The sequence below is a fragment of the Phyllobates terribilis genome, unplaced genomic scaffold (genome assembly GCF_046119375.1).
Source record: "Phyllobates terribilis strain yellow unplaced genomic scaffold, ASM4611937v1 Scaffold_1__5_contigs__length_1240528914, whole genome shotgun sequence".
Lineage (NCBI taxonomy): Eukaryota > Metazoa > Chordata > Amphibia > Anura > Dendrobatidae > Phyllobates > Phyllobates terribilis.
The window spans coordinates 520,061,373-520,205,551 of NW_027362761.1; the positions used below are offsets into that span (position 1 = coordinate 520,061,373).

General features: G+C 45.0%; 1 protein-coding gene across 1 annotated transcript; it reads left to right on the forward strand.

The window, feature by feature from the left end:
* The first annotated feature begins 5,864 nt into the window (after nucleotides 1–5,864).
* NNT (nicotinamide nucleotide transhydrogenase) lies at nucleotides 5,865–112,653 on the forward strand. The gene is made up of 22 exons (XM_073680304.1): nucleotides 5,865–6,024; nucleotides 18,781–18,962; nucleotides 25,764–25,993; nucleotides 27,328–27,545; nucleotides 28,763–28,850; nucleotides 42,335–42,423; nucleotides 42,703–42,890; nucleotides 43,849–43,982; nucleotides 45,028–45,219; nucleotides 49,109–49,262; nucleotides 49,349–49,510; nucleotides 53,067–53,177; nucleotides 59,811–59,956; nucleotides 64,031–64,226; nucleotides 66,551–66,784; nucleotides 72,460–72,620; nucleotides 73,558–73,737; nucleotides 83,146–83,305; nucleotides 83,962–84,043; nucleotides 110,524–110,642; nucleotides 110,730–110,845; nucleotides 112,093–112,653. Exons 2-22 carry the CDS (start codon nucleotides 18,812–18,814, stop codon nucleotides 112,240–112,242), a joined length of 3,261 nt encoding a protein of 1,086 aa, XP_073536405.1. The 5' UTR covers nucleotides 5,865–6,024; nucleotides 18,781–18,811; the 3' UTR covers nucleotides 112,243–112,653.
* Nucleotides 112,654–144,179: the final 31,526 nt, after the last annotated feature.

Consider the following 144,179-nt stretch of genomic DNA (forward strand, 5'->3'; position numbering starts at 1 on the left):
AGAGTGTGGGACTGAGCTCAGTAGGCTGCATGCACTACATTCACCCCATTTCCTGGGGACAGATCAATGGTACTCCCACTAGGTGAATGTGCAGGTACAACAGTGTCTGTCCCTGGCTGGAGTGGGGAGGGGGGTGGAACATCCCAGTAGTGTAGGGACAGATAGGGGAGGGCTTCTGGACATAGAGGTAGGAGCCCATTGGGTGCTAGTCACCTGGGCTCACACATAGAGGGAGTATATATGGTGGGCACCATCTAGATACAGGGGCAGTCTGTCAGGAGAGTGAGTTCAGAGAGGAGCTCAGTCAAGAGGGCTGACAGGGAGCTGTGGCTCCGGCTGGGCCCAGCTCCAGAGCCAGGCTTCAGGAAGAAGGAGACAGAAGGGCCCAGAGGCACAAGAAGAGAGGGAGCCCTGAGAACCCATGAGTGACCAAAAAGGGTGAAGGGTTGGCACAGTGAGGTACCGGATCCCAAGCTGGCAGAGGCGAATAATCCTTAACCAGGAACCGGTGGTCGCGGCCAAGCTTTGGCACGACCCCCACCACATCCATCAGAAAGGCAGACCACGCATAGGGTCAGGGAAGCCGGGAAAGGTTTCATCATCAAGAGGCCCGAGGGAGCCGGACAAAGGTGGATCCCTGGTGGGAACGGCCGGTAGAAAGGCAGAAAGGGGAGCTCTGGACCACGCTCTAGAGATACCTGGGGGTTGGCCGAGTCCTTGACCTGGTGGATGCAGCACGGCTCGGGTGGTCACTGCTGGCCGAAGTGACCGGAACAACAAAAGTGAGTAAAGCTTGGAAACAGCACTTCACGTCTCTGTGTTGATTACCGCACCGGCACCATCAGTCCTGGGACACCCACATCATCATTTCCCACAAACACTGCCCTGAGGCGATACCCCTCCCGTTGGGGGTTATACCAACAAAGCTGCACTGATATACCACCAGCCTCAGCGGACTGTTCTGCAGCGGCGGCTTCAGAGTCGCGATCAACGGGTGGCGTAGTCGATCAATTTAACATCTACTGCCATAGACTGCCACTTAGTTTGACACCCTGGGCACGGACCGGGTCACCGCCACAAGGACTACTACCCCTATCCAGATCCGGCTCCGGGTATCCCCTGAACATGGCCCAGGGGGCGCGTCAACTTTTGGCGTAGTCGGCAGGATCTCGTGCCCGCAACTGCCGGGTACTGCGTGCCTGAGGAAAAGTTTAAATGTACCGTAAGGAGAAGTCTCCCGCCAGTTCCGGAGGGTCCCCGTCATCGGACGCCATTTCGGGTCGGTTCCCGCCGTTTGCCCGCCATCTGCAGCCTTTTCCCGCCATCCACGGAGTTTCCCGCCATCAGGAGACGATTCCCGCCATCTTGGGCGATTTCCCGCCCTGGCAGAGCGGACGCCATTATGGGCGTGCCAGAGGGTGGCAAGAGACCACCTCCCATCGTGGGCCTGGTCCCAGAAGAGCGCCAAAAGCGAGGACCGCCCCCACCAGCAGAGACTGCAATGGTGGAAATGTCCATCAGCGTGGGGGGGCTGCCCCTGGAACTGACAATCACCAAGTTGCCCCGGGACCACCCAAAAAGTAGGCGGATCAAGGATAAGAGAGAGAGGATGGGTGCAGCCTGGGGGAGTCTGGAGAGATCGCACCCGGAGATGGAGGGAGAGTCAGGCAGCACCGACCCTGTGGTCAGGAGCCTGTTGCAGGCCGCCACCCCAGAAGGCCTGGTGGAGATCCTGGCACAGCTTCCCAAAGATCGGGAGCATGCACAGACCGCGCTGGAGGGCTTGGCTCGGAGGATGGCCCGAGTGCAGCAAGAAGTGCTGGCCGAGTGGAGCAGAGAAATGGCCCTGCAAGCTGGAACCCGCCAGCAAAGAACGCCACCCGGGACGAGGAGCCTGTCTGCCTCTGAGGATGGTGCAGGAGGGACGAAGGCCGGAGACACCGCTGTGGAAGGAGCTGAAGAGACGGAAGCAGGTAAAGGGGACGTCACCACCCCAAGCCTAGTAGCCGTAAGCCTGCCCCAGCTCCCCGTCGCAGAGCCCGAAATCCCACCGACCGTGCCCGTTACTGCACCGCCACCGCTCCAAACTAGGCCTCAAGCGGCAGGAGCCGCGGCCACACCCCCTGTGACGACATGCGCCTCAATCCAGAGCATGGCCAAGCAGGAAACGCCACCGGCCTGGTCACAAGGCCGAGTACCTCCGGGCGCCGCAGTTCCAACAGCGCCCTCTACCTCCACTAAGCCATCGGCCTGGTCGCAAGATCGAGTACCCCCGGGCGCCGCAGTCTCCACAGCGCCCTTCACCTTCAGGGTGCCGCCGGCCTGGTCGCAAGGCCTGGTGAATCCGGGCGCCGCTGCCACCACCGCGCCCTCGACCTCCAAAGTGCTACCCTTGGGTGAAGACTTGTTCGCCCAGCATACTTGCCCGGATGGGCAGCCCTTTGTGTGGCCCCCGGAGTACACCACTCCCCGACTCCAGAAGGAATGGCCTCTGTGTGAGCCCCTGATTCCGGCTCCGGCGCCCGCCAAGATCACCCCACTCCCGTTGGAGGAGGCGCAGTTCGCATGGGACCCCACTGGAGAAAACCTCATCGGGTTCACCCAAGAGACCCGGGCGGCCGCAGCCCAGCGTGCGGAGTGCTGCCGACAACAACTGGAGGTCTTTAACAAAGAACGGCGAGAGAGGCGGGTCCGCGAGGAGCGGCTGCAGGTCCAAAGTGCGGAGCAGAAAAGCCGGACCCGACGAAACCCCCGTGCAGCCCACGGTCCCCGCGCCATCGGGACCGTAATCAAGTTCCAACTGGAGCACGGTTGGGGCTTTATCAGGGATCACAGAACCCCCGGCGACGTCTTTGTCACCCGCAGAGATGTCGAGAGTCATCTGCCGGAGGGACACCGAGGACGTGACCTTTACCCGGGTGACGAGGTCACCTTCACCCGGCATCAGTGTGCTAAGGGACCATATGCTCTTCATGTGCACCGGTTGACCGAGGAAGAGCTACGGTATGAAGAGGAACAAGAGGACCCGGATGGGTCTGAAGACTACCCGCGAGAAGGAGCAGGAGGACGCCGTTACTGAAGTACGATAAAGTGGAACTGTAAATAGTTACCCGTTAGGGTACAAGGGCTGCTGCTAATTAAAATATGGTCCCCGTTGGGACTAGTGAATTGTTACCCATGTGTCCCCATCCCTAACCAGGCTGAGGACTGTGAGCAGCCATCCCTTATCCCCACTGGCCGAGGACTGAGAGCGGCCATATTCTGTAAATAGTTGCGCTTCCTAAGGCGCCCCCTACCGGTTTTATAAGGAACTGTTTTTTTTTCTATGAAAAAAATTAATGACTGTTGCACTTTTACCTGGTCACAGGTTGCACAGTGGCCAGAGACCAAGGACGTGTGGTCAAGAATGTTTAATGATGTGAAACTGAAGTGTTAAATGTTTACAAAAGAGTTCCGGTGGCATTAGCCAAATATTTAATGATGTTTATTGGAAAGTAGAGTACCTCCCATAAAGGGATGAGTTATAGTTATGTTTTATATGTAAGAGCATTTTAAAAATTTTGTATGTTTGTTTGTTTTACTCTTTTACAGCCCGAGGACGTGCTGTGGTTTACCAGGGGGGAATGTAGCACCCTGAGGGCTCGGTTGCTACAGGGGTATTGCACCTCAACCCAGAGGTGTGGTATTCCACTCCCGGGTAAGGATAGAGTGTGGGACTGAGCTCAGTAGGCTGCATGCACTACATTGACCCCATTTCCGGGGGACAGATCAATGGTACTCCCACTAGGTGAATGTGCAGGTACGACAGTGTCTGTCCCTGGCTGGAGTGGGGAGGGGGGTGGAACATCCCAGTAGTGTAGGGACAGATAGGGGAGGGCTTCTGGACATAGAGGTAGGAGCCCATTGAGTGCTAGTCACCTGGGCTCACACATAGAGGGAGTATATATGGTGGGCACCATCTAGAGACAGGGGCAGTCTGTCAGGAGAGTGAATTCAGAGAGGAGCTCAGCCAAGAGGGCTGACAGGGAGCTATGGCTCCGGCTGGGCCCAGCTCCAGAGCCAGGCTTCAGGAAGAAGACAGAAGGGCCCAGAGGCACAAGAAGAGAGGGAGCCCTGAGAACCCATGAGTGACCAAAAAGGGTGAAGGGTTGGCACAGTGAGGTACCGGATCCCAAGCTGGCAGAGGCGAATAATCCTTAACCAGGAACCGGAGGTCGCGGCCAAGCTTTGGCACGACCCCCACCACATCCATCAGAAAGGCAGACCACGCATAGGGTCAGGGAAGCCGGGAAAGGTTTCACCATCAAGAGGCCTGAGGGAGCCGGACAAAGGTGGATCCCTGGTGGGAACGGCCGGTAGAAAGGCAGAAAGGGGAGCTCTGGACCACGCTCTAGAGATACCTGGGGGTTGGCCGAGTCCTTGACCTGGTGGATGCAGCACGGCTCGGGTGGTCACTGCTGGCCGAAGTGACTGGAACAACAAAAGTGAGTAAAGCTTGGAAACCGCACTTCACGTCTCTGTGTTGATTACCGCACCGGCACCATCAGTCCTGGGACACCCACATCATCATTTCCCACAAACACTGCCCTGAGGCGATACCCCTCCCGTTGGGGGTTATACCAACAAAGCTGCACTGATATACCACCAGCCTCAGCGGACTGTTCTGCAGCGGCGGCTTCAGAGTCGCGATCAACGGGTGGCGTAGTCGATCAATTTAACATCTACTGCCATAGACTGCCACTTAGTTTGACACCCTGGGCACGGACCGGGTCACCGCCACAAGGACTACTACCCCTATCCAGATCCGGCTCCGGGTATCCCCTGAACATGGCCCAGGGGGCGCGTCAGATACGTCTGGCCTCGGGCTACAATGGTGAAATTCAGTGTGTCTTCCTACTCTTAAGCCAGCCATTCACATCCGATAGCCAAATGAGCATTCAGCTGACACCTAACATCACATACACATGCTCCATCAGTTCAACCGAGCATGCATTGATTCTGAATGGGGAGGGGGGACATCCCACTAACAGAAAACTCTGGCAGCAGTTCCCTGGAACTCTACCTGTGATTTAATGATAACCTGCAGATATGGCTTTAATCTGTGGGTTAATAGTGTTCTAAAGCTGCCTGGCGCCGGCACTGAGAGCCCCGCTGCCTGAAGGAAACTCATTTTATTCCTTGTGGCAATCCAGTGTCCCTCCACAAAAGTGACATCCACAGTCCCCCACACTAATGACATCTAGTGTCCCCCAACAGTAGTGACATCCAGTTCCTCCACTACAGTAGTGACATCCAGTGTCCCCCCACAGAAGTAACATCCAGAGCCTGGTCGGTGGGTCTTCTAGCGGAGGCACGTAGCATGTGTTGCATCTACTGGAGGATAACAGATTTCTTTACAGCGCTATCGGAGAGCAGGTAGAAAGGTTTGTAATGTGACACAGCTAAACTCAGCTGCACTTTCTAATCATGCAGGAGGTTAGACCAGGAGATCAGAGCTGTATCCGGACTCCTTACACACCGAGAAACCTAAGCTGTGGTTGGAGGTGTTCATTCCCTTGAGAGTTGCTGCCTGCTTATCACAATACCTGTACATGGATTTGTCTGCTACATGCACATATAGTTTGGGGGCGAAATCCTGCTGCCAGATTCCAGTTACAGCCCCAGACCTGTGCTGTGTAAATATGGTTTTAAGTGACACATGGCAAAATATTCACATAATGGTAAAAAGGACAGAGAGATAATCAATAGAGGATATTATAATGCAGCCTGTAGGAGAAGGTAACAGAGACTACACCTCAGAGATCAGCGCCAAGGACACTCGCCAGCACTCTCCCTCTCACTGGTCCCGGCAGCACGCTGTCATTAGAGAAGGGGCGGGGCCGGGGACAGGTGACGTCGTGCAGCCGCTCTGTGCTCCGTCTCTTCCGGGGGAGCTGGGTGATCCGGCCGGCAGCCTGTGCCCGTATTCTCCCTGCCTGCAGCAGCGGCCGGAGCGGGAGGTGCGCACCGCACAGAACAGCACAGGTCAGTGACAGGGCAGCACTGCCAGCGGCGGCGGGAGAGGCGCCCTCTGTATGTGCGCTGCGACCCTGCGCGGTGCTGCAGCAGCTGCTGACCGACTGGGGGGATCTGTGCAGGGACTGGTGCATGGACAGAGGGGGATCTGTGCAGGGACTGGGGGAGAGGGGCTGGTGCAGGGACTTAGGAGGGGGGGGATCTGTTCAAGGACTAGAGAGAAGGGTCTTGTGTAGGGACTGGAGGGGTCTAATGCAGGGACTGGATATAGGGGGCGCTGGTGCAAGGACTGGGGGCCATCTGTGCATGGACTTGGCTAGAATGTGCAGTGCGGGCCTGGGGGTATTGTGTGCAGGGAACAATGGGTGAGGGGCTGTGTAGGGGTCTTGGCTGGCAGCTCGGGGGGCTGTGTGTGATGCATATGTGCAGTCCTGTGGTGGAGGACACTGCCCGGGACACGAGCTGTCTATTCATAGCCCGCGGAGAGGTGACATTGTCCTCCATCAGGGTGACCTCCCTGCACCCCGCCGGCTGTGTATAAGGAGGACGTCCCCTGCCCTGCTATTATGGGATGTAGCCTCTGCTGTCTGCTCCTCACTGCGGCCATTGCCTTCACGTTAGGACATCATTGGTCTGCAGTCCGGGAGTGTGCAGCTGCCGCAGGACTACTCCTCCCAACACACAGGGACATCCTGCTAGGAGTTTTAGTTACAAGTGCATGCCCTGGCAGCTGGAGAGCAACTACACCTCCCAGCATGCCCTGGCAGCTGGAGAGCAACTACAGGTCTTGTCAGGCTCGGTGAGCATTGTGGGTAAGCTGGAGCGCAGTGCCTGTGGGCCCGGTCCCTGCTGCCGGGCCGCTGTCCTATGTCTGTATTTGGACACAGCTGCTCTTGTGTTGGGATGAATGGACGTGCCATGCTATGATTGACATCTCCGGCGTCCAATCACATCGCTGCCGCGTAGACTGGTTTAAAAATAGAAGTTTTGCTGTCCCGACGGATCATCCAATAGGAATCATTCAACCTCGTTATGGGCGGGGCGAACGTGTTGACGCAGTCTTATGGGACGCACGCGTAACTTGAGCGGCGCTGTGTAGGGGACTCTCGTTTTGCCCTTGAAGGCGTGACGTCACGCCTGTTGCTTAGTAACCAAGTTGGCGGCCTAGGAAGCGCTCTCCGTCCGCTGTCACCCTCTAGCTCCCTGTGTAGGTCACACGCGTGTTTCTTTTCCGCGCTGTAATGATCGGGAGTGGAGCTACCACAGATAAAGCCGGCTATTTAACCTATTAGACGCCGCTGTAAATGCCGGCCGTGACGTCAGCTCTGTCTGCACCTCACGTCATGTTCCATAATGGTATTAAATGTAAAAATCCCCAAACCCCTGTGCTGCGGCTTCCATTTTTCTCGCTTAACAAAGTAACTATATATAACTATCTATAACGTCCTCTGCCACAATTGGAATAAAAAGTAACAAAAAAAAATCACTTGTACCCCTAAAAGCGCGTCTACTGGGCGAGAAACGGAAAAGTGAGGGGTCCGCACTACGACACTAATAAATGAGGGCAGAGGTGACCCGACCTAAAAATGCCCAAAAATATGTCCGGAGTCGCGTGTCCTGGTATCAGCGATACAGCGGGTGACAGAAGTATTGGGAGACGTCACCAATGTTCTAAGTAAATCTATTTCTAAAGGTGCTATTAACATGAAATTCTCACCAGATGTCGGTAACAACCCGTCCAATCCACACAGGCAAAGAAATCACCATAGATGTCCATAAATTATGTGTAACAATGATAAATGACACAGGGAAAAAAGTATTGAACACATGAAGAAAGAGTAAAAAGCCACGGAAAGTCATAACAGCTGATTCTGCCACTTAGTAAAAAATGTCAGCTGATGACCTATAAAAAGGTGTCTCATTACCAAGGTGCCACACAAGAAACCTCTCATGATGGGTAAAACCCAGTGAACTGTCTCAAGACCTTTGCAACCTTATTGTTACAAATCATACTGACGGCATTGATGACAGGAGAATTTCTAAACTGCTGAAGGTTTCAGTGAGCACTGTTGGGGCGATAATCCAGAAGTGGAAAGAGCATAATTTCACCATAATCCGGCCACGACCAGGTGATCCTCACAAGATTTCAGAAAGAGGAGTGAAAATAAATATTATAAGGGTTGTCCAAGAGCCAAGGACCACCTGTGAAGAGCTACAAAAAGGAATGAAATCAGCAGGTACAATTGTTTCAAAGAAAACCTGTGAGTAATGCACGCAACCTCCATGTCCTGTATGAACACTCAGCACGCAAGACTCCATTGCTCAACAACAAGCAGGTTCAAGTGCGTTTACAGTTTGCTCAACAACATTTAGACAAGCCTGTGAAATACTGGGAGAATGTAGTCTGGCCAGATGAGACCAAAATTGAACTTTTTGGATGCCATAATACATACCATGTTGGAGGCCAAAAGGCACTGCATGTCACCCCAAAAACACCATACCAACAGTCAAGTTGGTGGTCTGCGCATCATGGTGTGGGGCTGTTTTTCAGCATATGGCACTGGCAAACTTCATATGGCTGAAGGAAGGATGACTAGACAAATGTGCCTAGACATTCTTGGAAAAAATCTGCCATCTATGATGATTGATGACGTCATTTCTGCAATACAATGATCCCAAACACACAGCCAAGGAAACTCAGTTTGTTTCAGAGAATGGCCCAGCAATCACCAGACCTGAATCCAGTTGAAAATTTATGTAAGGAACTAAAGTTCGGAGTTCATAGAAGGAGCACAAAGTAACTTCAGGAAGAATGGGCCAAATCACACCTGAGCAATGCATGCGACTAGTTTCTCCATACAGGAGGCGTCTTGAAGCTGTCATCACCAACAAAAGCTTTTGTATGAAGTATTAAATTTCAGTAAGCGTGTTTAATACTTTTCCCCTGTGTCATTTCTCATTATTACATATAACTTAATTTATGGACATCTGTGGTTTCATTTCTTTGCCTGTGTGGATTGGTTGGGTTGTTAACCGGCATCTGGGGAGAATTTCATATCATTAGCACCTTTTAGAAATAGATTTAATAGATTTACTTAGAAAATTGGTGACGTGTTCAGGACTTACAGTGAGTGATATATGTGCAGTGATTGGAAGGATGTTTCCATGGACATGTTGTCCACCCTCTGCCCCTCTTACCATGTATATTATGGGGCTCAAAAGATGCAGCCACCACTTTAACACATTAATGGGGTCCTCCAGTGAAAACCAGTTATCACCTGTCTGCAGGATTGGTGATAACGTACTGATCGATGGGGTCCGACCACTGGGACTCGCACCGATCGGCAGATTGGTTAACTTTTATCTGTGTTACAATCATGAGTGGCAGGGTGGATGTCCAGCCACCGCTCCATTCATTCTACATGGGGCTGCTGGGGGGAAAAGTTGAGCGCAACGTTTGGCAGCCCCATAAGAAATGACTGGAGTACAGGTCACACCGCTGCACCTTTGTAATGGGGATACAAGTTCTCTGTTCTCCCGATGAGTTGGACGCCCAACAATCAACCTAAGGGCTTGTTTTATTCCACACTATCACCATTAATTGTAGAAAAGTCATGTCGCACTAGCAGATATTCGTCAGATATTGGCACCAAATGGGGGGCAAAGCATGTGCAAAAAATTGGCTTTTCACATTTTTTGTCTTTTTTTTTAGCTTTTCCAGTCTTGGTAAATCCTCCCCGCCCATCTAATATAGACTTGTTACATGTACGTACCACTGGCAGCACATGAGACTGGCACCAGTGCCATTATTTATCACCCACCTGTAGGTATAAGCAATACAATATTGTGTGGGGTGCACCTGAGTGGTTTCCATCATGGCAGTGCCGGTATTGTAGAAACGACTGGACGACTGTGTACAGATGTCAGGTAGGATGTCTGCTCTGCACAGGGCATAGTCATACAGGAGAGCAGATGGTGACCTGTCCCTGATAAGATAAGGTAAAGGCAGCGATAGCATAAATGAGCCGGGTAAACTAATCCACCGCCATACTGTAATCAGAAAGGAAACGTGAGAGCGCTGCGACCCGAGGCCATGAGATAAGAGACTGTTTATACTCATTATGGTGAGCTGCAGGATTTCACAGCAGCAAATACACAGTTAAGGCCACGTGCACACTTTCAATATTTTACGTCCGTATTTTTAAGCCATCAGTATTTTCCACGTATGAGAAAAACTGACCGATTATTCTGATCAATTTTTGATCAGTGTGTCATCAGTTTTTATTGTACGTGAAGAGAAAAAATATATAGCTGCTTTGTCGTCGTCCTCCTCCTCCTCCTCCGAGCCAGCGGCAGATGAAGAAGGAACATATATTTACTAATGTTATTTTCAAGCATTTCCTTCTTGTGGCCTTTTTTTTTTTTTTTTATTTTTTTTTAGTACAATACTTGAAAACCCCTTTAATGAGGTTGTCCATTACCTAACAACTCATGACTTTTCTCATCCACATGAATGGGAGATAAAGTGCAGTCCCCAGCAGCAAACACGTAATGCAATGTGCGGGGCTGCTGTGTTCTGCCCCATGTGTCGCCTGTATCCGCTGCCGGAGCCAATGTTAACTGGTGGGGTTGTCGGGTGTTGGACCTCAATGGTTCCCCTACTGATGACCTATTCCTGGGGTAGGTTAAGTTTTAGACAATCCCTTTAAGCCTATGTTCATATCTGCATTGGTTATTTCAGTTGTTCTGTTTCATCATAGGAGCAGAACAATAAGTCCCCGTTCACACATTCAGTATTTTACCTCAGTATTTGTTCCACTCCTGGTTTTGGCTTCCAATCAGAGGAAAAGTATAATAGAAACTCACCACTTCTGAATTTTTCTCCCACTCCTGGTTTTGGCTTATAAATACTGACCAAATACTGAACCCTAGATATCACAGAAGTGCCAGATGCCCGACGTGATGCCTACTAAGGCTATGTGCACACAGAGTCTTTTAGAAGTGTTTTCGGAACAGAAACTGAGCAGGACCTCCCAATTTTCAAGAAGGATTTGGAGACTTTCTGCTCCAAAACCTCCTCATACTCCATGTACAATCCCTAATGGCGCATGATGGACCTCATTGACTATAATGGGATTTGTATCTGTTATTGGGTCTGGTATTTTGCTGGACAAACCAAAGCACCTGGGTGCAGATTGCTACTACATTTTTATTTTGTCACTATCCAAATCTATCCTTTTTTTTTTCCTTCAAATATATACAAGACATTTTCTCAAGTTCCTTTTTAAAGGTGCTTTCACATTGCTTTCAGGCACCCGTTCAGTGGCCCTGTCGGGCCTTACATCCAAACCCCCCGTAAAACAGAATTTGGATGTATGTGCCGACGGGACCATAGACTATAATGGTGCAGACAGTGCGAACGTGCGCTCTGCTGTGCGTCATTGTCAGGCGTCTACGCCTACACCCAGACGCAGTCTACTGCCAACCATTGATCTGCCGGCACTAGAATGGAAATAGGATAAAAAATAAATGTACATGTGCACGACCCGATATAGCAATGGGTGCATATTGTATGCTTGACATCCACAGATAGAACATGTATGTGACTCGGTGCAGGATGAAGGACACCTGGTGAGGTTCTGGATTACCATAGTTCCTGCAGGATGGGAGCTGTAGTACATTTACCTCAGTACTTCTAACGCTCCACCTTGTTAAAAGCATTTATGACACTATTGACTTTTTTTACCTGGAAAATTCCTTGCTTATTGCTGATGGAAACGTTGCAGTGCAAGCATACATCCCGATAGCCGCCATATGCTGCTGAAAACCTGCTGAGAAAATTGATCTGTGTGGATTTAATGGGGTTATAGGGTTATTTCCAAAATTATGCTCTAGCCATAGGGGCTCTGGAACTCCGTGAACAGGGTTTTGCGCCATGCCCAAATGGTGCAAAGGTGCAATCTGCTCCTTTTATTTTTCATGGGACTTCTGAGTGCTGCTCTCAGCTCCTTCCCTCAGTCCCATAGTCAATGAATGGAGCACAGGCCCACCTCTGCTGTATTCAGGACCGGTCTGCAGAGCCTTGTGCTCAGGATCTTTAGGGTCCTATTTCTGACATCAATCAGCAAGTTATCGCCTATCCTGCTGGTTGTCGGGTGCAGCCAGTTTGGGGGCTGCGGGGAGACGATGCAATACTCCATTGCCAAACGGCCTAGGTAAATATTCTGAGGGTTTAGGAGGTTGAATATGAGCATTGAGAAGGGATATCTTGGGGAGCTGTCCCTACCACCCTCCTTCCTCTGTCTTATTGCATACATGTAGGTTTTCACACCTATTGGGGTAAATTGCTCATTTAAAGGGAATCTGTCAGCAGATTTGTTATGTAATCTGAGGGCAACATGCGGTAGGGGCTGAACCACTGATTCCAGGGATGTGTCACTTATTAGGCTGTGTGCTGTTGTTTCAATGCAATGAGTTTTATCAGCAGGAGATTATTACTGCCTGGACTACAGATCATGTGCCTCCTGGTCCAATCCCTCCCCCTCCTCTGATAAACCGCTCACTGTCAATAGACAATGTGCACAAAAGCTGTGGTGTGGGCAGGATCAGCTTTCTGAGCTTTGCTATATACTACATCTAAAAAGTCTGATTGTGTCACAACTGCTGCACCCAGTAAACTAAGTGATACATCGCTGGAATCAGGGTCTCTCTTCCTACATTATCCTTAGCTCAGATGAGGGAACCTGGTGACAGATTCCCTTTAAATCAGGGGACGTGTTAATGCAGTAAAAGGTGTAGAACTGATAACTTCTAACCAACAGCTCAGCTACTGTGGGTACGGAAAGTATTCAGACCCCTTTACATTTTTCACTCTTTGTTTCATTGCAGCCATTTGGTAAATTCTAAAAAGTTCATTTTTTTCTCATTAAAGTACACTCTGCACCCCATCTTGACTGAAAAAAAGCAGAAATGTAGAAATGTTTGCAAATTTATTAAAAAAGAAAAACTGAAATATCCCAAGGTCATAAATATTCAGACCCTTTGCTCAGACACTCATATTTATCACATGCTGTCCATTTCCTTGTGATCCTCCTTGAGATGGTTCTACTCCTTCATTGGAGTCCAGCTGTGTTTATTTAAACTGATAGGACTTGATTTGGAAAGGCACACACCTGTCTATATAAGACTTCACAGCTCACAGTGCATGTCAGACCAAATGAGAATCATGAGCTCAAAGGAACTGCCCAAGTTGCTCAGATACAGAATTGTGGCAAGGCACAGATCTGGTCAAGGTTACAGAAGAATTTCTGCATTACTCAAGGTTCCTAAGAGCTCAGTGGCCTCCATAATCCTTAAATGGAAGAAGTTTGGGACCACCAGAAGTCTTCCTAGACCTTGCCATCCAGCCAAACTGAGCAATCGTAGGAGGTGTGAGAGGTAAAGAAGAACCCCAAGATCACTGTGGCTGAGCTACAGAGATGCAGTAGGAAAATGGGAGAAAGTTCCACAAAGTCAACTATCACTGCAGCCCTCCACCAGTCGGGCCTTTATGGCAGAGTGGCCCTACGGAAGCCTCTCCTCAGTACAAGACATATGAAAGCCCGTATAAAGTTTGCTCAAAAACACATGAAGGACTATGAGAAATAAGATTCTCTGGTCTGATGAAGATGAAGATAGTACTTTTTGGTGATTAATTCTAAGCAGTATGTGTGGAGAAAACCAGGCACTGCTCATCACCTGCCCAATATAATCCCAACAGTGAAACATGGTGGTGGCAGCATCATGCTATGGGGGTGTTTTTCAGCTGCAGGGACAGGACGACTGGCTGCAATTGAAGGAAACATAAATGCGGCCAAGTACAGAGATATCCTGGATGAAAACCTCTTCCAGATACCTCAGACTTGGCCGAAGGTTCTCCTTCCAACAAGACAATGACCCTAAGCACACAGCTAAAATAACAAAGGAGTGGCTTCAGAACAACTCTGTGACCATTCTTGACTGGCCCAGCCAGAGCCCTGACCTAAACCGAACTGAGCATCTCTGGAGAGACCTGAAAATGGCTGTCCACCAACGTTCACCATCCAACCTGATGGAACTGGAGAGGATCTGCAAGGAAGAATGGCAGAGGATCCCCAAATCCAGGTGTGAAAAACTTGTTGCATCATTCCTGTAACATCTCTGGCAGCGTGCTTGCATGGTGCACCACCTCCCACCATGCAAGACCGCAATCTTACCTGTCAGTCCATGCTGCACTCTTTGCTCCAGTACCTGCTGTGTCCATGTCTCTTGTCTGATTACTTAGGGCGTCGGCGCGGCTTTCTGCTTGTTTCTTATAGCTACTGTGTGCACAGTTCTAATGCGTCCCCAGCCTATTGCTGTGAGTCACTGGATACTTAAACCCCCTCCACCCAGTAGGAGGTGCCTGAGCAACACTTTCACTCAGTTTGTCTTTTGCAACTGAGTTGCCAGGTCCTGTCCTGTATCTAGTCTGTTCTGCCACCCTGGGGGCTGAGTACCCAGGGACGCTACCTGTATCTCTGACTTCTAGTCTGTTTCCGCCACCCTGGGGGCTGAGTTCCCAGGCTCGTTCCTGTATCTTGTTCCCGGTTCAGTTCCTGTCTGAACAGTGTCCTAGCCTGTTACTTGTTTCTCTCTATGTCCGTGCCTTCCCTTTTCCTGCAGTGTCAGAACCTGCACCTAACTCCAACTCGTTGTCTCTGTACTTCTGTTTGTGAGTTTTGTGTCCACTTGCTACTTCATTGTAAGTACCTTTTGTGTGTATCTGGTTCTGCTTGTCCTCTTTCCCTGCCGCCGTATCTACCTCCTGTGTTCTAACTATCTTCCTGTATTTTCCAGTCTGTTCCATGTGAACAGAGCCCTGTCCTGTCTGCCTTCACCTTCTGCTCTGTTCTGCTTGTTCACCGCTCCGGCGGTTCCGCTCTGCTCCGCTTGTTTACCGCACCTGCGGTTCTGTTCTGCTCTGCTTGTTCACCGCTCCGGCGGTTCCGCTTGTTTACCTCACCTGCGTTTCTGTTCTGCTCTGCTTGTTCACCGCTCCGGCGGTTCCGCTCTGCTCCGCTTGTTTACCGCACCTGCGGTTTTGCTCCGCTTGTTTACCGCACCTGCGGTTTTGCTCCGCTCTGCTTGTTCATGCTCCGCTCTGCTTGTTCACTGCACCTGCGGTTTTGCCCCGCTCTGCTTGTTCACCGCACCTGCGGTTTTGCTCCGCTCTGCTTGTTCACCGCTCCTGCGGTTTTGCTCTGCTAGTCCACCGCACCTGCGGCTCTGTTCCTGTATCCCAGTCTGTACTGGTCCCTATCCAGGCTGCGTTCACACCTCTCAGTACCCGCCTGTCTGCATACCAGCCGTGCCTGCCAGTACCCACCTGCCTTCATACCAGCTAACCTGCCTATTCCTGCATTCCCCGGTGTGGGTCGACAGCTGTGACCGGGGTCTGACCTGGAGTAGCACCTGATCCCTCTGCTCGGTTCCCCCCTGGTTCACGGAGTCGACTGAGCCGCCGTGCGACCTTGGTCGGACCGGGTTGATACTTAGTTACGCCCCTCCAGGCACTCCTCGGTTCATGGTCCAGTGGGATCACTAATCACGCTCACGCCAGTCAGTCCGGGCGCGAGCGTAACAATTCCCAAGAAGACTCATGGCTGTACTATCTCAAAAGGGTGCTTCTACTCAATACTGAGCAAAGGGTCTGAATACTTATGACCATGTGATATTTCAGTTTTTCTTTTTAATAAATTTGCAAAAATGTCTACATTTCTGTTTTTTTTCAGTCAAGATGGGGTGCAGAGTCTACTTTAATGCGAAAAAAAAAAACTTTTTAGAATTTACCAAATGGCTGCAATGAAACAAAGAGTGAAAAATTTAAAGGAGTCTGAATACTTTCCGTACCCACTGTGTGTGCAATGTTAAAAAGAAAAAAATAAATGTGTTTAATAAATGGTGTGGCCATTTTGTTATCTAGAGACGTTTTTGTAGTTTTCTTTATTGGTTAGATATAGTCTCATATCTATAAAGGTATGTATTATCTGCGATACCATATCTCCAGCGACGCCATTTTCCCTATAGTGCTACTGGTGCACGCAGCGGGAGACGCGCCTTCTGTGATATGAATAAGAGCTACTTTATCTTATCTCACAAATGTGCTAATTCTCAGATTGCCTTCTCCTTACGTCACTGGATCACAGTGTAGCGGCTTGTTCACATTGCGCGATCAGAGGTGCTAAACGCTTGCCGATCGTTTACTTATTTGCCAATTGGCAGACTTTTAATAGTGTTTAAGAGGACTTGTCGCCTGGTAAAAAAGAGTCCCATTTTTGCGTATATATACATTTTTTTTTTATAGCATGCATAATTGTAATATCTAGCTATCTATCTCACACGTGGTCAAAATTGTTGGTACTCCTCGTTTAATGAAAGAAAAACCCACAATGGTCACAGAAATAACTTGAATCTGACAAAAGTAATAATAAATTAAAAATCTATGAAAATGAACAAATGAAAGTCAGACATTGCTTTACAACCCTGCTTCCACAGAATTAAAAAAAAAAAATTAAACTTATGAAATAGGCCTGGACAGAAATGATGGTGCCCCTGAAAATAATGTGGCAAAAGGGGCATGTTAAATCAAGTTGTGTCCACTGATTAGCATCAGAGGTGTCTACAATCTTGTAATCAGTCAGTGGGCCTGTATATAGGGTACTTTTTGCTTGCTCATCAGGTGATCGGCAACCTGTTTACATTGCCCGATTATCGGGGAGTGAGCGGTCTTGGGAATGCACCCTAGGGCTACCAGTTGTGTAGCTTGGGAAGATCATCAGTTATGTGTGATTATTCTAAAGATGTTCTCCTATGTGACTAGTGCACATGGGTGATTTTCCACATAGTTTTCAGTTCCACGTGGGATAAAATGGCCTGTTCACTATGCATGAGGGCCAAAATATGACTTGTCGGATAAATTCAACGGCCCACATGAACATAGCCTTAAACGTCATTCATACGTCCATGAAATATGGTTTGAGCACGGACTGTGATCCACGGACTGGCAGCAGGTCTCCTGATATATGCCGAACAGACTGTCAAATTCGGGTTAGGACATATACTGCCTGTCTGGGCACCACGCTCCGTGCTTGGACTGTGATACACGGACGTCTGAACTTGGCCTTGGGTCAGGTCACACATCTGATGTACGGACTGGCTGCGGGTTGCATGACCCGAACATGACAACCTCATAGGTCGATAGGAGACAATCCGGTCAGGTCAGTCCTTGAAGAGTTCCTGTATATAGGGGAGTAGAGGGAGAGGGCTATTGGCCACCAGCTAGTTCACGTTTATGGGAACCTTTAGGCCGGATTCCTACATCTGATATTCACGGTCGGCAATGTACGGACTGGTCTTGGGTCTCCCATGTACAGGTCAGTGGAGACCTGCGGGGAGGTCCGTACTCTGAATATCGGATGTTTGAAGCTGGTCTTACTTTCTGTCTCGTTAACTTGAGGCCTCTGACACCTCAAAAACGTAGGCCTGTGCGTTTGTTACCGGCTTCCGTGAATGTCCTCATAATCAGTTCTGTTTCCTTAGTAAAATAAATGATTATGCTCCATCACATACCAGTTCATGGAGATAATGGCAAAACTTTACTGTGAAACACAAAAAAAGTAAAAACGTATGTCCATCTACATAGAAAGCGGCTTATAGTAGAAGCCAAGGTCCTGAGGGCCTAAGGGCCGATCACCATGATTGTCTCACGTGATCTAAAAGGTGTTCATGTGCTTAGTTTTCTCTTTATGACCATTTTCCTGTTTTGTGCCGGGTTTAGTCATCCACTTTTCTTTAGTTTTCATCTTTTTGTCACCTGTGTTCCCACTTTCGTGGAGAACTGACGGAAGTGATTGTTGCCCCTTCAGGTCTGGTAGAAGGCAATGACCTGTCACGTGCTGGGATTATTTTAGTGACGGACATGTGACACAGGATATTGTCACGATGTCATTGGGTTCACATGCCGCTCGGACGCTGGTCGCTGCTCAAGTGACAGCTGCGGAGTCCATGCTTGTCATGAAGACCAGGGCTGGAGGCAGGGAAGAGATTTCACTCCAGGCCTTTGTCTTTGTGGTTGTCCTCTGAAATCTCGGTCAATTACTAAGGACTCATTCATATCAGGTTTTTTTTCATGTAAGAGAAAAACTGACCGTCTGATCAGTGATTTTGGTCAGTGTTTCTTCAGTCGATCAGCGTTTGGTACACGTTTCATCAGTTGAGATTCTGTGGGGAAAAAAAAAAAAAATCTTCACCTTCTCCTATCTGACAGTCTGTGAAAATCAGACCACACTTGGATGACTTCTGAGCGCTGTCCGATGGTGTTGTGTTTTTTTTTAACACCTCTCAACAAGTATCTGTCCTTGACGGCACCGCTTTCTACATGCTTACAATTGCGCCTTCTGATGGCAGAAATAAGTGTATCCGCACTTGCTCTCTGCTGTCACCCTCCATACACACACTGCTTTATGATGCTCTGCTGCATTGCTTATGTTTATTTTTTTCTACTTTTTGCCCTGTCTTTCCTATGTCAGGAGCTCTCCCCTGCTTTGTGTTGTATCATACATGGTTGGTAATAGTGAATCCATCAGTCAGAACATTGGGATATGATATGACTAATTTCAAGTGAGCAATTTTTGAGTAATTTCCCCTACAGCAGAAGACCTGATCCCTAAAGAGGCAACGTAAATACTTTTTCTGTTTTCTCCATAGAAACATAGAAGCTTGAATAAGATCCAGCAGCATGGCAAGCATCCTGAGATCACTGGCTACCGGCTGCACAAGTCCCCTGTTCAATGGCGTCATATCTGTGAAGGTGCAGACTGCCAAGACACCATGTCTGCGGATGTTTCGCACCCACCAGGTCCTCTGGTGCCAGCAGCCAGTCAAACCAGGTAAGTGCTGCCCTCTTCTGGCTACTCTGATTCATACTTTGCAACTTGTACAAAGGGCAGGAAAGGTCGGAGAAACCATACAAGGTGGTATATTATGTCGTGCCGTGAAAATGAAAGCTGGGTAATGATGGACGGAGAGTAAAGGGTCACTACATTGTCTGGGATATTGCTGCATGTTCTGCCCTTTATGGTTCATATAAGATTCAACCTAGTAATGGACTTGACTCCACTTTTTTCTCTTTAACCACTTCAGGACCATACAATTTTTCTTTTTTTTTTTTCTTTTTCATTCTCCCCTAATTTAAATGCCTTCTTCTATTTTTCTGTCTACATAGCGATATGAGGGCTTGTTTTTTAAGGAGGAGTTGTAGTTTTGAGTAACGACAATAATGCACTGAAAAACGGGGGAAGAAGTGCAGCAAAAGGGGAAAAAAAAGTGCAAATCGGCCTTGGATTTTGGTGTTTTCTTTTTACGGTGCACATTATATGGTTAAAAATAACCAGTCAACATGATTCTTCAGGTCATTATGCTTACAGATATTTTAACATCTTATAGTTTAGTGGGCCCCACATAGTCCCCCATGCAGAGTAATGGGCCCCGCATAGTCCCCCATGCAGAGTAATGGGCCCCGCATAGTCCCCCATGCAGAGTAATGGGCCCCGCATAGTCCCCCATGCAGAGTAATGGGCCCCACATAGTGGTGGTGGTTCTGGTGTCGCGAGCCAAATATGATCACCCTGCGGGCCAGAGTTTGACACTTGTGCTATAGACTGTACCATTGCTTCATCCTCTCTGCTTTTCTACGCAGAGGCATCATACCACGTTATACGGTTTTTACATGGAAGCCCTCTATGGCATTCTACCCTAAGATGGAAATCTCAGATGTAATGTGAACAGGGGTCAAATGGAAAGGAAAAAATATTGGTGAGCCACAAAAACATGTTCTGTCTTTCACTTTGCTTCGCAATGAATATATAGAAAGTAATAGTATAGCAGAAGAGCACACCACATTGCGGCCCTCACCCTGCATAAAATTCAGAGACTTTATTTCCAAATGGATGACAGTAGCCGTGTGGTAGTGAGCGGCAGACTATGTGCGGACAGCAGCCGTTTGGCGCTGAGCGGGCTCTTCTTCCTGCTCCCCTTATTTTGGAATTTGGAAAGAGTCTGAAAGTTATGCACGGGTGAGTGCCGCATAAAAACCGGGACCGCGGGTGCAGTTCTAAAAAATAACAAAAAAGCGCTCTTTGTGGAGTCTCCCTTGCTGTTCCTGGTGTCTGATAATGTTTGCGGCACTGCCATCACGTTGGCAGCCGGTGAGCTGAGCGGCTCTGCCCATGTAGACGGATGCCCCGCTCACAGATTGTCCTATACTGGACACCAGGAGCGGCCGAGACTGAGCTGTGGGCCCAGGATGGAGAGTACAGCGCGGCTTTTGTGTGTATATATAGGTGGATAGATAGCCGGGGAGCAAGATTTTCTGAAAGGAGCCAACACCTTTTAAGTCTGAGGTTGGAGTGTTATCTGTTAAGGTGCTTTTGCAGGGGGACGACTCCCACCGCTAATGGGGTATCTTATAGCCTAATAGTGCTGCCTAAGGCTACACATGCATTTTATTTATTTTACTCACTTATATAGCGCTATTAATTCCTCAGCGCTTTACAGATATTGTCATCACTGTCCCCATTGGGGATCACAATCTACCTTCCCTATCAGTATGTCTTTTGAGTTTGGGAGGAAACTGGAGAACCCGGAGGAAACCCACACAAACACGGGGAGAACATACGAACTCCTTGCAGATGTTGTCCTTGGTGGGATTTGAACACAGGACCCCCAGCGCTACAAGACTGCAGTGCTAACCACTGAGCCGCCGTGCTGCCCCTTTGTAGTATTCGTCACCTCTGTTAGGTCCCAATATTTTCTTAAGAACCACCATCTAGTTCAGACTGCACATGTTCCAGCCAGGGCCGGATGCCCTCATGGCTTGTGAAGATCACGTGCTAGAAAGTTTAGTTCAAACCGGCCGGGAAGAAAACCAGATAAGCCGGGATGTTAATGATTGTGGATCGTCCAACCTTGCTGACTTTCACTGCTGCCGCCAGAGGTCAAATGTGCGGAGACTTCATCATACTTATTGTACAAATTGTTTTAAGGACCATTCTTACTAAAGTTGAAAAAGGAAAAGTATGTTTAGTTTTTGATTTCATAGTTCCTTTAGTATGATGGCTGGTATGTTCATGGCAGATTGCCAGCATGGAGACACCATCCTACTGCTGTGAACCACCCATGTGTATGGCGGTGTATGTGCCACCCATGTCTATGGGGGTCCTCCCAACTCCCCCCTTTCGGCAGACATAGTTCCGCTTCAGGCTGAGACATTTTGCAATCTTGACTCTTTGCATTTAGTTACATAGTTTATAAGGCCGAAAAAAGACAAGCGTCCATCCAGTTCAGCCTATTTCTTGTGCACTGCAGCTATTCCGCAGCGTTGATCCAGGGGAAGGCAAAAAAAACCCCCATGCGGTATAGGCCAATTTACATCATTGAGGAAAAATTCACTTCCCGACTCCAATCTGGCAGTCAGATTAAATCCCTGGATTAATTAACTATCACTAAGCATAAGATGTCATTTTATTGTTCTCAAGAAAGGCGTCCAGGCCTCTCTTGAACTCATTAAGTGAGTTGGACATCACCACTTCCTCTACCAGAGAGTTCCAGAGTCTCACAGCTCTGACCGTAAAGAATCCCCTTCTATGTTGGTGCAGGAGCTCCTTTCCTCCAGACGCATAGTGTGCCCCCTCGTCTTTGTCACCATCCTTGGTATAAACAGGTCATGTACTGCCCCCTGATGTATTTATACATGTTTATGAGGTCTCCCCTAAGCCTTCTCTTTTCCAATGTAAATAGGCCTAATTTTGACAACCTCTCTGGGTATTCTAGTCCCTCCATTCCCTTTATTACCTTAGTCGCCCTCCTTTGTACCCTCTCTAGCTCCAATATGTCTTTCCTGAGCACCGGAGCCCAGAACTGTGCACAATATTCTAAGTGCGGCCTTACCAGCGCTTTATACAGAGGAAGAACAATGTTCTCATCATATGCCCCTATTCCTCTTCTGATGCATGCCATGACTCTATTTGCCTTCGCAGCTGCTGCCTGACACTGGGCACTCCAATTTAATTTGCTATTAACCAAGACGCCCAGGTCCTTCTCCATGTCAGATTTCCCCAACGGTTTCCCATTTAATATGTATGGGTGACTGCTGTTTTTCTTTCCCATGTGCATGACCTTACATTTATCGGCATTGAACCCCATTTGCCATTTTTTGGCCCAACTCCCCAATTTATCTAAATCCTCCTGTAGCTGTGCCCTATCCTCATCTGTATTAACTACTTTACAAAGTTTAGTATCATCTGCAAATATTGCTATTTTACTATGCAACCCTTCCACTAGATCATTAATAAATATATTAAATAATATAGGGCCCAAGACAGACCCTTGAGGCCCCCCGCTAGTAACCCTGACACACCCTGAGCTTACTCCATTGATAACCACCCTCTGCTTTCTATCACTCAGCCAGCTATTTACCCACTTGCACACATTATCCCCCAGACCAAGCATTCTCATTTTATATACCAACCTTTTGTGTGGCATGGTATCAAACGCTTTGGAGAAGTCAAGGTATACAACATCCACTGACTCTCCCCGGTCCAGCTGTGAGCTCACCTCCTCGTAGAAGGCCATCAGGTTTGTTTGGCAGGAGCGATCCCTCATGAATCCATGTTGATATGGAGTTAGACAGTTATTATCATTAAGATATTCTACAATAGCATCTCTAAGAAATCCTTCAAACAATTTACCCACAACAGACATTAAGCTGACTGGTCTATAGTTCCCAGGGTCACTTTTAGACCCCTTTTTGAATATTGGTATCACATTTGCTTGGCGCCAGTCTAGTGGGACAGTCCCTGTCCATAAAGAGTGCTTGAATATAAGATACAGCGGTCTGTCTATCACATTACTTAATTCTTCCAGTACCCGGGGGTGTATGCCATCTGGGCCTGGTGACTTGTCTATTTTGATATTATTTAGGCGTTTCTGAACTTCCTCCTGGGTTAGGTGGGTGATATTTAGCGGAGGCTTTACTTTATCACTCTGCATTTCCTCCGATAAATTGTTTTCTTTTGTGAAAACAGTGGAGAAGAAGCTATTGAGTAGGTTTGCTTTACCCTCATCGCCCTCTATGATTTTACCCAGGTTATTTTTCAATGGGCCAACTCCATCAGTTTTAATCCTTTTACTGTTTATATAGTTAAAGAACAGTTTGGGATTCGTTTTACTTTCCTTGGCAATTAGTCTCTCTGTCTCCTCTTTTGCTATTCTTATTTGTTTCTTACAGATTTTGTTTTTTTCCCTATAAGATATTAGCGCTTCCTCGCTGTCTTCTTAAGTTTACCGAAAGCCCTTTTTTTGTTTTTCATTGCCCTCTTGACTTCCTTATTTAGCCACATTGGCTTCCTCCTATTCCTAGCCCTTTTATTCCCATAAGGTATGTACCTTCTACAGTGACTATGTAGGACTGTTTTGAAAATTTCCCATTTTCTATCCGTGCTCCTATTACTAGAGATACTATCCCAGTCTATAAGGTGAAGGGCATCTCTTAGCTGATCAAACTTTGCCCTCCTGAAGTTCGGTGTTTTTGTGACTCCCTTGCTGGGCACCCTACTGAAGCACATGTGGAATTGTATCATGTTGTGGTCACTATTTCCCAGGTGCCCCCCGACCTGCACCGCAGTTATTCTGTCTGGCCTGTTAGTTAATATTAAGTCTAAAAGGGCCGTCCCTCTAGTTGGTTCCTGCACAAGTTGTGACAAATAATTGTCTTTGATAATTGACAGAAACCTGTTTCCTTTCTGAGATCTACAGCTTTCGGTTTCCCAGTCTATGTCGGGGTAGTTGAAGTCCCCCATAATAATCACCTCGTTATTTTTTGCTACTTCGTCTATTTGTCTCATTAATAGACTTTCCGTGGCTTCTGCTATATTTGGTGGTTTATAACAGACTCCTATGATAATTTTATTATTGTTTTTTGCCCCATGTATCTCCACCCATAAGGACTCGACCTCCTCATTTCCCTCCCATACATCCTCCCGTATTGTAGGCTTTAGACACGTCTTTACATATAGACAGACTCCACCCCCTTTCCGACTTCTTCGATCCCTTCTAAACAGACTGTAACCCTGTAAGTTAACTGCCCAGTCATAGCTTTCATCTAACCATGTCTCGGTTATTCCCACTATGTCATAGTTACCTGTAGATATTTCTGCTTCCAGTTCATCCATCTTGTTTGTCAGGCTTCTGGCATTTGCTAGCACGCAGTTTACACGATTTTGTTTTGTTCCAATCTTCTCCCTGTGGATTGTATTAGAAATTTTCTTACCTCCCTTCCAAGTATCTTGTCTTGGACCTTCTTTGTCGCACTTCATATCTTTCATTAGTATGTTCTCTGGTTTCATTTCCATTCTTTTGATCAGTTATTGACTGATCGTCGCTCTCGCCCTATAATAAACCAGTGACCCCACTTTGCTCCTCATACGCTCTCTTAACCATCTGTTCTGATTTACATCAGGAGGACGCGCAGACAGATGAAAAAAACAAATTCCAATTCCAGTGTTTTTTTGTAAATGGAGAGAAGAGGAAATCTCCCGTTGGCAGAAAATGACAAGAATCTGATTCCTCCAGATTACCGCTATTGGGCAATCATGGTGCGGCCATCATTCAGAGCGACTTCAGCCCCGTGTTGAATGGAAATGACATGGACCATGCCGCACAGGACTCGCATGGAGAAGTCCACTCGGACTGTACAAGCTGCACTATTCCTAGTTTGTGTAATGGCAGCAGATTTTTTTTTTTTGCAATGGAAATGGGTGAAATCTGTTACAGATCCACAGGATACAAGGCGACATGGCCGTGTGATACGCTTCAATTTTTATTTCGCAATGGCAAAGCACATTTTTATTTTTTCCCAATCAATTTATACTTGGCCTAATTGCCCCCCAAACCTCTTCCACACCTTCACACGTCATTGTCACTTGTGCCGCAGGGTTTGGGCAGCATTGACTAGCAATTGCTTGCCATGGTTGGATGGTTATACCCTATGGTTAATGGGCAAGTAAAGACCCTCCATCTACCATGTGGTATTCCAGCTCCAACCAAAATAAAAGGCCGACATGGTACATTCACTTTTGCAACCAAATTTTTCTTTAATCCCTTCAGCCCCCCCAAGTCTGTTTTCACCTTCATGACCAGGCTAAATTTTTACAATTCTGACCAGAATTGACATTGAGGTAATAATTACTCTGGAACGCTTCAATGGATCCCGCTGATTCTGAGATGTTTTTTCGAGACATATTGTACTTCATGATAGTTGTAAAATTTCTTCTATACGATTTGTGTATTATTTGTGAAAAAAATCAGAATTTTTTTGAAAATTTAGAAAATTTGGCAATTTTCAAACTTGATTTGTATGCCTTTAACTCAGAGAGATATGCCACACAAAATAGTTAATAACATTTCCCACATGTCTACTTAACATCAACACAATTTTTGAAACATATATATATTTTTTTAAGTTATAAGGATTAAAAGTTGACCAGTGATTTTCTAATTTTTCCAACCAAAATGACTGATAAGATATTGATGGCCTTCCTTTCTGATATTGATGAGGAATTTTTATCAGGTTTTTGAGGAAACTCCCATGAGACTGTGTAATAAGTGGAAATATTTTTTTTGTCTTTTTTTAGGTATCCCATACAAACAGCTGACTGTCGGAGTCCCAAAAGAGATCTTCCAGAATGAGAAGAGGGTGGCTTTGTCCCCAGCTGGGGTCCAGGCTCTGGTTAAACAAGGCTTCAATGTCATCGTAGAATCTGGAGCCGGGGACTCCTCCAAGTTCTCTGATGACCAGTATAAAGAGGTCGGGGCCAAAATCCAGGGGACCAAGGAAGTTTTGGCCTCAGACCTGGTTGTCAAAGTAAGTCTGATCCTTATTGGGTGGCAGGAAAAGACATCTCCTCCTGAATACACCGGCCTCATAATCTTTGTCCGGTGTATTCTGTGCTTCTTATCAGCTGAAGGGTGTAATATTTTTGTGCTATTTTGGCTTCTAGGTGAGTGGACCTGTCCTCTTACCATGCTGTCCATACTAACACAGATTGGCAGTCCCCTGGTCCAGTGATCCAGAAGAGATGCCGGGGATGCCACAGATGATACGTCCGCAGCACTGATGTCCGGTGGCCACTGGAGCAGGGTCCTGTTAATCTTTTTGTTCTCCTTTATCTAGCATGGTCTGATGGCGGATCCTCCCCTCAAAGTGTAATGATCATATTGTTAAAGTTCTCATAAACTCCAAACACTGCTCTGAAAACTGCAGCCCCTGCTTGTGCTGCTCACAGACTGGAGTACAGACCCATAGACCTACCATTGAGCCACGTGCTTCTCTGTGCACACATCTCATGCAGGAGCTACAGATTTCACAGCAGTGTTTTGGCCAATCGGTGGGAGTCTCTGGAACCAGCCCCACACCGAAAAGAAACTCTGTGCGTCGTCTGTAGTATAAAGAAAACTTTTACAAAACCACAGTTACACTTTGATTTTTAGCTACAAACAAGCGAGCACATTTTTCTTTTCCCCACAACATTTACTTTCGGTTAAAAAATCTGCACATCAGACCCTCGTTTTGACAGTGGTGGAGATCACAGAGATCGGACCTCGCTTCTCTGACTGTGTTACCATACTGGCGTAGTACTGCTGGAATCCAGTGGCCGAAAGAGCACAAGCAGGAACAGCAAGCGGTAGTAGAAATTCTTGGAATTAGCAAAGGAGTTGTAGGAAACAATCCATAGATAGGTGAGAACAGTCTGGGTAAGAATGTTCAGGAGCTGGAGACTGGAACTAGGCTAACAGCTAAACACAATACTCAAGCAATGAGTGAGAGATCCATGTGGCTTTAAGTAGGCATAATCAGGAAACTAGATGGATTCCACAGGTTCAGAATCTGCCGTCTTAGTAAAGGGCAATTGCAGAACACAGCAAAAGCCTCCAGTGGTAAGGAGAGGGATTGCAGCAAAATTAAGGTGAACAATAGCAGCCACTAATGGTCAAACTGTAGAAGGACAACAGAAATCCTGACAGACTGCTTCTAAAAGTAAAAAGTGTCTTTTTGTAAAATTACCCATTTATTGCACAGACCATACTTCTACTCGCCAAGCCAAGATGTCAGGGCTGCGCTTTATCTGTCTGTGGGTACTAGGATATGTATGGTGTATCCATGTGATGACCCTGTGATTTGGTCCTCCTCTCCCACAGGTACGAGCGCCCATGCTCAATCCGGCGCTGGGAGTCCATGAAGTCGACCTCCTGAAGCCGTCCTCCACTCTCATCAGTTTTATTTACCCTGTGCAAAACTCTGATCTGCTGAACAAACTATCGAAGAAGAGAACGACGGTCTTGGCTATGGACCAGGTACCACGTGTCACCATCGCGCAGGGATACGACGCTCTGAGCTCCATGGCAAACATTGCTGGGTGAGGATCCTTTGATGCTTACTGGCTTCCCACCATGACGGGTCATTGAGCAATCTGTATTATTCCAATTCCAGGCAGCGTGCTGACCTGACACATAGGACACAGCGTCTGGTCTTGTGTGACCTCTGCACAGCATTTCTCTTTCCCTGTGTGACATGGATGTTGAGAAATCTGATCATTCTGCATCTTGGAAATCAGTTTTTCTTTTTATCAGATACATTAATACCCATTATGTGACATATCTAGACCCAAGTGCATCCCGCTTTTCTCAGGTCCCATGATCAGTAGGGGTCGGACTGCTTTAGCACCCGCCAATCACAAGAACGTGACATTCTTTCTGAGTTATGAGATGCAGTGACTACCGCAAGGGTGCATTTCCAGGACAGTGTAGGTATAGGATGCGGAAGACATTATAGGGATCCCTGCAAACGTGGACAACAGCCACATATTGTGGTTCAAGACGTAGGTTTAAAGGGGCTCTCACATGTTATATCCATCTATTGCCTAAATCTGGAGAAATCCATGATTTTCACATTATGCAAGTGAGGTGATAAGTGCTTTGTCACACCCAGAGCACTTAACGAAACTCTGCCTCCTGAGATTATTTTCATTGATGGCTCCATGAGTCTGAGATGTCCGGTGCCAACCAGAAAATCTAGCGCCTACATCCATCGCCACTTTCCTCTCGTCTGCACACGAAGATGTCCGGCTAAGGAGCGTAGCTTCAGCGTCCTCCTGTGCACGCTCTACCCGTGTATACCTGGATGCTCCAAGAGTCCTTATTGCTTTCCCTCCAGATGTGCAGTTGGTCGGTACATCCGCAGTGTCTCCTGCAGGGCACCTCAATGTGCAAAAGCGAGGAAAGCGCTGCACTAACACGGCGATAGTTTCTGGTCGGCGCCTGACGTTAGACGCACCGCACCTCATTCTGTGAGTGACATCTTTAAGGATAGAAATAACCACAGTTTCATTAAGTGCTCTGGGCATGACAAAGCACCTAACACCTCCAAAAACAACCATGCGAGTTCCTATTTCTTAGGATCAGTGAGGAGCGGGGACCCCAACTGGTCATTAGATAATTGTATAGATACCTAAAAGGGAAGAATATTTTATGTCCTGACACTCCGTTTCTTCCACATCAGCCATATACATGCATCTGATCTTGTCAGCATATCTGCAATAGAGGACTAGATTCTCACACTTTCTGTTCTTTGCAGATACAAAGCGGTGGTCTTGGCCGCTAACAACTTTGGCCGCTTCTTTACTGGGCAGATCACTGCAGCAGGCAAGGTCCCGCCTGCCAAGGTCAGTATATTTCTCCTGCCATTTCCATAGTAGCCATTAGATGGCGGTATTGTACCAGTAACCAGACCCTGGCGTTGCTCCTCTCCTGCATCTGGATCCGCACAGCGCTGCTCCTGTATGTAATGTGAACGGCCCTTAGTTGCCAAATTGGGCTTTTTTTCCCCTTCTTCTGAGCTGATATGGAGCAAGATGCCAAGTCATGTCTGAATCTGTAGGTTGCAGAATTGTGAAGGGTTAAACCATATACTAATATCTGTATGATGTGAGGCTGCATTTACAAGGTGTTTGGGGAATAGGTCATTGGATGGAAAGGCATGGGAGAAAAGACTATGTACACCCCCAAACATTCCCTCCACATGTACCCCAGTCATCACAGGAATTGTACGTGGTGGAATGGCGCCTCGTTCGCTGCTGGGGGCCATTATTGCATCGCCCACAGGTTTGTACATCCACTAAAATGCATTATATGTGATCACCAATAGGTTTCTTTTTAGCATTTATTTCCTACAATAATGCCCCATTCACCTCATGTCTTCACCAGGATGTGGTCATAAGGATACATTAAGCCGATGGTGGCCAAAGAAGTGTCCATTTGGCTTCCGACCCGGAGGCATGCATTAATGCGTCATAGACCAGACCCTGTAAAAAATAATATAGCCATTAAACAGATGCCGTAGTAGTTTCTGGATGACTGATGGCTCTGTAAACCATCATAGGCAGCCGATAAATGGACGTGTAGTGCGCTGCCCAATAGCTTCCATTAACTGGATGCCGATGGGTGACGGGTACCATATAGTGCCATCCTTCACTCCTGGACTGAGGGCACCTGTATAAAATAGCATTCAGTGTGACTGATAATGGCCTGAGTGACACATGCCACTGCTGGGGTACGTCCACGAGACTGGTACAGCGTCTCGCCGTATCGGCATTGATGTTGAGAATTTAAAGGGAACTTTTCACTTTTCATGAGGACTATATTTCTCAAGCTAATTGCATGTATGTACAGGCGCTTTCATGCCAATTAAATCCGTACCTTGTTTGTAGAAATCGGTTTTGCCAATGCAGAGAAATCCAGTGTTTGAAATTGCATGGAAGTGCAGTGGGCGGGGCGTTGCACTTGCAGCTTTCCTGCCCTCTGTCCGTGCTTCCTGCGCCTGACGGGTCACTGTTCTTTCAGTGACCGAGATCTCCTCGCCAGCGCCGTCAGTGCCCGGGGCGGTGCACGCGCAGTGAGGTCCTCATGACTTTATTAGACCCAATGCCTCGATCTGCGCATGCACCGCTACCATCTGAGGAGACAAACAGCTTGGAAGGAGCAGCCATGGAGAAGTGTCGAGGTCCTGTGGCCTTGTTGGGGCAAGTCACTAAAACAGGAGTGACCCATCAGTCAGACACTGGAGGCTGGCGGTGGATGGGGAATAGAGAGGGCAGGAAAGCTGTAAGTGCTACACCCCACCCTCAAAGCACTTGCTGCTCATTTGCATACAATTTCAACACTGGTTTTCTCAGAAACGGCAAAAAAATTTTCCACAACCCAGGTAAGGATCACAGTCAAATACATCGAGGGGTCCACTCGATGGAAAATCCACAGAGCCAACTGAAGACATCGCTGCTCAGGAAGCTTCATATAGAAGTTCTCATTAAGACGTGTCCTCCATACTGGAAAACATTGTAGCTGAAATTCATGAAGGTTTTCCGGTTATAGTGTTCTGGGCGCTACTGGGCAGCATCGGACCGGGGGAGGGTGGAAGCACGTGATTTTATTATTTTAAGGCAGCGCTTATAATAATATAGTGTAATATAACTTATATGTAGTTGAGTAGTAGCAGCGGCCACTAAATGGTGTACTGTGCTTCGCTGGAACTGATTGCATGTGATTGGCGGGGGTGCCAAGAGTCGGTCCCCCACAAGTATCATATTGTCTCATCACTTGTTCAGTCCCGGACAACCCCCTTTAACTCCGGTCATGCACTGAAGCCAGGATTTACCGCAAACTAACCAAATACATGAACGGGGCCCCCTCTAGTGGATGATTTGTGCATGACGTTTGGACTGAAGCATTTGCTGAGGATTCCTTGAGACGATTGCCCAGATATGAGTCACCGGTCTCTGATCTTCAAGGTCTCCACCACACGTGTTTCCACCCTCTCGGTGCTTGCAGCGAGCGGTCCCATTTATTTCGGAGACACGTCTGCATATTAATGAACATCTGTGACTTTTATTCTGATCGGGGAATTAGAAAAGAAAATTTTATTTTGAATCACTTTAGACTGAGCGTAAAAATAAACATCCGCCGGCCTGGAAGCCATCAAGAGCGGCGGCGCCGTGTGCGGGAAACGCCGTCCTCAAATGACCGCAGAACGTTATCATTTGTACCTGAAGAATAAGGAAAGATGGAGGCTCTGGAGACCGTGCAAGAGTGCGCGTGATGGCGGGCCGTCTCACCTGGAGAGGGGGATCCTCGAGGGTATTCTCGCAGCACGAACAGATGATGGGGTGCAGCAGGGTGCTCCGGCTGATACTACGGAGGCCATAGAGGCTGGATGGCAACTGGAGGAATAGAGCAGCAGTGGCAGTATAGCAGAGCTGGGGACGTCAGGAGGTAGACAGTGGTAGTATAGCTGAGCTAGGGACGTCAGGAGGTACACAGTGGCAGTATAGTAGAGCTGAGGATGTCAGGAGGTACACAGTGGCAGTATAGTAGAGCTGAGGATGTCAGGAGGTACACAGTGGCAATATAGCAGAGCTGGGGATGTCAGGAGGTAGACAGTGGCAGTATAGCAGAGCTGAGGATGTCAGGAGGTACACAGTGGCAGTATAGCAGAGCTGGGGACGTCAGGAGGTAGACAGTGGCAGTATAGTAGAGCTGAGGATGTCAGGAGGTACACAGTGGCAGTATAGCAGAGCTGAGGATGTCAGGAGGTAGACAGTGGCAGTATAGTAGAGCTGAGGTTGTCAGGAGGTACACAGTGGCACTATAGTAGAGCTGGGGATGTCAGGAGGTACACAGTGGCAGTATAGTAGAGCTGGGGATGTCAGGAGGTACACAGTGGCAGTATAGTAGAGCTGAGGATGTCAGGAGGTACACAGTGGCAGTATAGTAGAGCTGAGGATGTCAGGAGGTACACAGTGGCAATATAGCAGAGCTGGGGATGTCAGGAGGTACTAAGTGGCAGTATAGTAGTGCTGAGGATGTCAGGAGGTACACAGTGGCAGTATAGCAGAGCTGGGGATGTTAGGAGGTACACAGTGGCAGTATAGTAGAGCTGGGGATGTCAGGAGGTAGACAGTGGCAGTATAATAGAGCTGGGGATGTCAGGAGGTACACAGTGGCAGTATAGCAGAGCTGGGGACGTCAGGAGGTACACAGTGGCAGTATAGTAGAGCTGGGGATGTCAGGAGGTACACAGTGGCAGTGTAGTAGAGCTGGGGATGTCAGGAGGTACTAAGTGGCAGTATAGTAGAGCTGAGGATGTCAGGAGGTAGACAGTGGCAGTATAGTAGAGCTGGGGATGTCAGGAGGTAGACAGTGGCAGTGTAGTAGAGCTGGGGATGTCAGGAGGTAGACAGTGGCAGTATAGTAGAGCTGGGGATGTCAGGAGGTACTAAGTGGCAGTATAGTAGAGCTGGGGATGTCAGGAGGTACACAGTGGCAGTATAGTAGAGCTGAGGATGTCAGGAGGTACACAGTGGCAATATAGCAGAGCTGGGGACGTCAGGAGGTACTAAGTGGCAGTATAGTAGAGCTGAGGATGTCAGGAGGTACACAGTGGCAGTATAGCAGAGCTGGGGGTGTCAGGAGGTAGACAGTGGCAGTATAGCAGAGCTGGGGGATGTCAGGAGGTACACAGTGGCAGTATAGCAGAGCTGGGGGATGTCAGGAGGTACACAGTGGCAGTATAGTAGAGCTGAGGATGTCAGGAGGTACACAGTGGCAATATAGCAGAGCTGGGGACGTCAGGAGGTACAAAGTGGCAGTATAGTAGAGCTGAGGATGTCAGGAGGTACACAGTGGCAATATAGCAGAGCTGGGGATGTCAGGAGGTACACAGTAGCAGTATAGCAGAGCTGGGGACGTCAGGAGATACACAGTGGCAGTATAGCAGAGCTGGGGACGTCAGGAGGTACACAGTGGCAATATAGCAGAGCTGGGGACGTCAGGAGGTACACAATGGCAATATAGCAGAGCTGGGGACGTCAGGAGGTACACAGTGGCAATATAGCAGAGCTGGGGGACGTCAGGAGGTACACAGTGGCACTATAGCTGAGCTGGGGATGTCAGGAGGTACACAGTGGCACTATAGCTGAGCTGGGGATGTCAGGAGGTACACAGTGGCACTATAGCTGAGCTGGGGATGTCAGGAGGTACACAGTGGCAGTATAGCTGAGCTGGGGGATGTCAGGAGGTACACAGTGGCAGTATAGCAGAGCTGGGGATGTCAGGAGGTACACAGTGGCAGTATAGCAGAGCTGGGGATGTCAGGAGGTACACAGTGGCAGTATAGCAGAGCTGGGGACGTCAGGAGGTACACAGTGGCAATATAGCAGAGCTGGGGGATGTCAGGAGGTACACAGTGGCAGTATAGTAGAGCTGGGGATGTCAGGAGGTACACAGTGGCAGTATAGCAGAGCTGGGGATGTCAGGAGGTACACAGTGGCAATATAGCAGAGCTGGGGACGTCAGGAGGTACACAGTGGCAGTATAGCTGAACTGGGGTATGTCAGGAGGTACACAGTGGCAATATAGCAGAGCTGGGGGATGTCAGGAGGTAGACAGTGGCAGTATAGCAGAGCTGGGGGATGTCAGGAGGTAGATAGTGGCAATATAGCAGAGCTGGAGGATGTCAGGAGGTACACAGTGGCAGTATAGCTGAGCTGGGGATGTCAGGAGGTACACAGTGGCAATATAGCAGAGCTGGGGGATGTCAGGAGGTACACAGTGGCAGTATAGCAGAGCTGGGGGATGTCAGGAGGTACACAGTGGCAATATTGCAGAGCTGGGGGATGTCAGGAGGTACACAGTGGCAGTATAGCAGAGCTGAGGTTGTCAGGAGGTACACAGTGGCAGTATAGCAGAGCTGAGGATGTCAGGAGGTACACAGTGGCAGTATAGCAGAGATGGGGATGTCAGGAGGTACACAGTGGCAGTATAGCAGAGCTGAGGATGTCAGGAGGTACACAGTGGCAGTATAGCAGAGCTGAGGTTGTCAGGAGGTACACAGTGGCACTATAGCTGAGCTGAGGATGTCAGGAGGTACACAGTGGCAGTATAGCAGAGCTGGGGACGTCAGGAGGTACTAAGTGGCAGTATAGTAGAGCTGGGGATGTCAGGAGGTACACAGTGGCAGTATAGTAGAGCTGGGGATGTCAGGAGGTACACAGTGGCAGTATAGCAGAGCTGGGGACGTCAGGAGGTACACAGTGGCAGTATAGCTGAGCTGGGGATGTCAGGAGGTACACAGTGGCAGTATAGCTGAGCTGGGGATGTCAGGAGGTACACCGTGGCAGTATAGCAGAGCTGGGGATGTCAGGAGGTACACCGTGGCAATATAGCAGAGCTGGGGATGTCAGGAGGTACACAGTGGCAATATAGCAGAGCTGGGGATGTCAGGAGGTACACAGTGGCAATATAGCAGAGCTGAGGATGTCAGGAGGTACACAATGGCAATATAGCAGAGCTGGAGATGTCAGGAGGTACACAGTAGAAGTATAGCAGAGCTGGGGACGTCAGGAGGTACACAATGGCAGTATAGCAGAGCTGGGGATGTCAGGAGGTACACAGTGGCAATATAGCAGAGCTGGGGACGTCAGGAGGTACACAGTGGCAATATAGCAGAGCTGGGGGACGTCAGGAGGTACACAGTGGCACTATAGCTGAGCTGGGGATGTCAGGAGGTACACAGTGGCAATATAGCAGAGCTGGGGACGTCAGGAGGTACACAGTGGCAATATAGCAGAGCTGGGGGATGTCAGGAGGTACACAGTGGCAGTATGGCTGAGCTGGGGGATGTCAGGAGGTAGACAGTGGCAGTATAGCAGAGCTGGGGGATGTCAGGAGGTACACAGTGGCAGTATAGCAGAGATGGGGATGTCAGGAGGTACACAGTGGCAATATAGCTGAGCTGGGGGAAGTCAGGAGGTACACAGTGGCAGTATAGTAGAGCTGGGGATGTCAGGAGGTACACAGTGGCAGTATAGCTGAGCTGGGGATGTCAGGAGGTACACAGTGGCAGTATAGCTGAGCTGGGGATGTCAGGAGGTACACAGTGGCAGTATAGTAGAGCTGGGGATGTCAGGAGGTACACAGTGGCAGTATAGCAGAGCTGGGGATGTCAGGAGGTACACAGTGGCAATATAGCAGAGCTGGGGATGTCAGGAGGTACACAGTGGCAGTATAGCAGAGATGGGGATGTCAGGAGGTAGACAGTGGCAATATAGCAGAGCTGGGGGATGTCAGGAGGTACAAAGTGGCAGTATAGTAGAGCTGAGGATGTCAGGAGGTACACAGTGGCAGTATAGTAGAGCTGGGGATGTCAGGAGGTACACAGTGGCAGTATAGCTGAGCTGGGGATGTCAGGAGGTACACAGTGGCAGTATAGCTGAGCTGGGGATGTCAGGAGGTACACAGTGGCAGTATAGTAAAGCTGGGGATGTCAGGAGGTACACAGTGGCAGTATAGCAGAGCTGGGGATGTCAGGAGGTACACAGTGGCAATATAGCAGAGCTGGGGATGTCAGGAGGTACACAGTGGCAGTATAGCAGAGATGGGGATGTCAGGAGGTAGACAGTGGCAATATAGCAGAGCTGGGGGATGTCAGGAGGTACACAGTGGCAGTATAGCAGAGATGGGAATGTCAGGAGGTACACAGTGGCAATATAGCAGAGCTGGGGACGTCAGGAGGTACAAAGTGGCAGTATAGTAGAGCTGAGGATGTCAGGAGGTACACAGTGGCAATATAGCAGAGCTGGGGATGTCAGGAGGTACACAGTAGCAGTATAGCAGAGCTGGGGACGTCAGGAGATACACAGTGGCAATATAGCAGAGCTGGGGACGTCAGGAGGTACACAATGGCAATATAGCAGAGCTGGGGACGTCAGGAGGTACACAGTGGCAATATAGCAGAGCTGGGGGACGTCAGGAGGTACACAGTGGCACTATAGCTGAGCTGGGGATGTCAGGAGGTACACAGTGGCACTATAGCTGAGCTGGGGATGTCAGGAGGTACACAGTGGCAGTATAGCTGAGCTGGGGATGTCAGGAGGTACACAGTGGCAGTATAGCTGAGCTGGGGGATGTCAGGAGGTACACAGTGGCAGTATAGCAGAGCTGGGGATGTCAGGAGGTACACAGTGGCAGTATAGCAGAGCTGGGGATGTCAGGAGGTACACAGTGGCAGTATAGTAGAGCTGGGGATGTCAGGAGGTACACAGTGGCAGTATAGCTGAGCTGGGGATGTCAGGAGGTACACAGTGGCAGTATAGCTGAGCTGGGGATGTCAGGAGGTACACAGTGGCAGTATAGTAGAGCTGGGGATGTCAGGAGGTACACAGTGGCAGTATAGCAGAGCTGGGGATGTCAGGAGGTACACAGTGGCAATATAGCAGAGCTGGGGATGTCAGGAGGTACACAGTGGCAGTATAGCAGAGATGTGGATGTCAGGAGGTAGACAGTGGCAATATAGCAGAGCTGGGGGATGTCAGGAGGTACACAGTGGCAGTATAGCAGAGATGGGAATGTCAGGAGGTACACAGTGGCAATATAGCAGAGCTGGGGACGTCAGGAGGTACAAAGTGGCAGTATAGTAGAGCTGAGGATGTCAGGAGGTACACAGTGGCAATATAGCAGAGCTGGGGATGTCAGGAGGTACACAGTAGCAGTATAGCAGAGCTGGGGACGTCAGGAGATACACAGTGGCAGTATAGCAGAGCTGGGGACGTCAGGAGGTACACAGTGGCAATATAGCAGAGCTGGGGACGTCAGGAGGTACACAATGGCAATATAGCAGAGCTGGGGACGTCAGGAGGTACACAGTGGCAATATAGCAGAGCTGGGGGACGTCAGGAGGTACACAGTGGCACTATAGCTGAGCTGGGGATGTCAGGAGGTACACAGTGGCACTATAGCTGAGCTGGGGATGTCAGGAGGTACACAGTGGCACTATAGCTGAGCTGGGGATGTCAGGAGGTACACAGTGGCAGTATAGCTGAGCTGGGGGATGTCAGGAGGTACACAGTGGCAGTATAGCAGAGCTGGGGATGTCAGGAGGTACACAGTGGCAGTATAGCAGAGCTGGGGATGTCAGGAGGTACACAGTGGCAGTATAGCAGAGCTGGGGACGTCAGGAGGTACACAGTGGCAATATAGCAGAGCTGGGGGATGTCAGGAGGTACACAGTGGCAGTATAGTAGAGCTGGGGATGTCAGGAGGTACACAGTGGCAGTATAGCAGAGCTGGGGATGTCAGGAGGTACACAGTGGCAATATAGCAGAGCTGGGGACGTCAGGAGGTACACAGTGGCAGTATAGCTGAACTGGGGTATGTCAGGAGGTACACAGTGGCAATATAGCAGAGCTGGGGGATGTCAGGAGGTAGACAGTGGCAGTATAGCAGAGCTGGGGGATGTCAGGAGGTAGATAGTGGCAATATAGCAGAGCTGGAGGATGTCAGGAGGTACACAGTGGCAGTATAGCTGAGCTGGGGATGTCAGGAGGTACACAGTGGCAATATAGCAGAGCTGGGGGATGTCAGGAGGTACACAGTGGCAGTATAGCAGAGCTGGGGGATGTCAGGAGGTACACAGTGGCAATATTGCAGAGCTGGGGGATGTCAGGAGGTACACAGTGGCAGTATAGCAGAGCTGAGGTTGTCAGGAGGTACACAGTGGCAGTATAGCAGAGCTGAGGATGTCAGGAGGTACACAGTGGCAGTATAGCAGAGATGGGGATGTCAGGAGGTACACAGTGGCAGTATAGCAGAGCTGAGGATGTCAGGAGGTACACAGTGGCAGTATAGCAGAGCTGAGGTTGTCAGGAGGTACACAGTGGCACTATAGCTGAGCTGAGGATGTCAGGAGGTACACAGTGGCAGTATAGCAGAGCTGGGGACGTCAGGAGGTACTAAGTGGCAGTATAGTAGAGCTGGGGATGTCAGGAGGTACACAGTGGCAGTATAGCAGAGCTGGGGACGTCAGGAGGTACTAAGTGGCAGTATAGTAGAGCTGGGGATGTCAGGAGGTACACAGTGGCAGTATAGCAGAGCTGGGGACGTCAGGAGGTACTAAGTGGCAGTATAGTAGAGCTGGGGATGTCAGGAGGTACACAGTGGCAGTATAGCAGAGCTGGGGACGTCAGGAGGTACACAGTGGCAGTATAGCTGAGCTGGGGATGTCAGGAGGTACACAGTGGCAGTATAGCTGAGCTGGGGATGTCAGGAGGTACACCGTGGCAGTATAGCAGAGCTGGGGATGTCAGGAGGTACACCGTGGCAATATAGCTGAGCTGGGGATGTCAGGAGGTACACAGTGGCAATATAGCAGAGCTGGGGATGTCAGGAGGTACACAGTGGCAATATAGCAGAGCTGAGGATGTCAGGAGGTACACAATGGCAATATAGCAGAGCTGGAGATGTCAGGAGGTACACAGTAGCAGTATAGCAGAGCTGGGGACGTCAGGAGGTACACAATGGCAGTATAGCAGAGCTGGGGATGTCAGGAGGTACACAGTGGCAATATAGCAGAGCTGGGGACGTCAGGAGGTACACAGTGGCAATATAGCAGAGCTGGGGGACGTCAGGAGGTACACAGTGGCACTATAGCTGAGCTGGGGATGTCAGGAGGTACACAGTGGCAATATAGCAGAGCTGGGGACGTCAGGAGGTACACAGTGGCAATATAGCAGAGCTGGGGGATGTCAGGAGGTACACAGTGGCAGTATGGCTGAGCTGGGGGATGTCAGGAGGTAGACAGTGGCAGTATAGCAGAGCTGGGGGATGTCAGGAGGTACACAGTGGCAGTATAGCAGAGATGGGGATGTCAGGAGGTACACAGTGGCAATATAGCTGAGCTGGGGGAAGTCAGGAGGTACACAGTGGCAGTATAGTAGAGCTGGGGATGTCAGGAGGTACACAGTGGCAGTATAGCTGAGCTGGGGATGTCAGGAGGTACACAGTGGCAGTATAGCTGAGCTGGGGATGTCAGGAGGTACACAGTGGCAGTATAGTAGAGCTGGGGATGTCAGGAGGTACACAGTGGCAGTATAGCAGAGCTGGGGATGTCAGGAGGTACACAGTGGCAATATAGCAGAGCTGGGGATGTCAGGAGGTACACAGTGGCAGTATAGCAGAGATGGGGATGTCAGGAGGTAGACAGTGGCAATATAGCAGAGCTGGGGGATGTCAGGAGGTACACAGTGGCAGTATAGCAGAGATGGGGATGTCAGGAGGTACACAGTGGCAGTATAGTAGAGCTGGGGATGTCAGGAGGTACACAGTGGCAATATAGCAGAGCTGGGGGATGTCAGGAGGTACACAGTGGCAGTATAGTAGAGCTGGGGATGTCAGGAGGTACACAGTGGCAATATAGCAGAGCTGGGGGATGTCAGGAGGTACACAGTGGCAGTATGGCTGAGCTGGGGATGTCAGGAGGTAGACAGTGGCAGTATAGCAGAGATGGGAATGTCAGGAGGTACACAGTGGCAATATAGCTGAGCTGGGGGAAGTCAGGAGGTACACAGTGGCAGTATAGTAGAGCTGGGGATGTCAGGAGGTACACAGTGGCAGTATAGCTGAGCTGGGGATGTCATTAGGTACACAGTGGCAGTATAGTAGAGCTGGGGATGTCAGGAGGTACACAGTGGCAGTATAGCAGAGCTGGGGATGTCAGGAGGTACACAGTGGCAATATAGCAGAGCTGGGGATGTCAGGAGGTACACAGTGGCACTATAGCAGAGCTGGGGGATGTCAGGAGGTACACAGTGGCAATATAGCAGAGCTGGGGATGTCAGGAGGTACACAGTGGCAATATAGCAGAGCTGGGGATGTCAGGAGGTACACAGTGGCACTATAGCAGAGCTGGGGATGTCAGGAGGTACACAGTGGCAGTATAGCTGAGCTGGGGATGTCAGGAGGTACACAGTGGCAATATAGCAGACCTGGGGATGTCAGGAGGTACACAGTGGCAGTATAGCAGAGCTGGGGATGTCAGGAGGTACACAGTGGCAATATAGCAGAGCTGGGGGACGTCAGGAGGTACACAGTGGCAGTATAGCAGACCTGGGGATGTCAGGAGGTACACAGTGGCAGTATAGCAGAGCTGGGGATGTCAGGAGGTACACAGTGGCAGTATAGCAGACCTGGGGATGTCAGGAGGTACACAGTGGCAGTATAGCAGACCTGGGGATGTCAGGAGGTACACAGTGGCAGTATAGCAGACCTGGGGATGTCAGGAGGTACACAGTGGCAGTATAGCAGACCTGGGGATGTCAGGAGGTACACAGTGGCAGTATAGCAGACCTGGGGATGTCAGGAGGTGCACAGTGGCAGTATAGCAGAGCTGGGGATGTCAGGAGGTACACAGTGGCAGTATAGCAGACCTGGGGATATCAGGAGGTACACAGTGGCAGTATAGCAGAGCTGGGGATGTCAGGAGGTACACAGTGGCAGTATAGCAGAGCTGGGGATGTCAGGAGGTACACAGTGGCAGTATAGCAGAGCTGGGGATGTCAGGAGGTACACAGTGGCAAAGACAAACAAGAGTTAGAAGCTCTCCCATTGGATCATCAGAAGGAGCTCACTAACAGGTTCTGCAGCATATTCAGTAGTGCAATTCAGAGGCTTCAGAAGGCAAAGAGTGCAAAATTTTTAAGGAAACCCCAATTGCAAAAATGATTTTTATCCAAAAATGCATGCATTTTTGTAAGAAAGGGAAAAATATCCCCAGAGCTGGACAATCCCTTTTAATATATCAAACTGACCTAAGCTAAATAAACCAGAGAACATTATTTTAATTCAACTGGCAATTTGAGGCTTTATCCCAAAGTATGCTATGTGCTGAGCCAGGTGATTCCTACCATGAAAAAATGATAGAACTGTGTATTTTATGCCTCAACTGTCATGGCGCCCTGTGTAACTGTGTATTTTGTATTAAACGTGTCACCATATGGCACCCACGCCTCACATGCAAACAATACAAGTTTTAAGTTCCATCTCATCCATACAAGATAACAACATTGTATACAAAGGCTTGCAAAAGTTTGGGCACCCCTGGTCCAAATTACTGTTATTGTGAACAGTTAAGCAAGTTGAAGATCAAATTATCTCTAAAAGGCCTAAAGTTAAAGATGACACATTTCCTTTGTGTTTTAGGCAAAAAAGTAATTTTTTACAGTTTAAAAATTACATAAAGGAAAATAGTCTGATGCAAAAGTTTTAGCACCCTTGGAGATTTCTGTGCTCAGATTTGTCAGACCTTCAGTAGTCTGTTAGTGTTGTGGCTTGTTCGCTATCATCGTTAGGAAAGGCCATGTGAAACAAATTTCCCAGCTTTTAAAAACCCAGCCTCCTCTAACCTCGTGGCAAAAGCCAGCAGCCACAGGGTCTTCTAAGCAGCTGCCTAGCACTCTGAAAATGGTGGAGGCCCACAAAGCAGGGGAAGGCTATAAGAAGATGGCAAAGCGCTTTCAAGTTGCCCTTCCTAGGTTTGAAATGTAATTAAGAAATGTCAGTTACCTTGAACAGTGGAGGTCAAGATAAGGTCTGGAAGACCAAGTAAAATTTCAGTGAGAGATGCTCTTTGGATTGCTAGAGAGGCAGAGCAGAACCCCCGCTTGACTGCAGAAGACCTACAGAAAGATTTAGCAGACTCTGGAGTTGTGGTACATTGTTCTACTGTTCAGAGACACCTGCATAAATATGGTCTTCATGGAAGAGTCCTCAGAAGAAATCCTCTCCTGATTTATCACTGTAAAATTTAACGTCAGAAGAATGCAAAAGAACATCTAAACAAGCCTGATGCATTTTGGAAACAAGTCCTGTGGGGGTTAAAAAACAACTCTTTGGCCACAATGATCAAAGGTTTGTGTAGAGATAAAAACTATATTATACATTTTTTTTTTTTTGCCTAAAATACAAAGGGAATGTGTCATCTTTCCCCTAATATGGGTCAATTCTCATCAGCCTCATGTTTTTTTTCCCCTTCTTTTGGGACAACATTTTAGTTTATAGGTTGAACTCGATGTATTTGTGTCTTATTTCGACTTTAAATCTATGAAACTTGAGCGAACCCAAAGTTTTTATGTACCGCGTGGAAATATCTGCATGATGTCTCATATAATCAGCTGTTCTGGTTCCTAGATGACAGGGGCATGGCGCCTTCCCCTCCTCTTCTTGTGGGTTTTTTTTTTATTTTATTTTTTCAAGAAATTTAGTGATGCCAAGATGCAAATTCAGTTTGAATAATAATGGAAAACGTTCTCCTTTGCTTCTGCAGGTCCTTATTATCGGCGGTGGTGTTGCGGGTCTGGCTGCAGCAGGAGCTGCTAAATCTATGGGTGCCATTGTTCGTGGATTTGATACCAGGTAGAAAATGGAGAAGAATCCAAAAAGTTGTACAAGTTTTTTCCGTGTAATAACAGTAGGCCGCTAACCAGCAATGTGTAAACCTTCCCATTGTTTCACCAGTTTGCTGACCGTTTCCTTTAGACACCATAAGATGAATTTGCCTTTTGCACTCAACGCTGAGACCATGATTCTTCCACAGGACAAGTCCCTGTGTCTGAGTACAATGTTGTATAGCTGGTGATCCGCTTTGTGGGGTGACGGCATTTTACGCGTTTCATTGATGTCTTTCCTCTGCAGGGCAGCAGCTTTAGAGCAGTTTAAGTCTATCGGGGCCGAACCTCTGGAGGTCCACCTGCAAGAATCCGGAGAGGGACAGGGCGGCTATGCTAAAGAGATGTCCAAGGAGTTTATTGATGCCGAGATGAAGCTCTTCGCCAAGCAGTGTCAGGACGTGGACATTATCATCACTACTGCCCTCATTCCAGGTAGAAATGTGAGCGTGAAACGCGTGTGCAGCTCCTCCAACTGGCAACACTGTAAAACGAATGCAAGGACCGCTATTTTTGGAGGTTTTGGCATCAGTTTAGTATGGTTATATATATATATACACACGTAGACACATATAATATATTTTATTCCATGGCAAAGAGGTAAGTGCAGGAGCGAGGAGGTGGCTGTCAGAGATGGCGGGAATCCCCACAGAGAAGGTTTATTACCATCTCTGCTTACCTGTTGGCTGAACGAGCTCTGTGTATACAGATTAAGAAGCAATAATGTATGTCATTATTATTATTATTATTTCTTTTTTTGAGGTGGTCAAAAACATCGAGTTTTCTAGTAGAAACCACTTCAGGAAACAATTGTACTTTTGGGGAGTTTTTTGAGGAATTTTTAATTTTCTCAATTAGTCTTAAAGAGTTTTCCAAGTGTTCTTACAGAGTTGTTTTTTGACACCTGAAATGGAAGAAAAAACTGAACATATGACCAGCAAGGTGGTTTTATAATAGAAGTGAATAGAAAGAGTCTTTTAAACTTTTTTTTTTTTCTTTTTTTTCCAAAGCAATATTTAAAGCGTCTTTTGGAACGTACCCACTCATCCAAAAGACAACTCCTAATATTTTGTGCGCACATACCCATACAGCTGTTCTTCTTCCCGTCATAGAGATCATGTGATTACTGGATGAGTTCCTGTTCCCTCCCGGCACCTGGCGATCACATGATGTTAATTACAGGAGGAGGAAGCGCTGTCTTCCTAAACTATAGACCTATCGCTCATTCAGCGCTGTGTATACAGGAAGGCAGAGAGGGTAATAAACCAACTCTGCCTTCTCTATGAGCAGTCTCACCATCTAGGATTTTGCACCTGTCGAGCGGTAGGTTGGAGACCAGTGGTCTATAAGTCAGATGATAAAATGTAGTAACTGCGGTGTGTTATGTCTGCAGGTAAAAGGGCGCCCATCTTGTTCCGGACCGACATGATTGAATTGATGAAGGAAGGTTCGGTCGTGGTTGACCTTGCGTCAGAGGCCGGTGGAAACATAGAAACGACCAAACCCGGAGAGCTGTATGTACATAAGGTATGTCAGCCATACACAGTATTACCAGAGGATTATTTTTTTGTTGGTGGTCTTCAGTATTGGATGTGGGACAGAGAATTGTCTGCACCTCGTGCACAAGTGTCCCAGCCCCTTACCGTCCAGTGATTCTAAATTATTTCAGTTCTTTTATTTATTAAAACAAAAAATATTCTATTTTATAATCTTTTTTTTTAATGTGAACTTCCAAAAAATGAGAAGTTACAATATACTAACATGGCTGTGATGGGAGACAACATCCCTCTGGATGAAGTGTCACCAAGAACATGTCAGTAGGCGTTATATTGCATTATGGGGGTGGGGTGTTAATACATGCCCTTAAAGGGATTTTCCATGTCCAGATATCTGGCCTCTAATGGCCAGCACTGGGCTGAAATAATAAAATCAGATGTTACTCGCCCTTCCCCAATCCTGCGCTTCCTATCTGCTGCTGCTCTGGCCTCCGCTCATTGGCTGCAGCAGTGATGTCCACTGTTAATGTGACATCACCGCCGTAGAGAGAAGTGGGCCTGCAGCAGCGGCAGAAAGGCAGCATTAAGTCCGTGAAGGGCGAGTAACATCTGACTTTATTATTTTAGCCCAATATAAGCAGAAACTCTCTTTAACGTCTTAAAGGGTTTGTCCACTACTATAGAGAATGGCCCAAATGTGTTTTAAACTTTGGAAATAATTTTTTTTGGAAATACCTTCTGGTGTGACTATTGCCTGTGAGTGGCGCTATCGCTGACCGCTCACAGGCATCATATGACCCCGGCTGCAGCCGACTCTGCAATCCGCTGATGTCACGTCAAGTTCCAGCTGCAGCCGGGGGGTGACCCAGTGACATGCACCCCCCCTGATTGATGGGCTGTGGGGGGACTTTCACCGCACATCACAGCCCAGCATCCACCGCGCACTTTCCCAATGACGGACCTTGCCTACTATTGTCAGGGGACGTAAACCTCTAGTAACCCGGTGTGTCAGGCTGGACGACAGCTGTATATACCTAGGTTCCTTCCCCCATTAATATATTGTAATGTTTCTGTAGGGGGTGACGCACGTCGGCTACACAGATTTACCGAGCCGAATGGCCACCCAAGCGAGCACGCTCTACTCCAACAACATCATCAAGCTGCTGAAGGCAATCAGCCCAGACAAGGAGAATTACCACTACAACATCAAGGATCAGTTCGACTACGGGACCATGGACCACGTCATCAGAGGAACAGTGGTCATGGATGTAAGTGCCGAAACATTGCAGTCTGTAAGGCTATGTTCACACACGTTGTGTTTTTTTTTTCTGCTGCTAACTTTTCTCTGGCAGGAAAACAGCTGCGTTAAAAATGTAGGTTTTGTTGTGTTTTTTTGTTGCGTTTTTTTGACCACCCATTACTTCCTATGGGTGAAAAAACGCTGCAAAAACGCACGTGCTTTTTCTGCTGCAAAAACACTGAAAGAAGTGACATGCTCTATTTTCCAAATACGCTAGCAAGGCAGAAAATAGGCAACAAACAAAAAGCAACATGTGTGAACAGAGAATTCTGGTACTGCAAAACGCAGCTGAAAATTTCCATAAAAATCTGCTGCAAAACCCAACATGTGTGAACATAGTCTAAAACCTCAGCTGTTCATTAGGGAATGTGTAACCTTCTTTTATGAACAGTGCTCTAACTGCACAGCCTGAAACCAATAAAGGGAATCTGTCACCAGGATTGTGCCACCTTATCTGAGAGCAGCCTGATGTAGAGACAGAGAGCCTGGTTCCAGCGATGTATCACTTACTGAGCTACTTATTGTAGTTTTGATAAAATCTCTGTTGCAGGAAATCATCACTAGAGGAATAGTAACCCTGCTGCCATGTAGTGCCCTTTATTCATTAGCCCTGTATAACCCCGCCCCCACTATTGATTGGCAGCTTTCTGCCTATGCACAGTGTACACTGGAAGCTGCTAATCATTGGTGTGTGGGGTTATACAGAACTCCGCATTCTAAGAACTGGTAGATCTGCAGCAGAGAAAGCAATGATTTTGATCAAAACTGCAACAAGCAGTCCAGTAAGTGACACATCGCTGGAATCAGGGTCTCTGCCCCTACATCATGCTGCTCTCAGTTGGGGTAGCAAAAACCTGGTGACACATTTATTCTCAAAATCATCAACAGAAGATAACAAATTTCTACTATAAGGAGGCCACAAATGTGTTAATATTGCAGGAAGTTATTAAATGTTCAATTTGTAATTTTCTCACTGTTAGTTTAAAAAAAAAAAAAAAAATCTCTCTTCACGGGTGTGGCGATGTCGATGAAGCATTTTTAATCTTTTTTTTCTATAATGTGTGCGTCTATACAAATATGCTAGCTCTTATATGCGTGTATAAAATATATAAGACACTTATTTATGCTGGGGGGTCCCTGTTTTGGAGGACCCCCCTCTGACAGTGATATACTCTGGAGTAGCTTATGTGATGCAGGTGTACTTAATTATCACCCATGTTTGGTCTCGCACTGACCTATATCAGTAATGTGATTCTGATCCTTTGGCAGCGGCTCGATGGTTTTCTTCTTACATGGCGGGGTCTTCTGCACTTGATTTGCACCTCGCTTTTGTGCAGCTTTAGGCCTCGTCTCCTTCCAGCAGTAAATACATTTAATACAGAGTTGAAAGTACATAACAGTTTATTAAATGTCTCGGTGTGAGCCCTCCGCACTCACTAATTACTGGCTGCCATCATGGCCGCCCCCGCCAGGTCCCAGCATAGGCTGCCTTGTGTTCGGCTTGGGCCGGGATGACGCTGGCCTTCGTTCCCTCTCTGCTTTGTGTTTGCACATGGTTTAATTACACGGCTCCCGTGCCAGTTCTGTTTTAATAAGCGATTTTTGTGAGACGTGAGAGCCGTTCCAGAAACAATTGTTTTGCTCTTTTTGTTTGAAAAAGCGGCGGCACGTAACAATAACCCAGTAATGAGCGAACGCGAGGCCGTAAATCACCAGAGGCGACGAGTTTGCTGCTATTTTAATGTGGGGCTGGCAGCTCTGACCCTGCTCTGGTATTCGGCTTATTAAACATAGGGGCAAATAGTCAGATGAGTTTATAAAAAAAAAAAAGAAAAAAATTAATAAATAATAATAAAAAATAATTATATATATATATATATATATATATAATATTTATTTTATTATTTAGTAAAATGCACTCAGGTGTCCAGGCGCTAGTACTCATGTGTCGATGTTGATGATGTCATTTGCACGACTGCTTATGTCATACATCATATAGGCAGCCGTAAGATGCAGCCTGGGGTCACAGAATAGTGCAGGAATTACAAAAGCTGTCAGCGCTGAAATATTATCAAGTGGGGAAAATCCTCTAAAATAAAGACCTTTTATCCAGCTGCTAAATTTTTTTTTTTTTTTCAGTTTTTTCTTTTTTTTTTCTTTTTGACATTTCCTCCCTGGACAAGCCGAGTGACGGCCATTGTGGCTGCCATTACTGCCGACCTAAAGAGCAAATACGCCTAGTGCGGCAGAGATACTCCGTACGCTGGAGATCAGCATAAGGATTCAGACTACCCAGGTTTGCCAGAATGGAGAGAATTGCTTTAGGCGGGCTGCTCTACGGGAAATGAGGAGCTTTGGAGCTCAAGATAAGGTTTATATTGGTACCAATGCGTCTCGGCCATTTTGTCGTTTTCAGACTGTGATAAAGGTGTCGAAACGCGTCGGTACTAATTAAAACCTTATCTCAAGTTCCAAAGATCCTTATTTTGCGCAACGCGATTCTCTCCATTCTGGGAAATATACATCTGGAACACACATCTTCCAGCCACAGTGCAGCGGCGGATATTCACGCTTAAACTGGTGATGTACCTTCCCTCAACACCACCAGGTGAGCACAGCCACCCCCCTCAGTGGTGGTCTTTTTAAACGACACTGCCCTATTGTGCTGTTTTGCTCCTCTCTGGAGTTCTTCACATTAACCCCGTTTTGCATCTCGGTCGGTCCTCTGTGGCAGCCGGACCAGGGCAGGGTGAACTCTTCTGCCGACAGTTCTTTGCTGGGCAACTCTGTCACTTACTAGGCCACCTCCTTGCAGGAACCAAGGAAGTGGGCGAAGCACCAAGGGCGACGGGTGAAGTATTGGCAGAAGTGAACACTATGCTCGCCCAGCTGCCATGGAGGACAGAACTGGATGCCAAGCCAAGGTAAATCGGGGTTCCTAGTAATCAGCAGAGGCTCCCTGAACGCAGGACAAAAAATTGGAGGTGGAGAAGTAAACACTACTCTGGTCCTGCTGCCATGGAAGACTGAACTAGGTGCCAGACCAAGGGAGATCGGGGGCTTGGCAAGCTTTAGAGCTGCCCTTAATACTGGGTAGAAAATTGCTGGCACATAAGTGAACATTGCCTTGCTCCTAGTGCCATGGAGGACTGAACTGGATGCCCGACCAGGATAGATAATGGGGCATAGTAAGTGGCAGAGGTGCCAAAGGCTCTGGGCAAAAAGGTTGCTAGAACATAAGTTCACAGTGCCCTCCCCTTTGTTCCACAGAGGACTGAGCCAAATGTCGGACCAGGGTAGTTTGGATCTTTTGGGGTATTTCTACTGCCCCATACTCATGTGTCGGTGCACAGCTGGATATGCTGGAAGTCCAGGACGCCAGAAAAGATGGATGCCCATCAGTGATGAGTGAGTGTTTGTCACTCTATTGTGCATTGGGGTGCTCGGGTACACACAGAGTATCGCGGGTGCTCGAGTCTCCGCCCCACGTGTTTTACGGCTGTTAGACAGCCAATAAATATGGCTACAGCATTACAACAGCCGCGAAACATGCAGGGCGGGGACTCGAGCACCCGCGATACTCGATGTGTACCTGAGCGCCCCGATGCGCGATCGAGTGGTGCGTCCGCTCGCTCATCACTGATGCCCATACCTCTGGGTGCTTTCATGTGGCTATAAAGGTTTAACTATCTACAGAGAACAAGTCAGTGATGTAATGTTTGTGTGATTTATGGACTTTAGCTCTGGTTCAGTAAGAATATTTCTATAACTGGATACAAAGCATCCGTCTGTATAGAACTTTATATCTTGTGCCGAAGTTTCTTTGACAAGATTTTCTTTTTTTTTTCCCCTGGTAGGATGGTAAAGTGATCTTCCCTGCACCACAGCCGAATAATGTCCCAACTGCAGCTCCAGTGAAGCACAAGTCCGTGGCTGAGCTGGAAGCTGAGAAGGCGGCTGCTGTCTCCCCTTTTAGGAAAACCATGACCAACGCCACCGCGTACACCGCCGGTACGGAGACGACGTACTTCACATGTTCATCACTAGCGAGAAAAATGTTTCCTGTATTAAAGTTTATTTTTTTTGCCCCCCCACAGGCCTCGGCACCCTGTTAGGGCTCGGTATTGCCTCTCCTCATTCTGCCTTTACCCAGATGGTGACCACCTTTGGCCTGGCTGGGATTGTGGGCTACCACACAGTGTGGGGGGTCACCCCTGCGCTCCACTCCCCACTCATGTCTGTGACTAATGCCATCTCAGGTGAGTGCCTCTTTGTGCCATGTTTTTCCTTTGTATACCTGTGTAGTAACACTTTTGCATAAATATACTGTGCTTTATAAGTACAGCACCGAAAATATCCTCATATGTGTCAGACACGTACAGACAGACGGCCTCTGAAACTAACATCAAGCACAAAAAATACAAAAAGTTATAAATAAAAGCAATTAATATTTTATTTGTGGCCCCCTTTCCCTTTTTGATCCTATGTTGTCTCATATTACAGTGAAATCGGAGAAATATAAAAATAAATCCGTGTCTCAGGAGCTCAGCCATGTTCCTTCTCCATCTCAATGTCCTGCGTGTGGTTTTAAGACTGACTGCAGCAGGATCCTCTCCCCTCTGCCCTGCTGGTGGTACGACAGTATATCTTGGCCTGACCCCCCCCCAGCTAGCCACCAGCCAAAGATTGGATTGAACAGCAGGGGATTAAAGGGGCTGTCAGATGAAAACAAGTTATCACCTATCCGCAACTTGATGACCGGTGGGTGTCCGACTGCTGGGACCCGCACCAGTTGGCAAAGGGGAGAGGATCCTGCAGCAATCAGTCATCCTTTTTAAAATGGACCAGCAGTGCACATGCTCGACCGCCACTCCAATCACTCCTATGGAGGTGCCGAGTTCTGCACTCCACTTTTTCCAGCAGCCTCATAGAGAATAAATGGGAACGTGGACGGGTGTCCTCACCTGCTGTGCAATTCCCCATTCTGCCGATTGTTGTGTCCCAGAGTTTGCGACACTCACTGATCAGCGAGTTATCTATCCTGCAGATGGGTGATGACTTGTTTTAACTGAACAACCCCTTTAATTCCTGTGTTCGTTGCTGACGGACTGCAGCGTTTTCTGCACGGTCCTGAAACAAATAGTGGGGGAACTACATTTCTTGTTTATCTGACACCGCAATTATCTAGTCCCCTAAGAGTATCTGCATACAATGCACTATTTTTATTGAAGCGTATTTTTGTTTTCTTACATTTGTCGTGGAATTTGCCTGATAAAGACATCACGTGCATAACACCCTATGGGTATTTTCATAATTTTTTACGAGGAGGATTTTGATCAAGATCCTCTGTAGAATTCACATAAAATGCTTTTCAAATACTTTTTTTTTTTTTCTATTGACTTCAATGAAAATCCGCTTTGCTGACCATACAAGAATTTTTTTTTTTTGCTGACTTGGTTCTGAGAACCTCAGCATTAACTTTTTTTTTTCTTTTTTTTTTTTTACGATGTCCCTTTTTTAATACAGATTCTTAATAGAGTCAAGTAAAAAGGCTGCAAAACCCCCCAAAAATTGTGGTGGAAAACTTCAAAGTACCTCTTCAACTTTTTATCAAAACTGCTTCAAAAACACTTTAGAAAAAGAAAAACACCTCCAAAAACACTAAAAAAGTGGTTGCCTCCTGAAAAATGTATTTTTCCTCTTCCAAAAAACTATAATAAATCCCCCGTCTTCCATCACATACTTTTTTGTGTGTGTTGCTTGTAAAAACAAAAAAAAAGTGCCATGAATTTGATCACTGTTTTGCCAGTATATTGTGTGCTCATGCATTTTGAGCATGCTCCTTTTTTTGTTTTTTTTTCTTTTTTTGTGTCCTATGGAAAAAAAGCCCAAAGTAATACCCCCACCTGGAAAATGCACTAATTGCTCACTGGTGTCTTTTTTTTTTTGGGGGGGGCGCAGATAGGTAGTTTCTATTTGCTTATTGAAGTAGTAGTGGTAAATGGTACCTCCATTATTAATTTTTTGCTTGGGGAGAGGGGAAAAACATGGCATAAATTTTTGCCTATTTTTTTTATTTTTTATTAATTTTCCTTCCTAAAATTGCTGCGCATGAAGGCACCATGAAATAAATGGATGCTTAGATGGATCGCTCAGACTTCGCAGTATTGTATGTCTTCCCTTTCTCTATACTTGCCCTCGGCAGCCGACAACCTGCACGTCTCGGCTCTCCCCCCTCCCCATGTCCTATAATTTTTGCAGATCTCTCTTGTATCCTGTCCCTTTGCACTGCAGGGTCCATACTGTGAAATTTCAATATTCTTGTTTTAGAACATGTTAATTAAAAATGATTTTACTAGGCCGTGCTCCAGCGTGTAGTAATATGCGTCCTGCTGGGGGGGGATCGGCCCTCCTGTGGCGGAGTGCAGAATATGAAACAGAGCATCTAATAAACCGCTGTAATGGCCTCTGCTCTTTCTGTTTTCTAATAAAAATCCTTTCTGGGGGAAAAAAGAGAAAAAAATAATAATCCAATATTTTTTGGCAATTTTTACTGAACATCTAACAGACCTTGATATATACACTGCCTCACGGGTGGACTGGCAGCCTACTGACTGGGGATGGATTTCCGTCCTCGTAGTTTAGGTCTGTGCCTGTGATACTGACATTCAAGAAGTTAAGAAAACATTTACGCGACTTTTGCAGTGACTGATGACTCGTACAAGGAAAATAGACCTCCTGTTTCTACAAAGAATTTAGAAGGATTCAGCTAGTCAGTTTTTAATCACGTGATGTCATAGACTTAATGGAAAAAAGAATTAGCTGGGTAGAAAGGCAAAATGAGCAATTGTAAGACCTGCTATATAATTTGAAGACTGCAATATATTAAGTGGATAACATTTTTTGATGGGAGGGTTTCTTTAAAAAATTCCCCTTTTTGCTACTGTGGAGTGTAACACCTTCACATAGTCGGCTGTCCTGCTGAAGCTGATGTAGCTTGGTGCCTGTCTCTGCTCCCCACCTCTCATCTGTTGGAGGAGCAGGGAGAGGAAAGAGGTTGTGCACAGCAGATCAGAGAGTGGAGGAGAAGGAAAGCATCCTGGTTGTCAGAGAGGGAAGATCATAGAGTGAATGGATAGGGAGATGACTATGAGAGGGTGAGTGAGAGAACTGACGTCAGACAGCAAGGAGGGGGAGATTGCTTATAAGCAGGAGTGACTGACTGCCCAGAGGAGTAAAGATGAAGGAGAAATCACTCCAGGAATGAAGCGCTGCAGATAGATGAGAGCTAGTGAAGGCAGCAGTCTTCTAGACACAGACCTCATATCCTGCATGTGTTACTGGGAGGGACAAAAGACTACAACTAGCAGCTAAATGCAAAATTAATGTGGCGAAGTGTAAAAATGAATAACTAAAAAAAAAGTTTCAATTTGCAATCCATTTCTTCAAAGTATTTTTTCCTCCTGTTAAATGGGTAAAATTGCAAAGTCCTTGTAAAAACAAGTAATTTATTTGTTAAAAATCCTCTCTGTACTCAAGAATGGAGGGATTCTTTATTCTATAGTTTACTGCTCGTTGCTTTGGTTTCCGACCACTTCTATAATCAGGTGGCTAGTTTCCAAGGCAAGGAGTTCATGCTTGTAAGCTCTGTGCTTTAGAGCATGCAGGTGAGTATCCCGGATCACCGGATCTGGCCAGCTTCAGTCCACCTGCGCTCCTCCGATGAGATGCTTTCCTGTGTACCCACTGCCTGTTAGACATGTTGCATTGGGTGTATATTGCTAGTAATAACACTTGCTTTGTCTTTTTGTGCAGGTTTGACAGCTGTCGGGGGGCTTGCCCTGATGGGTGGCAGCTACCTCCCCTCCAATACCGCTCAAGGCCTGGCTGTGCTCGCAGCGTTCGTGTCTTCTGTGAACATTGCAGGTAATGGTCCCAGGTAGTCGTCTCTGGGATGAATATAATCTGCATATGATTAGTACAGGGAGTCTCGTGGGACGGAAACCAAGAGCGCTGCTAGTCTTCGCTCATCACCCCCCGCACGCAATGTGAGAAATAATTCCAAGCATGTGTTTTGGCGTAGAAGAATGGGTTCTCGGACTCCTGAGTTCTAACCCTTCTGGGTTATATGGCGCCTGCACGTGTCCTGAACACAACATACTTGATTGGTACTGTGGTTGCGTTGCAGCTTATGACATGCAATTTGGTTGCAATTTGGTAACTTTTTTTGTGCTAATTTGTAGCTTCGTAAGTGTTGTGCAACATGCAACGCAACTTTTTGAAACTTGATGTCGCATGTGCATAATCACGTTGTAGCACTAGTCTTACGGGGCACAGAGGTTGTGCTCATATGGTTACTTGTAAGATGGGGCGGGGGTGGTTGTATTAGAGAAGCCTCACAATCCCAACTATATAGCTCATTAGGGGTGGCAATCTGTATCGATCGTGGTATTAAAAGGAACCTGTTAGCTAATTAATGCTGCCTCAACCCTCGACAGCAGGAATTAGGGACTGACTTTGTTATTGGGGAGGAGTCTGTGGAGTGGGGAGGAGTCTGTGGAGTGGGGAGGAGTCTGTGGAGTGGGGAGGAGTCTGTGGAGTGGGGAGGAGTCTGTGGGCAGGGCTGGGTGCAGCCAGCAGATTAGGGGAAACTACCAGGGACATATCTCTGATTAGTCATCCTAGTCACCCTGTCCCCTTCTCATTCATGATGCCCATATTTCAGGCAGCATTAATCATCTGACGGTTTACCTTTAACAAAAACCTATATTTTTTACACTATCATTGGCCTTGAAGAAAAAGATAATTTGGCCCATTTTTCTAGGAATATCTGGTGTTTAACATTGGCCCCAAGGGCTGTACCTATATAGTGTCTGATAGGCTGGGTTCAAACGGCCATATTTCCCAGTCCGTATATATATGGACTGCAATACACTGACTGGTTGTTGGTCTCCTGACCTAAAATCAGAGTCTCCTAAGCATATGCAAGTTTGGAGACCCTCGTTCAGTCTGTCCGTTATGGTCCATATACGGAGCATGACGTACGGCTGTCTGAACGCTGCTTCAAAAATATTCTCCTATAAGCCGGTAGGATAGTCCCATTACAGAGTAGGATGAGGCTATCGGCACCTGTGCAGACAGAAAAATGGGGTTACAAAATGATGGGGCTCCAGTTATGTGTATGGTATATTTTCTATGTAGCCTCAGATTTTTTTCTTTGGACTAAAGGGGTCGCTGTACAAGTAGCTTACAGTAAGGAAGAGAAATAAATTTTTACTTTCTTAACAAAAAAAATAAAAATTAACTTCAGCACCCCCAAAATCTGAGATGAGCATGTAAATCAAAAAATAATTTGGAGAGACGGAAACTTTTGTTTGAAAGGTTGCATCAAGTTAGGGGTGTTGCTGTGTGATACTGGGCGGGCTCTAGAGAAGAAGCTGGACAAGTATCTGATCTTGACCGGGTGAATTTTTCTCCATAATGGCGGCACTGGCTGTATATTTGTAACAGGCACCAATACGATGGTTACAGGCTACGGGAGGTAGGACTGTAAGTAAATCCCTCTGGTGCTTCCCTTCATGCTATAGAAAGTTTCCATACATGAATTATTGCACTTTTGGGGACGGTAATACATTATACACGGGGATCATTTTGCGCTGTCATGGTCATCTGGATCATTTTTCGGTGAACTTTCCCTCCTGACATGGATTTGGGGGGTAAGGAGGTCCCACTTTAGCATGGAAAGTGATTTTATTGGCATCGGCGTCAACATTCTTCAATAATCAATTCAATATGAAAAATTATATGCGGCTAATTGAGCCAAATTGTCATTTTGCCAGGATATTGCTTTTCCCTTACTCACTGTCTTTGTGTAAGTAATTCTTTAAATGGTTGTCACAAATAGAGCCAAGCTCTGCTCCGAAAATCTAAAGCAGCCGTGTGTAATATGCTAAAGCTTGGCTGGATTATTCCTTCCAGCAATACCGCCATGCAGAAAATACAGGGCTCCAAGAAAAGCCAGAAACGCGTGATCATAACCAACGAGGCAGCCATAGCCTGGTGTCCAGAATGGTCGGAGTGCTGCTGTCCGATCTTGGGTGTCCCCCACCGTCTGCATTTACAGTTCAGGAATACAGTTTTCCCTGTTCTCATAGCCGAGTGTTGTGTTCACTGGGGCGTGCCGGGTCTGACGGAAGATGCCTGGAAATGCACCCGCGGGTGCCGCTAATACACAGTCCTCTGCTCTCCTAAATATGGTGATGGCCGCAGTGTGCCCCTGTTCTCCTAAATATGGTGATGGCCGCAGTGTGCCCCTGTTCTCCTAAATATGGTGATGGCTGCAGTGTGCCCCTGCTCTCTGAAATATGGCGACGGCCGCAGCGTGCCCCTGCTCTCTGAAATATGGCGACGGCCGCAGCGTGCCCCTGCTCTCTGAAATATGGCGACGGCCGCAGCGTGCCCCTGCTCTCTGAAATATGGCGACGGCCGCAGCGTGTCCCTGCTCTCTGAAATATGGCGACGGCCGCAGCGTGCCCCTGCTCTCGACCGCAGCGTGCCCCTGCTCTCGGCCGCAGCGTGCCCCATGGCGACGGCCGCAGCGTGCCCCTGCTCTCTGAAATATGGCGACGGCCGCAGCGTGCCCCTGCTCTCTGAAATATGGCGACGGCCGCAGCGTGCCCCTGCTCTCTGAAATATGGCGACGGCCGCAGCGTGCCCCTGCTCTCTGAAATATGGCGACGGCCGCAGCGTGCCCCTGCTCTCTGAAATATGGCGACGGCCGCAGCGTGCCCCTGCTCTCTGAAATATGGCGACGGCCGCAGCGTGCCCCTGCTCCCTTAAATTGTTTATTATTCTAGCTCCATTTACGCCATTATGCTTTTCCATGTGAAAGGGGTATACATAATAAAAACGAGTACAATAACCTTAAACGGTACTGGTCGCTGACTGGTACAGGAGGAGAGAGGACCCTACCCACGAGGGCTCACAGTCTACAAGGGATGGGTGAGGATCCAGTAGGTGATGGTAGAGCTGGTCGTGCAGTGGTATGGTGGAGCGAGAGTTATTGCAAGTTGTACACTTGTCGGAAGAGGTGGGTCTTCAGGTTCCTTTTGCAGGTTTCCACGGTAGGCGAGAGTCTGATGTGTTGGGGAGAGAGTTCCAGAGCAGAGGGGATGCACGGGAGAAATCTTGTATGCGATTGTGGGAAGAGGAGATAAGAGGGGAGTAGAGCAGGAGATCTTGTGAGGATCGGAGGTTGCGTGCCGGTATGTATCGGCAGACTAGGTCACAGATGTATGGAGGAGACAGGTTGTGGATGGCTTTGTATGCCATGGTTAGGGTTTTGAACTGGAGTCTCTGCGCAATAGGGAGCCAGTGAAGGGATTGACAAGAGAGGAGGAGCTGGGGAATAGCGGGGGGACAGGTGAAAAAGTCGGGCAGCAGAGCTTAGACTATTTTGGAGGGGTGCATGAGTGTTAGAAGGGAGGCTACAGAGCAGGAGGTTGCAGTAGTCGAGGCAGGAGATAAGGGCGTGCACTAGTGTTTTTGCGGATTCTTGGTTGAGGAATGTGCGGATCTGGGAAATATTTTTAAGTTGGAGTCGGCAGGAAGTGGAAACTGCTTGGATTTGTGGTTTGAAGGAGAGAGAGAGAGTCCAGGGTCTACCCAAGGCAGCGAGCTTGCTGGACTGGGGAGAGTGGACAGCCATTGACATTGATAGATAGGTCAGATAGGGGGTTGAATGAGATGGTGGAAAGATAATGAATTCTGTTTTATCCATGTTAAGTTTTAGAAATCTAGCAGAGAAGAAAGATGAAATAGCAGACAGACATTGTGGGATTTTGGTTAGTAAGGAGGTGATATCTGGTCCAGAGAGGTAGATCTGTGTGTCATCAGCATAGAGATGATACTGAAGGCCATGGGACTCTGAGCTGTCCCAGGCCGAGGGTGTAGATGGAGAAGAGCAGGGGTCCTAGAACTGAACCTTGGGGGACACTAACAGGTAGGGAGCGAGATAACTAGATGGTGTGTGAGTGGGAGATGCTGAATATCCGGTCTGTTAGGTATGAAGAGATCCAAGATAGGGCCAAGTCTGCGATGCCAAGAGATAAGCGAATCTTTAGTAAGAGGGAATGGTCCACTGTGTCGAAGACAGGTGACAGGTCCAGGAGAAGGAGGACAGAGTAGTGCCGCTTGTATTTGGCAGTTAGTAGGTCAGTGGTGATTTCAGTCAGGGCAGTTTCAGTGGAGTGATGCGGATGGAAGCCCCATTGTAAGCGGTCAAAGAGGGAACAGGAGGAGAGGTAGGAAGACCGTTCAAGATGAACGTGCTGTTCCAGTAGTTTTGAGGCATAGGGGAGAAGTGATATGGGGCGATAGCTAGTCAGAGAGGATGGATCAAGGGAAAGCTTTTTGAGGATGGGTTTGATGGAGGCATGTTTGAAACATGATGGGAAAACACCAGTTGTTAGTGACAGGTTGAAGAGATGGGTTAGGGTTGGGATGAAAACTGTGGTGAGGTTTGGGATGAGGTTTGACTGGATCGGGTCGAGTGCACAGGTGGTGAGATATGATCTTGAGAGTAGAGAGGAAAAGAGATCTTCTGTAATGGAGGAGACTCTGGTTTTGGAGGAGCAGGGCTGAGTAGTTATGAGGAGGGGCTGTGGGAATTGTAGGCCAAAGCTTTCTCTGATGTTACCGATCTTCTGCTTGAAAAATGAGGCAAATTCTTCAGCTGAGATGAATGGAGAGGGAGGAGGCACTGGGGGACTGAGGAGAGAATTGAAAGTGTTGAATAGCAGTTTAGGGTTGTGAGACAGGGAGGAAATGAGAGATGAGAAGTAGGTTTGTTTTGCTGCAGTAAGAGTGGACTTGATAGTAGTGAGGGACTGTTTGAATGTGATGAAGTGCTTGTTGGAATTGGATCTTTTCCATCTCCACTCAGCAACCCTGGAAGCCCGCCTCAATTCTTTAGTTAGTGTAGATCAAGGTATTTAAGATTTCTGCGAGGGTGTGCAAGTTTGTGGAGTGGGGATTGTGCACCTGGAGAAGAGAGGGAAGAGAATGCAAGTAGGTTGTGATCAGAGAGAGTGAGAGATGAGTTAGAGAGGTTAGATAGGGAACAGAGGCGGGTGAAGATGAGGTCCAGTGTGTGGCCCTCTTTGTGATTGGTCTCGGACGACCATTGAGCGAGGCCGAAAGAGGAAGTGAAAGATAGAAGCTTAGAGACAGCTGAGTGGGAAGTGTCAATGGGGATGTTGAAGTCACCCATGATGATAGTGGGTATGTTAGCAGAAAGGAAGTTAAGTAGCCAGGTGGCTAAGTGGTTCGAAGAAGGTGGTGGCTGGACCTGGGGAATGGTAAATGACAGCCGGTGGGAGGGAGAGTAGATGCTCACAGAGTGCACCTCAAAAGCAGGGGGGGATTAAGGAGGGTGGAAGTGGAATTTGGGTGAAGGAGCAGTTATTTGACAGGAGAAAGCCAACTCCTCCATTATGCTTGCTGCTGGGGCAGGGGTTGTGAGAAAGATGGAATCCACCATAAGAAAGTGCAGCTGGAGAGGCTGTGTCAAAGGGGATGAGCCAGGTTTCGGTGATGCCGAAGAAGTTAAGTTTGTTAATAATGAAAAGATCATGGATGTAGGAAAGTTTGTGATAGATCGTGGATGAGAGGTAGAAGTGACTTTGGGGATGTGGTGAGGAGGGCCAGGATTTGGAGAGAGATTGCCAGCAGTGAGGAGGAGCAGAGAAATTGTTAGCAGGTGGGAGCAGGAGAGGGCATGAGGTGGCTTTCTGTGTTTTGGAGACACAGGATTGTATATTGAACAGTTCTGAGGAGGAGGCGAGATGGATGGGAAGGATGGAGAGAGAGATGACTAGTTCATTACTGGGTGCAGGGATTAAGGGGGTTAGTAGGAAGGCGTATGGGGGTGAGAGTGAAAAAAAACCCATTGTTTACAGTGACTGTATCCAGTTCCCTTCTGGTTCAAATCTGGTCTAATTCATAGCAGTACACTTATATGATGCACTGGGCAGACTAAAGTCTTTGCAGACAACTAACTCGCATTTAACAAAAGGATTCAGGTGTGAAACAGAGGGGAGAGGCCTGTGCTCCTCTTTATCAGATAATTAGGACTGAGCCAGATGCAGGATATTCACATGCAGAGTAAACAAGGAGATCCATAAAGAAAAACTAAGTGAATACAAGCAGCAGAGATAGAGAATATCCCAGGATGGGAAAGCTGAGTGACATACCAAGTGAATACAAATATGGTGACTTCCTCAGTGTCCCCTGTTCTCCTAAACATGATGACAGCCGCAATGTGGTGACGGCCACCTTCCATCTGTACAGATACACAATATGACAAGTGCCACATTTTAGGCCCATGGAAGGACCTAAAACCATCCTAATTAAGTTTCAGTTGGTTAACAAAAAAAACATTAAAAACTAATAATTATTATTATTGTTAAAAAGTAGTCCCCGAACGCGGGAAATCTCATTAGCATGTTGATGCACCATTAGTGTAATATTATACCTTGCGTCTGGTTCTTCTCTCTGTAGGTGGCTTCCTGGTGACACAGAGAATGCTGGACATGTTCAAGCGTCCTACTGATCCCCCAGAGTATAACTACCTGTACCTGCTCCCCGCCGGGGTGTTTGTAGGGGGCTACGCTGCTGCACTCAACAGTGGATACACCATTGAGCAGGTGAGGGAGGATTTCTTGGTTATGCCTCTATGAATTGACTATTTAATCTCTTTTTAATCCCGTGACAATCTTCACCTGCTCAACAGCAGTAAATCTGCTCCCAAAGAATATTGAATGGATTATTTTGCTTTTCTGTTGCAAGTTTTCTGGGAATATCTTCTTGGTTGTAAATGGGAGTTCCAGGTCTTAAATTATTATTTTTTTGAATATGACTGACACCAGGGTAGTCAGTCTACCTAGTTTTCACACCAGCACCACTCTTGTCCGCCGTTTGTGTCAGATACTGGAGCTCTGTTTCTTTCACTTGTATGGGGGTTTAGCTGAAATACCAAACTTGTCCAAAGACACAAGAGTGGCGCTGTTTCTGGAAAATAAATATAGGACCTTCTCTAAATCCTATAGAACCCGTTTCAAGGGTTAATCCAATCTGAGCAAATGATCACAATGATATCCATAGTTTAGGCAATAACTTGTTAGTTGCTGGGGTCCCACCAAGCCTCAGAATGGTTCTCAGAGACCCCCCACTTGAGTGAAGCAGTAGCAGCACATGCACGTCCCCGTTACATTTATTGTCTATAAAACTGCAAGAGAGTCATTGCCTGTCAGTCTCATACACAATGAGTGGAGCGGTGGTGTGTTTGCAGTACCTTCAATTCAAATGGGCTCGTCATAGCTCCATTCGTAGGTGGGGATCCCAGCGTTAGTACTAGGGATGAGTGAACCCGAACTGTAAAGTATCGAACTCCGAGCACTGACTTTTCCCTGGAAGTCCGTTTTACTGTTCAGGTTTGGTGCCGAATAACGTTTTTTGAAAGACTGCAGCATAGCCAATCAACAAGCTTTTAGGCTGTGAACTGGTTGGAGCAATCACAGCCAAGTATTGGCATGGCTGTGACTGGCCCGCGCAACACGTGACCTGGCCTGTATAAACGCCGGATCACGGGTGTCGCGGCTATTGTGCTCTGACTAGCATAGGGACAGTGTAAAATAAATAATAATAAAAAAAAAAAACGACATGGGGTCTCCTCTATTTTTAATAACCAGCTAAGGCAAAGCAGACAGCTGGGGGCTGATATTACTATGCTGGGAAGGTCCATGGATATTGGCCCCTTCCCAGCCTAATAAGACCAGCCGTCAGCTGCCCCAGAAATAGCGCGCCTATTAGATTAGCCTCGGCTCTTTCCGATTGCCCCAGGTGCAGTGGCCATCGAGGTAATAGTTTTTGGGGTTGATGTCCGCTGTGGCCCAAGCCTGTAATCTGCTGATCATCGGCCATCACTGGCGATCGCTCGTCGCCATACATCAGTCCGCGTAACAGGGTGTAAAGCGAGCAGCAATCTGTGAGACCCTCTATCCATGCTGGATATGGGTCCAGCTTTGTATAATAATGGGGGCCCTTCTTGTATCTATACCGTGAAGACGGGGCCACAGTGTTTGGTGTCTGCGTGTAATTACCGTGCTTCGCAGCCTTTTTATAACCCTCCAACCCAAAGGGAGACGCTTGTCAGCACTTATTTCCAACATGGGCTTTGGCCTGAATAGAACATAGACGCAATCAGTCCTAGCGAGCCAGATGGCAAATATCTAAAGCAACGTAAAGTAAACTAATAATCACAGCCCCCTCCAATTCCCAGCATGGATGAGTTCTGTAGACCTAAAACAATTATATCCCCCTACAAAAAAACCTAATTCTTAGTAAGCCGGGCTGAATCCAGTCCCGTAAACACGAGAAACCCGATATTGCGTGATCCTTTATTGCCTTCAGTATTACATACGTCCACGGAGGATTTAATGGAAACCGCGCCAAAGACGAGAGCCAAACAAGCCTTGTAATGGTTCCTGTCCTCGGTCTCTACAAGGCCGTGTATTTATTAATGTAATAGACAAGTCCAGGGTGTAATTCACGACCCTCGCTGTGCACAGACACCGGGCCGAGCGGCTTCTCTACACATGGCGCAACTCCTCTCTAATCCTATTAGGGGGTTTATGCGTCGGGCTGATATTTAATACCCGGCTGAGCAAATACTAGCACTTTTGACTTCTTTTTTTTTTTAAAACTTGGTGCAAAACAAGTTCTTAACCCTTCTAGGATGGTCCAGGATTTTTTTTGTCTGCACATATGGCGACAATCTAAGAAAGAATTACTTTTTTTTTCACTTTTTTATTTATTTAATTACATTTTTTTTCTTGGAGAGACTAGAGAAAAAAACAAAACACTATTAAGCCCCAATGAGGACAGTGCCGACAATATCTGCGAAGCGCTGTGGAATTAATGGAGCTATCTACACTTGGCATAAATACCTTTTATTCTATGCATTGGAATGATTACATCAATATCCTTTATCTAACTTTTTTTTTTCTTTCTGACATTAATTTCTTTATTTTCTTCTACGGCATTCACCATTTGGTTTTCTTATTTTTTTCCTTGCAGAATTTTATATCTGCAGCATGTCAATTCTTCCACCTTTTTTTTTGCTGCAGAGTTCACCCATTCGAATGAGTGGGGAAAAATCTGCAACAAAAAAACATGTAAAAAAAAAAATTACGCAGCGTTTTTCCTCCCAAGAGATGCTGAAATTTTTCCTGCAAATTCCTTTTTCTCAAAATTTTATAACCATTTTTTTCCTTTTTCTGAATAAACAGGACTGTGCACTATTTTTAATAAACTTATGCCCCCGCTTAATTGTAAAGTGCTGCGGAATATGTTAGCGCTATATAAATAAAAATTATTATTATTATAAATTATTATTAGACACTGTATAACCCCTCCCCCCACCACTGATTGGCAGCTTTCTGCCTATGCACAGTGTAAATAGAAAGCTGCCAATCAGTGATGTGGCTGGGGTTATACAGCATTCAGCATTGTAATCCTGCCTCTGATGTAAGCCTGCTGAAAACTCTTATGTAAAGAATAGGAGTAGGAGTTTAAAGTAGTGCCAATGCCCAGTGTGAAAATTTCAAGATTGCTATTTTTTTCAATACCAATTGTGATGGGGGGCTAGCACAAACTGCTAGCCCTAATTTCACATAAGCCTCTGCTACTTAGGGCTTTATTAGATATTTGTAGAACAGAAGTTGGCGGCTGGCCTCTGCTATGTTGAAATGATGGAATTCAATGCATTATTTTATTATAGTCCAGGCTGTAATTATACATTTTATGTCCTTTTGTATTCATGTATATTTAATGCTGGTTGTCCCACGAACAAAGTACATTTTAATCAATATATCTTCAATAGCCCCCGCTATGTACTGTGTAATGGCTGTGTCGGACAATAAAGCGCTGATCCAGTTCATGGTTGGTACAAACAGCTCCTGGCCAGATTATATACTCACTTTACATAGGTGACGAAAAAGCAGGGGCTCGCAGCTTTCTTCGGCAACACATTTCCCTACCTGTTTTATCACAGGAGTAAGTGTTTCTGCCCCGTCACCGGACCTGTATGCTCCTCATATTTCAAGTCTGTAACATACTGTATAAGCTCAGTGAATTGATTTCTGATGAGCTCTTAGGGAATCAGAAACACTTACTCCTGTGATAATACAGGAAGGGAAATGTGTTACCTCAGGCAAGAAAATGTGTTGCCTCAGAAAGTAGCAGCTGTGAATTTCTGCTGTTTTGTTTTTATACTTATCATAAGTGACTTATGCTTCTCTCCCTGGCCAGAAGTTGTGGTATATGCCGACCATGAACTGGAGCAGCTTTGCAGGGTCAGACACAGCCATTACACAGTACATTGCAGGGACACATTTATAAGGTTCTCAGCACAGGAACTTTTTTTTTTTTTTAACGCATCCAATTGTGGAACTTACTGCAAGATCTATTAATTAAAATGTGTTTTGTTTGTGGTATTTGTAGATAATTTATATAAATCCTCATATTTTTGGTGATGCATTAAGGCAACACTGAGTCCCTATGACTCCAAAAAAGTCCTCTCTGTGACCCTGTACTTGGCAATACTCCATGCCTAACTTTTGCGCAGTTATAGTTATACCATGTGAGTCTGAGCTAGATGAACCAGGCTACATTATTATTTACATTGAAGTACCATTTATTTTCCTTTTTGCTTGTTTCAGATGATGTACCTGGGTTCTGGTTTGTGCTGCGTCGGTGCCCTGGCTGGTCTTTCCACACAAGGCACTGCCCGTCTTGGTAACACCCTGGGTATGATAGGAGTCGCTGGAGGAATCGCTGCCACTTTTGGGGCACTGAAGCCAAACCCTGAATTGTTGGCCCAGATGTCGGGAGCCCTGGCGCTTGGTGGCACGATTGGTAAATGCTTTACTGTTTCACTAATCACTATGCTGGGAGTTTTATTTCCCGCTCTTATCTCTAGTCATCATTTTATGGGCACCCAGGAGGGTTGTCCCATGTCCTCATCCATAAAGAACTGAAAGGGAAGCCATTACTACTCAAAAGCATGAGGCTTCAATTTAAAACTTTAGCAAAAGCAAACATTTTTATTTTGTTGTGGCATCCGTATCTGTAAAATTAACAGGGAGTGAAGCCATTTTAAATTGTCTTCTCAGTAGCTGTAGGCAAATCATGAATCAATTGAAAGAACATATTGACAAATTCTGAGGTTAAATGTGCTTTCCAGGATGAGCAAAACATATCTTTGTTCCAGGATTGGCGCCACATTAGTCTACTGGTTGTCTATGGTATTGCAACTCGGCTGCATTGATATTAATTGAGCTGAGCTGCAATGCCAGACACAGCCTGTAGACGGGTGTGGCACTTTTTTTGAAACAAAAGCGAAACAAAATATGTTTTTCTTATCCTGGATAAGCTTTTTAACTTCTCAGAACTTGGCAGCCTGTTCACTCAGTGACCATTTTACCCGCTGTCTATGAGAAACTAATTCAAAATGGTTGCACTTTCTGTTTAAATTTTTTTTATTAAATGGCTCGCGCAACAAAATGCCAATGGCTCTTAAAGAAACAAACAAAATAAATGCTCCTGCTAAACTTTTAATGAAGGGATTGTCTGGCATAGTTCGCTTCCGCATCTGGAGGTGAGCAGCACTGGTGACCTCGCCCGTGGCACTGGTGAGCGGCGCTGGTGACCTCGCCCATGGAACTTACCTCCTGATTAGGAAGTGAGTGGCATTGGGAAACCTTTCTGAATAATGAATACTTGTACATGTTGGGTTGGACCCCACTTTGATGTGCAGTCTGTATTATTCTCTTCACTATTAATTAGTACATCCCGTGTAACAGCCGCCGCTCTACTCGAAGGTGACGTGCGCTTTACATGATCGTCCTGCTGGACATAAAATAATTTTGAGTAGAAATATTAATTCCTCCTGACAGGTTTACACAAAGGACCCTCGCTCCTGTCAGGTTCTGTGCGGCCGCACACAATAAAGCCCCCTCCCTCCTGCTTTATCCGTATTATTTTATTGTCTGCCCCGTCTCGTTGGCTGCTTTGAAGTAATGGAGAGTTATTTTAGAAGGAGCAAACTTTTCCAAACGATTGCAGCACGCCTCCCTTCCTCCAAGGCATGTTGCTGACTTATTGTTGGGTAGAGAGCTGGAATGTCGTGCCTTTTGATGGCATGATCCCCGTACAGGCCTTTTATCTTCAAACGGCAAATAATCCCGAATGCTGAGCGTGTTTTCAGGTCGTGCAGCTGTTCGGGCTGTGCGCTGAGTATACAGACCTCGCCGGCAGCCCATACTCCTACAGCTCGTGGAAAGGTGTTAACTGTTTAATGACAGCCCCCCCCCCCCCATTTGGTGGCCTGGTATATCGCATGTACCCTCAATCCGGACTATACACCTGTTGGCTGCTATACCCGATCTTATCCACTTTCTCCTTCCATTTACCAATCTTTTTCATCCATAGTTGCACATTTGGCTTTGAGCACTGTTCCCTAACCGGTAGCCCTCCACTAGTGCAAAACTACAACTCCCAGCACTCCCCGACATGCTGTAGTTTGTAGCCATAGTTTTTTTTCCAGCAGATAAAATAATTTTATAAACCAGTATCATAAAGCAATACTCTTCCCCGCTGATCTATCATAGCCTCCTATCCGGTCTCTATTTCCTGGTGGCAGGGCGGGCATTTCTTGGCATTTCCACATTTCCGAGGTCAGTCACCACTTTGGGCATTTCCTACCATTTCTGATGTGTCACGGAGAAAGCAGGAACTACAGACCAGCGGAGACGGATACACATCACAGCGGGACCGATGGAGGACTTGGTTAGGATGGTGTTGTGATCCCATGTGCAGGGCATGTATCGGTCTCATACATGTGTCCAGCTTCATACAAGGTGTCGGGGTTCAGTCGGTCTTGATGGCAGCAGTGTTCCTTACGTCAAAGGTGACAGAACTCCCGGAAGAGGCTCATGCCACCGTGAACTGTATAAGATCAGGGACATTTTTTGACCAGATTTTCCCGGTGTGGCATTAAATTTCTTCACATTAATGTGTTGGTAAAACTGAAAATCCACTTCAGAAACCAGAGTTTCAGTCCAGGATTTCTCCTGTGGATTCCCCAGTCGCTACACACAGGATCCGTGTGAACGTTCCTTTACGGTTCTCCAAACATTGGAGACCAAACACTAATGTCTCCTCGTTTCTCTTCTCAACAGGTCTGACAATCGCCAAGCGTATCCAGATCTCCGATCTACCCCAGCTCGTTGCTGCCTTCCATAGTTTGGTGGGTCTGGCAGCTGTCCTCACCTGTGTAGCCGAGTATATGATTGAATATCCGCACTTTGCAACTGATCCAGCTGCCAATCTGACCAAGATCGTGGCTTACCTGGGCACATACATCGGTGGTGTCACTTTCAGCGGATCCCTCGTCGCCTATGGAAAACTTCAAGGTGAGTGTGTGCCGTGCCGTCCTCGTACATGTTCTCGCCTCACTAAATCATCCCTAAGTTCTCCAGATCCAGCATGACCCCAGGTGACCTATAGGAGGAGATCTGGGAGTCATTGCCTTGTACTTGTGTTGTTCTTTGTGCCCCATTGTCAGTGTGTGTGCACAGTGCAGATTTTGCGCTCTGGCACAATACTAAATTCTTTTCTTCACTCCTTTTACCATCCGGCTTTTAAGTCCTCCATCAATCTTAATGGCATATGTGTGGGTTCTAGAAGTAGTCATATATTTGTGTATAGTGGCACCCAAAATGTTAGCAGCCCAGGAGAGGTATCATATTAGGTTAGGTTCCCAGCAAAGAAGGTCACCTTGTTGTTGGCTACAGGGTGCACATGAATTGGCCAATTTATGCGCAAAGTATCTTCATTTTTACCATCATGTGTGATACTTCTATACATGGCTGATGCCACAGGATCCACCAATCACAATAGGTAGAGATGGGAGAATCGATTAGCAGAACAAGTCAGGTCATTAATTTGTGACCACTGGACGGGAGATATGTAAATCTCCTTACCTCCCGACATTTCTGTCTCTACTTTTGATTAGCCGGCATTGTTTAGTAGATTTTTAGGCCTCCTGTCCAGGGGTGACAGGTTAACGACCTGGCCGATGAACTGGAGTCCTGTGAATTGATTATCCCATCTCTACAAATAGGCGATGTCACAGCTCACCTGCTCCTCCTCCCTTCACAATGACTTTTGTACACGCTCATTAGATGCTTCATCACAACAGATAGGGTCAGAGTTTGCGTATTGCTGCTTTTCTTTTGGCTAGCTGACATGGCGCAACCTCATCATCACGGCATGGCGCATATATGACGACACACAACTAGCAAATAAAAGCCGCGGCTGCTGAAAACCAAGAGGATGTTTTCAGGGGCTTTTGTCTACTGGCTACAGATTACTGATGGGGCCCTGAAAATCCATTACCGCCAACTCAACTGACAAAACCTAAGCTGAACACAAAATGAACATATACCCTGCTGTAAGTAAAAAGCAATAATGTAAATAACATAGGGTACTTAGTAAACGCTGTTTTTGATCAAAAAAGCATCAAAGCCATCCCACCAGCGACGAGGTGTACCCAATCGGGGCGGTCCTAATTTATAGAATTAAAACCTCATTGTGTGTCAAAGTGAATAAAGGCCGAGCAGGACCGGGGGCCAACTGTGGACACCCAGAAATGGGAAGCTAAATAAACGTAATGTCCAGCTCAAATAAAGGGAGGTCACATCCTTGTGAGAACAGAGTGCAAGAAACTAAAGCAAAACCAAGAGAAATGAGCTGGAGTAGAACGAACAGTAGATAATATCCACCAATCACAACGGGTGATAGTCAGGGGGAGGAGGTGATCTGTGACCTTTTTCCTGATTAGAGAAGGCACAAACAGTGTATTGCTGCTAGTGTCCATGTGACGATCAGGAAATGTGAATATTAATCCTGATGGTAATAACTCCGGATACAGCATTCATAATAGGTGATGTCACAGCTCACCTCCTCCTCCTCATGCACAATGACCTTTGCCCTGATTAGAGCATGCTCAGATAATGCTTCTAATGCTGCTGTCGTCATGTGAATAGCAGTCAGTCTAATATTAGGCCTAGTGGCCAGTATGAAAATTGCAAGATATTTTTTTTTTAACAAAAAAACTTTTCCAAACCCATCAGGTTTTTATCTTGACACATTCCCTTTAAATCCCAGGTTATATTTTATGTAACATTTGTCACCTTTCTGTGATAAATATATAATGGGACCCCCCTGCTGAGATCTCAAACCTTCCGTGTGAATGGAGCTATAGGGCACATTAGATCAATAGTTACACAGGGGACACAGGACCCCAATTCTCATGAGCATTGCGTCCCAGTGGTCCTACCTGTACTGGTCTTACGTTTATCCCGTAGCCAGGTGATGCATTTCTTTAGTGGGATAACACCTTTAGAAACTGCATGTGAAAGGTGGTGGTTGGGTATGAGTCCCATTCACTGAGCCGCAGTACAAGACAAGACCTATTAATCAGAATGGCGCTGTTTTGGGGCCAATATACACCCCATTTCGGTACCTTTTGGACATTCTTTTTAAATATTATTAGAAATAGTTTTTACATTTGGACTGACTGGCCCCTGCATAAATGGCCCTGCATGTTATGTAATCTGTACAATAATTGATAATGGCTTTTTAAATTGTTCCAAGATCTCGTTGAATATTTTTGGTCCCATTGCAGTTTCTTGGCAGCCGGCGAGCTGCGCTGTTAGCACAAAGCTTTGATAACGGCTTGTATTAAGCTCATCAATTAAGTAAGAGATAAAAATCTCGCAGATCAGGGGCCTCGGACGGATTACTCCGCTCCCATATATCCCTGTCCAGAGCGGTCGTACTATACTGCCAAGTCATATTAAATATCCCTCTCCCCACAGAATGCGTATATCATGCGGAGCGGGGCTTGGCCTCGGCTGTACACCGTTTGTATGATATCTGCTGGTTAAAGGGATATTCCCAGCTCCAATATCCTATCCCAATATGTAGTAGGTGTAAAATAATAATATTAGTAAATACCTCCAATTAGAAATGTAGTATAGTTCTTCTGATTCGCTATATTGCTTACCCCATGTGCAGGACATTGCAGTAGCTTAGGTATCCATGGTTACGACCACTCATAGTCACAGTTAGCTGTTAGTGGTCATAACCATGAATGTCTAAGCTACTGCAATGCCCTGCACATGGGGTAAGTGACATGGCGAATCAGAAGAACTATACTATGTTTCTAATTGGAGGTATTTGCTAATATTATTATTTTACACCTACTACATATTGGGATAGGATCTTGGAAATGGGAATATTCCTTTTTAAATTAACTACATTTTACCCTCCTCTCAATTAGTGTTGCTGGCCGTCCTTATAGATTGTCGATCTGCTATCAGTGCAGTTACCAGTGATATACAGATCTGCAGATCACTTTAGGTAATAATTCTGGTTCTTACCCCTGAAAAATCACTCCAAAGTGTCAACCTTTCTTCCGTTTAACTTGCTGTTCACCGCTTGTTGTCAATCCATTTCTAGCAGTAAAGATGGATTACAGGAAGGAGTGGGGGCGGCTCTGTGTCTCTGCTCCTGCTCTCCTGTCTGTCGCACTTCATACTGGCATTCCAGAGAGGTATGCCTTCAGTTATAAGCAGACAAGTCATTGAACATTTTAAGGAAAAATGCATGCTGGGAAGTGAAAAGGAAAGGAAGTTGTAGCACCTATAGTGCTGGCAGAATGCAGATGAAGAGGAACTGCCCACTCAAAAAGAGTGAATGGTTAACTTGCAGAGCATAAGAATTAGGATATTTTCTGTATATAGTAGATTAATCTATTTACCAAAAGCAGTTATAATTTTTTTTCAGGGGATGAGCACTAAAAGACCATGTTTTTGTGCAGGTGTTGTGCAAAAGGACGTTAATTCTTTAATCATCCAAATTAGTAACATAGAACTGGGATCTATCCTAGTGGCAGATGCCCCTGACCCGTACTGTGTGATGGTGGTATTGGCCCAGGGCAATGGATCAGACACTTTGAGACAGTGATGGATGGAGTGGAGCATTTGCTCCTATTATCCATGATGCCGTCCCCTAAGTGCAGATGCTCCAACTGGAGTTGGTACAGGAGTAGTGGGAAGGACCATGTGTTGTAAATTTAATCTGCTCTTGTAAAGTTTGCAGAGACCACATAAGAACAAACAGGCTGCAGAGGTACGAAATGCAAGGAAGGCCGAGCAATCTGCAACAGCATGCAATAGAACAGGACTGATTTATAATATATTCAGTGGGTACGGAAAGTATTCAGACCCCTTTAAATTTTTCACTCTTTGTTTCATTGCAGCCATTTGGTAAATTCTAAAAAGTTCATTTTTTTTTCTCCTTAAAGTACACTCTGCACCCCATCTTGACTGAAAAAAAAACAGAAATGTAAAATTTTTGCAAATTTATAAAAAAAACAAACAAAAAACTGAAATATCTCATGGTCATAAGTATTCAGACCCTTTGCTCAGACACTAAAATTTAAGTCAGATGCTGTCCATTTCCTTGTGATCCTCCTTGAGATGGTTCTACTCCTTCATTGGAGTCCAGCTGTGTTTAATTAAACTGATAGGACTTGATTTGGAAAGACACACACCTGTCTATATAAGACCTCACAGCTCACAGTGCATGTCAGACCAAATGAGAATCATGAGCTCAAAGGAACTGCCCAAGGAGCTCAGAGACAGAATTGTGGCAAAGCACAGATCTGGCCAAGGTTACAAAAGAATTTCTGCATTACTCAAGGTTCCTAAGAGCACAGTGGCCTCCATAATCCTTAAATGGAAGAAGTTTGGGACCACCAGAAGTCTTCCTAGACCTTGCTGTCCAGCCAAACTGAGCAATTGTGGGAGAAGAGCCTTGCTGAGAGGTAAAGAAGAACCCCAAGATCACTGTGGCTGAGCTCCAGAGATGCAGCAGGGAGATGGGAGAAAGTTCCACAAAGTCAACTATCACTGCAGCCCTCCACCAGTCGGGCCTTTATGGCAGAGTGGCCCAACGGAAGCCTCTCCTCAGTGCAAGACATATGAAAGCCCGCATAGAGTTTGCTCAAAAACACATGAAGGACTCCCAGACTATGAGAAATAAGATTCTCTGATCTGATGAAGATGAAGATAGTACTTTTTGGTGATAATTCTAAGCAGTATGTGTGGAGAAAACCAGGCACTGCTCATCACCTGCCCAATACAATCCCAACAGTGAAACATGGTGGTGGCAGCATCATGCTATGGGGGTGTTTTTCATCTGCAGAGACAGGACGACTGGTTGCATTTGATGGAAACATGAATGCGGCCAAGTACAGAGATATCCTGGATGAAAACCTCTTCCAGAGTGCTCTGGACCTCAGTCTTGGCCGAAGGTTCATCTTCCAACAAGACAAGGACACTAAGCACACAGCTAAAATAACAAAGGAGTGGCTTCAGAACAACTCTGTGACCATTCTTGACTGGCCCAGCCAGAGCCCTGACCTAAACCCAATTGAGCATCTCTGTAGAGACCTGAAAATGGCTGTCCACCAACGTTCACCATCCAACCTGACGGAACTAGAGAGGATCTGCAAGGAAGAATGGCTGAGGATCCCCAAACCCAGGTGTGAAAAACTTGTTGCATCATTCCCAAGAAGACTCATGGCTGTACTAGCTCAAAAGGGGGCTTCTACTCAATACTGAGCAAAGGGTCTGAAAACTTACGACCATGTGATATTTCAGTTTCTCTTTTTTAATAAATTTGCAAACATTTCTACATTTCTGTTTTTTTTCATTCAAGATGGGGTGCAGAGTGTACATTAATGAGAAAAAAATGAACTTTTTAGAATTTACCAAATGGCTGCAATGAAACAAAGAGTGAAAAATTTAAAGGGGTCTGAATAGTTTCCGTACTCACTGTGTATCTGTCTGTCTATCTATCTATCTCTCTTAAATGCATACATACATACTTATAATACACACACATAATACAAACACACTATAATTTATTTTATATGTTGATGAATTTTGCGCCTGTTTTTGAAAAATAAAAAAACCTGTGTTCATCAGATAACACGACTGCTTTGCTTGTTCATCAGGTGTCCTTAACTCTGCTCCGCTGCTGCTGCCCGGCAGGCACGCATTGAATGCTGGTTTGCTTGCTGCCAGTGTTGGTGGTATGATCCCATACATGCTGGACCCAAGCTACACAACTGGCATTACCTGCCTCGGCTCTGTGTCTGCCCTCTCTGCGGTTATGGTAGGTTTCTGGTTGTTTTTCTTGAAGACGATTAAACGTCTCATTGCTAGGAAAAGCCTGATAAAGCGTTCTCCACCTGTAATCTGTATTTGACAGTCTGCTCTCCCGGCAGCTCATCTTCTGCTTGCATTTCAGGTCAAGAAACAATTTTCAAAGAACTGAAGGTCGAAAGAGATTGAGGCTTAGCGAGACTTCAAGGGAATCTGTGACCAAGTTTTTGCCACCTAATATGAGTGCAGCATAATATAGGGGCAGAGGCGCTGATTCCAGTGATGTCTCACTTACTGTGCTGCTTGCTGTTGTTTTGATTAAATCCCTGTTTGCTCAGCAGGAGATCATCAATAGAGGACTAGTAAACCTGCTGCCATGTAGTCCTCCATATTCATGAGTTCTGTATAACTCCACCCACACCACTGGCTTCTTTCTGCCTATGCACAGTGTACACGGAAAGCAGCCAATCAGGAGTGGGTGGGGTTATATAGAGCTCAGCATTCAGAGAACTGGTAGAGCTGCAGCAGAGAAAACAGATTTTATAAAACCTACAGTAAGCATCCGAGTAAGTGACACATCGCTGGGATCAGGGTCTCTGCTACCCTGAGAGAAGCAGGATTTAGAGGCAAAAACCTTGTGACAGATTCCCTTTTAAAGGGGTTCTGTTAAAGAATATCTGTTCACATGATAGGTGATAAATGTATGATAACTGGGGGTCCACTGGCTGGGGTTTCCACTGGCAGTGGCGGGGGGGCAGACGGGCCGGGCCGTAGACAGTAATACTATGCTCATATTAGCTGATAGATGGCGGTGGCGGGGCAGACGGGCCGGCCTAGCGGTGGTGGGGGGGGGCAGACGGGCCGAGCCGTAGACAGTAATACTATGCTCATATTAGCTGATAGATGCCTCAGTTTAATGTGTCCTTTCTTTTCTGTGATTTCCCCAGGGAGTCACCCTCACAGCGGCCATTGGAGGAGCGGACATGCCGGTCGTCATTACCGTACTGAACAGTTATTCTGGATGGGCTCTGTGTGCTGAAGGATTCCTGCTGAACAACAACCTGCTGACCATCGTCGGTGCCCTGATCGGGTCCTCCGGTGCCATCCTGTCTTACATCATGTGTGTGGTGAGTACAGGAGCGGGCCATCGGGGCTGGCACGGCCATATTACCTTAGCTCAGTCAGGACCCACACTGCAGTGTTCTCCATCACTGTACAAGGGCTTGTTTTTTTGTTCTGTAGTTTGTTTTTTCTTGATACTATTTTTGGGTTAATATGACATTTTGCTATTTATTGCGTTTTTTTTTTTTTTAAAGGAGCATGAAGTGACTGACACAAATTCTGGAGGTTCTTTTTTCTCTTTACTACTTTTATCATACAGGTTATTAATAATATTTTTAGATCAGACTTCTACGTATATATGGGATATGTTGTTTTTTTTCATTTTTGTTTATTTTTTTTTTAACTCTGTAAATATAATTTTTTACTTCATTTTTTTTAGTCTTGTTCCTTTTAAGGGATTTGAACCAGTGATCATTTGATCGCCCATTGTATTTACATTCTTGTAGAGAAAATGGAAGAAGCCCTCATGTGAACTTTTTCTCCCACTAAATCTGTGTATCTGCTGTAGTGTCAGTGTTCATCTCCTCGCCTACCGCCACTCTCTCCAGGATCCAGCGCCGCTCCGGACGTCTTCTCAGTGACGTTGCCGCTCAGCTGACTCTCTGGGTCACAATGACCTGGAAGTGGCTTTTACAATGTAAGTCTATATGGAGGGTCAGAACGAGGACCCATAGGCTTACATTGTAAAAGAGACATCTGACTCGCGTATAGATCATAGGGTGACCCGAATATTCATGTACGGGCTTCTATAAGTTCTTCTATGGAGCCCAGCCAAAGGGGGCAGCCATGAGGGCCTTCTCCTGGCCCTCGACTGCCATGATGACCCATCGGCACCCTGCAGTCGCATTTTGATGGGCCTGATAGAAATTGGTGCACACAGGCACCAACAATCACAACATTTAAATGCTGCCGCCAGTGATTGGCAGTGGCGTTTAAATCGTTAAAACGCTCCCGTCACTCCTTTTACAGGCAGATGCTGGCTGTGCAACAAATCCGACACCTGCCAGGTTTGGTGCACACTCAGCTGCTACATTAGGAAGGTGTTAAAGTTTTCCCGCCTATTGTTAAAATGAAAATTTTTAGGACTCCTAAAATGGTGATGCAGCCATTGTGACATTTGAGCGCTCTCAGGCAGCTTATTCTCTTTAGCATCGGAGAGACGCAGGCGACTTGAGGCTTGAGAGCGGCACCTGCAGGCTCTGTTCCTGCTAGCGGAGCACATTCCTTGTCTGACACTGCAGAAGTGGTCGGTAGCCTAGGCAACAAGCTGTACACTATATAGAATCAAAAATCACTTTATTCTTGATGATTTTTAATAAGAAGTAAATTGAAAAAATGCTTCTTTTTCCAAGCACTTTCCAATTCTAACCACTTAAGAACATGAGACAAGCCCCAATCCTGTGTCCGTGTTGGCGGTGGTCGCTTGTGGAACTACAGGTCCCTGAAGGACTGATAGTAATATATATAATTGGATAAAATACACCGATACTGAGCATGTGACATAAAGGAAGGGTTCTGGATGATATGGATTCTGAGGTATTGGTCGACATTTTGGCCATTCGTCGTCAAGGGTCCTCACTGTCTCGCGAGTCTCAACACTAAAGTAAAATCAAAAGCATAGCCAAAGAAAACAAAAAGGAATTTTTGCTTTTGGCTAGTATATACCATGGCATTATGATTTGTGGGGGTACAACCCGAGGGCTCACCACCAATTTTGAGAATAAAGAGGGACAGATTTCCTTTAAATTGTAGCATTATTTTGCGCTAAGCCCATTTAACAACCATAAAAAATAAAATAAAAAAACCAGCAGCTATGCCGCCCTGTTTGTGACTGCACAATGGCGGTGGCGGTGCTGCCTGGTTTGGCTGTACCACATTGACAGCCGGCTTCTGCAGACGGGCACAAGGAAGGACGCTGGCATTTACAAGGGGGCATCATACACTTCTGTATTATTGCTGATGGTAATTGTCGGGTGTGATCCTATCGGCATATTTTTCCATGTAACCTTGTATTTATGTGATCAGTGCTGCTATTATTGCTGCCTAAGCCATGGTAATGATAGGGTCACCCACCACAGTCTGGGAAGCGGCTGAGGTTGTCAGATGGGGCCAGGACCTCAGAAGTTAAGCGGGTTCTTCCTGTCAGTAAACCACACAGAAAGTTGAAAAAAAACTTCTCTGTTCCTCCAAGAAACGATTCTTTCAAAGCAGCGAGTTGATGCAAGCTTTAATGAGTCCAGTAAATGAGCAGCCATTAATGGTTTCCCCCCGCAGACGGCTAAGGGGTTAAATGCAGCGGCGCGCTTTGATGTCAGAAGTGGTTTGATGGGCAGGGGAAGCATGTAAATTAGGAAATTGAGGGGTGGGGGGATCTGCATCAAATTTGCAGCCGTCTTCTATATTGTGTGCTTTTAATCAGTGTCATCTCTAATTGGTTTACTCCGCAGCGTACAGATAACATGTCTGTGTCCCTCCGACTCACGGGGGGCTACGCACTGGATTCTGATTTCTGCGGATAAGTTGCTAAGTCTTGTAAAAATCAAAGTAATTAAGGCGCGGATTCGGCTTTGCAAAATGTACAAGATCAGATGGTTCTTGAGAAAATATTACTGTAGCCCCCCTGGTTTACCGTCGCCCTGTCACAGCCCAGCGTTTACTGCTCATCCCTTGTGCCCCCCATTATTGGCCGTAAAGCCATAGCTGCTCATGGCGGCCGACAAGATCTTGTTTTTCTGTTAGACCCTCAGTGTGATTTATGCCCCGGCTGCCATCCCGTTCCCCGGGGGTTTACAGTGTGCAAATGTGTCTGCTGCTTGTAAAATGCATTGGAAAATTGCTAAAAGCTTTGCGGCTTCTCCTCAATTATCAGAGTGGTCCAAGTGCAGAACATCCCAGCATCTGTAAAAGTTTTAAAACTTTTAATAATAGCCACCTCCTCCATGTAAATAAACTATCTTGGCCCCCAATATCGGCATCAAGAGTTTTATATTGTCTTGGAGCGCCACCAAAGGGGAAATGAAGTATTACATGGTCTCCATTGTAGTTGCACATGGGATTTGGCTCCTCCAGGATAAGAGACGCTTTGCCGCATAAGTCTGGGCTCAGAAGAGCGGACACCCCCGACATAAACCTAGCATTTCATTAGGGTATCAATGGGGTTTCTAGACCAGATGGTGGATTTTTAATGACTGTTTGAAATATGTAAATTTGGTCTACATATGTTAATAATAATATTATATATATATATATAGTACTATTAGATAGGCTGGGACCCCCACTGATCACCAGAACGAGACCTTATCGGCTAGGAGGACATGAATGGAGAAGCTGAACTCGCTGTCACACTGAAGACACGAAGATTTCCAAGTGCAGCACCAAAGTGCGCTCCATATGTCAGTGCCACAACAACATGGAGCAGTAGAGCGTTATTGAAATCCGTTGTGCCCATTTATCTCCTCGCCGATGTCTTTTGACTAAGGGGAGAACAGGGATCACTCATTCGGGTGGTCTGTTGGGTGTAGATCTCACTTCTGGGTCCCCCACTGAAGAAAATCTATGTGGACTACAATACCTGCAATCTGCTATGTAGTCTGACAGCAGCATGATGTAGGGACAGAGACCCTGATTCCAGCGATATATCACTTAGGTTACTGGATGCAGCTGTTGTGATAGAATCACAGTTTTCTCTGCTGCAAATTTAGCAGAGCTCAGAATGCTGAGCTGTGTATAACCCCGCCCACACTTCTGATTGACAGCTTTCTGAATACACTGTGCATAGGCTGAAAGCTGCCAGTCAGTAGTGGGGGTGGGGTTTGACCAGATAGCAGGAGAGGCATAGTCCTGTAGTGATAATCTGCTGCTGATAAAACATTAACAGCCACCCATAGCCTAGTTAGTGATATGTCGCTGTAATCAGTCTCTCAGCCCCTACATCATGCCGCTTCCAGACTACATAACACAAACCTGCTAACAGATTCCTTTTTAAGATTATCATCATTGTATTTTTCCTCGAGGACGACCATATTGGTAAGAATTTGCATTCAAATTGTTATTCCCAGCATTGAGCAGTATCACTTATCCAAGGGTGCTAGGAGTCCCAATGCTCCCATTCCCAGGACGAGGCTCTGAAATGTTCCTGCGGATTATCTGTGGGGCTGCGGCACACCTATTCTGCCATCATGACTGCCGGCCACAGTCCGATTAAAAAGTTCACATGGTCGTTTTGACTGTCCAGTCGTTTGTTCCATTTTGAGGAACAAAAATGCGTTAAAGGGGTATTTTCATCTCTAAGATCCTATCCTAGTATGAAGTAGGTGTAATAGTAATAATATTAGCAAATACGTCCAATTAGAAATGTAGTATAGTTCTTCTGATAAGCTATTGTGCTTACCCCATGTGTAGGACATTGCAGTAAGCTTAGTTATCCATGGTTACGACCACTCATATAGTGACAGTTAGTTAGTGGTTGTACTGCAATGCCCTGCACATGGGGTAAGTGACATAGCTTATCAGAAGAACTATACTACATTTCTAATTGGAGGTATTTGCTAATATTATTATTATTACATCTACTACATATTGGGATAGGATCTTGGAGATGGGAATACCCCTTTTTAATGCAAAAAAAAAAAAGTTCTGTCACGTTACTTGTGCAAAGGGAAGCGGAGGGTCTGATTTTTATTATTTTGGTGTCCTGCTGGTGTCTGTTTTTAGATCGGAAGAAAAAGCACCTCTAGCAGAAATTTTTCTTCCACTTTAAAAAAAAAAAAATGACACCAGACAGACCCCCTAATGATTAGAGGGGTCTTTCTGATTCAGTTTGTACCAGTTATCCAGCGTTTTCCTTAGAATGGAAGTCTGAACATGGCCTTACTCGAGGATGTCCTATTTGCGGCTTTTTCGGTGCCAGCAGAGATCTACCTTCTGACTCGCGCGCGGTCGTGTCGTCGTAGGCTGGTCCCTCCACGGTGGGGCAGCAGTCAGACATTACATAAGCAGCTCATTCAGCGAGCGGCCCCAGCGGCCGGGATTATCTGCTGGAGATAATCTGTTACAGATGAGGAGGTGACAGTCGAAATATTTTGATTGCTCCAGCATTCTTCTTTGGAGAACATTTCTTATGGCAGGCTGGATGCATATTTGTTGTATTATCCGATGCTGTGCGTGTCTGGGGAGACCTTCCTCTGGGGACTCCAGCGCTGTTTGGCACTTTTGTGTCTGATGATGCAGACACGGAGTGATTAGATGTGTATAAGCAGATAATCCGCCAGGTCAGTCTGAGGCCACGGCAAGTGTGTGTCTGTGCAGAGCTAGCATCGCCTGCCACTTATTCACTGGTGTCCCCGGCCGTGCACGCGATACCTTTTTTTATTTTTTATTTTTTTCGTGGCATGACCTCATTTACATTACATTACTAGATTGTCATGTAGTATAGATTTTAAATACTTGTGCTCCTGCATAGAAAAGTTACGGTAGTTTTTTCCCCTCATTTTATATTATGTATTTTTTTGTAATATTTTATTCTTCATATTCTCACAGATCCTTCATTCTGGGTCACATGACCATCAGTCCGCTCTTCTGACACCCGGATCCTGTGGCTCACATAATGCCCTTGAGATCCTTATATTTTGACCTTCACCCAATATCATAAGCGGCTCCATGTACAGGGAGGGGTAGGCTAAAGTGCCGTTTTTGGCGTTATTCACACATCCGTATTTCTTTGCCAAAATCAGGAGCGTCTCCAAATTACAGAACAGGTGTCAATCTTTCAATTATAGTTTTACCTTTGTGAATTCCAATCCTGGTTTTGGCATACAAAACACTGATGTAAAATACTGATGTCTGAATAAGGCTCATGTGCAGTGTGCAACTGTCCACGTGATGTCACCAACTGCCCCTCAGCCTGCCCCTGTCCATGTGATGTCACCAACAGCCCCTCAGCCTGCCCCTGTCCACGTGGTGCCAGCAGCTGCCCCTCAGCCTGCCCCTGTCCATGTGATGTCACCAACTGCCCCTCAGCCTGCCCCTGTCCATGTGATGTCAGCGACTGTCCCTCAGCCTGCCCCTGTCCATGTGATGTCACCAACAGCCCCTCAGCCTGCCCCTGTCCATGTGATGTCACCAACAGCCCCTCAGCCTGCCCCTGTCCATGTGATGTCACCAACAGCCCCTCAGCCTGCCCCTGTCCACGTGGTGCCAGCAGCTGCCCCTCAGCCTGCCCCTGTCCATGTGATGTCACCAACAGCCCCTCAGCCTGCCCCTGTCCATGTGATGTCAGCGACTGTCCCTCAGCCTGCCCCTGTCCATGTGATATCAGCGACTGTCCCTCAGCCTGCCCCTGTCCATGTGATGTCACCAACTGCCCCTCAGCCTGCCCCTGTCCATGTGATGTCAGCAACTGTCCCTCAGCCTGCCCCTGTCCATGTGATGTCAGCGACTGTCCCTCAGCCTGCCCCTGTCCATGTGATGTCAGCGACTGTCCCTCAGCCTGCCCCTGTCCATGTGATATCAGCGACTGTCCCTCAGCCTGCCCCTGTCCATGTGATGTCAGCGACTGTCCCTCAGCCTGCCCCTGTCCATGTGATATCAGCGACTGTCCCTCAGCCTGCCCCTGTCCATGTGATGTCAGCGACTGTCCCTCAGCCTGCCCCTGTCCATGTGATGTCACCAACTGCCCCTCAGCCTGCCCCTGTCCATGTGATGTCAGCGACTGTCCCTCAGCCTGCCCCTGTCCATGTGATGTCACCAACAGCCCCTCAGCCTGCCCCTGTCCATGTGATGTCACCGACTGCCCCTCAGCCTGCCCCTGTCCATGTGATGTCAGCGACTGTCCCTCAGCCTGCCCCTGTCCATGTGATGTCAGCGACTGTCCCTCAGCCTGCCCCTGTCCATGTGATGTCACCAACAGCCCCTCAGCCTGCCCCTGTCCATGTGATGTCAGCGACTGTCCCTCAGCCTGCCCCTGTCCATGTGATGTCAGCGACTGCCCCTCAGCCTGCCCCTGTCCATGTGATGTCAGCGACTGTCCCTCAGCCTGCCCCTGTCCATGTGATGTCACCAACTGCCCCTCAGCCTGCCCCTGTCCATGTGATGTCAGCGACTGTCCCTCAGCCTGCCCCTGTCCATGTGATGTCACCGACTGCCCCTCAGCCTGCCCCTGTCCATGTGATGTCACCGACTGCCCCTCAGCCTGCCCCTGTCCATGTGAGGTCAGCGACTGTCCCTCAGCCTGCCCCTGTCCATGTGGTGCCAGCAGCTGCCCCTCAGCCTGCCCCTGTCCATGTGGTGCCAGCAGCTGCCCCTCAGCCTGCCCCTGTCCATGTGATGTCACCAACTGCCCCTCAGCCTGCCCCTGTCCATGTGGTGCCAGCAGCTGCCCCTCAGCCTGCCCCTGTCCATGTGGTGCCAGCAGCTGCCCCTCAGCCTGCCCCTGTCCGTGTGGTGCCAGCAGCTGCCCCCCAGCCTGCTCATTTCCATGACAGCACTTGTGGCAGCATGTATATTGGGTGGGAGGCTCGAGCAGAGGAAAATCAAGTGCACGGGATATGACACCTGATTGGGCATATCACCAGAAGAGTGCACTGTAGTGAGAATGGCAGATTCATCATATCCTCTTATACTACAAAAATATTTAATAGAATATTAAGCAATTAAAAAAATAATAAAAAATTCAATGCCCCTTTTTAGTATGTCCAGATAGATAAAAAGAAAAAAATGAGTTAAACCAGCAGTTGTTAAATTAAAGAACCCTGACCAGTTTCCATATGGATGACTCATCGCCAGACTGTGGTTGCGGGCTGTAAAGGGTCAAAGGTAATGAGGAAGCGGACGATGAGGGTAGGAAGCAGTGCATTTACTAATGTGGGCCACGTGTGTCCACTATTACCAGGTGACAGTCTGTGAAACCTTAGGGGGGCCCTCTTTGGAAATCACTGACTTTCTACTTTTCTTATTTCTAGGAGGTTAATAATAGCAGCTTTTTAATATGGTCACATGTCTTTAATTTTACTAATAAAGTGCTGAATTATCAACTATTCTAGTTTTATAAAACAACAGTTATTAAATGTTTAGAAAGTTAGCCCAAAAGTAAAAATAAAAAATATCAAAAAAATCCTGATAAAGGCTCCTTTTTCAGCTATATAAGCAAGAGCTCCTTCACTGGCGGACAACGTCCATCCATGTACAGCATGGACCATAATTAATTTTAATGGGCACATGTAATATTGTACATTTCCTCTGCCATCACACCTGGAGGCTCCTGTTATTAAAGGCGTTGTCTCTACGCCAGCCAATGTAGAGTACCGGGTTTCGCTACTTTATTGAGCTTCACCCGGCGCTTGCCCACATGGTATTTACCCTCACCCCAAGATCGTCCTCACAACGGTTGTGGTAATATATCTTAGAGTAACCGTTGTTTTCTTTTTTTTTTCATCAATCAGAAGTCCACATGAAAATAAGAAACTTTTTGTAATATGTCTCATCAGAGAGATCTGCTTCTTTCTGCTACTGGACTGATCATACAGTCTCAAAATGTGTCTTCAGTGAATACAGATAGGAGATGATAGTTGGTGCTCATAAAGTTCTATGGAATTTGCGGCAGAATATTTTTCTGCCTCTAGCTCCTCCCTTTTGACATACAATTTTAAAAACACCAACTGCCAGCTCCTATATCTGGAATGGAAAAGTCTGTTGTTTGCTCTCAATTCATTGATAAAATCTGTATTCAAAGATTAATCCAGGAGGAGAAAGAAGCAGGTTAATCTGATAAGATATATTACAAAGTTTTTTATTTTCATGTGTACTATTGAGTTATGAAATAAAAATTAAAATGACGGTTATTCTTTAATAAAGATGCCCCCCTGAGACCATATATAGTCCACCCAGACCTGTAAGTGCTACCTGTGACCTGTACTTTGGGGGGTCGGAGCGCTACGTCCTTGTGACTGTCCCAGTGCTATGAGGGTCCTGTGTAGTGATTTTTAGTACTTGCACTTCTTGCATTTGTCATACAGAGAGGGTTAGCTGTGAAACGTCTCTTTGTAGTAGTACGGGACATTTTTGAGAGATTAGTGTCTGCAATGTTTTGTCTGCTCCTCACCTCTTTTGAACTGTATCAAAGTAAAATCAAGTTAATTCCCTATTTCTTCCAGTGGAGACTTCAGGGCGAGGGACTCGTCTTCTACATACCTTACATACCAATTATGACTGCCAGTCACAGACTAAACACGATCCTGGTGTTGCTCGGTTTCCATGGTGTAGTCTTCAGCTTGTGAATCAGCGTATTGTGTTACCCGTCATCCGTGCGACCTGTGTGTCCATGGTGGCCTCCTCTCCTTGGCCTTGAGGGCCAGGTTTAATAGGTCATTTGTGGTTAATGGCTATTAAAGTACTTTTTTTTTTCTTATTTCTGGTAGGCCATGAACCGATCTCTTGCTAATGTGATCCTTGGAGGCTTTGGAACCTCATCTACCGCCGGTGGCAAGCCAATGGAGATCACTGGCACCCACACGGAAATCAATCTAGATGGCGCAGTGGACATGATCAAAGAGTCTCAGAACATCATCATTACACCAGGTAATGGACCGCCCGCTTGGCCTTTACAGTCAAGTGGGCGGTTCTGCTGTGATTTTACAAGAGAAGGCTGCGAGTCACTGATTAGCACTGCCCACTTGACTGAAAAAGCAAGAAGTTGCAGTGCATAAAACACAATTTATACTGAATCTTTTCCCATGAATTGGGATATCGGTCTACTTAGCTCTTCATGATGCCGGCAGATCGGACTGCATTTTTAGTGGGTTATTCTATTCATTTGTTTTTTTTCTGCCAAATCATTAATTTTTGTCATTTGGCCTTATATTAATTTCTGCACCCCAATTCTTCCTCTGCCCTATGGGGGCGCTGCAGGTGCTTTTTGTATTTTATTAGTGACTCTTTTAAAAATCATAAAAGCTGCTATGAAAATGGATGGATTGGAAGAAGACACAGGCCGTATAAACGGCACCACGCGGGCGTCCTCGGGGCAATTTCCTCCCCTGTGTTCCCTCTCTATGGACGACCGCTAACCACAGCTGGAGAGCAGATGGTGGCAATATATCTGGGCATTGCTGATGAGGAAGGAGTCTGATACTTGGTATAAAGCGTCTCCGACCTATTGGGAAAGCCCTAGAGGCAGCGTCGGTTCCTGTTCCTATAGAGCCCAATGGTTTATTCACCCCTTCTCTGTTTTGCAGGTTACGGTCTGTGCGCTGCTAAGGCTCAGTATCCCATCGCAGATTTAGTGAAGCAGCTGAGAGATTCGGGAAGAAATGTCAGGTAGGTATAAACTCCTAGCAGTCTGTACTCGCTATATGATGCAAGCGCCATGGGGGGAAGGCTGGAGAGAAACCTATTGCTAAAAATCAGCTTTTTATGTTATTTGTATTTTTAGAAAAATGTTGGCAGTATGTCTTCTTTCAGTCTTTGTGTGTGTATATATTACACACGCACACGCACACGCATCTCACTAAATTAGAATATCATCAAAAAGTTAATTTATTTTAGTTCTTCAATACAAAAAGTGAAACTCCTATATTATATACAGTCATTACAAACAGAGTGATCGATTTCAAGTGTTTATTTCTGTTAATGTTGATGATTATGGCTTACAGCCAATGAAAACACAAAAGTCATTATCTCAGTAAATTAGAATACTTTATAACAACAGCCTGAAAAATGATTTTAATATCTGAAATGTTGTCCTACTGAAATGTATGATCAGTAAATGCCCTCAATACTTGGTCGGGGCTCCTTTTGCATCAATTACTGCATCAATGCGGCGTGGCATGGGGGCAATCAGCCTGTGGCACTGCTGAGGTGTTATGGAAGCTCAGGTTGCTTTGATAGTAGCCTTCAGCTCGTCTGCATTGCTGGGTCTGGTGTCTCTCATCTTCCTCTTGACAATACCTCATAGATTCTCTATGGAGTTAAGGTCAGACGAGTTTGCTGGCCCATCAAGCACAGTGATACTGTTGTTTTTATACCAGGTATTGGTACTTTTGGCAGTGTGGACAGGTGCCAAGTCCTGCTGGAAAAGGAAATTTCCATCTCCTAAAAGCTTGTCGGCAGAGGGAAGCATGAAGTGCTCTAAAATTTCCTGGTAGACGGCTGCGCTGACTTTGGTCTTGATAAAACACAGTGGACCTACACCAGCAGATGACATGGCTCCCCAAACCATCACTGATTGTGGAAACTTCACACTAGACCTCAAGCAGCTTGGATTGTGTGCCTCTCCACTCTTCCTTCAGACACTGGGACCTTGTGGAGTGTGTCAATGACTGCCCTCTGGACATCTGTCAAGTCAGCAGTCTTCCCCATGATTGTGGCGCCTACTGAAACAGACTAAGGGACCTTTTTAAATGCTTAGGAAGCCTTTGCAGGTGTTTTTTGTTAATTATTCTAATTTACTGAGATAATGACTTTTGTGTTTTCATTGGCTGTAAGCCATAATCATCAACATTAACAGAAATAAATACTTGAAATAGATCACTGTTTGTAATGACTCTATATAATATAGGAGTTTCACTTTTTTGTATTGAAGAACTAAAATAAATAAACTTTTTGATGATATTCTAATTTAGTGAGATGCACCTGTATATACGTACATGTGTATATGTAATATGTATATGTGTGTAATAAAAAAAAAAATGTAGATAGAGATAGATATGGATATATATTTATGGATATGGATCTTTATTAAAAACACACACAAAAAAAAAAGATTTAGTAATTTTGCAATTCTCATACTAAATCTTTCTCAGACTCTTGTCCTTTCAGACCGTTTTCAGCAAGTCTCCACGTTTATCAGAGACAGGATTATAATCCTCTATACACAGCTGATAACACAGGATCCACCAATCATAATAGCTGACCTGCTCCTCCTTCCTTCATAATGTCCTTGCACACGCTCATTAGACACTTCAATACAAAAGATAGTGTTAGGATACAACCACTGTGGCTATGTACATGTGTTGTTTCCTGAAACGGGAATTTGGGGTCTAAATAAAAAGCACCAATGGTCAGTGCTACTATTGCAAGATTTCTTTACTTTATCTTCAATACATATTGTATTATGAAAAAAAAAAAACAGTGCAAAAGCCTGATTTAAAAGCAATAGGTAACTTTCTGATTATTTCTTTGTTTTAATGTGCCAGAAAGAAAATATTTAATTTTACCACACTGTGTTTGTGACACTTTTTTCTAAGTTTCAGAATAAGAAAGGGTTGTGGCTTAGCATAAAAGGGGCATGGCTTCAAATGGAAGGGGTTTAGCTTAGTGTTCAGTTCCATGCGCCATCCATTTTGGCACAAGGTGAGCCAACTAATAGGTCAGTGGTGTGAAGTCAGACTAGATGGCCTAAAGAATCACCACATTAGCAACCAGCAAGAGACACTGCAATAAATCTGGCACATTGTAAAGGCATCAAAATCTGTTGGTGTTTTGCTGAACCTGCTGATATCTGTGGGATCATCCGATCATCCACTATGTATGGGGGCGATGATTGTCTGGCAGTATGAATTAAAATGCCCGACCCTTTTATTTTCCATGAAATAAGCCTCTGCCAGAGGTATATGGCAGCAGCTTTCTCCGCTCTCCCCAATGAATATACATTCATGTGTATTGGGGAGTTGTGAGAGCTGATGATTCAGCCAGCATCCATTCAACTTCTATAGCATGTGTATGGCCAGCTGATGTCTGTCTACTCTAATTGTATACCGTGAACCATTTTAATAAATCTGCTAACGCCCAGTTGTCAGCTTATTCATACACTTCCAGGAGGAATAACAGAGGAACGGCACTAAACAGGGTTTATTGTAGCATAAAATAGTTGCATTTGACCCTGTGCGGAGGTATTTGTGTCTTTTTTTGAAGGGTTTGGTTCTGGAAGACTTTACTTATTTTCGTGTCCAGTCTTAAAATAGTCTTCTAGCCTCCCTCCCTTCCTAGAAGAGAAAGTCACAGCTGCAATGTAAACTGCTTACTTGGTCCTGAAGTCTTCTTGGAACCCGAAAATAAATATTCTTGTAATTGCATACGACTCCTATGTCTCCTCCTATCCCCCTGAGCGGAGCGCTCTGCAGGAAATCTGCTCTTATGTAATCAGGCTTGTCACTCGTTGTGAAGGTTACTTTCGGGAATAAGGTTTTCTTTTTTTAACAACTCAATGTCCTTATTTTAACTCCACGTTTTGCAAAGTTGGTGCCCTGTGAGCTGAAAATGTAAAAATGTGATAGACATGAGCTTGTCGCCCGTATTGCTGCTCCCTGTAACCACTGCTCTCCATGGCGGATCTCCATTTAAGCAAACCATGAGCACTCTGCCGAGTATCAGCCCTGCCTCTGCTGTTATTGTATATGCTGTGAGCGCTAGTTAAATGTCCATTAACATTAATGAGGTTCTTCAGGGATAGAGAAAATTAATAACAGAAATTGTTATTGTAAATAAATTACTAAATATCTTTAATTAGCAAATCACTTTCATTTGCTCAAGGGAGGTAATTGCTATACAATAATAGCCACTTTCTTGTTATACTCAGAGAAACCTGTCCTGAATGTTTGTTTATAGGGCAGGTGCCTGTGAGCATGTGCAATAGGAAATTTGCTGCTGGGACCTAGAGATACATGGACCATGTACTATCACGTTCTCTCCAGATCACAGCAGCTGCTGAGGATGCTGATGGTCCTCTTACCTCAGGACCCTGGCATCTCCAATATTAGATCACATAGAGAGGGTGGACAGCAGTGTGAGCAGTCTCTTCTTACCTCAGTCCCTTTGGTATCACCAGTATTAGAACATATAGACATGGTAAGCAGCAGTGTGAGCATCCTCTTCTTACCTCAGCATCCTTGGTATCTCCAGTACTAGATCAGACACATATAGGTAAGAAGAGGCTGCTCACACTGCTGTCCTCCCTGAGCTCCTCTGGTATCTCCAAAAGTAGATTAGATAGACATAGACAGCAATGGAGCAGCCTGTTCTTCTGTCAGCATTTTTGCTTTTGGCAAGTATTAGATCAGATAGACCGGGTGGACAGTAGTGTGAGCAGCCTCTTCTTATCTCATCACCCTTGGTATCTCCAGTATTAGATTAGACAGATAGGGAGGACAGCAGTGTGAGCAGCCTCTTCTTACCTCAGCACCACTTATATCTCCAGAAGTAGATCAGATAGACATAGACAGCAGTGTGAGCAGTCTCTTCTTCCATCAGCACTTTTGGTATCTCCAGTATTAGATCAGATAGACAGGGTGGACCGCAGTGTGAGCAGCCTCTTCTTACCTCATCACCCCTGGTATTTCTGGTATTTCCAGCATTAGATCATATAGACAGGATGGACAGCAGTGTGAGCAGTCTCTTCTTACCTTATCACCACTGGTATCTCCAGTATTAGATCAGACAGATAGGGAGGGCAGCAGTGTGAGCAGTCTCTTCTTACCTCAGCATCCCAGGGATCTCCAGTATTAGATTAGAAAGACACTGTGATACTGCCACAAAGTAGTAGGTATTTTAATGTGTAGTCTGACACATAATGACTCCTGTTGTACAGAGAGTGAATATGGAAACTAACTAGGCAGAGAGATGGCACAGTGATGATCTACACAGCTTCCAACACGGGGACAGAAGGATTAGTAAACAGCAAGACATGTCAGGCTCCTGAGGTACTTGGCAGATTTACAGTGGTAAGAGTGTTTTCCACATTTGTGTCTTGTGGTCGTCTTCCTTATTCCAACTTTCCATTTTTGCAGAATTTAGCCCCCCCCCATTCAGTGGAAACTGCAGTACAATGACACATATGCCGGGCTACATCTGACTTTGTGAATGTGCTGCTGTCGAGGAACTTGTCAGCAATGTTCTGTGCCACACATTTCATGTTTCCTGGCAGTTCTCCCGTTTCACTCTCACTTCCCATGTAAATCCCTTCGGGACCATCTTTGACCATCTGCTTATCTGGCGTTAACTGTTGGTGAAAGGAAACATTTGCAGGCCTGGCAGTGTCGGCTCCATGCACACGTCTCCAGACACGGCCTTCCTGCTGTCCTTCATACAGTTCGTATCAGCGCTCCCATCTATGCAGCGTCTGCTATTTACAGTAAAGTCAGATATTTCAGGAAAATGGTTGTTCCTTGTCCCCTCTTCTCTCTTATGTACCATAATGGCTCATCTTATAAGTCCAGCCTCAGCATCCGATAAGGTGCATTTTTAGCGCTGCACTTTTACATTGCTCTTCTTCACAATATTGCAGCAAGTTAGTATTAAGATAATAAGGAGGCGACCCTGATGGTACTTGCTAAATATCATTTTTTTTTTTCAGGGCAGAAGCTACATCAGTTAGACATCCCATTGTGTTTTCTTTTTATATCCGATCTCCATCCTGACATAGGATGTACTGTAAAGTAAAAATTAGTAGAAAAAAAAAAATGATATAGCTAAACTGTTTTCCTAATTAAAAAATGTAAGAAATGGAAAAGATATGTTTGGTATCAATATGTGCATATAAGTATTGACACTTTTTTTTGGTCACTGTACTTCTTCTTTAATGAAAATGCAAGAAAAAAAACCCAAAACACTAGTTTGGCAGCACATCACTCCCCGTGTACTCCGAGAATGTGCTGCCAATTTTAGCCTTTCACTATATTGGGACACAACAATCGTATTAGTGAACATGATCTTTCCTTGTTGGCCTGTGCCAATCAAATTATATGTAGTTGGTCAGCGCTGCATAACTGAGCCAACCCTAATGGTAAAGGTTGTGACTCGACAAGGGGTAGCTGGTTGAGGACAGGGTGGAGTGGAGACATGGGATCAGGTCGGGTTGTCTATGGGTCGGGGATTATGATTATGTGACACAGACCTATGTAGTACGTTCTCAAGGCACTCTTAAAACTTTTAATGTTGGGGGAAAGTGGGGGCAACACGAGAGATGTTTTGCAGGTGAGCAGGAGATGATGATATAAGGAAGGAGCAGAAATGTCAGTGGGTGGGTAGATGGAGATGTGACCGCATTGTAGACTTATAAAGGTTGTGGACATAATTCTGCAAGAAGCGGGTAACGAGGACAAAGCAGCAGCATCATTATAACCGCCATACATAGATCAATCCCGGCTGGTGCGTTCATGATGGATTGCTGCAGAACCAATCAGAGGTTATGTACAGCGATCGGGTTGTGAAGTTAGGGCTGATGAGGAATTAAATTTTATAGATATTCATAGTCTAAAATTGTGGATTAAAGAGGTTGCCCAACACTGTTGATCACTTAGTATTTGTAGGTTAGGTAATCCTATTGGATCTATGGGACTCCGGCACCCCTACCGTTGAGCTGTTACTGGGTCTCAAGGTCTCTGGACATGTGAAGCGTTTGGAGCTGGAACACCACAGGTTTGTATACTGTATAGTTGCCCGTTCATGGATACTTCCGCTCAGCTTCTACTGAAGTGAATGGGAGCTGATTGCTGTACCAGAGAAGGCCACTACACAGTGTACAGAGCAGTGCTGTTCCAGCTGCTGCACTGTATACCTCCTGCGCCCATAAGACCTGCCACAAGGTGATTGTTTGGGGTGCTCAATATTTTACTCCTGGACAACTGCTTTATTTTAGTACTAGTGTGATATGCAAGTTAATTTTCAGGAACTCATTAATACAGAATTTATTTTATGGTTAGTCAGTGCCCTGAAGTTGTCATCCACTTCTCGTAATATAATCAGCTTCACTGTGAGGCTCGGTCCTAGCGGTGATCAGATTCCCGTCCGTGACATTCCTGTTCCCTGTGTAAGGATACATCATTTATTACAATCTGACGGACATTTGTTTTGCAGAGAGCATAAGACCTATTTGTTATACTGATAAGAACGGGCCGGGATCTCCCTCGACGGGCTTGACACTTGAGCAGCGCGGTCCTAAGTGGCAATGAAAAGCCAATGAAACATTGAATGCAAACAACGTCTGGCGTGCCCTTTGATCTGCGGAGAGTGGAAACCTGATCAAAGATTTCCTATGTCACTCCGGCAGCTCGATGTGTCTAAACTCTACCTAATCATTGTAAATGACTTCTAAATGCCCCGTCTGTTTACCGCAAACTGTAAATACAGATTTATTTCATACAATTACTATGTAACCGCGACAGGAACCTCTTGTTTAATATGGGTCTTTCATCATGTTGTGGTGCTCCCACGGTGTTCATTGACTGCAGCTGCCCCTCTTCTTGGCTTCACTAGGTCTGCACTGCCTCAGGACCATGTCTTGTTCAGTTTCCAGACACTGTGACACACTCTCATACACCCACCCCTCGTGGATCCATGCCAACACAGACATACGGCTGTCATCAATTAGTCATGCCCCTGCTTAGCCAACAAACCGTTCACATCTGTCAATAGGACTCTGAGACTTGTGATGGATTCCGACACGCAGATGCCGAGTAGTCAGGTCTGGCCACAGCCATAACACGCTATGCGGCCTTGGCGTGCTGTTGTGTATTTGATACCTGCAGGCCTCGCCACAGCTGGTAGAACCATGGAGGACCTGCTGAGCGGGATCCAGCCACCGAGGCAGAAGATTATCAAACGCTAAAGACTTAACTCTGCAGCCTAAACCATTGTATGAGCTCAGTACCGCAGAAAACCTTCTTGTTATGCGCCGGGAGTCATTGGAGCGGAAGTCACAGTGGCTCCCTGGCGCCTGCTCCATAGATCACTGCAGCACGGTGCTCATACAAACCCGGCCTGGAGTAAACTAAGCGCCGTCTATAAGAGCTGCGCTTTGCGCATGCTCCGGGAGGTGAGGAAGGAAAGCGCACGCCACAGCGCCCTGTGACGTGTGGGGGAGGGAGGGAAAACAGTAACTAGGCTGATAGGCGTCGATTTAGGGGAATAATAATCAGATAGGCGGGCATTGCTTGGCGTCCCCCGGACGCCAAGCCTGTTGAAAACCAAAAAGATAAAACTACTTCTCTCTGCAATCAGACCTCTACTATGGACCATACAGGTATGTATAGATTTACTTTTCTATAACCTGTATGCCCATAGTAGAGGTCTGATAACTCCCATGGGGGTGACAGATTCCATTTAACAATGAAGTTGGCAGGACTGGATTATCATGTAATATGTATGTGGGCTCCAGACTCTTCCTTAACAAAAGTTAGGAGAGAAGAGGTTTGGGCATGTTGCAGTCACAGCGCCCAATCGTTTTGTTTTATCGGGAAGATGCGCCTCTGCACGCTCCACCACTCACTATCTAGGGGATACATGTCAAACTCTGGCCCCCAGGGTGGTTTTATTTGACCCTCGACACCAGAACAACCACCACCCCTATGTGTGGCCATTATTCTGTATGGAGGGCTATGTGGGGCCCATTATTCTGTATGGAGGACTATGTGTGGCCATTATTCTGTATCGAGGACTATATGGTGCTCATAATACTGCATGGAAGATGATGTTGGAGCCCATTATTCTGCATGGAGGGCTATGTGGGGCCTATTATTCTGTATGGAGGACTATGTGAGGCCCATTATTCTGCATGGAGGGCTATGTGGGGCCCATTATTCTGTATGGAGGACTATGTGAGGCCCATTATTCTGCATGGAGGGCTATGTGGGGCCCATTATTCTGTATGGAGGACTATGTGGGGCCATTATTCTGTATGGAGGACTTTGTGGGGCCTATTATTCTGTATGGAGGACTTTGTGGGGCCCATTATTCTGTATGGAGGACTTTGTGGGGCTCATTATACTGGTGGGCCCGCGACTTTGTCCATGTATTTCACTTTGGCCCTCTGTTTGCGTTTGACATCCCTAGGGTGTATTGGAGCTTCACATGTATAACTCTGCACTGAAGTTCTGTTTTAGCAAATATATTCCTTAAAATTATCTGTTTTAGCCTATTTTAGACACATCCTTAGGGAATTCTGAGTTAATAGAGGAGACCCCCACTTATGTATTATCTCCATTAAATAGCCAAGATGGGAAAAAGCGAGAAGGAATGTCTTGTTCTGGAAGACCTAACAATTCTGTGTATTACATGGACAGCATATTGGTTTCGGTTGTGTAACGCGTTACTTTGCCTGTGGAGGAGCTGCAGGGAAAGTGAACATTGGCTGGGCTCCCTGCATGTGATTGTGTGAGATCCCTATAAGTAGGAACCCTCTGATTAGACTCTCAATGGGTGGGATTGTCAGAAGAATGAGTTAATTGAGAATTCGGTCTGACTGGAGAATTTCAAACGCTTTTTTCTGTGTTTGGTCATAAGTCACCTGAGAGAAGTTGACAGATCTCATCAAAGTTGAATGTACAAGGAAATTAAAGAGTCTCTAAAAGGAAAATGGTGAAAAATGTTTAATGGAATCTGATTGCGAAAAATGATTTTTAGCCTCAAATATATGCATTTAAATTAATTAAAAAATAAAATAAATTATTATCCTCAGAGGTGGTCGACCCCCTTTAACTACTTCCAGACTGCCAATAGATTATAAATATCTGAAAGGTCCACATTCCACTCTGCAGTGACATTCTAAAATGTCACTGTGTAGTAGAACATCTGCCTAGACTCGTACAGCTGCGGGGAGCCAGCTGTCAGTTACAGCTGGACTCCTCATCCAGAAGGCAGGGACGGTTTGTTACCATCTCTGCCTTCTCTATTGCTGTATACACAGTGCTGAACAAGCGCTGTATTTGCAGTAATAGGAAGCGCTGTCACCGTCGGGCTTGTGATCTCTTGGTGTAGGGAGGGAGCAGGACCTGCTTGGTTCCTGGAGACCCCATCAGCTCTGCTGTGCAGCCAGGAAGCTACATTTCCACTCTACTTGTGGTTAATATACCAGCCCCAGTTGCAGGTGGTAAGTAATATATGCCCATGTGCCGCAGAAAAAAAACATATCTGGTATATAAAAAATAATTTTTACAGAAAGGAGAACAAAGTTTTGTATTTCAGCGGTCCTTTGTGGTCATAAAAAAAGAAAGAGGATAAATATAGCAGTATTTTCTTTATCCCACCATCGCTCGATATCAGCAAAAAAAAAAAAAAAAGGTATGAAAATAACCTAAAAACTACAGCACGCTCCTTGTATTATGAAATAAGATGCAAAATTTCTATGACTATCTGAACGAGAGAAAAAAAATCAACTCTTTAATCGGCTTGTAAGAAAAAAGCTGAAAATGTCCCTGAGCAAAAAGTAAAGTGGATACGATTATGTCATGTGCGCCACCGGAAGGGGCGGCGTATGGCTCCCTGGGTGTTGTGCTCCTTGTTTTCGAGCCCTCCATTTTTCCTGTAACATGCCTTTTCATTTCCACATTACAGCCTGCCGTCAGGAAAGCCGCAGAGAGTTCAGCTTTTGCTCTGGAAACTTATCCGTTATTATCACAAAGCTCCCAGAGCCATGTTAATTGCGCTGTATTATGGATTTGGCATAAAAGCAATTCTCTGATATTTTCTTGCAGTTATGATCTTATTTCAAGGTGGAATTTCCAAACTCCTCTGTCCTGGTGTTAAAAAGAAATCCAACGCTCCCCTGAAGCAAAGGGTTAAACGTAACGCGCTCCGCGGGCGGACTTTATTCTGCACAAATGCGCCGCTCTTTACAAATCTCCCAGAATCGTGTATTATTTAATCATCCGAACTCCAGAAAGCTGACACCAGAGATCTGTGGTGTGTTTGCAAATCTAGGAAGGTTTTAGTTACATAAACTTGTTATGTTCCTAGCACAGTGGATTTCACAGCAAAATCCTAGGGCTTAACTTTCAGGAAATCACTGGAATATTAAAAGCAGACAAGGCGCAGAAGCCGGGAGCCCGTAGACAATCCTCTTATTCAACAAGAAAGCGTTTTGTAACCATCCACAACCTTTTTATAATGTCATTTTTGTCTTAATGTACGAAAAATGTTGTGTCCATGTAAATGATGGGAATTCCTTTTTTTTTTTTTTTTTTAAAATTTTGAGGATTTTCCTTATGTTAGTAATTTTAACTTATGCTATAAAAGCGGCTTGTTCGGGAAGTAAAATGAGATCACCCTGTATGGCCCTAAAACTGGTTACACTAATATAGAAGTCTATACTAGACGTCGAGACACAGACATTATAGTAATAGTGATTCAGATCTGTTTTCTAGTAACTTTTTTGTCCCCTTGGCAATACTTCCAAACGGACATGAATAGTATGGCGCTGAAAGTATGAAACTTAATTTCAATTTTTTTTTTTATATTCACACCATTCTGGTTACCCCTTCATCCAGCATTGTACCAAAAAAGCTGTATAGTTTTTTTTTTTTTTCTGCATTTAAAATAGGAAGTATTTTTCACTTAAAATAACTATACAACATATTCTACAAATACAAAAACCCAAGAAAAAATAAAAAAAAAAATAAGAAAATACTCTGCAGTAAGTAAATAGTAATAGCACATATAAATAACATCAGGTAGTTATTTAACACTATTTTGATCAAAAAAGGGTAAAAGCCATCCGACTTCGACAAGGTGTACCCAATCGGGACGGTCCTATCTTTTAGTAAATTTCACCTTATGTCAGCCGACCTCACTGTAGATAAGGGCAGAGCAGGACCCGGGCCCAACTGTTCAGACACCGGACCCATGGGAAGCTATATGCACTGCTCAAAAAAATAAAGGGAACACTCAAATAACACATCCTAGATATGAATGAATGAAATATTCTCATTGAATACTTTGTTCTGTACAAAGTTGAATGTGCTGACAACAAAATCACACAAAAATCATCAATGGAAATCAAATTTATTAACCAATGGAGGCCTGGATTTGGAGTCACCCTCAAAATTAAAGTGGAAAAACAAACTACAGGCTGATCCAACTTTGATGTAATGTCCTTAAAACAAGTCAAAATGAGGCTCAGTATTGTGTGTGGCCTCCACGTGCCTGTATGACCTCCCTACAACGCCTGGGCATGCTCCTGATGAGGTTGCGGATGGTCTCCTGTGGGATCTCCTCCCAGACCTGGACTAAAGCATCCGCCAACTCCTGGACAGTCTGTGGTGCAACGTGACGTTGGTGGATGGAGCGAGACATGATGTCCCAGATGTGCTCAATCGGATTCAGGTCTGGGGAACGGGCGGGCCAGTCCATAGCTTCAATGCATTCATCTTGCAGGAGCTGCTGACACACTCCAGCCACATGAGGTCTGGCATTGTCCTGCATTAGGAGGAACCCAGGGCCAACCGCACCAGCATATGGTCTCACAAGGGGTCTGAGGATCTCATCTCTGTAAATAATGGCAGTCAGGCTACCTCAGGCGAGCACGTGGAGGTCTGTGCGGCCCTCCAAAGAAATGCCACCCCACACCATTACTGACCCACTGCCAAATCCGTCATGCTGAAGGATGTTGCAGGCAGATCGTTCTCCACAGCGTCTCCAGACTCTGTCACGTCTGTCACATGTGCTCAGTGTGAACCTGCTTTCAACTGTGACGAGCACAGGGCGCCAGTGGCGACTTTGCCAATCCTGGTGTTCTGTGGCAAATGCCAAGCGTCCTGCACGGTGTTGGGCTGTGAGCACAACCCCCATCAGTGGACGTCGAGCCCTCATACCACCCTCATGGAGTCGGTTTCTAACCGTTTGTGCAGACTCATGCACATTTGTGGCCTGCCGGAGGTCATTTTGCAGGGCTCTGGCAGTGCTCCTCCTGTTCCTCCTTGCACCAAGGTGGAGGTAGCGGTCCTGCTGCTGGGTTGTTGCTCTCCTACGGCACCCTCCATGTCTCCTGGTGTACTGGCCTGTCTCATAGTAGCGCCTCCAGCCTCTGGACACTACGCTGACAGACACAGTAAACCACCTTGCCACAGCTCGCATCGATGTGCCATCCTGGATGAGCTGCACTACCTGAGCAACTTCTGTGGGTTGTAGAGTCCGTCTCATGCTACCATGAGTGTGAAAACACAACCAACATTCAAAAGTGACCAAAATATCAGCCAGAAAGCATTGGCACTGAGATGTGGTGTGTGGTCCCCACCTGCAGAACCACTCCTTTATTGAGGGTGTCTTGATAATTGCCAATAATTTCCATCTATTGTCTATTCCACTTGCACAACAGCATGTGCAATTGATTGTCAGTGTTGCTTCCTAAGTGGACAGTTTGATTTCACAGAAGTTTGATTTAATTGGAGTTATATTCTGTTGTTTAAGTGTTCCCTTTATTTTTTTTGAGAAGTGTAGCTGAAGGCTAAGTGCCCACGATGCAGAAATGCTGCATATTTTTTCCGCTTCTCCCTGGCAGGAAAACCGCATGCGGATTTTATGTGCATTTTTCCTGCACGGTAGAAGCGTTTGTCAAGCGTTTTTGCATACATTTCTGCATGCGGGTTATCAAGCGCTTTTCCAAGCGATTTTAGCATCATTTGGAATAGTGCTTGACAACTTGGTCACACTATATAAATCCATGCAATCGGCATGGATTTATATAGTGTGACCAAATTAATAGTTGAAAAAAAGATTAAAAATGGTAAAAATTAAAAAACAAAACAAAAAAAAAACAACAAAAACATTATACTTACCTTCTGATGGCCCCCGGTCTTTTCTCCGCTGCATCTGGTCTCTTGTACATCTCGCGGTGGTGTGGACCTTTCATAACGTCATTTAGTCATGTGACAGGTCACGCGACCGCTGACGTCAGCAGTCTCGTGACCTGTCACATGACTAAATGACGTCATGGAAGGTCCTTTTAGATCATCGCGAGCCGTCGGGGAGCCAGGACGCATCATACAGGAGACCGGGGGACATCGGAAGGTGAGTATATGTTTATCTTTTATTTAAAATTATTTTTTTAACAGGTTCTATGGTACCCGGGTCTGGATGAGAGTCTCCTCTTCTCCAGACTCGGGTACTATCCGCACATTGAATCGCTTAATATCCGCATGTGCACATGTAGTCATGCGGATATTAAGCAATTCAATGCAAGTCAATGGCGGCAATCTGCGTGTCCGCAAAATTAATGGACATGCTGCATATTTTTCCGCAATGATAATCTGCATTGGAAATTTCCGCAGCATGAGCACAACACATGCAGATTATCATTGAGGACCATGGGACACGTATTACCAAGCGTTTTTTAAGTGTTTTCGCTGCGGAAATTCCGCGGCAAAAACGCATAGTGGGCACACAGCCGAAATGCCTGGCTCAAAAAAGTGCCTAGATCTTATTTTGCAAAGACCATTATTGCCAATACTACCAATACGCGAAGTCCAAATGATACCACCACACAATAATCACTGCCATTACCCACTACATGGAGAATAAATATTACCATACTTGTAATTAGATTACCGCCACACAGTGATTGTGTACAGTCATGGCCAAAAGTTTTGAGAATGACACCAAAATGATATTTTCACATGATCTGCTGGCCTCTGGTTTTTATTAGTGTTTGTCTGATGTTTATATCACATACAGAAATATAATTGCAATCATATTATGAGTACCAATAGGTTATATTGACAGTTAGAATGAGTTAATGCAGCAAGTCAATATTTGCAGTGTTGCCCCTTCTTCTTCAAGACCTCTGTAATTCTCCCTGGCATGCTCTCAATCAACTTTTGGACCAAATCCTGACTGATAGCAGTCCATTCTTGCATAATCAATGCTTGCATTTTGCCAGAATTTGTTGGTTTTTGTTTGTCCACCCGTCTCTTGATGATTGACCACAAGTTCTCAATGGGATTAAGATCTGGGGAGTTTCCAGGCCATGGACCCAAAATCTCTATGTTTTGTTCCATGAGCCATTTAGTTATCACCTTTGCTTTATGGCAAGGTGCTCCATCATGCTGGAAAAGGCATTGTTGGGCGCCAAACTGCTCTTGGACGGTTGGGAGAAGTTGCTCTTGGAGGACATTCTGGTACCATTCTTTATTCATGGCTGTGTTTTTAGGCAAGACTGTGAGTGAGCCGATTCCCTTGGCTGAGAAGCAACCCCACACATGAATGGTTTCAGGATGCTTTACAGTTGGCATGAGACAAGACTGGTGGTAGCGCTCACCTCTTCTTCTCCGAATAAGCTGTTTTCCAGATGTCCCAAACAATCGAAAAGGGAATTCATCAGAGAAAATGACTTTGCCCCAGTCCTCAGCAGTCCACTCCCTGTACCTTTTGCAGAATATCAGTCGGTCCCTGATGTTTTTTCTGGAGAGAAGTGGCTTCTTTGCTGCCCTCCTTGAAACCAGCCCTTGCTCAAAGAGTCTCCGCCTCACAGTGCGTGCAGAAGCACTCACACCAGCCTGCTGCCATTCCTGAGCAAGCTCGGCACTGCTGGTAGTCCGATCCCGCAGCTGAAACAGTTTTAAGATACGGTTCTGGCGCTTGCTGGTCTTTCTTGGGCGCCCTGGAGCCTTTTTGACAACAATGGAAGCTCTCTCCTTGAAGTTCTTGATGATGCGATAGATTGTTGACTGAGGTGCAATCTTTGTAGCTGCGATACTCTTCCCTGTTAGGCCATTTTTGTGCAGTGCAATGATGGCTGCACGTGTTTCTTTAGAGATAACCATGGTTAACTGAAGAGAAACAATGATACCAAGAACCAGCCTCCTTTCAAAGTGTCCAGTGATGTCATTCTTACTTAATCATGACTGATTGATCGCCAGCCCTGTCCTCATCAACACCCACACCTGTGTTAATGGATCAATCACTAAAACGATGTTAGCTGCTCCTTTTAAGGCAGGACTGCAATGATGTTGAAATGTGTTTTGGGGGTTATAGTTAATTTTCTGGGCAAATATTGACTTTGCAAGTACAGTAATTGCTGTTAAGCTGATCACTCTTTGACATTCAGGAGTATATGCAAATTGCCATTACAAAAAATGAAGCAGTAAACTTTGGAAAAATTACTTTTTGTCTCATTCTCAATACTTTTGGCCATGACTGTAGTAGTAGATGTCTGTTCTGCAGAACGTGTAAGTGATCGCGGTATAGTTACGTAACTCACAAGTGATGTCCTTCTTGATTTTAGTCATTCACTTTTCCTATGTTCTCCCTCCGGCCCAGACCGCCAAGATTCCTTATTCCAGTCACAATTTGTGTCTGCAAAGTTTGCAACACACATTTATCTTCTCTGTGCCCCCTAATAAGTCCTCATCTGTGCATCCTAGAAAGTTACTAGCGCCCTTTTTTTTTGCACCTAGGCAGTCTTAATATCCCTTTAAAACTAATGTCCCCTATATGCTTCTTTGAAACGTATCATTCCGAGCGGCTCCTTACAGCAATATTGGAGGAAAGTGGGGGGTGCGTCTTATGGTCCGACATATGTATATACACACACTGTGGCTGTGGAGGGTGTGGGGCAGGCACAGGAGGCAGGAGCCGCCTGCTGCAGACTTCACTGTGCCCTCTACTAAAGAAAATGAATATTCACTGCTCCCCATGGGCGTCCGAAAAATACTGGTATCTTAAATTTTTTAAAAATTTTTCAAGTGGGAAGGGAAGAAATCTAACTTATGCATTTAAAGCAATGTAATCCAGCACAGTAGCTTAATCAGATAATGTTGTCTGACAACAGTATACTTTTAAATGAAGCTGAATAATAAACAATTAAATTAGCATACTAAAATATTTGTGTATTCAAATTACAGGAAAAAAAAAGGATTTAAATTAACAGTTTCTAGTAGTATAATTAACAAAGACCATATATACAAACGATATATAACAGTTGTGTCAGAATTCCTATTGGAGAGGAAATTGTTCATTCCAAAAGTTCCATTTATTATAATATTTGTGTAAAGAGTTGTTTATTTTTGCATTAATATATTCGTATAAATTATGTTGGGAACTTTATAATTTCGGAGATCGATTGGATAGTGGAAGTTTTTCAATTTGACGCAATTACATTTTTGACAACAATGAAAATGTGTATGATTGATTATATATCTCAAAATTTTTGGAATGAATTCTGTGTCTAAAGATAGAAGTGCGAGAAGTAACACACAATTCAATACTTACCAAAAGGAGTGTGAGGGTCCTGCACGCAGGCTTACAGTCTATGAGGAAATGGGGCTAATCAACATGATTGCATATGAAATCTACTTATAGTGTCTTATGTTCTGTACACATTAGGAAAACCGTTATCCTGCCCTTACTAAAGATGGCTGGTATTTTTTGCTGGTGCTTGTGGTGTCATATACACTACACGGACAAAAGTATTGTGTCCCCTCCACATCACCCATTCTACACCCATAGCCATTTATAAAATGTTGGTCCTGCCCTCCCACTATTTTATTTTAAGATAAATCAACTTTCACTCTTCTAGGAAGGATTTCTACAAGAATTTGGAGTTTGTCTGTGGGAAATTTTGCCCCTTGATCCAGAAGAGCATTTATGGGGTTGATGATAGATGGGGTGGCCCAGCTCATAATCTCTAGTTCGTCTGAAAGGTGTGGATGGGATTGATGTCCGTGCTCTGTTCAACCAGTCAAGTTCTCCTACACCACACTTCCCCCAACGTTGGTTTATGGACATGGTTGCTTTGTGCACTGGAGCACAGTCATAGGGAACACAAAAGGACCTTTCCCACACTGTACACAAACATACAATTGTCCTAAACGTCTTGTGCTGAAGCATGAAAATTTGACTTTACTGCCGACCCCTGAAAAACAAGCCCATAGCATTATCCTTCCTTCACCAAACTTACAGTTGGAGCAATAAAGCCAGGCAGGCAACGTTCTCCTGGCATTCGCTAAACACAGACTCGTCTACCGAGTGCCAGATGAGATGCGTGATCCGTCACTACACTGAACTCAAAGTTCCTGCAGGTTTATAATAGTCATCAGAATAATCTATTTCAAATGTGTAAGCCGCAAAGCAAGCAACCGGTCTTTAGGGACAAGGGGATGCTCCATAGTCCAGTGGTGGTGGCTCGTCACAACTTTTTCTAACGATTGACATTATTCTTGGTGATGTAAGGCTTGTATGCAGCTGCTCTGCCATAAAGCTCACGTTGCTACGTTTTTTTTTTTTTTGTTGGTGTTGATGCCAGAGGAGATCTGGACTCTGCAGTTATAAAGTCAGCAGAACGTTGGTGACTTTTATGCCCTCTGCTCCTCAGCACTTGGTGACCCCAGTATGTAACTTTACATGGTCTTCATGGCTGAGTTACGGTTCCTTCCACTTTTCTATAATATCACTCTCAGGTTATGGTGAGAAGAAATGTCATGAACTGACTTGTTATACTGGTGGCTCCTATTATAGGACTGTGCTGGTATCAGTGATCTCTAGAACTAGATATTGTCACACATTAGTGAAGGCGAGGGGCCGGATGTTATACACTGGGGTAATGGGACTGCGTAAAAAGGTTGAATTCAATGGTTAAGAGTTGCGGCACAGGACTTGGTCCATAAAGTGTGTGTCAGTATGTCTTTTCACCTTCTAGGTTGTTTTCTAGGTGATTTAGCAGTTCCTTGTTCTTCATTACCTTCTTACTGAGATCCTGCTGCCATTACCAATATTCTATAGATGACATTTTCTTCTTTCTATTTTTGAACCACTTCCTTCCTGTTAAAATTACTCTCCATCTGCTTACAACACGTCCCATCTCTTTGTACGTCTCATAAAGTTTTTGAAAGATGACATTTCTCCAAACACATCCAGAACATCCTCCTGAAGCTTTGGTCGTCGTCTGAGAAAGCCCAAAAAGCAGATGAGCCTCTGAGCATTAGCCATGATCACAACATATGCCAAATGATTTATGTCATCCACCACGGCCTTTTTCAGAGTTCATTAAGAAAAAGTACAAAGTCTTAATGAGATCCAGATTCAGGAAACAGAAAGCCAGACGTCAAGCTGTACCAACCTCACACATTGCCAGTAAGATCTATTTATATGGACGTGTCTGTCTACCTCTTGCTCACGACGTGAATAGAGGGATACAGGGAACATAAGTAGAGCTGGTCTTTAACTAGATTGCAGTTTTGGCCTCCATTTTCGAGGATTCTTTGTACTTTACAAAAAAACTTTTTACTACAGTTGATAAGTACATCATGGCGCTCAATATCTTCATTAAAAATGTCCATTTATTCCCTGCTATTCACAGTAACACTTAAAAGGTACAATAGCTTCTTCAGGATACCAATATTGGAACTAGCAAAGTCAATATCGACCCTTTATCAACCCAAATGACTTAAAGGGGTTGTCCACTACTTGGACAACCCCTTCTTGAACTAAATGTTTGGCACTGATAAAATTAAGCCTATACTCACCTCCCGTGTTGGCGCCATTCCAGCGGTGTCAGCACTCCTGATCCCCAGGGCTCTCGATTGGTTGTTGACACATGACCCCGGCGCCCAATCAGCGCTGGCATCACTGGCCCCGCCTTCTGACAAATCGACCTTGAAGAGGAAGTCCGGGCTGTGGCTGCTCTGACTAATTCTTCATGTTCAATTCGACAGGAGGAGGGGACTCTGACGCCAGCTCTGATTGGATGCCGGCGTCACGTGTCACAACAACAGCACAGTGGCCCCGGGGAGAGCGAGTGCCAACACAGGAGGTGAGTATAAGATTTTTTATTTTACTGGGGCCCAGCGTGGGGTATGAGAAGGAGATGTCCAGGTAGTGGAAAACTTCTTTAAGATAGCTCTACCAGAATTTACATTTGCATAAACAGGGCTGTGGAGTCGGAGTCGGTGTCCATTTTGGTGGAGTCGGTGTAAAATGGACCAACTCTGACTCCTAAAATATATAATAAATTGGGTACAGTAGTTCAATGCAGTTTGTGGGGAATATTTTTTCATAAGAATTTGGGAAAGTTATGAAATGTCCTATAAATGTCCGTCCTATTCCTGATCTAAGGGTCTAGACTTTTAGCTGAGATGAATCGGTGCTACAGTAAATTTATCACTTAAACTTGAGCCATGTATGAGGGAGTCGGAGTCGTGGAGTCGGAGTCATGGAAATTGAGGAGTCGGAGGTTTGGCTTACCAACTCCATCCCTGTGCATAAGGCTGTTTCCAGTGGCTTAACTTAAAGCTTGTGGGCCCCAATGAAAAATTTCCAACCGGGAAATATGGACTAAATGGACATTTTGCCCCTACAGAGTCTGTGTGTTATGGCAAACCCTGCACCTATTATACTTGTGCCCCTGGATGTTTCGGACCCTCATCAATGCAAAGTAGGAAGTTAGTTGGCTCGGTGAGAAAAGGTGACCTATATTCGGGTAAAGTAGACCCAATTTTTCCTAAAATATTTCTAAAATTGATAATCGTATTGTTTCATTGCAGAGGGTTAATTTAATGGTGAAAATCCAGACAAGACTGAGCATACTGCAGCCTAAAAAATAATTGCTTTGGTTTTCATGCCGATTTTCTCTACTACAGTAAATGTTCCATCTCAATATACGGCGATATATCGCTCGACTCCTACTGTATAACATGTTGGCCACAGATTAGATTGCATTTTCAACTTTCAATGTGTTTTGTAAGGTTCTTCTTATGTTATCCAATGGATTTGCGAGCAGGAGGATAGTTTGCAGCACATTCGCATCTCTCTCCATTCAATTCTATCAGTTTGGAAAATTGGCGAGTAGGCTTGGCAATTTCCTGAGCTCCCATTGGAATTAAATTGGTATTCCCATCACATACATATATAGCATATCCACAGGATATGCTATAAATGTGCAGTAGATCCAGGTTCTAGCAATGATCTGGTGACCTGGATCGATCTCAAGAATTGGACCTGTTGTGCTTTACTGTTAGCGGAGGGATGATTGGAATTCCCATACAAATGAATGGAAGTTCTGATCATCTTTCCACTGACGACAGCACATATCAAGGCCCTGTTTTGGATATGAAAGTGGGTCGCTTCATTGGGACCTGCATCTCCTATACATTTATGGCGTATCTTGAGGTTATGAAAACAATGTGCAATATGGGAATTTCCTTTTATTAGGTAAAACCATGCTTTCACGGCCACCTCTCTTCTGACCGTGACACACAATGAAGCCCCACTATCGTGACTGATGTGGAGCTTGAATTTGTCATACATTTACAGCATGTCTTGTTGGATAAGAATACCCCTTTAACAGGAAACTTCTTTGGATATAATAGTAATCTAAACGAAAATATAATAGAGAGGTTGAATAAGCGGAACTCGCCCATGTAAAAAACTTAAGCAAACTTTATTTCAAGGTGGTAACATGTGAGAACATAAAAAAAAAAAAAATACGGACAACAGCTGTTTCGCGCCTAGCAGGTACTTCTTCCAGGTCTAGAGTCCAATAAAATCAGCGAGATTGGCCAGGAAGAATCGCATGCTGGGCGCGAAATGTCTGTTGTCCTTGTTTTTTATGTTTTTACATTCTACCACGCTGTTATTTTACCAACTTAGAATAAAGTTTGCAAAGGTAAATTTACATGGGTGAGCACCACCCAATTGTGCAGGCAGGAATATTTTTGGTGCAGGTGTTGGTACTAACTTTCTCTGTTTTGGACAGTAATTGAAGGGCACCATCAGAATATTTTTTTCTCCTATTTGATGGCACTCCCACCAATCACTTTCTTCAGTTTGATGAAGTTCTGCACACTTAACTTCTGTTACCACCTCCAGGAATCTGTTTCCATATATGTTTGGCCTCTGTGTAGCTGACATGTCTCCATATCCCAATGTCAGAGTACAGTCTGGACTAATTTAGTTGGGACCTCCTGCTAAGCGGCTTGGAGTGTGAGGGCTTGTGTTGCTGTAATATGGCATTGTGTTGTTAATCAGAGACACATTTCAACAATTGCTTGCTAGAATTCTCTTGTGATTCATAAACCTTGTTTCCATGCTTCTCTAATTTGTATCATTCCCTCTTCTATCCCATGCATCAGTTGCATGGGTTAACCAAACGACGTGTGTACATTATTCATGACATCCATACCCTGAATATTGTCTCCCTAGTCACTGATGGTATTGCTCTGAAATAATGGAAAAATGCAAGTTTCGTATTTGGGTATGCGATTTGCTGTTTATCATTTGACCTTCTTGTCCACATGAGTGACTGAGGTCTAAATAAAATACAAAATTGTAAAACTGAAATTTTTTGAATGATGTCGAAATACCGAGGCTTTCAGCTTTTTGATCGTTGCAAGTTCTTGGCGAGAATGAGAGCATGGGTTGAAGGGGTTTTCAGAAATGAACAGTTCTGCAACTTTGTACTATACTCATTTATCAAGTGTCTAAGAGGAAAACCGACTTTGTTGCCCATAGGTCATATTCATAGCGCCTGTTCACATGGGAGGATGATTAGCAGAATGTGCTTTGCCGATCGCATAGCTGACATGCTTACATTGGGGAATTAATCGACAAATGGGCGAGCCTAATTTTGTTGTTTGATCCCGTCTTTTATGTGGACAAAAAAAAAATATTCGTTGTCTACAGCACATCCACCATGTAAGCTAGAAATGTGCTGCTAATATGGAAAGAGTCTAAAGAATCTCACTCGTACGTAGTGAAGCAGTTGGGCATCTGCTCACCTCTACCCTCCTAATTGGCTTTTAAAGAATATTTTCTGGCCATTTACCAGCAGAATAGCCGCCTTACAAAATATTAGATATCAGTGACCAATTAAACAAAACACATACATGAGTTAATTTTAAAATGCTTAAAGGGATCCTGTCACGTCCCAAAATGCTACTGACCTGCAGATATGGGGTTAATTTGCAGGAAAATAGCGTTCCATAGGTGCCCGACCGCTGCATTGAAAGCCCAGCTGCCGGCAGGAAATTAACTTTATTCCTCGTGGCATCCTCTGGCTTTCAGTCATGGAGGTGCGGTCGGCACTGCCTTAGTCACTGCTCAGTACGCTGTGAGCTGCGGTTGTAACCACACCCCAGCACTGACTGACAGCCGGCTCAGTAGTACATCAGTGTAGAGCCGGCTGTCAGTCAGTGCCCGGGCGTGGTAACAGTTGCCACTCACTATGTACTGAGCAGTGACTGAAGCCGTGCCGGCCGCCTCTCGATAACTGAAAATCGGAGTCTGCTTGGAAGAATAAAGTTAGTTTCCTCCCGGTAGCCAGGCTCTCAATGCAGAGGCCAGGCACCGTTGGAACGCTATTAACCTGCTGATTAACCCCATATCTGCAGGTTCGTAGCGTTTTGGGACGCGACCGGTTCCCTTTAAGGATTATTTTATGAAATCTACCTATGAATAAATCAACCTATTCTATTCTCATACTGATAACTGAGTTAGTATGGTCCTTGAGCAGCTTATCCATTAAAGGGCTGTTGGCTGAACGATGGTTTGGACCCATTGTTCTGCCAGCCTCTTTCGAGGCTGCCTCTCCCATACACAGGAGTCCTTGCTTTGCTATGATTGCTCCTGTTTTCTCTGAGAAAACCACTGCCAGACATCTCTGGCAGCAACTTATCTCTAGAAGAATAAAAAAAAATCATGCTGGAACTTTATCGCTACCGAAAATATTCTCCATGGTGCCTCCATACACATTAGATGACTGGCTGTACCCATGGATACCGGTGTTTTCTGGCGACACCAGAGTGGGAGGCTTTATATTGACCAAAGACCAAATTATTAGACACCTAGACTGGTCTTTAGGTCATTCTTACAAAAATCTCTTTCCTATGTACAAAGCAGTGTTGAATTGCTATATTTCAGCAATGCAATTTAATCAATTCTAGGTTGATTTCCCTATTTTCCTGATGACTCCCAACAGTAAAACTACGTGGGAAAACCATGATAAATCCACACCTACTGCCAACAATAGCTTCATGGAAATCATAGAACTTTCGAGTTGAAAGGGACCTCCAAGGTCATAGAGTCCAACCCCCTGCTGCATGCAGGATTCACGAAACCATTCTAGAAGCTCGGATCGACATGTTTGATCATTGATCGTCTTTCTTTGTGTACAGTCTATCTATCCATGTATTTGGGCTTCTTTGAGTATAAGAAACTCTCGGGTGCCAGTGTCACATACTGCACAGGAGAGATACGTTTCTTTATCTGTCCTTGTGCCTGCAGAACTCATAAAGATGGAATACGGTGGTCACTGGGGGATATCTATCCCTTGCAAACTAATCTTTGTGGCACCAGAATCAAGTATCACACTGGTTATTTAGTGGTAAGAGCAGATATTATGACCATCCACCTGTGACTTGGATGAAACCAGTTGGTCACTAAAGTGCTCTGCAGCGTGAGGGATCCACCATATATCGCTACAGATCTCGCCTGTGTGATTACGGTATAACCACGGCTGTGGAGTCGGTAAGCCAAACCTCCGACTCCTCAATTTCCATGACACCGACTCCATGACTCCGACTCCCTTATACACGGCTCATGTTTAAGTGATAAATTTACTGTAGCACAGATTCATCTCAGCTAAAAGTCTAGACCCTTAGATCAGGAATAGGACGGACATTTATAGGACATTTCATAACTTTCCCAAATTCTTATGAAAAAAATATTCCCCCACATACTGCATTGAACTACTGAACCCAATTTATTAGATATTTTAGAAGTCGGAGTCAGTCCATTTTATACCGACTCCACCAAAATGGCCTCCGACTCCACAGCCTTGGGTATAACTACAACCAACTGTAATTTTTCTATTTTAAAGGCACTTCTTTTACATAGGTTGTAAAGGGTAGATTGTTATCAATTATAGTCTTGCCTATCTAAAATTGGACCCATAGAACTTGAAGGGTCTGTCCATGCAGAGGTTGTCCGAGATTAGAAAGTTTTATTCGCTCTGAATCTGTTTTGGATGAGTTTGATATAGTAGCTCCGCTATCGGGGCTGAGCTGTAATACCAGAGATAATCCAAGGAGAAGACTCGTGTTGTTTTTAAAACTATACAGTCCATTTTTTACAGTAGTTATATAGTCCATTTTTTTGCAATCCTTTATCACCTCTTTAAAGAGGATCCATCAATTGCCATAAATGATTTTTAACCTGATGTAAATATCACCATTCTCCTGAATTTGGCGTTGTTCTTTTTTTTATTTTTAGTTCCTACTCTTCTCAGCTCCGTTTTCCTAAGTATCTAAATCAAGTCTTTTTAGCCAAGTGGGTGTAGTCCTCAACTTCTGTATGGGAGTCTTCTTGAAGACCACTCCCAGTTGGCTAACGAGTATAGATTTTCATACATGTAAGGGAAGGCCATATCTCGGGAATGGAGAGGAGCTGGAAAAAAAGGAAAACGAGGCCCGAGTCAGTAGAACATCGGCGTTCATAACCGATTAAACAAATGCGTATTTAGGGCAAGTGACGAGTTTTCTTTAAGAGAATATATGTTCATGTTAGCACAATATCACAATATCCATACGGAGGGGAGTGTTACTGGCTTCTCTTGCCGACGGATGATGTATATATAGTTTTACAAGTGTTTTTATACCTTTGTTTAAGGAGCTGATTGGAACATGTGTAATTCCTAAACAGAACGGGTGGTTGTATATGGATTTTGGGTCGTACTTTGCCTGATGAGAAAAGCAGATGACGCTATAAATGAAATTACTACGATCTGTTTAATTTTGTATATCCAATAACTACTTTTCACCTTGTCTTGTATATATGATCTAATCCTTCCTCAAGCCGTCCTTACATCCATATTTCTGATCTTGTCAAGGCTTAATATGTTCCATCCTCTAGCTTTCCATAATATGATCCGGATTTCTGTGTAATGTCTTTTTTTTTTTTTTTTAAGGCCCCACTTAGGGTTTTGTGGTTGCAGCTTTGTACCCAGCTTAACATGTGTTTTTAGCAATGAAGGTTAGAATTAGGCTTTTTGAATGCATAATAGTTATCTTTACTGCCCCATGTTACTGATTAGTGCATTACTTGAGGTTATAAAAAAAAAAAAAAAAAAATCTGACCATTTCAGAAAAATGATTTTCAGTGAGATTTTCATCAGGTCTTTTATGATGTGTGCTGCCATACCGAGCGCACATGGACTCAAAGGCACATTAGATGCCCCGGACACCTCTCTATCGATGCTCCACACTAGAGTGCCATAATACAGCTGTATATATAAGGTCTAAAATGTAACTACGAGCGTCTGTACAATACAATATTATGGATTTGTACATCCCATGTACGTCCTTCTACAACTTGAGAAGTTTTTGGGGCCACACTGTACTTTCCTCTGATTTCCTACAGAGATCGTGGCATGCTTCATCAGATGCCATATTACAGAGGTACGCGTCTTTTGGAGAATATCTCTTTTTAAGAAACTTCTGTAACACATCCCCAGCATTTGAACATAGAAATTCTCTTCTACAAACCCCATTAATATCTGTAGGACAATCGCAGTAATATCTCCTTTATCCAAATGTACCCTAATACAGAGTCGTGCCATGTCCCGATAGACCTGGGTTCACAATCATATTTTTACCAGTGATTGCTACTTACAGTACAACTCCTACAGGCTTCCATATTCATTGCATTGAGAATATTGCGCTACATAAGCTACCACCTTGCCCTGACCTCCATTTTTATGTCCACCTTTAGGAACATGGACCATAGAGATGGCAGACTTTTATTTGCACGACCCAGTCTATTGGGAGCAACCGTAATTACTGGCCATTGGGCGAAAGCGGTGAGATCTGCCACTTACCTGACGACATCCGCGGCTCTTCCTTAAATTACTTGGCCTGGCGGGATGCGCATAATGTCATGCCAGGCCGGCTAATCGGAAGCAGAGCTGCGGATGTCATCAGGTAAGATGCAATTCTCACGGCTCCTTTCCTACAGCTACAGATGATTGACGTTGTGCTGCTTCCTCTAATTTTGTCCACCGCCGGCCTGAATATCTTGGTCCTGATATATTATGTATTACCTTGTAGGTTTGGCATCCACCCGGTGGCAGGACGTATGCCTGGTCAGCTGAACGTTCTTCTAGCTGAAGCTGGTGTGCCATATGATATTGTACTGGAGATGGATGAGATCAATGAAGACTTCCCTGGTAAGGAGGCTTCTGGTGCATGGACTTGGCATCTACTTGACCCTAGCTTACAATTTTATTAATGCATCTGTTCCCTTTCTTTTCTAGAAACTGACCTGGTCCTTGTGATTGGTGCCAACGACACAGTTAACTCTGCAGCACAAGAAGACCCCAACTCCATCATTGCTGGTATGCCCGTCCTGGAAGTATGGAAATCTAAGCAGGTATGGATCGACCTAAGTCATAGACTTAAATGGTCATTTTTTTCTGGAGGAACCTATGTGAAAGATTTCAGTATTTCTGGCCATCTGCTTGTGCTCCTGTTCGGGTAGTTTGGTGTATTTTGGTGGGCTTGTCAGCTGTGAATTACCACAAGCTATGATACTTGTTGTACCTTTACAATAATTAAGGGCCATAGACCTAAAAGGACCTTCTAATGTGTATACGGGAGTCCTGACATTTCTTTCCCAATGCCAGATGTCGGAGAGGGAGGAAGGATTGGGCATGTTTGATTGGAACATGCCTACTCAAGTGAGGAGTGTCTGGCTGTGACTTATTGTCTTCTCCCTATTGATATCTCATGCATTTCGGGAAGTTGATCATGCATAGTCGGGAGGAATTGCTGTCAGCCAAATGAGAGTTTAACGTATAGTTCATAGTCAGTTCTTGGCCGTCCTTTATCTGGAGGACACATTGGAAAAAACACAGTGAAGAAAAGAAAATCCCATTTACCCCAAAACACATTATATATAGCGTCCCGTAAAGATTACGTTTTTGGCTAAAACTAAACCAAGCAATGTCCTCCATTACAGATCTATATTTACCGAATTGATACATGTAGGAAAATCACACTTTCACTTTACTCTGTTGCGAAAGAAGCTAAAAGCGGACTTGTCACCACATTTCATAATGCAAACTTCATACATTACTAAATACGTCTTAGACCTGATGATGCAGTTGTACTTACCTTGAAAATCCATGCCATAATGGCTGTATAATGCGGGTTATAAAATGAGCATTTTATAAGTCCAGCTCACATTGCTATCGAGCAGAAAAACTTTCAAAAAGGATTGCACAACTATTGTGACCCGGATTTTCAGAGTAAGTACATCAGCCACATGAAGGTTAAAATATCTATTTAATAAAGTACACGGTTTGTATTGTGAAATCTGTTGACGGATCCCACTTTATAGTGAGGTTTTAAAGTATTTTTTAAGTTTAAGTTGAGAACCTTGTTTTGTTAAAGGGAAACCCATGACTTCCATGGTCCCCAGCGATAAGTTGTAGGCCATCTGTGAATCTAAAAGCAAGCGTTTTCCTACAGCATTACACCGTTCCCTTTTATGGGATGTCCGTGTTTCCCCATCTTAAGACATTCATTACAGCTGCTTAATATGAGGGCCCAGAATAGGTAACCCAACTTTACATCAACTGGTGAAAAGGTTTTAAGTAATTCTTTCCATCTTTTCAGGTCATTGTAATGAAGAGATCCCTGGGTGTGGGTTATGCTGCTGTCGACAACCCCATCTTCTACAAACCCAATACCGCCATGTTGTTGGGTGACGCCAAGAAGACTTGTGATGCTCTGCAGTCCAAAGTGCGGGAGTCCATTTCGAAGTAGATGCTCCGCGTGGGCTTACTTCTTCTTTTTCTTTCGTTTTTTTTTTTTTAACAAAAGCTCTACCGGCCAGTGTTAACAGGTCTGATAACCACCTGTTATTTTTTAATAATAGAACTTGGTAGCTTTAGACTGAGACCGGTAACACACGGCTGCAACAAACAAATTGGATTTGGTATTTTCAGTCCTTGATACCAGATTATGCATGAGCCAAGAAAGAAAAACCTCTCACAATTGTACATGGAAGCAATCAATGTTTTATATATTTCTAATTGTAGCATACGACCTTTCTTAACAACAATAATGTATTGAACTTTAATAATGTGAAGATCGGAGCCCTCTGATATCGCAACGATTTCTCCATTTTTGTGAAGCTGCAATCATCCCTTTAATAAAACTTTAAGTGGCACAAGATGATGTTGAACTTGGTCAGATGTTAGAGATGCCAGCCAGCGCAATATTACTCGAACTGTTAAATTAATGTGATCAGCCCAAGATCAAAAGCAAAATGTTTTATTTCTTACTGTTTCTTTTCTTTTTTTTTTTTTTTATGTCCATTTATTATTTGCAAATCGAAATCATGTAGTCAGATTTTGGAAATTTAATCCATTTGATTAGTTAACGCTTTCACAAAAATCTTCATAGTGCTCTGTTGTATTGGATTTAACCTCTCGAACACATATACTTTGGATAATTGGCAAGGTTATGGATCATAATACAACAAAATAGCAATGACCAATAGGACCTTGAATGTAATAAGGAGCATACCACTAAGCATTATATGAACCAGAGAGACCATAGGTATTTTCAAAACCCCAAAGTAACTTAATCAAAACATATGTTAGACTAAAAAAGATCAATGCTTTATATATGTATATTTTTTTTTAAAAAGATAACACATAGGTATAAATAACATGTGTGAAAGGACATAACATGGGCATGAGAGGCAGCAGGGGGTAGATAAAGACACAGCTGGTATCCAATTCACATTGGACCTATAATAGGTCACATAGTCCAACCCATACAATCCATAAGTCACAAAAAATGTGTGCAGAAAAAGTTATAGAAAAAGTTATAATGATATAGATCGTGACCTGTAACAAGTCACAGTATAAACAACCATCAGAAGTTTTTTCAGCAACACATAAAAAGTACAAACATCACATGGTTTTGAAAATACCTATGGTCTCTCTGGTTCATATAAGGTTATGGATCATGCAGCCACATAGTTTTCCTGAATTCCTTAGATAAATATAATATAGATATTGTTACGGTCCCACGTACATTCCTCCTGTGTAGGTAATTTCTCACAACTTATCCAGTCAATTGAGGCTAAATTTATTGACAGGTGTAGGTGTCCACACCACCCATATGATAACGCACCTTTACTATTGAAAAAGGCTTCCAACCATTCTAGTGAATGGGCCTGAGCTGCAATACCTGGCACAACCAAAGGAAAAAGTGTTACTTTCAGCAAACACAGAAATATATATATATATATATATATATAATATATATATATATATATATATATATATGTATATATATATATGTGTATATGTATATATATGTATATATATATGTTTTTTTTTTATAGAGAGGAAGTAGATGGGAGTGGTAAAAGTCAATGTCGACCCTGTAACGAGCCTTGCCAAATGAGTTGGGATTAGAAACCTAACCAGAAAGTCCGTTTGCAGACACGTGTTTTGGGATGTTGGCCCCTCACCAAGCCAAACAAGTCCTCCTTCTTTGCACTGATGAGGGGCAAACACCCCAAAACACGTGTCTGTATAGTGTCTACTTTTGGCTAGTTTAGCTTCTTATCCTAAGTCATGTGGCAAGGCTTGTTAAAGATTTGATATTGATTTTTAGTATTGCTACATCCAATAGGTGGCACAAGAGTTCCTGTCCTCTTCCTCTTTGAAGAGGCAATTTGCATTATTAAATTCCCAGAGGAGCATTGCATGGCCTCCTTATGCCAACTTGGCGCTCTCCACATGGAGAATCTTAGACCACATTTTTTTTCTTTTTAATCTGGATACACCTCTAAAGCATGTCCAACCCTGCTTGATGGGAATTGCTTCTTTTCAAGTGCTCACATGGAAAGGCTGATGGCATCATATTTCTTGGCATAACATTGACACCAAGCTCCATTGTTGTACCCACCACACCACATAGGCCAGTGGATCCTTCATAGTTTTCTTGTGATTTGTCAATTTCTCACAACCCCCATGTCTGCAATATGACTTTTTTTTGTCAGCGGTATACTCTACCTGGCCCCCTGACATTGGGTCAGATGTCTACTTGTGTGGTGGTTATGTTGGCGGCTTTGGTTGCGTTCTTCTACATTAGAATACCTGAAAGAGACTGCGCCCCTTTAATATTTAGAACCTTGTATTTTACATGGCGTTTGTCACCAGGGTAGATCAATATTATTTAGGCCCTAAATGTAGTTAGTAAGTAAGCAAGATTACTCTCAATGCCAGCCATGATGCCAGGCACAGTGTTCCTTCATGTGTGGGCTCTGCGTACCTTACTAGACCAGCTTCTACCATACTTGCTCAGCATCTACCTGGGAGTTCTCCTATTAAACTTATTTGAACATTTTACACCTTGGCACCCTGATTTATCCTACTGATAAAGGTTGCCCTCTGATGACACGGTCTGACTCTTGCCCACCCCAGCTTGCCAATGACTTTAGATTAGAATCGTGCGACTATTGGCCAACCGCGGGTCAGCAGTGTTTCGGCCACAGCTACACCCAGATCTGGTGGGTTCTAATAATGGCACAGCCCAGCTGCCCAATTGCAGTTGTGCTAACGGATACCCAATTTTATGTGCAAGCTGTCCAATATACCAGGGAAACATGATCCATGTGCCAAAGATTCCTGACCTATTGTGTCTCCACAGTAGCTAGGGCTAAAGCACATGTCTGAAGGCAACGGGATCACAACTATATTCAACTAGTTCATCAAATCTTTGATAGATATGATAATATAATGGTATGAAGAAAACGGTTGCAGATCCGTGCATCATCGAGCCAATGGTAAGACCATGGAAGTTACTGATTTGCTAGTATGGTGGGAGCTGCGCCTTCTTCAGTCGTTATGACGTAACCAACTGTTAAAGGGAATCTGTCAGCAAGATTTTCACAGCCCAAACTATATTTATGTGCATGTAGCTCTTCCAAAGACAAATCCAGCAATACCTTTACATGGCCAGTCTGTTGCTCCATTACTGAGAAATAAGCGTTTGACGTGATATGCGAATGAGGCAGAAGAGCTATTTGTAGATCTGAAGCTTCTGTCACTCCAGCTCTATTCTTCACCGAGCGCTGCCTTCTCCTTGACTGACTACTCCATTGACTGAAGTCACAAACCATAGAGGGCTTCAGTCAAGCAGGAGGGAGGCAGTGCTGGGCAGGGAATAGAGCTGGAGTGACAGAGGCTTCAGTTCTACCATAGTCCCACAGCCTCATTTGCTGATCAGTTCAAAGGCTGATTTCTCTGTAAAGGAGGAATGGGCTGGACTTGTCTTTGAAAGAGCTAAATGCGCATATAAATAGTTTGAGGGGTTAAATCCTACTGACAGATTCATTTATTATACAGCTGGTGGAATCTCAAAAACAACACCTATATACTCCTCAGGAATTATATATAAATAGCCAGAGTGCAATAAAATTTAACCTTTAATTAAATATAATAAAAAACTATTTCATCCAATAAAGTGCTCATGGTGCCATTATAAAAAAACAATCTCACCTAGGGCTGATACGTCAGACGGAACCAGGGTACCAGGTAATTCATTCAGTTGCTGGAATCCAAAATAATGTTCCCTATGTACCCTGTCATGCCCTGCAAATCTCCCGCTCTTACAAGAGCAGTATTCAAGTGTGGCCTGCTATAATTCAATTAACCCCTAGAAAAAAAAGAAAATTGCCCTCCCAACGCGTTTCCACTTCAATATCGAGGCTTCATCAGGGGAGTGAATATTATATCTGAATCAGTGACAGAACACCGTCCAGCACTGCTTGGGGCCAAAAATTGGAATCTGCTACTTATATGTTGATGTGAGTTTTCTGATAGTTTCCAATTTTTGGGCCCATGCAGATGGTTGAGGGAAGACCACATATCAAGAGGAAGAGCGTAATTTAACCTTATATTGGTGTTATATAGCCCTCAGGGTTTATAGCCATGGACTGTACTTCTAGACTGTAATGGAGGTCTCTGCGGTATTGTTATATATGGTTTATATCGAACAAAGATGAATCCTTAAATGTGACTCAATGCAATGGAGTCATGACGTAGAATCGGCGACGTAGGCCTTCACTTTTAACACTTTACCTCAATGACTGCCTTAGTAATAGGAGCCTGGTGCAGCAGTCTCGCGGCTGGGCACTGACCTAGAAGTTGTCATTTACTACTCCAGGAAACCATTTACAGTAGTTGTCATGGACTTCTACACGTCCATGTAGGAGCTGTCGGAAAGCGCCTTCATGTGACCGACAGTTCACAATTCTGCTGCACGTTTCCAGAAACTCAGGTGGTTTTTCTCTCAGTGGACTTGGGATGGGGCGTATCATACCGGCAAAAGTCATTACTAATATGCCATATGTTCTGTATATAGCATAAAAAAGCAATGTAAAGGTTGAAAAATCCAGAAACCATGAGCATGTAGCAGGCAAAAAATAACCTGCTACCAGGTCACTGAATTTTGGATGAATGGTGGAGAATGGACATCACCAAGGGAGAACATGATACACTCGGCCTCTAGCTGCTCCCATTGATCATAGGTGAAAAGTGCATTTTAATAATATTTTATTTTTTTTGCCACATTTTGAATGAAATCTTTGCATTGTTTTTAGATGGATTGGTAAATGCAAATCCATATTTGTTACAATTATGTTACAGTTTGCTTCAGGGTAAAGGATTGACCCACACTGGTTTTGGTATTAGGAGTTTACCATGTTAATGTGCTAGATCATGATGAACAACTGAAGTACTGACTATTCGTCTGTTTTATTATTCTAGCAACAAAAACTATAATTTAACTGTTAAATGTATCATCAGGAGATCCATTAAAGAAGTGGAATGAAATAATTGGTGCTGCTTTATTTTCATGGCTGCTTGTAAAGTCCTTGATTACTGAAGAGTGGAGGAGTGTTTGACAAGCTGCAGGCGGTAGTTTGCCTGAATGATAGGGGTACGAAATTGTACAGATTTTTTCATGCATTTTACATTACCAGCATTGTGCATGGGATTATATGTCATTAGTTTTTGCTCTTATTTTATTCCTGCTGCTTCCAATTTTTGTTTTTTTAATCTACGGGTACATCTCACTAAATTGGAATATCATCAAAAAGTTTATTTCAGTTCTTCAATACAAAAAGTGAGACTCCCGTATTGTATAGAGTCATTACAGACAGAGTGATCCATTTCAAGTACACTGCTCAAAAAAATAAAGGGAACACTTAAACAACAGAATATAACTCCAAGTGAATCAAACTTCTGTGAAATCAAACTGTCCACTTAGGAAGCAACACTGATTGACAATCAATTTCACATGCTGTTGTGCAAATGGAATAGACAATAGATGGAAATTATTGGCAATTATCAAGATACCCTCAATGAAGGAGTGGTTCTGCTGGTGGGGACCACAGACCACATCTCAGTAGCAATGCTTTCTGGCTGATGTTTTGGTCACTTTTGAATGTTGCTTTTGCTTTCACACTCGTGGTAGCATGAGACGGACTCTACAACCCACAGAAGTTGCTCAGGTAGTGCAGCTCATCCAGGATGGCACATCAATGCGAGCTGTGGTAAGAAGGTTTGCTGTGTCTGTCAGCGTAGTGTCCAGAGGCTGGAGGGGCTACCAGGTGACGTGGAGGGGGCCGTAGGAGGGCAACAACCCAGCAGCAGGACCGCTACCTCCGCCTTTGTGCAAGGAGGAACAAGAGGAGCACTGCCAGAGCCCTGCAAAATGACCTCCAGCTGGCCACAAATGTGCATGTGTCTGCACAAACGGTTAGAAACCGACTCCATGAGGATGGTATGAGGGCCCGACGTCCACAGATGGGGGTTGTGCTCACAGCCCAACACCGTTCAGGACGCTTGGCATTTGCCACAGAACACCAAGATTGGCAAAGTTGCTACTGGCGCTCTGTGCTCTTCACAGATGAAAGAAGGTTCACACTGAGCACATGTGACAGAGTCTGGAGACGCCGTGGAGAGTGATCTGCTGCCTGCAACATCCTTCAGCATGACCGGTTTGGCAGTGGGTCAGTAATGGTGTGGGGTGGCATTTCTTTGGAGGGCCGCATAACCCTCCATGTGCTCTCCAGAGGTAAAACATCAAATAATTGGATATATATGTGTAAAGAATGGCTCTTCAAACAAATCCATAAATCACCACATCTACACTGGATTACAGTGCAGAAAAACAAAGAGATCCATTAATGTAATTAAAAATAAATTTTATTTCATCAATAAGTTAAAATAACAACGACATAACATAGAATTAAAAAAGCAGAGTGCCCAGTAAGGGGGACAAACTCCTGCGCAACAATATAATGTACAATAGGCTCAAAGATTGACTATCTTGTTATAATGTTACTATAGTGTTTAAGACCTCCTTACAAAAAATCTCTATAAACCATTAGTAATGTGCTATATAACTATAGCTTGATATAGTAGATATGAATCAATGAGGGGAACAAAACCCTTTAATTAGACCAAATTAATAAGCAGAAGTCAAACAGAAAACAAAGATAATCATTCATATGAGATGAGCCAAATACCTGATCAGTGAGATGTCAGGAGATAAACCATGGTACAACGTACCTAAAGTGAGAGTCGTTATGATTTTAACTTATTGATGAAATAAAATTTATTTTTAATTACATTAATGGATCTCTTTGTTTTTCTGCACTGTAATCCAGTGTAGATGTGGTGATTTATGGCTCTCCAGAGGTAGCCTGACTGCCATTAGGTACCGAGGTTCCTACAAGATGAAGGCATTGAAGCTATGGACTGGCCCGCCCGTTCCCCAGACCTGAATCCGATTGAGCACATCTGGGACATCATGTCTCGCTCCATCCACCAACGTCACGTTGCACCACAGACTGTCCAGTAGTTGGCGGATGCTTTAGTCCAGGTCTGGGAGGAGATCCCACAGGAGACCATCTGCAACCTCATCAGGAGCATGCCCAGGCGTTGTAGGGAGGTCATACAGGCACGTGGAGGCCACACACAATACTGAACCTCATTTTGACTTGTTTTAAGGACATCAAAGTTGGATCAGGCTGTAGTGTGTTTTTCCACTTTAATTTTGGGGGTGACTCCAAACCCAGGCCTCCATTGGTTAATAAATGTGATTTCCATTGATGATTTTTGTGTGATTTTGTTGTCAGCACATTCAACTTTGTACAGAAGAAAGTATTCAATGAGAATATTTCATTCATTCAGATCTAGGATGTGTTATTTGAGTGTTCCCTTTATTTTTTTGAGCAGTGTATTTATTTCTGTTAATGTTGATGATTATGGCTTACAGCCAATGAAAACACAAAAGTCATTGTGAAGACGGACATAGCCTGAATCCTAATAGGAGTTATTTGCAAAAGAAGTTACTGATCTCATTTTCATTTCTCAATGTTTCATTTTATGAGAAGTCCTGTCTTGGCTTAAAAAGGTGTTACAAATAAATTGTAAAATTAACAAATTAAAGACATTTTTGTTAAATCAGAGTAAAGGCAAAATTAAAGCAATGGAGTGTTGGATGAGAGAATTGGGCCTTGAGCAAAACCGCAGCATAAAAAGAAGAATTGGCGATGACGAACCCTGGAGGCATGAATTGTTTCTTTAATTAGGCATTTTGTTTAACGCTATTGTTAAGCTATGTATGATTTATACTCATTAATTAGTTATTCTTCTGCAATGCTACAGAAGTAATTCTCAGAACTCTCTGAAGGTTCAATTACGTTTTGGAGCGAAAATAAAACGCTTGCCTTTCGAATAATAGGATTTGATTTAATTATTTGCTTAATAGTCAATATTTCCAATAGTTTATTTGTACCAGGCCCCTAGAAGAAAGCGAGCAAGCTCATATTTAAGGCTAGAAGAAAAAAGGCCCTGATTTCTCAGTGCACTTGGTGGGTTAAAGGGTGGCTGTAGAAATAGTGAATGTATCAGCTCAAATTCTAGACTCCTCTTCCCATCCACTGGGACCAAAGAAACTGAGTTAGTAAATTATAATCACTTATTAGATCTTCTACAAGAACCCCTCTGATACAATAAGCCAGATGTGGTATTATGCAACAGTAGATATGTAGTTAAAGGGGATGGAAACTAAATCTTAAACTAAGCACTAACAACAGACCCTATTTTTTACCCAAAGTTACATTTTAAGGCTCCCAAATCCACAAATGCAGCAATGTAAATACTGGACAGTGATTATGCCACCTTCATGGCAATTAAGATGGTGACAATCACATGATTTATTTATTTCACTCTCTTATATAGCGCCATTAATTCTACAGCGCTTTAAGCCCCCGTCTCACATAGCGAGATCGCTGCTGTGTCACGGTTTTGGTGACGCAACAGCGACCTCACCAGCGATGTCGCTATGTGTGACACTTTGCAGCGATCAGGCCCCTGCTGTGAGGTCGCTGATCGCTGCAAAGTGTCCTGGACCATTTTTTGGACTTTGCTCTCCCGCTGGTCAGCACACACCGCTGTGTGTGACCAGCGGGAGCAGCGATCAGGCTGGTAACCATAATAAACATCGGGTTACTAGGGGCACACGCGCACTTAGTCACCCACTGTTTATCATGGTTACCAGCCTGCTCCTGCTTCAGCAGCAGGCTGGTAACCAGGAGCAGGACATCGTGGAAAGATTCCCTCCACGATGTCGCTGCTCCCCTGATCGCTGGTGAGCCTGCCTGTTTGACAGCTCACCAGCGATCACATAGCGACGCACCAGCGATACCGGCCAGGTCACATCGTTGTCGGGATCGCTAGTGCGTCGTTATGTGAGACGGTACGACATTATCATCGCTGTCCCCATTGGGGCTCACAATCTACATTCCCTAGCAGTATGTGTTTGGAGTGTGGGAGGAAAACAGAGAACCTGGAGGAAACCCACACAAACACAGGGAGAATATACAAACTCCTTGCAGATGTTGTCCTTGGTGGGATTTGAACCCAGGACCCCAGCGCTGTAAGGCTGCAGTGCTAACCACTGAGCCATTCACCCACATAATCAGTTTTTTGGCTTATTCTTCCTCTGTGCAGGAGCTGGAAGAAAGCATAAGTACAGGAGATTCTGCTGCCTGTATCTGTACAAGTGTTGTACTCTTTCATCATCTGCGCCATAAAGGACAGGTCTTTGGGACCTTTTAGACTGAAAAAAACACAGCTAAATAATCAGCAGTATTTACCTGCTCAGATCTTCAGACCAAAATGCATTACCAGGGTGCAGCAGACCCAAATAAAGATGGCGGCTACACATGTGCAAAATACTGATGAGACAATCACTCACAACCTACCATTTCATGGAGGGGGTGACTGCTTAGCATTTGAATTGCACAAAGATAGGCTTGTATAGGGTGCTGTTCACACCTGGGTAGTGCACAGTATCCGGCTTACAGCCTATTAGTTACACCCATACTATTAGATTAGGCGGGCTGCCTGGTAATATCCAAGTGCTCCCCATGGGAACAGACACCCCAGTTTACACTGCCAGTGCTGATGGGCCTGGCTGCACCCTGGAATAACAGTGAGTGGTTGTCTCATCAGTATTTTGCACCTGTGTAGCCGCCATCTTTATTTGGGTCTGCTGCACCCTGGTAGTGCATTTTGGTCTGAAGATCTGAGCAGGTAAATACTGCTGATTATTTTGCTGTCTTTTTTTTTCTTGAATTTTGGGGGAATTTTAATTCTTCTTATTGTGGCTTTGCTTTTTGGACTTTTTAGACTGGCCAACCATAGTCATAAAACAACCACTGGCCAATCATAGTCACAAAACAACCACTGATTGGCTACATGCATTATCAGTCTACTTTCCTAGAAGAGCAGAAGGATCGTTGGTGACATCATAGTTACACCGCCAAAGGTCCTTTAACCGGTTCAGGACCGCCCACTGTACATAAACGTCGGCGCTGCCCGGGCTCTGTGCAGCGCCGACGTTTAAAAATGGTGGGTGGTCCCGCAGCGCTCAGGACCCCCAGGGTCCTGCTAGCGCTGCGGTACCGGTTCAGAGCGATAGCTCTGACATGTGGCATCATGGGGACCTGAATGGATCAGGTCCCCATGATGTTAACCTGTTCCTATCTTCTAGATGCCGCGATCCATAGCGATCGCGGCATTTAAAAGATAGTAACAGCTGGTGGTCGGCGATCGGGACCCCCCACATACCTCAGGAGCGGCGGGGATCCCGGTGCTGTGACCTCTGACATCATTGAGACCTGATTGGCTCAGGTCTCGATGATGTCAGCGTCACACCAGCCAATCAGAGAGATCACCAGGGAAGTTTGTTTTAGCAACAAACTTTCCCGGGCGATCTGCCTGATAAATACACTGTTTCTCCTCCGATCTCAGTGAGAGAGCAGAGGAGAAACAGTGTGACAAGAGCTGTGTCAGCCTTGCCACTGTGAAAGTAAAAAAAATAAAATAAAAAAGAAAGTAAGAGTTAGGGTTAGTGAGTCTGTCAGATCAGTCAGTCCTGTCAGATCAGTCCTGTCAGATCTGTCAGTCAGTCAGTCAGTCCTGTCAGATCTATCAGTCAGTCAGTCCTGTCAGATCAGTCAGTCAGTCCTGTCAGATCAGTCAGTCCTGTCAGATCTATCAGTCAGTCAGTCCTGTCAGATCAGTCAGTCAGTCCTGTCAGATCAGTCAGTCCTGTCAGATCTGTCAGTCAGTCAGTCCTGTCAGATCTGTCAGTCAGTCAGTCCTGTCAGATCTGTCAGTCAGTCAGTCCTGTCAGTCAGTCCTGTCAGATCAGTCCAGTCAGTCAGTCCTGTCAGATCAGTCCAGTCAGTCAGTCCTGTCAGATCAGTCCAGTCAGTCAGTCCTGTCAGATCTGTCAGTCAGTCAGTCCTGTCAGATCTGTCAGTCAGTCAGTCCTGTCAGATCTGTCAGTCAGTCAGTCCTGTCAGATCTGTCAGTCAGTCAGTCCTGTCAGTCAGTCCTGTCAGATCAATCCAGTCAGTCAGTCCTGTCAGATCAGTCCTGTCAGATCTGTCAGTCAGTCAGTCCTGTCAGATCTGTCAGATCAGTCAGTCCTGTCAGATCAGTCAGTCCTGTCAGATCAGTCAGTCCTGTCAGGTCAGTCAGTCCTGTCAGATCAGTCCCGTCCGTTCAGTCCGGTCCATTCAGTCCAGTCAAAAAATCTAAAAATAAAATGGCCCGTCAGACTTATACCGCAGAGGAGGTGTATGCCCTGCTGTGTTCTGACACTGATGACAGTGCAATCTCAGATGGAGATGTGGATTTTGAGGGCTTTAGTAGCGGCGACACTGAGAGCTCAGAAATGAGCAGTGATTCTGGTCCATCCTCAAGCCCAAGGACCAGTACAGTAATAGGGGCAAATAGCGCTACTGGAGAAACGTCTCCAAATCAGGGAACACTGCCCAGTACAAGCGCTGTCCCTGCTACTAGTGAATTGGCGCACGCCAGTGTACAAGGGGCGTTGACACATGATCTAGCATTTCCCAGATGGGAGGCTTCGGATTCGGCTGCTCCATTCAGCCCTGATTTCAACGCCACTCCTGGTATAAATGTGGAGGTGGAAGATTTTGGACCAATTCATTTTTTTAATTTGTTTTTTACAGACAGCTTGCTAGAGCATATTGTCGTGCAAACAAATTTATATGCATCCCAATTCATAAGCCAGAATCCCCGATCTTACTATGCTAGGGCAAATTTATGGACACCAACTAATGTCCCGGAAATAAAAAATTTTTTAGGACTTACATTTGCCATGGGGCTTGTTAAAAAACCGAGCATTCGATCCTACTGGTCCAACCACCCTGTCCAAGCCACCCCTATGTTTTCAGTCATTCTGCCTAGGACCCGTTATGAAATGCTCATGCGGTTTTGGCATTTTAACGACAATAGTCAATGCCTGCCCAGAAATGCCCCAGAACATGACAGGTTATATAAAATTAGACCCATCATTGAAAATTTGTCAGAAAAATTCTTAAGCCTCTACACCCCAACACAAAATATTTCTATAGATGAGTCCCTTGTAAAATTCAAAGGAAGACTGCACCTCAAGCAATTTATCCCATCTAAAAGGGCAAGGTTTGGAATAAAGCTCTATAAAATGTGCGAAAGTTCAACCGGATACACATCCGCTTTCCGCATATATGAGGGGAAAGATAGCCAACTAAACCCACCAGGATGCCCTACTTATCTGGGGACATCTGCAAAAATTGTTTGGGAGCTGATAAGTCCATTTTTTCAAAAAGGCTACAATCTATATGTGGACAATTATTACACCAGCATACCCCTATTTAAAAGTCTGGTTGAACACAACATCGGGGCTTGTGGGACCATCCGTAAAAACCGTCAGGGGTTTCCACAACCATTGGTCAACCAAAAGTTCCAAAAGGGGCAGTCAGGGGCTGTACGCAACGGAGAGCTGCTTGCCCTGAAATATAGGGATAAGAGGGATATTTTTGTCCTCAGCTCGATCCACACAGATGCCACAAGGGCCACTGTAGAACTAGGATCCACCACTCCGAAGCAAAAACCTGTGTCAGTCATTGACTACAACAAACACATGGGGGGTGTGGACCTTGCAGACCAGGTTCTACAGCCATACCAGGTATCAAGAAAGTCCTATACCTGGTATAAAAAGTTGGTTATCTATTTGTTACAGGTGGCCACATACAATTCTTTTGTGTTGTACAAAAAAGCAGGAAATTCAGATCCTTTTCCTGATTATCAAGAAAAGGTAATTGAAAATCTTGTCTTTCAAAGTGTTAGCCCCGCTCATCCATTAGAATCTGAGGATGTGAAAAGACTCACCGAGCGACATTTTATTGCACTTACTCCAGCAACGGAAACAAGAAGGAACCCCCAGAAAAGATGTCGTGTATGTACTAAGAGAGGAATGAGGCGTTATACCCCCTACTATTGCCCACAATGCCCATCATTGCCAGCCTTATGCGTCACTGACTGCTTTAAAATCTACCACACAGAACCACGTTTTTAAACTGTAAAAATGTATCCCAATTTGTCATTCAAACATTTGGTTCATTTAGTGAATGACATATTCGAGTAGAGCTCACTTAATTTCCAGGGGGGGTTCTCCAGAATCTAAACCTTCCATTGCGTGCTTGTTTCTGGAAATCATCCATCGAGTTAAAATGGTCACTAAACCCATAGATGAATTCCCAGAGGTGTGTCAATTCCAAAATGGGGTCACTTCAGGGGGGATTCTTTAGCTCTGGTACTCTGAAAAGTGCCAGAACAGCATAATCCCCCCTGAAGTGACCCCATTATGGAAATGACACCTCTGTGGGAATTCATCTATGGGTTTAGTGACCATTTACCTACTTATTTTCCCACCACTAGATTAATTTATACAGAGGAGTAGATTGTAAAATTCGGTCACTTGTTGTGGGTTTCCTCTGTTTAGGCACCTCAGGGGCTCTCCAAATGCAACATGGCGTCCGCTATCCATTCCAGTCAAATTTCCATTCCAAAAGTCAAATGGCGCTCCTTACCTTCCGAGCCATGCCGTGCGCCCAAACAGTGGCTTTGCACCACATATGGGGTATCAGCGTGCTCAGGAGAAATTGCACAACACATTTTGGGGTCCATTTTTTCTGGCTGCCCTTGTGAAAATTAAAAATTTGAGGCTAAAGTAGCAGTTTTGTGATAAAAATGTGTTTTTTTATTTTCACCCTTCAACATTATAAAATTGTGTGAAGCCCCTGGGGGTTCAAGGTGCTCACCACACATCTAGATAAGTTCCTTGAGGGGTCTAGTTTCCAAAATGGGGTGACTTGTTGGGGGTTTCCTCTGTTTAGGCACCTCAGGGGCTCTCCAAATGCAACATGGCGTCCGCTATCCATTCCAGTCAAATTTCCATTCCAAAAGTCAAATGGCGCTCCTTACCTTCCGAGCCATGCCGTGCGCCCAAACAGTGGCTTTGCACCACATATGGGGTATCAGCGTGCTCAGGAGAAATTGCACAACACATTTTGGGGTCCATTTTTTCTGGCTGCCCTTGTGAAAATTAAAAATTTGAGGCTAAAGTAGCAGTTTTGTGAAAAAAAGTTAAATGTTCATTGTTTTCTTCCACATTCCAAAAATTCCTGTGAAGCACCTGAAGGGTTAATAAACTTCTTGAATGTGGTTTTGAGCACCTTGAGGGGTGCAGTTTTTAGAATGGTATCACTTTTGGGTATTTTCTGTCATAAAGGCTCCTCAAAGTCACTTCAAATAAGATGTGGTCCCTAAAAAAATGTTTTTGTAAATTTTGTTGTAAAAATGAGAAATCGCTGGTCAACTTTTAACCCTTATAGCTTCCTAACAGAAAAAAATTTTGGTTCCAAAATTGTGCTGATGTGAAGTAGACATGTGGGAAATGTTATTCATTAAATATTTTGTGGGATATATCTCTCTGATTAAAGGGCATGAAAATTCAAAGTTTGAGAATTGCAAAATTTTCAAAATTTTCGCCAAATTTCCGATTTTTTCACAAATAAACGCAAGTGATATCGAAGAAATTTTACCACTATCATGAAGTACAATATGTCACAAAAAAACAATCTCAGAATCAGGGGGATCCGTTGAAGCGTTCCAGAGTAATTACCTCATAAAGTGACAGTGGTCAGAATTGAAAAAATTGGCCCGGTCATGAAGGCAAAAACAGGCTCTGGCGCGAAGTGGTTAAAGACTGGAGGAACAGCAGAGGAGGAGAAAGACTGATGACAAGTCCTCTATACAATCCTTGTGTACTTGGTGTAGTTTGCATATAAAATATAGATTGTATAAGTCAGACCAGGCACAGGGAGGTTTTACACCAGGTTTCAGCTCTCCACGGCCTAAAGTTCTCAAGATATTTGCCAAAATATGGAATTCAAAAGCAACTATTAACTTACGGCCAAACACCGGGACCAATCTGCACCACCAAATTTGGCATATACAGGTGCTTCTCACAAAATTAGAATATCATCAAAAAGTTAATTTATTTCAGTTCTTCAATGCAAAAAGTGAAACTCATATATTATCTAGAGTCATTACAAACAGAGTGATCTATTTCAAGTGTTTATTTCTGTTAATGTTGATGATTATGGCTTACAGTCACTGAAAACACAAAAGTCATTATCTCAGTAAATTAGAATAATTAACAAAAAACACCTGCAAAGGCTTCCGAAGCGTTTAAAAAGGTCCCTTAGTCTGTTTCAGTAGGCTCCACAATCATAGGGAAGACTGCTGACTTGACAGATGTCCTGAAGGCAGTCATTGACACACTCCACAAGGAAGATAAGCCACAAAAGGTCATTGCTAAAGAAGCAGGCTATTCACAGAGTGCTGTATCCAAGCATATTAATGGGAAGTTGAGTGGAAGGAAAAAGTGTGGTAGAAAAAGGTGAACAAGCAACCGGGATAACCGCAGCCTTGAAAGGATTGTTAAGAAAAGGCCATTCAAAATTTGGGGGAGATTCACAAGGAGTGGACCGCTGCTGGAGTCATTGCTTCAAGAGCCCCCACACACAGACGTATCCAGGACATGGGCTACAAGTGTCGCATTCCTTGTGTCAATCCACTCATGACCAATAGACAACGCCAGAAGCGTCTTACCTGGGCCAAGGAGAAAAAGACCTGGACTGTTGCTCAGTGGTCCAAGGTGTTGTTTTCAGATGAAAGTAAATGTTGCATTTCATTTGGAAATCAAGGTCCCAGAGTCTGGAGGAAGAGTGGAGAGGCCACAATCCAAGCTGCTTGAAGTCTAGTGTGAAGTTTCCACAATCAGTGATGGTTTGGGGAGCCATGTGTTGCGCCCCCAGGGCCGTGGGGTACTCAGCAGCATGGGCCTCTTAGACACTTGGGGGATATCACGGTGGCTGGCCCAGTCCGTGGCCCAAGGCGGACAACTGAAAAGAGCGGATTTATATTGGGATAATAGGTTTGTAAATGTTCGTGACGCCACCTGTGGTGTCTGGTGAGGATCACCAGCGCTGCGGCAGCCCACTGAGGCTGGTGTTAAGGCAGCTTGCTTGGTATAGCTCCCCACAGGTGGAGCTAGGCCTCAGGGCAGCGGGGATGTAAGGATGCAGGACAGACGGGACCCGCTGGGTCAGAGCAAGAACATGGACAGACATGATAGTCACTTCAGTACCTTTTACTGGTGATATTCAAGGCACAATCCGGAGCACTGTAGGGTGAAGGGTGCATATCAGGCTCCTCCCCAGTGAGCGGGTATAGGGCCTCCTGTTCCTTGCCTTTGTGTAGTAAGTTTCTGACCTGCCTGGAGCTAGGCCTAACTTTGTTTCTGTTCTGCACCTGCTGACTTGGTGATAGGGCCTTCTGTTGGAGATCACTCTCCCTATTCTTTGGGGTCTCCGTGATTCCTGACCCTGGTACGTATCAGCTTTTGGCGATCCTGGGACATGTAGTTCGCCAGGGGTTCCGGTTGTTTTCTACTGGTCATGAAGATCCACGTAGACTCGGACCCGGTGTCCGGTATATGCTTCTGGGGTGAGCTTGTAAAGCTCCTCTGCCCCTATGTTACTTTCTTCCACTTGCCTTCGGCCCCGCTCGGGCCCTCACTAGGCTACACACACCGCAGCCGGGACGCTGCTCTTCTTCGCCGCTCTCAGAGTGTCGGCACACTCCTAGCTTTCTATCCCGAGCTCTGTGAGTTCTAGTCTGGACTCACTCTACAGACTGTACTGAACTCTTTCTGCAGGAACTGCTAGGCTCTGGCTCGACTGCACTGACTCCTTTTGTGTCTGAGCAGGAACTGCTGAATCACTGCTCTGCCTGGCTCCACCTTCCCTTTATATATCCCTAACGGGCTCCCTCTGGTGGTCTGAGGTGGAAGGTGGATGTGTGTGTATGCTGTGGGGGCCTCTTGTGGAGGAATCCATTCGTGCACCCTTCTAGGATCTCTGATACCAAGCGCAGCTGGGCGCCACACATTTCATCTGCTGGTGTAGGTCCACTGTGTTTTATCAAGACCAAAGTCAGCGCAGCCATCTACCAGGAGATTTTAGAGCACTTCATGCTTCTTCTTTCAGCCGACCAGCTTTTTGGAGATGGAAATTTCCTTCTCCAGCAGGACTTGGCACCTGTCCACACTGCCAAAAGTACCAATACCTGGTTTACAAATAACAGTATCACTGTGCTTGAATGGCCAGCAAACTCACGTGACCTTAACCCCATAAAGAATCTATGGGGTATTGTCAAGAGGAAGATGAGAGACACCAGACCCAACAATGCAGACGAGTTGAAGGCTGCTATCAAAGCAACCTGGGCTTCCATAACACCTCAGCAGTGCCACAGGCTGATCGCCTCCATGCCACCCCGCATTGATGCAGTAATTGATGCAAAAGGAGCCCCAACCAAGTATTGAGTGCATTTACTGAACATACATTTCAGTAGGCCAACATTTCGGATTTTAAAAACATTTTTCAAGCTGTTGTTATACACTGTGTGCAGAATTATTAGGCAAGTTGTATTTTAGAGGATTATTTTTATTATTGATCAACATCTATGTTCTCAATCAACCCAAAAGACGCATAAATATCCAAGCTTAATATTTTTGGAAGTTGGAGTGTTTTTTTTTTTAGATTTGGAGGATATCTGTTTGTGCAGGTAACTATTACTGTGCAGAATTATTAGGCAACTTAATAAAAACCAAATATAATCCCATCTCGCTTGTTTATTTTCACCAGGTAAACCAACATCAGTGCACAAACTTTAGAGATAAACATTTCTGACATGCAAAAACAAAAAAACAAAAAATTAGTGATCAATATAGCCACCTTTCTTTATGATAACACTCAACAGCCTCCATCCATAGATTCTGTCAGTTGCTTGATCTGTTTTCGATCAACATTGCGTGTAGCAGCCATCACAGCATCCCAGACACTGTTCCGAGAGGTGTACTGTTTTCCCTCCCTGTAGATCTCACATTTTATGATGGACCACAGGTTCTCTATGGGGTTCAGATCAGGTGAACAAGGGGGCCATGTCATTATTTTTTCTTCTTTTAGACCTTCACTGGCCAGACACGCTGTGGAGTAGTTGGATGCATGTGATGGAGCATTGTCCTGCATGAAAATCATGCTTTTCTTGAACGATACCGACTTCTTCCTGTACCACTGCTTGAAGAAGTTGTCTTCCAGAAACTGGCAGTAGGTCTGGGAGTTGAGCTTCACTCCATCCTCAACCCGAAAAGGTTCCACAAGTTCATCTTTGATGATACCAGCCCATAACACCTCCACCTTGCTGGTGTCTGAGTCGGAGTGGAGCTCTCTGCCCTTGACTGATCCAGCCTCTGGCCCATCCATCTGGCCCATCAAGAGTCACTCTCATTTCATCAGTCCATAAAGCCTTTCAAAAATCAGTCTTAAGATATTTCTTGGCCCATTCTTGACGTTTTATCTTATGTTTCTTGTTCATAGGTGGTCGTTTTTCAGCCTTCCTTACCTTGGCCATGTCCCTGAGTATCGCACACCTTGTGCTTTTTGATACTCCAGTAACGTTGCAGCTCTGAAATATGGCAAAACTGGTGGCAAATGGCATCTTGGCAGCTTCACGCTTGATTTTCCTCAATTCGTGGGCAGTTATTTTGCGCCTTTTTTGGCCAACACGCTTCTTGCGACCCTGTTGGCTATTTGCCATGAAACGCTTGATTGTTCGGTGATCACGCTTCAAAAGTTTGGAAATTTCAAGACTGCTGCATCCCTCTGCAAGACATCTCACAATTTTGGACTTTTCAGAGCCTGTCAAAACTCTCTTCTGACCCATTTTGCCAAAGGAAAGGAAGTTGCCTAATAATTAAGCACACCTTATATAGGGTGTTGATGTCATTAGTCAACACCCCTCCTCATTACAGAGATGCACATCACCAGATTTACTTAATTGGTAGTTGGCTCTCAAGCCTATGTAGCTTGGAGAAGGACAACATGTATAAAAAGTATCATGTGATCAAAATACTAATTTACCTAATAATTCTGCACACAGTGTAAAGTATTCTAATTTATTGAGATAATGACTTTTGTGATTTCATTGGCTGTAAGCCATAATCATCAACATTAACAGAAATAAACACTTGAAATAGATCACTCTGTCTGTGATGACTCTATATAATATATGAGTTTCACTTTTTGCTTTGAAGAACTGAAATAAATTAACTTTTTGACGATAATCTAATTTTTAAAGAAGCACCTGTAGGTAAAACTGGTGCCTAAGAGGGTTTTAAACCTGGTTTCAGCTATCTAGAACCTATCATTCTCGAGATCTTTGCCAAAAAAAACAGAACATCAATACAAATATTAGGAGAAGGAGGGGGAAAGCAGCATGTCCATCCCAAAAATATAAAAAAAACTATTCAAATTCCATTAAAACCAAAAATCTCCATGGAAAACATTAAAAACCAAGGCGTTTCTGGAGAAAACGCCCTCAATCATAGTATAAGCAATTGAAAGAATCACGTTATTAAGCCAAAGGGAACCAATCACAGGAAATGTAGAAACCGACCAAAGCAAAACCAACACTGATTACTGTGATAGAATCAATTTCAGGATATCTTATAAATGAGGAATAACAGATAAGTAGTGTTGAGCATTCCAATACTGAAATATCGGGTATCGACCGATATTCGCGGCATCGGAGTTCCGATACTGAGTTCCAATACTTTTACAATATCGAATACCGGAATCGGAAGTTCCCATAATGCCTGCGCTCTGCCGTGTCTCTGAAGGATGACAAGCTGGATGGCAGCGCTCAGCTTACTGTACTTGTCATTTAGTGTAAAGGATTTATTAAAAAAAACAATAGTGTTTTCGTGCACCGTCTCTTAAAAAAAGCCGGCCGGCAATTCAGCAGCGGTACCCGACAATTTATAACAGAAAGAATAGAGCATCACACATAGATTAGATAGATAAAACATGTTAGTCACATACATATGAAGTATAGTGACAGTGTTGCTTACTGTACTTGTCATTTAGTGTAAAGGATTTATTTAAAAAAATATTAGTGTTTTCATGCACCGTCTCTTTAAAAAAGCCGGCTGGCAATTCAGCAGCGGTACCCGACAATTTAGAATAGAAAGAATAGAGAATCACACAAAGATTAGATAGATAGAAACATGTCAGTCACATATATAATAAGTACAGTGATAGTGTTGATTACTGTACTTGTCATTTAGTGTTAAAATAAAGGATTTATTTAAAAAAAAATTGGCGTGGGGTTCCCGGTAATTTTAGTCTCTAGCGGAGGTTAAGCAGACGGCTGGGGCAGATGTTTGAAGCCTGGGAAGGGGGTAATACCCACGGAGCTTCCCAGGCTACTGATATCAGCCCCCAGCTGAATACCTAGCCTTTACTAGCTATTAAAATGGGGACCCCCCCAAAAAAATGACGTGGGGTTCCCCCTATTTTAATAGCTAGCAAAGGCTAGGCGGACAGCTGGGGGCTGATATTAAAAGCTCAGGAAGGGTGCCATGAATATTGGCCCCCTCCCAGGCTAGAAACACCAGCCGTCAGCCGCCCCAGAAATGGCGCATCCATAGGAAATTCATGAAATAATTAAAAAAAAAGGGCTTCCCTATATTGTTGTGTCTGGCCAGGTACAAATAGGCAGCTGGTGGTTGGGGGCAGCCCGTTCCTGCCTGCTGTACCTGGCTGGACACAAATATAGTGCGAAGCCCAACGGCAATTTTTTTTTAATTATTTCAGGAAATTCATGAAATAATTAAAAAAAAATTGACGTGGGGCTTCGCACTATATTTGTGTCCAGTCAGGTACAGCAGGCAGGAACGGGCTGCCCCCAACCACCAGTTGCCAATTTGTACCTGGCTGGACACAACAATATAGGGAAGCCCTTTTTTTTAAATTATTTCATGAAATAATTTTAAAAAAATTGACGTGGGGCTTCGCACTATATTTGTGTCCAGCCAGGTACAGCAGGCAGGAACAGGCTGCCCCCAACCACCATCTGCCTATTTGTACCTGGCCGGACACAACAATATAGGGAAGGCCTTTTTTTCTTAATTATTTCATGAATTTCATGAAATAATTAAGAAAAAAAAAAAAACGTGGGGCTTCGCCCTATTTTTGTGTCCTGCCAGGTACAACTAGGCAGCTGGGGGCTGGAATCCACAGCGCAGGGAGGCCCAAGCTTTCTGCCCCCCCCCCCCCCCCACTGCAAATTGCAGTCCGCAGCCACCCGGGAAAATGGTGCGTTCATAGAAGCGCCATCTTCTGGCGCTGTACCCAACTCATCTAGGGCCCTGGTGCGGTGGCTCACTGGGTAATGAAGGGGTTCGGGCCAGCTTGGCATTATCAGCTGGCCCTAAGCCCGAAATTCATGGGGCCACGCCAATATTAGACATGACCGCCATGAATTTCTAGTAAAGTATTAAAAAAAAACACAACACCCAGAAAAAAAGTCCTTTAATTGAAATAAACACACAATTCTTTATTGTTCTAAATTAAACCATACTTACCATCACGCCCATTCCAGCTGAAGCCAACGATCTCCTGCAATAAAAGTAAAATAATAAAGCAACATCATCCTTACCTTTCCATGGTTCCCACGACAGCTTCAGCTCTGCTACATCGAGATGACAGGCTGGATCGCAGCAGAAAGCTGCCATCCAGCTTGCCATGCCGCAGAGACTGAGAAGCGCAGGCATGCTTGCGCTCTGCAGTGTCTGGCTGTGACGGCATCCAGATGAGCCGAGTTCATGTCCAATGAACTCAGCTCACCTCATGCACGTCACTGACAGCGTGGGAAAATTCTCCTGCACTCAGCGCTTCAGCGTGAGAATTCTCCCACGCTGTCAGTGACGTACATGAGGTGAGCTGAGGTCATTGGACATGAGCTCACCTCATGCACGTCACTGACAGCGTGGGAAAATTCTCCTGCACTCAGCGCTTCAGCGTGAGAATTCTCCCACGCTGTCAGTGACGTACATGAGGTGAGCTGAGTTCATTGGACATGAGCTCACCTCATGCACGTCACTGACAGCGTGGGAAAATTCTCACGCTGAAGTGCTGAATGCAGGAGAATTTTCCCACGCTGTCAGTGACGTGCATGAGGTGAGCCGAGTTCATTGGACATGACCTCGGCTCATCTGGATGCCGTCACAGCCTGACACTGAGGCGCGCAAGCATGCCTGCGCTTCTCAGTGTCTGCGGGATGACAGGCTGGATGGCAGCTTTCTGCTGCGATCCAGCCTGTCATCTCGATGTAGCAGAGCTGGAGCTGTCCTGGGAACCATGGAAAGGTAAGGATGATGTTGCTTTATTATTTTTCTTTTACTGCAGGAGATCGTTGGCTTCAGCTGGAATGGGCGTGATGGTAAGTATGGTTTAATTTAGAACAATAAAGAATTGTGTCTTTATTTCAATTAAAGGACTTTATTCTGGGTGTTTGTGTTTTTTTTTTAACTTTCACTATGGGGTTAGTAATGGGGGTGTCTTATAGACGCCTCTCCATTACTAACCTGGGCTTGATGTCAGCTGGCATTATAAGCTGACATCAACCCCAGCCCTATTACCCCACTGCCACCGCTACAGGGCAGTGGGAAGAGCGAGGCTAAGTGCCAGAATTGGCGCATCCTATGGATGCGCCATTTCTGGGGCGGCTGATGGCTGGTGTTTCTAGCCTGGGAGAGGCCAATATTCATGGCACCCTTCCTGGGCTATTAATATCAGCTCCCAGCTGTCTGCCTAGCCTTTGCTAGCTATTAAAATAGGGGGGACCCCACGTCATTTTTTTTTTTGGGATCCCCCATTTTAATAGCTAGTAAAGGCTAGGTATTCAGCTGGGGGCTAATATTAGTAGCCTGGGAAGCTCCGTGGGTATTACCCCCTTCCCAGGCTTCAAACATCTGCCCCAGCCGTCTGCTTAACCTCCGCTAGAGACTAAAATTACGGGGAACCCGACGCCAATTTTTTTTTACATAAATCCTTTATTTTAACACTAAATGACAAGTACAGTAATCAACACTATCACTGTACTTATTATATATGTGACTGACATGTTTCTATCTATCTAATCTATGTGTGATGCTCTATCTTTCTGTTCTAAATTGTCGGGTACCGCTGCTGAATTGCCGGCCGGCTTTTTTAAAGACACGGTGCACGAAAACACTATTATTTTTTTAAATAAATCCTTTACACTAAATGACAAGTACAGTAAGCAACACTATCACTGTACTTATTATATATGTGACTGACATGTTTTTATCTATCTAATCTATGTGTGATGCTCTATCTTTCTGTTCTAAATTGTCGGGTACCGCTGCTGATTTGCCGGCCGGCTTTTTTAAAGAGACGGTGCACGAAAACACTATTATTTTTTTAAATAAATCCTTTACACTAAATGACAAGTACAGTAAGCAACACTGTCACTGTACTTATTATATATGTGACTGACATGTTTCTATCTATCTAATCTATGTGTGAAGCTCTATTCTTTCTGTTCTAAATTGTCGGGTACCGGTGTATGCCGCTGATGAATTGCCGGCTTTTCATGTTTCACTGTGAGCACTGTTCCCATCGATTTGGGCAACCACCTCCCCCAATACATTCTACATTATTGTTAGTTGTTTTCCTTCATGTAGAATTAACCTACAAGGAAAGAAAGGGTTTATTTTCATTCCGATATTTGTGTCCCATTGACTTGCATTGGTTTCCGGTATCGGAATCGGCGATATCCGATACTTTTTGAGTATCGGCCCGATCCAATCCGATCCGATATTTCCTGATATCGGAAGGTATCGCTCAACACTACAGATAAGTAATAAATAAATATTTATTAAAATTAATTCCATGAGGATATTTGGTATTTACAGTGAGAATCCAGAAAGCCTCACATGTGGTCAGGTGTTTTTGCCGTAGAATTTAAAATGTGTGCTATCGCTGTTATGCACAATTACAAAATGTTTCATCGCTCCACAGTATGATCCATTTTTACTACAGATCTTGGAAAGATGTTCCACGTAACGTCACCTCAGTTTCCTGACTTGACCACAAGTGAGGATTTCTAAACTCTCACTGTAGCACCTTCATAACCTTGCTATTTTCCATTTTTGCGCTTTCGTTTTTTCCTCCCCTTATTCCCAGAGCCATAACTTTTTTATTTTTCCATTAATATAGCCATATGAGGGCTTGATTTTTGCAGGACAAATTGCACTTTTGAATGACACCATTGATTTTATCATGTGATGATTTGGAAAGCGGAAATAAAATTCCAAGTGCGTTGAAATTGAAAAAAAAGTGCAATTCCACAATTGTTTTTTGGGTTTTTTATTTACCATGTTCACTATACAGTAAAACTGACCTGGCAATATGATTCTCCAGGTCAGTACGAGTACGCAGATACCAAACGTATAGTTTTTATTTTATTTAAGTGGGGAAAAAAATTCAGATTTTTGTAGGAAAAAAAATTGTGCCTATGTTGCCATTTTCCAAGACCCGTAATGTTTTCATTTTTCGGGATATTGGGCTGGGTGATGGCTTATTTTTTGCGCCCTGAGCTGACGTTTTCATTGACACCATTTTGGGGTAGATACGATGTTTTGATCACCTCTTATTGCATTTTATCGCAATGTTGCGGTGGCCAAAAAAAGTAATTCTGGAGTTTTTACTTTTTTTTCTCATTATGCTGTTTACAAATCGGATTAATTTATTTTATATTTTGATAGATCAGACTTTTATGAACGCAGCAATATCAAATGTGTATTTTTTTTAATTGTTTTATTTTTAATAAAAGGGGGTGATTTGAATTATTGTGTTTTTTTTTTTTTCCATATTTTTAAAACCTTTTTTTCTCACTTTTTACTGGATTGCATAGTCCTCTTAGGGGACTTGAAGCTGCAATCATCTGATCGCCTGTGTTATACACAGCAGCGCTTCAGCAATGCTATGTATAACAGAAATCACGATCTCCTATGAACACCGACCACGGCCGACATTCACAGGAGGATTGTAATGACAGGCACGGGGTCATCAGCAGACCCCGGCTGTGATGACATCCCATCGGCACCCTGTGATCACGTAATGGGGGCGCTGATGGGTGGGATGAATGGCGTGTTAAATGCTGTCAGTGATTGACAGAAGGATTTAACTGATTAACAGCCACAGGCAGAATTCGGCTCCTCCCGCGGCTATTAAAGGAACATGATAGCTGATTGCTTCTATTCAACACAAATACCTGTAGCAACATAGGTTTTAACCACAAACAAACAAGAAACAGGTAAAACAAATACACCCAGGTAATTCTACTAGTAAATATATATATATGTATATATCTATATCTATATATATATATATATATATATATATATATATATATGCATATTTTATATACAGTGCCTTGAAAAAGTATGCATACATTTTTTCACGTTACACCCACAAACTTAAATGTATTTTATTGGGATTTTTTGTGAAATAGCAACACAAAGTAGCAAATATTTGTGAAGTTTAAAGGAAATAATACATGGTTTTCTAATTATTTTGCAAATATAAATCTGAAAATTGTGCATTTGTATTCAGCCCCCTGTAGTCTGATTGCCCTGCCCTAAATACAATCCTGAGTGACCAATTGCCTCCAAAAGTCGCATAATTAGTAAACTGAGTCCACCTGTAATTTATTCTCAGTATAACTACAGCTGTTCTGTGAAGGCCTCAGAGGTTTGTTTGAGAACATTAACCCTTTCGCACCAGAGTCTGTTTTCGCCTTCGTGACTAGGCCAATTTTTTAAATTCTGACCACTGTCACTTTATGAGGTAAGAACTCTGGAGTGCTTCAATGGATGCCACTGATTCTGAGATTTATTTTTCTGTGACATATTGTACTTCATTATAGTGGTAAAATTTGTTTGATATGATTTGCGTTTATTTCTGAAAATTTTTAAAATTTCTCAATTTTCAAACTTTTAATTCTTATGCCCTTAAACCAGAGAGTTATGTCACATAAAATAGTTAATAAATAACATTTCCAAAATGTCTACTTTACTTCAGCACAATTTTTGAAACATAATTTATTTTTGTTAGGAAGTTAGAATGGTTAAAAGTTGATCAGCAATTTCTCATTTTTCCAACAAAATTTACAAAAACATTTTTTAGGGACCACATCACATTTGAAGTGACTTTGAGGGGCCTATATGACAGAAAATACCCAAAAGTGACACCAATCTAAAAATTCTAAAACCTGGACCCCTCTAGGTGCTCAAAACCACCTTCAAGACATTTATTAACACTTCAGGTGTTTCACAGGAATTAATTGAATGTGGAAGGAAAAAAATTAAAGTTTTACCTTTTCCCACAAAAATGTTACTTTAGCCCCAAATTTTTCATCTTCACAAGAGTAACCGGAGAAAATTCATCATAAAATATGTTGTGCAATTTCTCCAGAGTACGGCCATACCCCATATGTGGTGGAAAACTACTGCTTGGCTGCCTGGCAGGGCTCGGAAGGGAAGGAGCACCATTTGACTTTTGGAATGCTAAATTGGCTGGAAATGATAGTGGACACCATGTCGAGTTTGGAGAGCCCCTGAGGTGTCTAACAGTGGAAACTCCCCACAAGTGACCCTGTTTTGGAAATTAGACCTCTCAAGGAACTTATCTAGATGTGTGGTGAGCACCTTGAACCCTCAGCGGCTTCACAGAATTTTATAGTGTTGAGCCGTGAAAATAAAAATCACATCTTTCCCACAAAAATGTTGTTTTAGCCCCAATTTTTTCATTTTCACAAGGGAAACAGGAGAAAATGGAAGCCAAAATTTGTTGTGCAATTTCTCGTGAGTACACCGATATCCCATATGTGATGGAAAACTTCTTGGTTGCACGGCAGAGCTCGAAAGGGAAGAAGCGCTATTTTGGCTGGAATAGGTTGCAGACACCATGTCAAATTTGAAGAGCCCCTGACATGCCAAAACAGCTGAAACCTCCACAAGTAACCCCATTTTGTAAACCACACCTCTCAAGAAATTCATCTAGGGGAGTAGTGAGTATTTTTAATACTCAGGCGATTCGCAAATTGTATAACATTCGGCTGAGTAAATTAAATATGACTATTTTTTCCACTAAAATGTTGCTTTGACCCCAAGTTTCCAATTTTTAAAAGGGGTAATAGGAGAAAACAAATAGTATAATTTGTTACACAATTTTTCCTGAGTACACCGATTCTCCATAAGTGGTCGAAAACTAATTTGGAGGCACAGTGCAAAGCTCAGAGGGGAAGGAGAGCCATATTACAGTGCAGATTTTGCTGTTATGGTTTGCAGGTGCCATGAACATTGGCAGAGCCCCTTAGCACAGAACAGCAGAAACCTCCCATAAGTGACCCCATTTTACAAAACTAAACCTCTTAATGAATTCATCTAGCGGTGCAGTGATCATATTAACACCACATGTGACTCACAGAATTTTCTGCCATTGGGCGGTGAAGAAAAAATAATTACATTTTTACACTGGGCAAGGGGTAATAATGGTGCCAAAAAGTGTCACACAATTTCTGCTGTACATGGCAATACCCCATATGTTGCTGTACAGTCCTGCTTAGCCACACGGCTCGGGAAGGAAGGAGAGCTATTTGACTCTTGGTAGAACAAATTATCGTAGAATAGTTTGCAGTCTCCATATATAGAGCCACTAAGTTCTAGAAGAGCATAATCCCCCATCAAGTGACCCCATTTTTGAAATGATACCTGTAGAATCTGCTGAGTTTTGGGGTGCCAGTTAATATTAATTAACAAGATCTACTGGATCTTTAAAAGGGGATTTATTACAAATAGGATATTTACAATAACATACATAAGGGAAACCTAACTAAAGGACAAGGGAACAATGCAAGGGAAAGGGTAAAAGGAGAGGATGGTAGAAGATGGGAAGAGGGAAGAAGCAGAAGAAGAATAATAAGAAGAATACTAATGCCTAACTAGTTTGATGTGCTACCTTTATATCAGTTACACAGTCAGACATGGCCCACACATTGCCCATCCCTGTAACACCTCCAAATAATGATACCATCCAATCAGGTCACAGTCTTTGAAGTTCTCCAGAAACATGCACATGGCTGCTGATGCAGACACTCTTCTGAAGGTAGCGCTCTTAGGTTTAGAATGGGTAAGAGTATCAGAGGTCATACATAATTGCAGTGGTCTTCATCTTCCTGCTGATGGCGTCTGGTATATAGCCAAAAGGTCTTTGTATCAAGTGGCCCGAGGACAGGTTCAACTGGATTTTGCTTGTGTAGCACCCTGAGGATTCGGCTGCTACAGGGGTATTACACCTCAAGCCAGAGGTGTGATATTCCACTCCCGGGTAAGGATGGAGTGTGGAACTGAGCTCAGTAGGCTGCATACACTACATACATCCCATTTCCGGGGGACAGATCGACGGTACTCCCACCAGTTTATGTGCAGGTACGATAGTGTCTGTCCCTGGCTGGAGTGGGAGGGGGGTGGAACATCCCAGTAGTGTAGGGGCAGATAGGGGGAGCAGTCTGGGTAAAGCTAGGAGCTCATTGGGTGCTGGTCACCTGAGCTCACACATAGAGGGAGTATATAAGGTGGGAACCATCTTAGATCAGGGTCAGACAGGCAGACAGCTACTAGTCAGTCTGTTGTAGAGGGTCAAGCAGTCCTGAAAGAAGAGAGAGAGGAGTCAGAAGGACCCAGAGGGGAAGAAGAGGGAACCCCAAGAGCCCAAATACAAACAGCAGGGTGAAGGGTTGGCACAAGGGTACCGGATCCCAAGCTGGTGGAGGGCACTAATCCTCAGCCAGAGACCGGAGGTTGTGGGCAGGATCTGCCACGACCCCCCACTAAATCCACCAGGAAGGCAGACCAAGTATAGGGTCAGGGAACCCAGAAGAGGTGTACCCACCAAGAGACCCGAGGGAGCCGGACATAGGTGGATCCCTGGTGGGGAAGGCCAGAGAAAAGGAACGTCAGAAAGGGAGCTCAGGATCACGCTCCAGAATTACCTGGGGGTTGGCCGAGTCCAGGACCTGGTGGACGCAGCACGGCTCGGGCGGTCACTCAAGGCCGGAGTGACCAGAACAACAGCAGTAAGTAAAAACCCTGAACTGCACAGCCCGACTCTGAGTCTTAATACCATCCTCACTGCACCACCACAACCACCACCCTCTACAACTGACCCCCTGAGGCTATACCCCTCCCGTTGGGGGTTATACTACCAGAAGCTGCACACACACCACCAGCCTCAGCGGACCCTGCTGCAGCGGCGGCCGTATTGACCGCAAATCAACGGGTGGCGTAGTCGACACTAAAGAACATCCAGCAACATCTGTAGGACTGCCACACACTGAGCTTGACACCCTGGGCACGGACCGGGTCACCGCCACTCGGAGACTACAACCCCCATCTGATCCGGATCCGGGTATCCCCCAAACAACACTGGCCCAGGGGGCGCGTCACTTGGAGATAAGAGGTCAACTTGAAGAACAATGGTTTGTAATCCAAACACCACAGGGGTTATGTACCTTTGAAGAGGCCAGACAAGATGTTCATCTCCCATGTAGGTGCTCTCTTTACTCTATCACTAGAACAAAAGGCACCACACCACAGGACACACAATGTCTTCCTGCCTCACAGGTTTTATGACTCCACAGCACATGGTCAATCTCTTTGATGTCGTCCTTTGATGAACTTTAGTGCTATACAGGGTTTGTGGATCAAATTGTGAGTTCAGTCATTCATATTACACGTACGATACATATTGTCCATGTTGGGTTCCAACAATACCCCTTTGGGAACTTATCTACCGGTGTAGTGATGATTTGGACTCTATGGGTGTTTTCCAGAAACAAGCAGTAGTAGATGTTGCTGAGTGAAAATTAAAAACTGCCATTGTAGTGACCAGTACGTTATAGTGACCAGTACGTTATGCCCAGCTCGTGCTTCTGGAGACATGCACCCGTAAATTAGGCAGGCTCTCATCGCTACAGAAATGCCAAACATGTGGATGCTAAATGTGGGTTAGGCACACTGGGACGCAGAAGGGAAGGGCATTTGGATTTTGGAGCACAGAATTCATTGACTTTCTTTTGGGGGGTGAGTAGCCATAGCGCTTTTCCAGAGCCTTAGTGCTACCAGTAATGTGGAAGCCCCTATATTTCCATTGACAGATGATGGACCTGAGTGGGGACTTTTTTTGTGAATTGAGTTGAAGCTTTTGTTAGGAACATTTTACATAACATTTTGGATAACATTTATCCGGTGCTCTATACACTGAGCGCTTACATCTGGGTTTCCATCATCAACTTAACCCCTTTACCCCCGAGGGTGGTTTGCACATTAATGACCAGGCCAATTTTTACAATTCTGACCACTGTCACTTTATGAGGTAATAACTCTGGAACGCTTCAACGGATCCCCCTGATTCTGAGAATGTTTTTCGTGACATATTGTACTTCATGATTGTGGTAAAATTTCTTCGATATCACTTGCGTTTATTTGTGAAAAAATCGGAAATTTGGCGAAAATTTTGAAAATTTAGCAATTTTCAAAATTTGAATTTTTATGCCCTTAAATCAGAGAGATATGTCACACAAAATAGTTAATAAATAACATTTCCCACATGTCTACTTTACATCAGCACAATTTTGGAACCAAATTTTTTTTTTGTTAGGGATCTATAACGGTTAAAAGTTGACCAGCGATTTCTCATTTTTCCAACAAAATTTACAAAACCATTTTTTTAGGGACCACATCACATTTGAAGTCATTTTGAGAGGTCTTTATGACAGAAAATACCCAAAAAGTGACACCATTCTAAAAACTTCACCCCTCAAGGTGCTTAAAACCACATTCAAGAACTTTATTAACCCTTCAGGTGCTTCACAGGAATTTTTGGAATGTGGAAGAAAAAAATGAACATTTAACTTTTTTCACAAAAATATTACTTTAGACCCAATTTTTTTTATTTTCGCAGGGGTAACAGGAAAAAATGGACCCCAACATTTGTTGTGCAATTTCCCCTGGGCACGCAGATACCCCATATGTGGGGAAAAACCACTGTTTGGGCGCACGGCAGGGCTCGGAAGGGAAGGAGCGCCATTTGACTTTTTGATTGTAAAATTTGCTTGAATAATTAGCGGACGCCATGTTGCGTTTGGAGAGCCCCTGATGTGCCTAAACAGTAGAAACCCCCCACAAGTGACCCCATTTTGGAAACTAGACCCCCCAAGGCACCTATCTAGATGCATAGTGAGAACTTGGAACCCCTAGGTGCTTCACAAATTGATTCGTAAAAATTAAAAAGTATTTTTTTTTCCACTTTTTCATTTTTCCATTTGGTAAATTCTTAAAAGTTCATTTTTTTCTCATTAATGTACACTCTGCACCCCATCTTGACTGAAAAAAACTGAAATGTAGAAATTTTTGCTAATTTATTAAAAAAGAAAAACTGAAATAGCACATGGTCATAAGTATTCAGACCCTTTGCTCAGACACTCATATTTAAGTCACATGCTGTCCATTTCCTTGTGATCCTCCTTGAGGTGGTTCTACTCGTTTATTGGAGTCCAGCTGTGTTTAATTACAATGATAGGACTTGATTTTGAAAAGCACAAACCAGTCTATATAAGACCTCACAGCTCACAGTGCATGTCAGACCAAATGAGAATCATGAGCGCAAAGGAACTGCCCAAGGAGCTCAGATACAGTATTGTGGCAAGGCACAGATCAGGCCAAGATTACAAAACAATTTCTGCATTACT

What these genes read in the sequence shown, in the direction of transcription:
- NNT (XM_073680304.1), top strand. Translation starts at nt 18,812, where the DNA reads ATGGCAAGCATCCTGAGATCACTGGCTACCGGCTGCACAAGTCCCCTG. An exon ending in CCAGCAGCCAGTCAAACCAG is followed by an intron (nt 18,963 to 25,763) that starts GTAAGTGCTGCC and finishes GTCTTTTTTTAG; the next exon opens with GTATCCCATACAAACAGCTG. An exon ending in AAGTATGGAAATCTAAGCAG is followed by an intron (nt 110,846 to 112,092) that starts GTATGGATCGAC and finishes CCATCTTTTCAG; the next exon opens with GTCATTGTAATGAAGAGATC.